Source organism: Simochromis diagramma, unplaced genomic scaffold (genome assembly GCF_900408965.1).
Source record: "Simochromis diagramma unplaced genomic scaffold, fSimDia1.1 OVJJ01000321.1, whole genome shotgun sequence".
NCBI lineage: Eukaryota > Metazoa > Chordata > Actinopteri > Cichliformes > Cichlidae > Simochromis > Simochromis diagramma.
Genome location: NW_024386772.1, coordinates 15,495,784 through 15,635,508, shown reverse-complemented (window position 1 = coordinate 15,635,508; position 139,725 = coordinate 15,495,784). Strand labels below are relative to the sequence as shown.

Below are 139,725 nucleotides of genomic sequence, written 5' to 3'. Positions count from 1 at the left end.
TACAGCCATTAGAAAGATTTGTTTGTTTGTTTTTTAAGCAAAAAAATGTTTTTAGCTCCTAAAAATTCTAATTTGCAAATATCATTTCCAAAAATCTATAACCTAGACACTTAAAACACATCTGTCCTACACCAGCTAGGATTACGCACTTAAATTCGGGAGGGGTGGGAAAACAGAACTCAGCTGGATCTACTGACCTCTAGTGGTGGGACTTTACACACTGTACCTTTAAATCTACTAGTTTAAATAAAGTAATGATCAAATGAAAAATGAATAAAATAATGTTTGTAAAAGTATGTTTGTTTAGAGGATGTCTAACAGTTGAAATTGTACCTAACAGTATGGATGAATACTATAGTAGCTAAATTGCTAAGTAAAATTATGAATAAAATAGTAAAAGTGTGGATAAATTAAAAAAAAAAAAACTGTTAGCTAACCATGAAGGGTACATAAGTTAAAGTGGTCACATTGACTTAGTGTTAAATGTTGTGGTTATTAAAAGTGGACAAATGGTTTAAATAGTAGTTATACACCATGAATTTTTAAGGTACTCCAGATGAAACTAGTTGAAAAAAGTCCGTCTGTGAGCATAATACCAAAAGTGCTTTAACTGTCAAAACGAGCATGACTTATGTCACATGTTAGCTAATCTTGTACTTCTTGTAACTGACTTGTTGGCTCAGCAGCTTCCACCTTTACCAAAACTGTCCTTTGATAATATTTTTGTTTTAAAAAAAGAAAAAAACAAGGTGTTTTTCAGAGCTTGTTTAAGAGCACCTTTGCTCACTGCGGAAACACGCCTTGCTGATGCTTTGCACTGTGCTGACGGTGACAAGTGGGTGAACGTGCAAGCTGTGTGACCCAGAAAAAAAATAAGACTGAACTAGATATATTATCCGTCACAAGAATAAGTGCTCTGAACAGATGGGGCCCTATCCTGCATTTTGAGTTTTACTGTAAATTATAGTGTGGTTACATGTTTTTAGCAACATATATTAGCACCTTTAATAACTACAACGTTAGAAATGAGGAACTAGAGTGGTGTTATCCTAAAATAACAATCTGCCAGTCACACTAGACCGAGTAAGGCCAAACCAGCAAAACACAGAAATAAATCTAATAAGTTAAACTGCTGTGTTTTTCACCGCTCACAACTATCTTTAAAATGTAGGTTTTCCAGAGAAGTGGCACAAACAAGTCAAATGAGTCATCTCTGAAACCAAATAAATGTATGGGTGATGCACACTCATGATCAAGTGTTTCTGTTTTTTTCTTCACTTCAAAAGGTTGATGCAGCTCTGTTATGTCAGGTCTCGGAGGCTTTCTTTTTTTCTTTTCTTTTTTTGTCGTCAGTATCTATGCAGATAATAACCTTGGAGAACCCTGAGCCTCAATCACCTGGGTTTAAGCTGCCACTGAAGGTTTGAATAAGAATAAATCTGCAATGTAGGAAAACATAACAGCTTACAGTAAATAAGAAGATAACCAGGTCAGTTTTTAAGTGCTTTAATTTAAAGCAGTTCACTCTGTGTGCGCTGATGTCTTGGCTCACATTAGGAGACATGACCCCTTTGTTTGCCTTCAGCGGCCACAAACCTCATCCGGACTTCCGCAGTTAAGGGATAATGTTCCATAAGTGCTCATTCGGAAGCTCTGTGTACCAGATGGAGCAAACTCGATGGGCCTTCAGGAAGAAAGTGAACTCCACTGTTCAGTGGGATCTTAGACTCCTGCTTTGGCCTTTAACTTTGCTTTTAGTGCAGGACGTTGTGCTCTTTGAGTCGTGAGACTGAACATATCAAACCATTGATTAAGCAGCTTCTAAGAATACAGTTTGTAGCTGACTAACCTGTGAAATATTAAACCGATCTGTTTGCCTCGATCTTCAATCCTTATGCAATATACACATGACATGGTGTGGTCACACACACACACACACACACACACACACACACACACACACACACACACACACACACACACACACACACACACACACACACACCAGTCTACAACACTATGCTTAGACCATTTTTTAGACCATTTTTTTTTTGTTTGTCTGTGATCTCAGCCTTGCTCTCTGCTTCTGTTTGCCCCACAGCAAGCTTCAGTTTCACCAATAAATCAGCTTAAAGCTGCTCCAGTCTACCTGCTTTGGCTGCTTTTGGCTGCTTCATCACTGCCAAGTTATCTCAGCAGCACAGCTAGGATGCAGTGTAAAACGTAAATAATAACCAAATGTAAGATGTTAATAAAATGACATGAAACTTTGACACAGACATTGTTTTTGAATTCTGGTGTGTTACATCATCTCTTCCTTTAACAACACCCTGTAAGCATTTCAGAGCTGAAGAGAACAAATGAGGTAGTTCTTTATAATGCAGTGTTTTCCGTGGCTGACAGGTCCGGATGATAACAACGCACGACTGCTGCTTTTATAACACTTGCAGAATGTGGTTTTGAAACCACAGCATCTTCTTCTTCCTCTTCTATATTTTTTGCTGTCTCCATCTTAAATCTTTTTTTTTCATTCAAAATTGAAATAAATGTATTACAAAATAATTAATAAACAGTTGTATCACATATGAATTCAATACAAATTTCAAATATTTTAAAAAAGCATTAAAAATGCATTGTGCTTTATTATTTTCCACCATAATAACCCAAAACGACTGGTAAACACTGATGTGTTACGGTTAAATCACATGCGTCACATTATATGGCAGCCACTGTGTGCTAATTACTAAGAAAACATCTCCACCACAGTATACACTGACACAAAGAAGAATCAAATGTCACGGTGACAAGCAAGTCGAGCATCTGCAGCAGACACTTTGCCCCAGCTTTCCTGGTTATACGATTGAACGCGCACATGCTGCATCAGCACAATCAGGATAGTGTAAAACCCACACTGCTGGATGTGTAGCTGCTTAATAATGAGTAAATTGTTTTTCTTATTCAGAATCAGAGGAAAACTAATAACAGTGAGTATAAAATTATGATTATACACATTGAATTTTTTTTTTTAAAAAGATCATATTTATGTTGACATTTGCAAAACTGGCTGGGCCTCCTCTGGTGTTAGGCCAAAGCCACATCCTGCTACTGAACTTGAGTTCCAGGTGAGTGTTATCGAGGCTGGATCTGTGGGTTCACAGCTGATGCACAAATGAGAGAGCGTTAACTTGAAAACATGGAAAACACCGATCAGAGTGCTATTTTCAGCCACACAGTGCAAATCCAAACCTTTCACCCTTCAACACCTGCCTACACATCTTAAAAAAAAACACCGAGTGAATGTCACCGGTTTCCACTATTACCCTAATTACAGAAAACAGCTTCTGACAAAATGCTGAAGGAAAAAACAAAAAGCACGAGAAGTGAGTAACGAGTTACGTGTCTACAGTTCTTTTATTCCTCAGCGTCTGATCAACAGCTCAGACTCTGAAACCTGAAAGGGAAGTGGGAAGGAGGTTATGTTAAAGCAGACTGTCTGCAGATGGAGCTTCAAGTCGCATCCGTTTTTGTTTTTTTGTAAACACCCACTGGCAGTGTAACACTGCAGCAGATTATTATCTGTTACTGATGTTTTCAGTATTTTAGGACTTCAGGTTTAGAACACATGCTATTTCCTGTTACAGGTTATGACAGGTACAAAAACCGCCGCAGTTGCTCAATAACAAATTTTTTGTACTTGTGCAAATCTGCCTGAATTCATCCACACTGGTGAACAAGACGGAAGATTGTATTTTTTATTTTTTTATTTTTTTTGTAAAGGCCATATGAAACTGTGGTGGAGGGTGCTCTCGGGTCCTTGGCTCTAACTTGTTTTTCTTCAAGCAGTCTCAGTTTCCGTCTCAGGCTCACCTCAAAAAGCATGTTTTCCACACCTCGCTGGACTTCTTGAAAGCGGTCTGCCTGTAAACACACACACGCACGCACACAACAGCTTCCACGAGCATACATTGACATTTAACCCACAATCACTTAAACCCAAATTCACACTTGCAGGCTTTGGTTGCCCTTTCGTGCTTCAGAGGCAGACTAGTTTTGTGACCACAGTCATGCTACACAACTACATCCAACTTATAGCGCTTGCACAATAGTGCCAGATGAGATGCTTTTTTTTTGTTTTTCTTAGGTTATTGTTGACTCATACGGCACATCTCATCCCTGTGCTTAAGTAAAACTTGTCTTGACTTATTTTGTTTAAAGTGCCACTTCAGTTACAGTGTTTGAAAATCCACCGCTTGCTTAAGAGAACACATGCACTGGCTTGACTCAATGCTGGCAATAAATTATCATGCTGAAGTTTACAAATGGCTGTTTTTTTCTTTATTTGGTTTGAGGTTAACTTTAATTTTCTAGGATTTAATACTCTGAATACTGATTTAACCTCGAATAATAAATGAATAGTGGGAGAGGCATTAAAATAAGAAAAAAGTTGGAAAAAAAACACGTTTGATTTGATTTGGGATGTCAGCGACTGAAGACGGGTTTAAATTCAAGCCATGGGACAGTTGTAAAATAGTTATGAAATTATTCAAACCTGTATGGCAAGTTGAATGCTGTGAAGGGAATTTTAGAGATTTTAAAGATTTACCTAAGGATGATGTAGTTAACGTCTAGTAATTTCTTCAGGTACCCACGTTATCCTGCATTCTTATACCACTTCATTGCACACTGCAAGTCTGAGCATAAACTGAGCTCCGTTTTGCATTAGACCGTGATGCCTGCAGTGGTGTGAAAAAGTGTTTGCCCACTTCCCGATTTTCTTTTTTTGTATGTTTATCACACTTAAATATTTCAGTTTGTTAACACAAGTAAACACAAAATGCACTTTCTAAAGGAAGGTGTTTATTAATAAGGGGGGGAAAAATCCAAACTTACATGGCTTGGAAAGATGAGTTTAATTTCTCTAGCCACACCCAGGCCTGACTACTGCCACACCTGTTCTCAATCAAGAAATCACTTAACTAGGACCTGCCTTACAAAGTAGAGAAGACCAAAAGATCCTCAAAATCCAGGCGTCATGCCGCGATCTAAGGAAATTCAGGAACAAATGAGAAACAAAGCAACTGAGATCTCTCAGTCTGGAATAGGTTAGGACTCCAGTGAACCACAGTGAGAGCCATTATCCACAACTGGCAAAAACATGGAACAGTGAAGAAGCTTCCCCGGCAGACCAAAATGACCCCAAGAGTGCAGCAACGACTCATCCAAGATATCTCAACAGATCCCAAACCAACATTCAAAGAACTGCAGGACTCACTTGTCTCAGTTAAGGTCAGTTTTCATGAATCCACGAAAAGAGAGACGCTGGGGAAAAAATGGCCTGCATGACAGATTTCCAAGACTAAACCACTGCTGAGCAAAAGGAACATAAAGGCTCATCTCAGTTTTGTCAGAAAACATTTTTATAATTTCCAGAACTTTTTTGGAAAAATACTCTGACGACACAAAAGTTTTTGGAAGGTGTGTTTCCCATTACATCTGGCGTAAAAGTAAAACAGCATTTTCAAAAAGGAACATCATACTGACGGTAAAATACGGTGGTGGTAGTGTGATGAGCTGGGGCTGTTTTTCTGCCTCAGGACCTGGAAAACCATGAATTCTGCCATCTACCAAAACATCCTGGAGGAGAATGTCCAGCATCTGTTGATGACCTCGAATTAAAGCGCACTTAGCTTCTGCAGCAGGACAATGATCCAAAACACACGAAAAAGTCCCTGGATGGCTTACAAAACTAAATGAAGACTTTGGAGTGGCTTAGTGAAAGTCCTGGCCTGAATCCGACTGAGATGCTGTGGCAACACCACAGCATCTCAAGTGGAAACCCTCCACTGTGGCTGAGTGGGGCAAAATTCCTCCACAGAGCTGTAAAAGGCTCATTGCCAGTTATCGCAAATGCTTGATTAAAGCTGTTGCTGTTCAGGCTGGAACAACCAGTTATTAGGTTAGGAGAGGGCAATGACTTATTCACACTGAGCCATGTAGGTTTGCCCCCCCCCCTTCATAATAAACACTTTCATTTAGAAACTGCGTTGTGTTTACTCGCATTATCTTTTTCTAATATGTAAATGTGTTTGATGATCTGAAAAGTATGACAAATACTTCCCCAAAAAAAGTAAATCAAGAAGGGGGCAAACACTTCTTCACACCACTGCACAGTAAGATACTGTAATATGTGTAAACGGTAAATTACTGTAAATGCCAAAGGAGTGTGGGAAAGTACCTGCTCACTACTGTGATTCCATTCACCGTGGTAACCTGGCTGAGGGAAAAATGGCCAATGAGAGAGAAGATTTCTTTTAAAATACTAAAAGGTTGGTATAAAGTATTATTGTTATTCATTTACATGTATCTGAGACATTTGTAAGTGCCCTGTCCTCTGACTTGTTTTGTTGCCCTCTGCCTTGCAGTCTGTGACTATAAAGTAAGCAGGGAGAAAAAAAGTTTTCATGTGGTATTTTGATTAGATTTTTTTCCTCTCAGGGTTGTGGTAGAGAGGGTTTCACAACATCTGATTTTTTTTTAAATTACTGTAAATGAAAAATACAGTATGTTACTGAAAATACTTTTTACAGTAAGTTACTGACATCCAGCTGCCTGTAAGTTAGGAAATTACTTTAACATTTATAGCAACCCTTGGTAATTTTTTAGTTATTTAATTTTTTAAATTTTTAAATTAACAACCATTTAGAAAAATGACGTTGGTTGTATTATAAATCTTTTACAGTGGAAATGAACGCAAGCTTTAAGAGCTAAAGTGTTACTTCTTTGGGATATGATGGAAACATTTTAAAATTATAACAGTTTTTATCGTCCTAGCATTGCATTAGTTTGACTAGTTTTTTGACTAGTCCTGTTGTTAAAATCACGCTAATGTATGAAGACATGTAGACATTGCACACCAACATATCTGGTGCTGTATTAACACGTGGTAACACTGTTGTATTATGCTGTGAGTTTGTACTGCTGTAGTAATCTCAGTGCCACGTCTTACTAAAAATAAATAAATAAAAACTAACTAGATTCATATGGATGGCAGATAGTTTATTAAGATGAAAATACACAGTATTTTACAAGACATTCGTGTCTTCATTTACACTAACTGTTTTCTGGCTTATTTCCCTCTTCAGATACTGGAAAAATCAACACATGTACACAAACACATATAAATTCAATTCATTCAGTCCACCCCACCCCAAGTGAATGTCCCACCCACCCTGCCTCACACTGCAGCGACTGTACACCCCAAAGACATCACATATTGCATTAAATTATATATTTTTTTAAAAAGTTTAGTAAAAAAAAGCAAAGTTTTTGAAAAACTGACAACAACGATTAACATATTTACAGTTACAAACAATAAAAAAAAAAACTCTCCGCCTCCGTCTGGGTACATCCCAAAATACCACTGACAAGCCTCAATGTTGACAATCCTCTTATAAAGATTACAAATAATCTACAGAGCAAGTGTTCTTGTGTTGCACCATTTTACCTCACTGTTGCTCTTTAACAGACACCCACACAGGGCATGAAGCGTGAGAACAGACCGAGCTTACACCACAGTGGTGCCGAGAGTTCACGGAGTTTGGCGTCGACTCTTCAGCGCCTGATTGTGCCGCGCATATCCTCGTAAACATCGTTGACCGGGACTTGTCTTTTTTTCACTGTGCTGCGCAAGGGCTTGGTCTGGGAGGAAAAAGACAATGCAGACTTTTATTTGCAGGTCACGTTAAGCGATTTGATTATTATTCGCTGAATTTTGTGAAGCTTGTTGTTGCTGAGATTTCAGTCTCTCTTCATCTTTGTAACAATACAATTTCTAAAGAGGAATTTTATGATTATACGACTAATGATGTTTTAACATTTACACACACACACAGATGCTGTCACATCAAAGCACATACCTTGATGATGATCCATATGAGGAAGACCGCGAGGACGAAAATGAGCACAGCAGCACAGATGACCACAGAGATCAGGACCAGGTCACTCTGGGACTGCCCAGTGCACACAGGCCGTGGACTTGGTGCTGGTCCGCTTTCTAGAAATTATATTCATATGTTATTAAATTGTTTTTAGTGTAAAGTTGTAAATATTTCTGTTTCATTAGGATTTTTCCCTCCATCTGTATTTTTTCATTCTGACATCACAAATTTAAAAAAAAAAAAAATTCAGAGAAATCAAATTTAGAGCCACACAAAAGCAGAAACGCTCCATTTCTGTAACACCAGTCTGTTTAGAAATGAAACACTTTCTGCCTCTAATATAAATAACAATAAATAGAAACAGTCTGATATTGATTGATCACATGAGTGATTAGTTCTACATCTTCCTCTACAATACTTTGGTGGATTTTGTTGTAAAGCACATGTTGAACTCTTACATGGTTTTTGTATAACATAAATGTCCAGTGGAAAACTTTCAGCTCTATATAAGTTTTGCAGAAGCTCTAAATAAACTGTTCAGACTCACCTGTCACCACCAGCAGCACAGACCCATTGCCTCTTGAGGTTTTGAGCTCATAGTTGCTGCTCATTTTGTACACGCACCAGTACGGTCCTGTATCATCCAGGGTCAAGTTTTTGAGGAGAATATGCACATTGGGGACTCGCCCATGAAACTGAAGTCTGTCAGTAAATTTTTGGTTAATAGTAGATTTTTTTGAATCTGTCAAATAAAAAATGTCCTCCTCCTCATTGAGGCCTCTCTTCAAATACAGCATCTCCTGATTGGAAGCACTTCTGCACTGGATGGTGACTTGCTTTCCAACTTTTATCCGTATCACCTCATAACCATCTGCATAAAAAAAGACAATACTTACAATCATATCTCACAATACAGTTTGATCAGCATGAGTGAACTCTTCCTCCTTACATCATTTACTGTAACACACCTGTCTCAGCCTTACCTGCAGCAGTCCTAGCTGTGCCATAGAGACAAAGGATGAGAATGAAGAGGCAGACAGCAGACATGCTGACAGTCAGTGTCACTCCAGGTTGAGTTGAAGTCTAACTATTCAACAGGAAATGTGTGCATGTTTTTACCACACCGCCTGACACACTTCTTGAAAGCAACACGTGACGTAGTGGTATCAGTGAGTGACAATGAAAATATAAGCACCGTGCATTCATTATCACTGGCAGAGCATTAAAGCCACCTTTAATCTGAGGTCAAACCAATTTAGCATTTTAAACTTCTCTGGTTTTCAGGCAGGGTATTGTCACTGCTTCATATGTTTTAGGAGCTTGCAGTTGCTCAAAGGGGGGAAAGATGCAACAGGACAAAGACACCTGACAAACAAATACATTAATATGCTTTTCTGCAAAAATAAAGAGCTTTTATTTAATGATAAAATTCCTCAGCTCCTCGGGTCACTATAAATGTGTGTGATCTGAATGAAAACGAGACTGTTCTACATCAAACATTTCTTAAGTATTGTCTCTGGGTGATATAGACTATGTACGTTTATGCAGTGTGCACAAATCGTGTCAAAGTAGGCCAGGAGATTGTCAACAGAGGCTGGAGGGCCATTTTTAGAACACTTACATCGCCCCCTAGCAGCAGAAAAACAGATATTTGGTGTTAACCACAGACTACTGCAGACTGATGTTTATCGTGCGAAGTTTTCACAGCCCTTTGAGTACTTAGCAGGAACTAAGCTCACTGCATAATTCAGCAGCTCATCAAGCCACCTTTTAAAACACTAACTTGAATTAATTGTTTCCTGTATGACTTTATCAGTATTGCACATTGTTGATGGAGGGATTTTGGCCCACTGTTTTTTGCAGTGTAGCTTCAGTTCACTGAGGTTTGTAGACATTTGTTTATGTACGGCAGTCTGAATTTCCCACTAAGCATTTTGATAAGCTTGAGGTCTGAACTCTTACTGACTCATTCCAGTAGCACTGTTTTCTTTTTAAGTCATTCTGTTATACATTCTTCCTACTGCATGATATCATTTCAGACGAGCTTTAACAGTCAGACACATGGCCTCACATTTGACTCTAGAATACTTTAGTATACAGAAGAGTTCATGGTTGACTCAGAACAACCAAACCCAAGTCATCACCCCTTCAACAACATGCTTTGTTAAAGATGCAACTTTGCAAACCTGAGCCATGCTGTCACGTTCATTTTACATAGAAGAGACCCTGGCAACCATTTAACACAGGTCATGCTACTGTTAGTGCTTGCTTTCTTTGCAGTTTCTCTGAGCATTGCACAGTCTGACCTTGAGGTGAATTCATTGGGAAATCCACTCCAGGAAAAACAATTAATGTGTGCTTCAGATTTCACTAGTGCTTGCCTGGTGGAAGCATCCTCTTTCATCAGTCTGTCATAAACTCCCTGCCTGCTTGCAATCAGCCTTTACTTTACTACCATCTTGTGGCTGCAGTTGCTATAGTCACAGGAAGCAGGCTTGTCTTTGACCCTACTGAGATCCACAGGGCGTCCCGTCAACAAAGGCTTAAGCTTTTCAAGCTGAGATGCAAGCAGGTTTTTTTCTGCTTGCTTTGCACGTGCACATTGTGGATCAACCTCTGGTCCTTGATGGGAGACAAGTAGCTGCTGGCTCTGACTTCACAGCCTAAAGGGGAGTGTCACAGTTAGTGCAAAAGACTCAAAAGCTCTACAAGACTTTAATTAAGACTTCTGTATTCATAACAAGTAAGAATTTATTGCTAATATTACATAATAATATTATCAAAATAATACCAAAGCTGCTGTCCAAACAGTGGTTTTCAAGTCTTTTTCTTTTTGTCAGTTTAAGGCCGATTACCACAGGGTGGTATGACAGGGTAAGATTGACTGTTCTCACGGGTTGCTGGCACATGTTCACTGAGGTTACTTTCATGGGTGTATTCCCAGATGTATTTACTGGGAATGCTTTTCTTCTGCTACTCAGGCTCCAGGTACAGACAAAGTCTCTCCAAATCCACATGTGATTATGTCTTTGTGAGTGCAAAAGCAAGAACAAGTGATTAAAACGAGTCTGAAAGCTGAACTTTTACGAGCCATGGAGACAACCCTGTTAAAACCTCTGCAAAAGCTTCCACCCAGATAGAAATCCACAAATGTTTCTTTTGTTTAATAAGCAGGGAGATTTAAGAACTGCACACATTCATATCCACGGATGAATTCATGGGTATCATAAAGAATGAGTTAATGGTAAAAACGCCACTGCAAATTTTTTTGTCCCTCAAGTCTGCTTTGGTCAGGTTTCCCCTGCGTCTTTGTTTGAATTCCTGATAAACGATTTTAAACAAAAATAACAAGAATTTCATGTTTTATTAGAAAAGCAAGCAACTTTAAAAGACAGGGTGCCTGACTCTAAAAGAAAAAAGAAATACATCTCAACAATGAAACAGATTCGTGAACAACACAGGGTCAGATACATAATTAAATCAAATGTCCATCTGAACAGGAACATCTTTGGCTGTTTTGTGTTTTTTAAAGTTACCTCTAAATCATAAAAACCAAGCTAAGTTTTTCTTTTCTTTTCTTTTCTTTTTTGAGCCACTACCCCAAAAGGCCCAATCTCGATCTGTCCTAAAATGAGTCCTTGTGTTTCCTTACTGAACTTATGCATAAACTTTATGTCTTCAGTATGTATCTACAATGTAGAAAGTAGTAAAATAAAGAAAATACATTGAATGAGAAAGTGTATCTAAAGTTGGTTTGGTTTCTGGATTATTTAAGATCTCAGACGTTTTCAGCGCATCATGACAGGAGTGGTGCACACGGGGACTGACACAACCAAGTGGTTTCTTGAGTAATGATTTCAACATGTGGCAAACCCCTGACTTTCTCTGTCTATGTGTGGTTTGGATCACATAATTATTATCACTGGTTTTCGTTTCTACTAGACATGGACCAGCGAACTTGGTTTGCAAGCTGGATCCTACCATAGATAACAACACCAACACTTTCTCTCCAGGCTGGACACTTCTGTTACAGTTTTTTTTTTTTGTTTTCAATCATAATGAGCCTTTATCTTAGTCTGTGCATGCGTCATATTTTCCTGTGCTAACTGACATGCAAAGTGGAGTCTCTCGCGAAGACTGCTAACCTAATCGAGAGGAAGTTAAGGAAAGTTATTCCTTGGTCAGAATTTTGGGAGCCCAAAGGTAGAAAACAACTTAATCAGGTCCTTTATAACAGTTTTGGCTTGTAGTGTACATAATGGGACAGCTTTTGGGAATCTTTTCACTGAGCACATAGCCATAAATGTTTCAGCAAAATCAACAACATCATCAAATTTACACGATCGCTCAAGAGTAACCACACAAATAGGGAACACACTTGACACAGGGAAAACTCTCCCACCAGCCGAGTCATTTCCCAGAATAAATGAGACTCCTTTAATCAGTAACTGGTAGGTCACGATGACCTTCACTCTATTGCTACGGGTGAATCTCATACCAATACGTCTGAGTTACAAGCAGTTTTATCCAACAATGGCAGGACAGTGTGCAACATAAATGACTGATGCACACCTGTCAGACCTGTTGAATAGACAAATCACCTAAACAAAAGCTGTCTGACAAAGTGAGATAGGCTCAAAGATTGAAAAAATCAACACATCATGCCACAATCTAAAGAAACAAATGAGACACAAAGAGACTGATGTCTATCAGCCTGGAACGGGTTCCAAAGCCATTTCTAAGGTTCTGGACTCAAGAGAACTACGGTGAGAGCCATTATGCACAAATGGGAAAGACCTGGAACAGCAGTGCATCGTCCCAGGAGTGGTCAACCTACTAAGATTATTCCTCACTGGGCTCAGTTAGGTCAGAGTTCACAATTCAACAATAAGAAAGAGACTGGGCAAAAAATGGCATCTATTGGAGGATTCCAAAGAGAGAACCACCGCTGAGCAAAAACATCAAAGGTTCGTCTCATATTTGCCAAAAAAACCCATCTTGTTGATCCCCAAGACTTTTGGATATTCTGTGGACTGACGCTATTTGAACGTTTTGCATCTTGTTACATCCGGTGTCAAATTAACAGCATTTCATCAAAGGAACATCTTCCCAACAGTCAAACATGGTGGTGGTAGTGTGATGGTCTGACGCTGCTTTGCTGCTTCAGGATCTCAGTAAGTTGCTGTAATTGATGAAACCATAAATTCTGCTCTCTGCCTGAAAAGATTATTTCTGGCTATCAGTTTTAAAAAGAACAAAACAAAAAGGTTTTGGAATGGCTTAATCAAAATCTGGACTTAAATTAGATTGAGATGTTTTGGCATGATCAGCCAGGACCTTCATAACCAAAAATCATTTCAACGTGGCTGAATTAAAACAATTCCTGCACAGTACGGTTACTGTCACATATTTCAGGTTGGTTTGGATGGATTTTTTCCTTTAATTAAATAGATCATCATTGAAAAACTGCATTAAGTGTTTGTCTTTGTCTATTACTAAAATTTATTTGAGGATCTTAAATAACATACGTGTGAGAAATATGCATAAACCTAAGAAACCAGGAAGTGGCAATACATTTTCACAGTATTGCAGACCACAAAAAACCAAAAAAAAATCAAACAAACCCAGAGGTGCTCATTCTTTTTAACGCTGGTCTGTTCAATGCTTGTAGACTTGCTGAAATGAAACTCATTAGATGAAACACAGTGACTTCCTCTACAATACTTATATTTTCTTGTAAGCCCCTGTGTTGAAATCCTACTTGGTTTTTGGACAAAGAAAATGTCTGGGGGAATATGTTCAGCTCAAAAGGTCTCTCTAGAAGAATAAATGAACGAATGAGGCTCCCCTGTCACCACGAGGAGCACAGACCCTGAGCTTCTTGTGGTTTTAACTGCATAGTTCCTGTCAGTTATTCTGTACACGCACCTTCACAGTCCTGTATCTTTTAGGGTCATCTTTTTTTTGATGGGGAATTTCCCATGAAGCTGAAGTCTTTCAGTAAATGTTTGGTTAATTGCAGATTTTTGTGTAAATCAGTGAAAAAATGTCCTCTTCCTCATTGAAGCCTCTCTGTGAAGGTCTGTGCTGGCAGACCTTCACAGAGAGGAGGAGGACCCAAATGCAGACACTTAGAACAAATTATAATTTAACAAGAGGCGAGCCCTTTATTTGTGGCTGGGGAAAAGGTACAAAACAAAAGGCAGATGGAAAAATGTGGATTCATTGTAACTTTCTGTCAAGTAGTCACACTGTTCGGATGGAAAAGGCAATAATGGAGGAGCTACTCATTACTGAGTTCAGATCTCAGATATGTAAAGTCCACAGAAAATCGAATTCCTCAAAGAAAAACCACTTTTGGTTTCACTGCTTTTTTCACAAAGCACATCACGTTGCAAAACCAGACACTGAACTTTTAGCTGTAGTCAAAATATACGCAAGTGACAATAAATATCTTTAACTCCGACTTCCAGGTCAGACACTTCAAATTACAAATGTATGTGATGCACATGGACACAGATTATGTCTCATTAAACCTCTAAAATATTATCATTGGGTTATTCGCACTATGTTTAGAAAGTCTACAAATCATGCTGGTAGGATGACAGTAGTTCAGTGTCTGAGTGTCCATTTGGGTCAGGTTTGATTTCTTGGTTTAAAAAAAAGCAACCAGATTACATTTTATTCAATTAAATATTTATTTTCCATAAACCACAATTATTCAACTTACATAGTTTCCCCTCATTGTTTCCCCCCACTCACAGTTGCTCTGAGCCCAACAGAGGGACCCAGGCCACAATCTGAAAACCGCTGATTTACAAAATTAATTATCCACAATCATTTATATGTAAAAAAAAACAAAAACCCATGAAATTCAAACCGTGAAAGTGACATGAATTTAAACATGTTCATGTCAGTTCAATAATTAAAAAAAGAAAACACAATATTTGAGCTTAACTGTGATGGAGTTATATATCATCTATTTTCATACAAAGCATTTCTAAATATTCTGCAGCGTCAGTGCCAGTGGTTCTTTTGTTGTACCTTTACGTTATAATTCACTGTTACCCATCTTTCTCTGAGACACATACAAGAACCGCGGAGTGAAAATAGACTGAGTTACCACGAAGCTTGATCTTCAGCACTCTGGTGCAGAGTTTAAATGGTCTCATCTCGTCTTCTTCTTGCTTTGTTGTGCAAGCGGTTGCTCTGGAAGAAAAACATATAGTGAATTGTGGGGCTGTTGTACATTATTATACTATGATTATTAATATAACCACAAATGGTCTGTGCAAGCTCTGTTTGCTGAGGTTCTATCTTTTCCTCTTTTTTGTCATTAGTCTATCTTCCTAAAAGATAATGTCTGGCCAGCAAATTTTTATACATTTGGTGGTCAGACATGTTGTAAAATTGGGCAATGCAAAAAAAGAAAAGAAAAGAAAGAAAAAAAAATCAGTTTTAATATGAAATTTGTTTCTGGCATGTTGCTGGTCCAGCTGTACAGTCATTTATTGTAATACGTTATTATTCTATTACAGTGATGTGTGGTTCTACTTCTGTGGTTTTAGACATGCTTATACCTTGATGATGATCCAGATGAGAGAGGCAATGAGGATGACAATCAGCACACCAGCACAGATCACCACATAGACCAGGACCGCGGGCGTGTCACCCTGTGATTGGTCACACTTAGGCACTGTAGGTGAAGGTCTGTTTTCTAGAAAATATATTTAGATATTACTTCAGTGTTTTTATTGTGAAGTTGCAATTAAGTCTGTCTGTAAAATATCTGTCCACTTCTATTTTTATGTTCCTACGAATACAGCAAATACATTTTGACAGCACTGCCGGCCACACAAAAGAAGAAGTGCTCAGTTTCTGTAAAACAATTTAAGAACCTGTGTGAACTTACTGACTCACTCACTTGGTGGATTGTTGCACATATTTTACTCCTGCACAGCTTTTGAATAAAACAAACAAACAAACAAACAAAAAACACTCAGACTCACCTGTCACCACCAGCAGCACAGACCCATTGCCTCTTGAGGTTTTGAGCTCATAGTTGCTGCTCATTTTGTACACGCACCAGTACGGTCCTGTATCATCCAGGGTCAAGTTTTTGAGGAGAATATCCACATTGGGGAATCGCCCATGAAACTGAAGTCTGTCAGTAAATTTTTGGTTAATAGTAGATTTTTTTGAATCTGTCAAATAAAAAATGTCCTCCTCCTCATTGAGGCCTCTCTTCAAATACAGCATCTCCTGATTGGAAGCACTTTTGCACTGGATGGTGACTTGCTGTCCAACTTTTATCCGTATCACCTCATAACCATCTGCATAAAAAAAGACAATACTTACAATCATATCTCACAACACAGTTTGATCAGCATGAGTGAACTCTTCCTCCTTACATCATTTACTGTAACACACCTGTCTCAGCCTCACCTGCAGCAGTCCTAGCTGTGCCATAGAGACAAAGGATGAGAATGAAGAGGCAGACAGCAGACATGCTGACAGTCAGTGTCACTGAAGGCTCAGTCAAAGTCTAACTATTCAACAGGAAATGTGTGCATGTATTTACCCACACCGCCTGACATCATTTCTAAAAATACTTTTCATACACAATAGTGTTTGCGGGTAGATTTGTTACATATTTTGTGAGTGGCAGGACATTAGAATAAGACTGAAGATCCGATCGGTTACACTAGAAGTGAAAGTGGATGTTAGGCTGTCTGTGCTTTTCTTTTCTGCTTTTTACTTGTTAATTTTTTAGAGATTTGGGACATTTTTTTGAGTTTGGAGTAAAGCAGAAGGCCAAAAAAGGAGAAACAGTGTCATGTAGTGATAGAAGCACAAAACAGGTTTAATGCCATTCTTTCAGTTTTCACACGAGGAAAGCAGTTCACTGGCTCAACACAGCTCTACCCAAAGAAAGGCATTAGGCAACTCTTGAGTAAAAGTCAGTCTTACCTGCTCTGCTTGGGGCTCCAAAAGAGACACAGAGGAGGGTTATCAGCTGTAACCAAACGGCAGACATGTTGACACTGATAGTTATGTTTCACACAAAATCTAATTCCTTAAAGAAAAACTGCTTTTGGTTTCACTGCACGTGACATTGTGAATCAGATATTAACTGGTTTCGCAAGTAAGCAAGAAAAAACAGACCAACTGATGGTTTTTTTCAATGTGTTAAATTGTGTTATACTGAATTTCTCATACCTCATATGTGACATACATGAACACAGACCATGTTTCATTAAAGCTCTGAAAAATATCATCATTGAGTTATTTATGGGGTTTTTATTTCTATAAATCATGCTGGAAGGAGTTTAGTGCCCACAGAGGAGCTTGTGCATCGCCCTCTAGTGGCACAAAAACGAACTTTGTTAACTTTGGCACAAGCAGTAATGCTGAATTAGAAGTCTTGCTTTCAAAATCTGAAAGTATTGTGCTAGCAAAGACCTGTTGATTCATCTGCTGTTCACTGAAATGGTCTCAGAGGATGGGTCGTTGTTAAGAAGTCATTTTTAAGAAAGTGAAACAGGGAGAAAAGGGTGACGTATGCCAAATTGCACAACAACTGGGCTGAAAATCTGCTTGAACAGGTCTTATGGATTAATGACTCCAAATTTGAGTGTACTGAGGTCAGGAGAGAAGTGCAACAGTGAGTGTTTTACAGTTATCTGTAAAACACCGTCGAGGTTCTGTCTGGGCTGCATTTCAGCCAATGATGTTAGGGATTGATTGATCCAATCATGAACACATGAGATTTGTTTCATCATGCAGTACCACCTGGAAAGCATCTGATTGGCCTTCATTTTTCAGTATTCAAACTTGTTAGAATTATACAGTCTTGCCTGTTTGGATTATTCATTCTATTTCAGTGTATGTTTGCACAGGTTTCAATGAATCACTGGACTGATTTCCCATTGTCCAAGCAAAATATAAAGAAATTAGCTTTTCTATTAGCATTTTAGGTGAAATGTTGATAAGATCCTTTATTCTGGATTTATACGCACCAAATGTATGTTTTACAAATCATTCATGTAAAGAAAAAACAGACAAACATTACTCAGTCATAATTTGAAGACATGCTTGTAGTAGGTTTAATATTTTTGAAGTTGGTTAAATGTTTATTGTCACACGCAACAACAAAAATGATTTAAAAAGAATGTTTTGAACATACTGACTGTCTTTGAAGTAACCGTGTCATGCTCACACTGTCAAACCTTTTTCAAAGGAACAGCAGATTATGTTCACTTTAATTCAGAAAATCGACAATGGCAAATTAATTATTTAAAAAGTGCTTTAAAGGCGACGTTTTTAACAAGCAACAAACAAGATCCTGCCGTTAAAATCCCCACAGGGGCCTCAGTGCAAACCACAACCACACTGGGGAAAAAAATGGTTGTGCATATGGGAGCTCGCCCATAGACCGTTAAATCACAGGGACCGGAGTATGAAGCAGCAAAAAGCGTTAAAAGAAAAAAATCTAACATAGATATTAAAACAGACATATCCAGCCACGTTTTTCAAGGACAGATGGAGAATCATCATCAAGTCCTGCTGCCAAGCCTGTCAGCCATCCCAGGGAGAGTGTAAGATATAAAAAGATGACCAAAGTAGGTTGAAGAAATGACCTCAAAAAGCACCGACCTGAGAGAACCGTAGGCTCAACCAGTCAATCAATAACTGCAGAAAACAGTCCCTCCCCTTTTTTGCTCTGTCTGTTTCTCCTCAGGGACGGGATTAAAAAAAAGGTCCCTGTCCACCCCATCACTCTTTTCTCCATCAGTTCCCTTCCTCCAGTCTCATCCAGTTAAGCAGGTTCAATCTGATTGGAAGCAGATGCTGCGAGCAGGGCTTTTATGTGGCCTTTGTGCCTGCGGAAACAGCCCTGCCCCATTTGCCTACCAGCGCTTCCTGTTTGTGCTCCTGGTGAGTGGGAGGTTTTTTGAATTTGCAAGATAATCAGGATGATTTATTTCTGTTCACAGCGACTGCACAAAGGCAGCTCAGCACCTTTAATCGGCTCTTCCATGTATAGTTTTGTGATAATCGCACAATCTTCCTTTAAGCAGCCTAGAAAGGTTGCTGAGTCAGGCCAGTATGACTGCACGGAGGTATTGATTGCCTGATTGTCACTCAGAGATGACTCAACTCATTTTCCCAATCTGCTTCCGTGCTCACGCAGCCTTTCGGATCCTCCCGAGACACAGGGAGGCCTCATCTGGACTGCACATGCTTTAATGGTCCTGTCAATACACTTAAGTTGCAAATGAGCAAGGATGCTGAAACATTCATCGCAGGCATCAGTTAAATAAGTTGGCATATGGCTGTGGGGGAGGAAAATGTAATCTCCCGTCTTTCTATAAAGATTAGTAGGATGATCGGGGGGGATAGAAAGGGGAGTCTGTTTCCAAAGCAGTTTTACTGATTAGCCGCTGACCAGGAGAAAAAAAGGGTGAACCACAACGCTGCAGTTTTTCTTTGCTATGACTCAAATAACGCAAACTCCAAATGAGTGTATTTCTAAAGGGTCTATGAAGTATGAGCACCTCTTGTTTGTAGAAGCAGGAATGTACAGGTAAGAAAATGCAGGAATCCTACATGAGAAAATCTGATAGAAGTATTAGTAAATATTATAATCTCAAAGCACCTGAAGAATTATTATTACGTGTTAGTTAGTATTTATGCACTAACACACTGCATTGTCACAATCTAACCCTCTGCAGCATGACTCAGTTTTATAAACTGTTAAACGTCACTGTCTATGCTTCAAAAGTCATTAGAAATATGTGGTGGAAGAAATATCTAAATGAGTGCACAGCACATTGAAAGACAGTGCTTGAATTGTGCCTTGTTACTTCCCACCGGTGGTCATATGTGCATCAGAAGTAAACTGTGGAAAACACCAAGGATCTGGGCTGATTCTGTGTGATAGGCTGTAATAAAAAGCACAGGCCTTTCCCTGTGGATGTAGCACTTAGAGAAAACAAGCCTTCATTGAGTGCACTCCGGCATCCTGGCATTTCTCCAGGGCAGGAAGTTCTTTTCCTGATCTTGAGTGACCCGTGCATGCCTTTCTTGGCAGATGAGGGCTGAAACATACCTCTGTGCCACAGAACTCTACGAACAGCTCACGGTTTGGCTCTGAAGGAGCCGGCGTTGTCAGAAATGCTCGAAATAATCTTGATAACTTGTATTCAGGTCGTAGACCTGCGTAGATACGAGCGATTCACTAAAATGTTGTAGTCTGGTTAATCAGGTGGGCCCAGCAAACACACTAGCCTCAAATACTCTGGTGTGGTCGCCATAAACTTTAAAATGACCCATTTTTGTTGTCTGTTATGGCTGAAGCGTGCTCTGAAAGCCAGAAACTTCAAGTCAGTGAGTAAAGATCAGATTAATCATGTCTGATCTGTACAGAAGGATCTGCCTTCCAGACCCCCACGGATTCATAGTAAGAGGCTTAGAAAGAGTCATCGAGTCCACAACAGACCACCATTCAATCAAGGTGGGCTGCTGTAATGTATCCTCTCGTATGTTTAGAAGGGATCATTACAGGTAGTGATGTTTCTAGCACCTCATGGCTCAGAATCATGGGTTCTATGTATGTGTGTTTATAAATTCCCCTCTTGCACCGAGTGCCCCGATTACCACTGGGATCACTGTTGCCTTCACCGTCCACATCTCCTTGAGCTCTTCTCTCAGCTCTTGGTTCTTTTCGAGTTTCTAATCGTCCTTTTTCTCTGATGTTGCTATCACTTGGTATCACCACATATACCACGACAGCTGTCTTCCTCGGCTTGTCTTCCACTTCTATGTCCAGGTGGTTAGCCATCACCACTTTGTCCATCTGGCTCTGTCATTCTTAACCACCCTAGGGCGCGTCTCCCATTTTGACCTCGGGACTTCCAGGCCATACGCAGTACAGATGTTTCTGTATACTATGCCGGCCTTTGCCTGCTAGCATCTTGCACCCTGCTGTTATGTGCTGAATTGTCTCAGGGGCATCTTTACACAGCCTGCACCTGGGGTCTTGCTTGGTGTGATAGACCCCAGCCTCTATGGATCTTGTGCTCAGAGCTTGTTTCTGTGCTGTCTTTCAGTCCAGCTTTGTCCAGCCATTGGAACGATTTCTGGATCTCAGTCACTGATGTATTTGACAGCACATACCGTGCATGGACGTGTCCTTACATGATGGTCCTTCTCCTTGCTCCACTTCGGTCTCAGGTTTCTGCTGCCTTATCTATTCACTGAAAAAGTGGTCATCTTCCTCATGCCCTCATGGATGTTCGTTGTCTCGTCCTGGATGGTAGTTCTGACACTCACCAGTCCTCTGCCTCCTTTCCGCTTATTGTACAGTCACGGGCTGCTAGACTTTCATTAGTAGGCTGTGGTGTCTACAGCAGCCTGAACCGTTGATCAAAGGCAGGATGTATCCATGCATTCAACCTCTTAATGCCGATTTCTGCCCCTACCATTCAAATGCAGCAGACTCATCAGACCAGGCAACATTTTTGTGATCTTGTCCAAATATTATTGATATCATGAGAATTGTATCCTCAGTGGCACATAGAGTGATCTTCTGCTGCTGTAACCTGCCTGCTTCAAGGTTGAGCTGTGTACTTTGGTCGTAATGAGTTGGGACCTTTTTGGAGTTATTTCTTCCTTCTGGTCATCCTGAAACAGTCTGACATCTGGTACAAACAGTATTTTCACCCAGTGAACGGCTTTTAGATATTTGCATTCAAGCGCAGCTAAACAGGTTTTCCTGTATTCCAGGAGAGGACTTCTAATCACTGAAAAAGCAACTGTACTTGCATAGTTGCTGTTAATAAACAATTTTAACCCAGTTCTATTACATTGCATGTATATTTTTACTGTATACCACAAACATCTTCTCAAATACAACAGAACTGTAAATTTCAAACCACTTAATGCGTAAAGCTACCTCTAATCGAGTTGAAGGCAACTTTATTTTCCAAAAAAAAAGCATTCCAGCGACTCTAAATCCCTGTGGGTGCAATTCACCAGAACACAATAGGCGAGGTATTTAATTCAGGAGTAAAAGAGCGGAGCTGATATTTTACAAGTCTGATGTGTTTAACAAAACCCCAAGCACCAAGTGCTTTTTAAGAGAATTACTTCTGTGCTTTGTGTATTATTAATGATGCTTAAGAAGTTAAAGTGCTCAGGTTAAGACCAAATAAAGCCATCTCTGAGCAGTGCTGGTAATGGCCGGGTTCTAAAAGTAACATTACGTCTTGTATGAATCACTTTTCACCTTTCGGGAAAAAAGACTTTTGCTTTAAAAAGTCGGAGTCAGAGCAAAAACACCTCTCCTAAATCAAGCACACTGTAACCACAGCCAAATATCCAGTGTATGATGTCATGAAGAGATAGTGCAGTTTCTCTTTTGACATAACTGGCAGCGGCCATAGTCATTTGTTTCCCTTTTTTCAGCTGGGCAGATTTCCAGACCCAGAGCCTTTCTTTGCTCTCTGTGGCTGCTGCCTTCAGGCTCCATTACAATGAGTATAAATAATACTCAGCGCCTTGCTTTCAGACATCTATGCACTGAAATGGAGACTTAGCAGATCCTTTCATGTCTACATTTTCTATATCTTATCCTAGACTACTATTACAAGATAACAATAAAGAAAAAACAAAACAAGCCACAGCAAATTAATATGAATCTTTATTGTATTTAGAAATCCACGCATCAAATCTTTTTTTTTTTAATCTTTTTTTTACCATTTACACCAGGGGAGAGAATGAGGGACAAGCTAAACGTCATGCCTTTCCCAGCAGGCGAAATGCGCTACAGGATGGGCTGAAATGGAAAGGGGAGGGGAGATACATAAAGTGCTTTTGTCAACAGTTTTCTTTTTTAATAGAAAAAAGGATCAAAACAAAAAGGTTTGCAGGTGGAGGGAGAGGACACGGGGGTCCATGGACGTGACGGCATGAGTGCATGTGAAGGAGGTGGAGAAGGTGGTGGTGTTGGAGGAGGGGGGGAGAAGCAGAGATGTTGATGAGGAGGAAGAGAATGGTGGTTGGGGGTATTTGTCTTCAAAAAAAAACAAACAAAAAAAAAAAAAACAAAGAAAAACAAACTGACTGGTCTCAACCCAGGATGAGGCTGGACTTGCCACCAGGGGGGTTTCTTCGGCCGCCTGAAGCAGCGCTGGCACCTCCCGACGGGTCGGAGGGCTGTGGCACCTCCTTCTGCTGCTGATCTTGCTCCTCTTGCTGATCTTGCACATCTTCAGGATACTCTACAGCAAAAAAAAGAGGGGGGATAATGTGTTATTGTGCAGACCACAACAATGGGTGATGTGGCTCTTATTTTGTTCTGCAGTTTTTCCAGATGTTGCAGTTTGGAGTGGACCTCAAGCTCACAGCGGCTCTCCAGAGCAAAATATGGACTACTGTCAGCAATCTTAGACAGACTATGGAGCAATAACTGGCTCAAGGTGACCCCACTTTTAATATACGAGTGAGGGGACTCTCCAGTAGTAAATGATTATTTTGGATGACTGAAAAACTAAAAAAAAAAAAAAAAAACAAAAAAAAAAAAAACAACAAAAACAAAACAAACAAACCCCATCCTTCTATCACTGGAAAAACTGGGCCCTATGACAGGAAATCGACATCTATCAAAATTTGACAAAGCAGGCAAAATGATAACAATAAAAATAATAAGGATAATAATGAATTCATACATCTGTGTTAAATCTACACTGCAGACATGAAATGTGCAAAGAAACATAACTACACGCTGGTGATGACACAGGCACAGGTATAACTGCTGCCAATGGCTTGAACTAGATTCACTGCAGAAACATAATTCTTCTGTCCTTTTACTTTTAATGTTGGCTAAGATTTCAAACTGTGTCGCTTCTTTTAAGTATTGCAGTTAAGCAATTATGCAAACACATAAATATGATCCTCCTGGTTGGAGCCAGAGCAAACTTATCAGCTAGCTGGATCTATCAGCACTGAACACTGCTGAGATGGAAAGGGTTAAAGCTGGTTTTATGCAAATTCTGGCTAAAAACAGTCTCCACACTTTAGCTCTGTGGGCTCAGCGGAGTAGTTGAGGGCAGCCCTCTTTAGATGAGTAAAATCACAGCATTAAAGCATCGCCGTCTTTTTATCCATTACCGCCTGAATTGGTGCAAAAACATTAGCACATTGCATGGAGACCTTTCATTTAAATCTTAGAAATGAGGGCAACATGTTCCTTTTTGGAACATTTTGAAATCTTTTTTTTTTTTTTTTTTTTTAAGAGGTATAATGCACACTCAACTGCTGAATGTGCTCTGTTTGAACCCTCAGAGTGTGGAGGGCCTGTAGCGTTAACTCGGGACAACATCAAAGACATTAGGTGTGCTGAATGTCGATCCAGAAGCTGATATATTTAATCTCTGTTCGCCCTTGTCTTATCAAAAGTGTGCACTACTGGCTCGTCTGCTGGGAGAAGAAACTAACTTAGAGGGCAGTAATGAACTGGCTTAAGTGCTTGAAAAGTTTTTGATGGCATGTAATTGCGAATATTTATACACAACACACTTCAAAGTGCGCACACACAAACACACATGCATTCCAGTCATTCAAAGGCCGTGCAGAAAGTGAGCTTTGATTTCATTTTCATTATGGTATGCGGTCGAACCTTCCCATTATCTGTGGAGCCAGGAATTCTGCTGCAAACATGCACCTGGAGGTTAATAGAAAGCTTTTCATACTCAGTGGAGCTTGCTATCAAACAACAGCTGCTTGACTACACACCGACATACCATCATGACAAGGAAAAACCACATCAAAGAGCCCACGTTGTGTTGACTCAGAAAGGGAGAACATGTGTACTCCATGCTTAAAAAAAAAAAAAAAAAAAAAAAAAAAAAAAAAGACTGTATGCCAGCAGCAGCATACCAGACCAGATCAGTCGCCATAATCTGATCTTTGCAGAGGGGAGAGTGAAATTAACCTGATCTGTTCTAGAGCTATACCGAGGAGCTTCTCACGACCAAGTCATGCAGTTCTGTTTAGACATAGTCAGACTGTGACAGAAACCTGAAAGCCTTTTTATAAAAACACCCAAGTGCTCAAGACACTTACCATCATTTCCTTGTTCTTGGCCGTTCTCAACCTGCAATGAAAACACAAGACAGGAATGTCACATCTCTCCCCGACCTGGCTCCTCTGCTAACGTTTCTTCGTTTGAGAAGAAGCGTTTTATATACAACCACAAACCCAAAAAAGAAAAGGAATGCTGCCAGGAAAATAATACTGAACATCCACAAGGCAGTTGCATATACAGGAACTTTTGTGCAAGCACTTGTAATTCCGAATGATTAATGACAGCACTGCTGTGATTTCTGACCCTAGTGATATGTTTCTAGGTTGGTAGGTGGAGTCGGCCGTTGTGTTTTCTCTGCCTGTCTTTATTTGGATTCTACCCATGTCGACAAAACGAGGGCCGCCTCATTCACACATTAAAAGGGATTACAAATGTCAGTGGAGGATATCTACCCAACAACATATCCTGGGTCTGTTTCAAACAGACGATAAACATCAGGGTTTCCACCAATGTATTAACAGCTCGGCAGCCCGCTGGGGACAAGCTGGCTCAATGCCAGGCCTAACCACTGGAAACTGGTTTTTTGGACCCAAGTTACACTGATCAAGTTAATGCAATCTTACCATTTCTGTTAATTACACATAAAAACAGCTTGAAAGAAATAAAGTTACAAAAATGAATAAAGAATGACAGCAGATCTTGTGACTTTTTAGATGAAGTGAAGCGAATGATTCGCGGCTCTCATCTCTCGCTCTCTGGGATGCCGTGCTTCGTTGTTCTCTGTCACAGACTTAACACTATCTTGGCAGCAGTTGTGAACTCATCTTTCCCCCCAATGACTTTTTCCACTGAACTGTTTAGAATTAAAGTTAATCTATGACAGTGTTTTTTTCAGCCTGGTACTTGGCTGCGGCTCTGTTTTGGAAACAAAGTCTTGAAAGGGTGAATGGCTGGTACCTCTCGTCTCTGATTCCAGACCAAGGCGGCCCCAGAGTTGTGGATGGTGGTCAGCTCCGGCTCAGGGTTCTTGGGGAAGAGGAGAGGCTGCTGTACTCGCCTCAGCGGGGCCGACGGCTCGCCGCACAGGGTTCCTGTAGGCGCCCCGCCTAGGCAGATAAGGGACAGACAAGAAAAATATGCTTTCAAACTATTTAGAAAATAAGCTAACACTCTAACACTCATTGCCCTTTAATTGTTTGGGTTTTTTTTTTTTTTTTTCCTCGCTCCTCTTTTTTGGTCAGAAGATTACACTGAAGCTTAACAGGAAACCCAAATGGCAAAACATGAGTAAGGCTCCAGAGCAGCACAGTCATACCATATGGACACTAATCCAATTAGTGACAAAGCCACCCCAGACCCAAATCTCTCTAGCCCCACCAATCTACCATGCTCATCACAATCATCACAATACTCATTTTCTCAGATTCACTGATAAAACATCAGCTTGATTAGAGGCTCAAATAACACAAGACAAGAAAAAAAAAAAAAATCATTGGGAACTAAACAGGAAACATCACTAAATCCGCTTGGGCGTCTGCAACAGACCCAGAAACGAAGTGGAAGGCTTCCAGGCAGACAACCTGAATGCCAAAACTCACAAAACCCTGCAGCGCCTGCACTCTCCTTTAGCAGAAAGAGCTTTAAAAATCCTGTGTTGGCCCACTGTGGGGAAGCAGGCTGTGCTAGCTCAAGCCACATAAGGTAACAGCTATAAACCCCGAGGGCCAGGGAGGGGACAGACCGTCTTTGTCATGAGGAGAACAACGGAAAGCAAAGAAGAAGAGGAGTGGCCATTGTTGTTAATAGAGTGAAGTGAATCAGCACTCAACAAGCGCGTCTTCATTACCGGCTCCACATTAAGGAGTCTGATAAATTCTCTGGACAGTCAAGAAATATGAAACGGAAGAGGATTTAAGTAGATTGATGGACCAGAGAGATGCATTATGTTGTCATTACTATAGGCTTCTACTTAACCTTATAGATCTCCTGGGTCTATGGCATAAATATATTATAACGCTGAGCCTACTGAGCTTTGAGACAGCAACAGCAATCATGCGGCTGATGGTAGTCTCGTTTTCCCCCTCTTATTTCATGTAAGCACTCATGTGGTCAGAAGCTGAGGTTACTTGCACATACCCACAGCTTTGGTATCTTTAAACCTTAAATTAAATTTTACTTGCCATACATTTTCTTATATTCTCACATAAACATGACCATAATGAGGTCAGTAGTTTTTTTTCTTCTCTTCAACTCTTAGCTCTTTATGACTTCAAAGAGAGCCAACATACCTAATATGGTCATCTCAGACACATGGCTCTGGCTGTGAGCCCAGAAGCCTCACCTGCCATTTGTAAGTTCCAACCAATCAGAACAAAGGCAGCTTAAAGGAAACGAGGAAGGAGCTAACAGAACTTTCAGACAGTGGATGACCCCAGAGGCTTCAACGAACCCCAATACAAGTTAAATAATGATCATTTCTCTTGTATAACCCCAATATTAATAAGAATTAGAATAATGAATATTGATGAAAGTTAGAAAAATAGGTCCCCTTTAAAATCCTAGGGAACATCCTGGCTGAACAACAACCTGCTTCTATGTCAGTAAAACAGAATACAAGACAAATCTTTAAAAGAAAACCATCAAAGTATAGTTAAAACAAAAATAAGTTACATTTTTTTAAAAAACAAGTTTCATTTTTTTTCCTTACATTTGCCACTTAGTAAAAAGACACACCATGAAAGTTAGGAATCAGATTCAGGCATTAAAGGACTACCTTGGGAAAACCCCCACCGCCCTCCCACCTTCTAGTTTTAGCCACGAGGACAGCGCTCCATTTATTTTGTTTTCTGACAACTGTGGCGCCACCATCTCTTGTTTAAAGTAACGCTTATAGCAGCTAATCCGTGCTTGTTTTCTGTGCTCTTATTTTGTCAAATGTTTCTAAGGTCGTTTGAGACTGTGCTATCATAGCTAAACTTATAAATTGCCCAAAGGCAAAAAATACTTTACAAAGTGGCTCTTGATGGTTGAGACATGAAAAGGTGTATTTGATCTTAACAAAACAAAACAAAAAATATGTACACAGGGCTGCACGCCAAAGGAAACAATGAAACCTGTTCATCTGCAGCATGGGTTCAAACACAGGCCACATAATAGATCGCACAATGCTTATAAGGCTTTATATTGTTATTAACCTTGGTCATTCAAGCAGAAATTTATATCCTCCTCATCCAGTTGCATCCGTTAAAGTGGGACAGCTGTGGTAGGCTCTCCTCAACTTGACCCAGAGTGAAACAATGCAAGCAGGAAAAGGCTTTGCTGTAAGCAGCTGCTGGCTGCAGAGGTCAGAGGCTGATGTAACGATTTTAGGCCAAATTCTTCATCGTCCACACTCACCCAGAAAATCTGATACGCCATGTAAACAGTTTTCCACAAAGTGCCCAGTGTGAAAACATGTGATCTCAGGCTTGTGAGGCCCTGAGCTAAAAAGCAAATCTGCAGAAATGCCACAGAGCTCGAATTTTTCCCCCTTTATGCAATGTATTAAATCACTGACTAACTGGACCATCTTTAATTACAATCAGTGAAGCCAATGCATAATAAAAGATCCAAACCTTGCCTGGCACTGTCAGGCCACATTAATATTTCACCTACTTCCTCTGGCTGTATGTTTGCGGTGACCTTGAAAACTCACAGTGCCACTCACAGGTCTCGTGGCCCCGGCTGCATTTTTCTGCGTCTTCTTGCACACTCAAAATAAGATGTCCTCTGTGGCTGCAGAAGGCCGCTAATTTCACCCACTGACACATTTTTAACTGACGCATTTCTTTCCATAGAGGACTGATCCTCAGCCCCATTTAACAAACCCTCACTTCGAATTACCCTTACGTAGTACTCTGGGGATTTTTCTCTTTTTCTGTGCTATTACTCTTGTGGGATGCCCTTTCTGACAACCCAAACGGAAAAATTTGGGATCTCTATCTGTTCCTAGCTCAAGTTAGAACAATTACTTCCATGGTGTGTTGGGGTTTTTTGCTTACTTAAGGCTTCTGGTTGATCTGTCTGCTTTTGCAAGATAGAACTTGCTCTTCGTGTGTGTTTATACAAGCTCCCTGATGTAAAACCACAGTTTCGTGTAAATCAAACCTGTAAACCTTGATTTCAGCTCTGATACAGTCACATGGAAATTCCATCAATCAAGAAATAAATGTTAGAGTGAATTACTAGGTGGATTGTTCCTCCGATGAGCGTGAGGGTCATCAGGTTCTGCAAAGATGCTGGAGGCCATCTTGTTCTTGCGTTGGGGCGTTGTGTTGTCATCTGTGCCAAAGGAGAAGCTGGAGTCCCCACCCGGCGGTCGTAGTACCCTTAGAAGCAACAAAATGACACAATTTTGACGTCAGCTGGAATGACACCCCGCCCACCATGCTCCTATCCCCCCCCCCCGGCTCCATAACCTCTCGCTTCAAACTGAAACACAAGGCCTTCACGTCACACACCACTGATCAGATGCACAGCGCAAAAATAGGAAAAGAAAAAAAAAAAAAAAAAAGATAAAATCAATAGTGAAATAAAACATGAGGTAGCCCCAAGCTACATGCAACCTTCTCTCTACTCCACCCTAAATCTTTTATAAACATACCACACAAGAAAGAAAGGGGAAAAAAAAAAAAAAACCATGAGAGATACCAGCAAGGTCCCCCCACTCTCTAAGCCCCGGCTGTCAGCCTGTCAGACAGACAGTCCCAATCTCTGCCCTGCAGCTGACTCCAGTCGCATATAATCACAGAGTTAGCTGGCTAGCTGCTGCCTCTCTTCAGCGCAGATTCCTTTGCAGTGACATATGAGGGCTTGTGTCTGCTTCTAGGGGGAATAATTACACAATTATCGCATTTATTCATCAAATCTGACGTTTATTTTGGTCACAATCGCACAATGGAAGTGAAAGGTCTGAGGTTTACGCTAAATATAGGTCACGTAATATTGGGACTGTTCTAGAACAGCACAGAAAGCCAGGATCCAGATACACAGATGACAAACAAAGCCTACTTTCCACAGACTTTCTTCCACCATGAACCGAACAAAAGGAATTCAACAGCGAGTAGGGAAACCCTTTTTCTCCTCGCTGTGCTCAAGGGCAGCTGGGGTGGACGACAGACACCGATGTGCTTGCAGAGCCACTGCTGGACCCCTCCCTCTTTTTTTTTTTCCCCCCCTTCTTTCCACCAGCAAACTCTCCTCTCCTGGAGCCCCCTAAAGTCACCAGCTGACACACCGAGCAGCTGTCCGAGGGCCAGGCAGGCAGATGGGAGTCAAAAAAACAACTCTGCTCTTGAATCACAGCTACAAAGAAAGCAACCAAGACGAGGGGGGGGGAAAAAAAACAACATATCTCACACAGCCCAATATGCAACAACGTGAATTTGCACATTTAATTCTTGGCTGTGACAACATATAATGCCTAAACCAGACTTCACCTCCCAGCCAGAGAGGATGAGCTCATGCTTTCCACATACACACACAGATTGCGACGGTGGGGGAAAAGCTTTGAGCTGGCTGGCAGCAGACCCCACCCTAGAACAAACCTGCAAATAACATGAGTGAAATGGCAGTCATGTTTGGAAGCCTTAGGCCACTTTAAGGCAGGTGAAGCTGGGTAGGATACTGCTAAGGTCCAGAGCCAAAGATGGCATGTCTGATAAGGCAGGATAGGAGGCCTTTGATTTTAGCCTAATTCAAGCTGCTGCTCTACTGATCTACTTGGTCGTCCAGAAGCAGAAATGACCAGCAGCTCGCTAAAGGGGGCTTTAAGGGGGGAAAGGCAGAAGAGCTAAGGAAAGATTTACAGGCTTAGCTAGCTCAGAGCCCCCACCCAAGCCCCCTGCATCATCCGAAAGCAGCATGCGGACTGACCGACATTTGACATGCTCACTCAGACTCAGCAAGGGCTAACAGTGGCAGTATAAAAATCTCTAGCACGCCCTGAAATCATGCCTCGTTATAAAGGCGGCCATAATTTTAAGGTTTGCACTCTTCCCTGTAAGAAAAAAGAGAAAAAGGAAAAAAGGGAGGAATGCACGAAGCCGACACGCATCATCACTTACAGGAAAAGACTCAGCGCATGCTTGGAGGATGACTCTTAAACTGAGTGTAAAACCGGGCATCAGGCTCGCGACCCCGCTTAATGAGTTTCCCTAAAACTTCCTTGAACCAAAATTCAAGAGATGATGACATAAGCAGACCGCGGTCTAGTCTGGGACCTTTCCTGTAATCAATCAAATGGACTCTATCGTTTCTTTTCTTTCTTGTTTTGTTAGATAAAATGCAACAAAAAAGAACAAGTTAACAAGACGTTAACAACTCCAAGAGCAGCACACTCACAGATATTTCCTTCCATAGAAGGAAGGAAAGAAAAAAAGTGGTGACTTGAACTATTAAAAAAAGTTATTTCGCAGTCGAGAGCAGCCAGCAGGGAGCTGACGTTAGGCTTAGGCAGCTTTGTCCACTTCTCCTTAAACAGAAATGTGGAAAAGATCCTGTCGAGCAGTTTGTTTCCGAAACCCAGGCATGCTAACCTCACTAACTTCGTGTAGCTAAAGGGTATGGTGCATCAGACACCCAATAAGATTATCTTAATTAGCTAGATTATGTGACAGTTTAGCTAAATCCAGAAAAATCCCTCGCCAACCACCACCGGGCTAACACAGCCTGTGATATTCTGTAGCAAGCTGTCTTTGAGCAAAAACGAATAAAAGAGGCGTTTGCTAGCTGAGAGGCTTTGCCCGCATCCTACTTCTTTTGTTCCTCCGTGAAAAGGCTTTCGGCTCCTTTTTACCTGGAACTACTTTTAGCACCAGGCTCCACTCCTTGAAAGGTGGTTGTCGTCGTCATCTTTTTTGGAGTATTTCGATGTCTGGCAGTAAGAAACAGTCAATTAAAAAAGTAATGGTGGGGGGGATAAATCCTCCTCCTTGCCCGCAGGGATGCGACGGGATGTAGACTCCACCCGACACTGAAAAACATAACGAAGAACAGATCCGCTGGTTCTGCGGTGCCAGCCCACCAGACCCAACCCACCAGTATTAGACACGTTGTGATTGGACAGAACGGTACAGAACTCGCCTCTCATTGGACAGAACTTTAGCAGTCGGATATCTTGTTGGTGGCAGGTCTCGGGTTCCTGTGAGGGATCGGACAGAAAAGACCACAACCCCGAGGGCTCTTCCCCCCCCCCGTTTTCATTTAATAGCGCTGATTGCGGCAATCTGCAAAATTATTTTAAAGAATAAAGTTAGAAAATTGGTATACTTTAAAACTTCTTTCTTAACTTCCAAGCCACAAAGGCTCCTCTCACATTTGCCAAAAACATCTCAAGATTTGAGAACATATCCTCTGGACTGATGGAGGTTTTTGAAGATAAAACTAACACGTTTTTGTTGGTTTTTTTAAATAACATCTACCAACAATGGTGGCTGCTTTGCTGCTTTAACCCTTTCACGCATAGTGGTCACCACAGTGAACAGGTATTCAAAGGCTGTTTTCTTGTATTTTTGTCAGTGTTGATGGTATGTTTGCACAAAAACCACCTCATTGGGCACTGATGTGTCACTCCATACCAAACTCATAAGTCAAAACCTGTTGTCCACCTAAGTGGACGTGTAACAAACTCTTTGAAAAGTACATGTTTAAAAAATGAAGTTCAAAAAACTTTTTTTTCATGCCTAAAGATGAATAAAAATCCTTACGAAAAAAAAAAATCTGCTCTACCAGAAAATCCTGCAAAACCATCAGTTTGTGCCATGAAACTCGTTTTGTTTTGGACAATGATATAAACGCACCAGCAAGTCCTCCTCTGAATAGCTTAAAAACACAAAATGAAGGTTTTGGTGTGGGCTAGTCAAAGTCGATCGCTACTTTATGCAAACATTTGATTGCAGTTCTTGTCGTCACTGGTGGCTCAACCGTTTATTAGGTGTAGGGGTCAATTACTTCTTCACACAGGGCAGTAAAGGTTTGGATAACTTTGTTCTCATAATGAAAGAAATAATTTTAAAAAATCTGAATGATCTGAAACATTTAAGTGCAACAAACATGCAGAACACACACACACACAATTATATTGTTAAATAATAGAAAAATATGATGAAAGTTTGGAAAAAGACAATAGCTTTATTTCAACAAGCATCTTAATAGACAATACAGATGTTTATTTTGCTGGAACATCTCTTAGGGCTTCCCAAAATTTGAAGTGGCCTAGCAAAAACGATTTCTCAGAACATTCCTCTACACATCCAGTACTATTTTTAAAAAATGTAAAAAATCAAATATGTTTTGTGAATATGACAGAACCCAAATGTCAGCATATCCCGTGATCCCCATACTTGGCATATGGTTCACTAAGTGACAGCCAGTCCCAAAAATTGTAGACTTTAAGAACAGATTTGCTGGCCACCGACCAAGATCAGCTGAGCAGATTTTGATCAATAAAGTCAGTTTTAGTTAATGCTCACTCTATCACCAGTCCTAACAGTCTGGAAGGGAAGTCCTTAACACTTATCACAATACAGCATGGAAAAACAAAATCTGAACTCAGGGTGACGTGGATGTGGCTTATGTACAAAGACAGAAAAGTAAAAGGGGCGCGAATGAAAATATACAGCAGTTATGTGTAGCAGAGAAACGGGAAACTTCTTCTGCGTGGAATTCTGTTGAGACGAGCTGCGAAGAAGCAGGCGCTGTGTGCCTCAGAGGCCAGGAAAGTTGGTGGTGTCCAGGAAGAAAGTGGTGATGCACGTGGCCGATTAAATCCGTCCGCCCGTCTGTTGTTGAAACACATCGATCGTATCTTCATCTTCCATTTCCAACTGTTAAGGAGGAAAAAAACAAAAAAAAACATATAAGCCCATGAATTTCATAACGTTTGAGTAATTTATGCAAAAAGTGATATGAGGGAAAATATCTGTACTGCAAAGAGGAAAAGGAGGATGCTAATTTGTTGACCTAGAGGGTGACAGTATGCCCTGTACAAATGAAAAACTTCCCATTTGCATACACAAAATAGCACCACTGTGACAATAAAATGACGCACTGTATTTGGCTTTGAAGGCTGCACTGTGGACAAGGTTGGATGGCACTGCAATAACATGCAAGTTGTGGTTACTCCGGCCACAAACTGCAGTGAATACAACTGGCATCTGCACAGCGACATATTCAAAAACAACTTAAAATTAGCTTGTTGTGACAACCCAAGGCTCCTCATGGCAGCACTGTGACTTTGAACGAACATCTTTCAGCCTGGAGAACCCCCTAATGCCCAGTTATTAAGAAATACTGTTATCACAAGCACTAATCATTCAAATTTCAAATTCAAATTTTTATTTGTCACGTACACAGTCATACACAGTACGATATGCAGTGAAATGCTTAGACAACTGCTCGTGACCTAAAGAAAAAAAAAAGGAAAGGGCTATGAATAAGATAGGAAATAAATATGAAAAATTAAAAAGTGTAAATTTAACTAGGAAGGAATAAAATATAAGAATATAAAATATATATATATATATATATACACACACACACACACACACATACACACACACACACACAATATCATCATGGGAAGTGCATGAAGTATGTTTAACTCATTGACACGGCCTCACCTGTGCTGGTGTGTCTGTCTCGTTTATTGGCTGCCCGTCAAATCTGAACCTGATTTGCCTCATTGACAGTCCCTGAAAAGAGAAACGTGTAAAATCTTGTTGTTAATCTCATGTGAAGCTCTGTATAGGCTAACGTGTACAAAATAAAAATGCAGACAATAATATGCTCATGCTGAAGATAAGGCAGCTGAGGTTTGAGAGACATAGAAAAAAAAACATGTCTTGCTGTGAAGCAGAAATGAAGAAATAATGATAACCATCTGGTTCTGGCTGTACTTTAAAAAAAAAAAAAAGAGCTGTATGACAAACATCTCTTTTACCCTGATGGGAGTCCAAGGAACAGATAACACTGTGATTGGGTTTCCATTCTTCCACAGAGTTGAACCCTTATTTGACTTTCAAATAAAAAGGATCTCAGACCTCGTGTTCTATTACATATTTCTTTTACTTTTGTGCACAGCTCTTTTAGAAAACCTTGGGAATTGCTTTTGTAGCAATGCAAACACAGCTGCAATTAATAGAGAACCAGAGTGATGCTCAGTGCGGTGCTAATTCATGCAAAAGTCAAAATTCCTGCATGCCATTACAGCAAGTAGCTTGGCAGAGAACAGCTTAAAATCTGAGCTAATCCATAACAGCAGGAGGAAAAGATTAGATGTCTTCTGCGATTACTGTGAAATCACAGATGACGATAAGGGAGGTTCATTTAAAGGATGCAAGAACCACGTAAAGCGTTAAAGCTATGCTATCAAGGTGGTATTTGCATTAAAGCTCTAGACCCTAACTGCATTTGAGGAGGAAGAGAAGAACTGCAACGGAAACTTTTTCAAGGAAAAGTGAAACAACAGCCGTGATGAGTTACTGTGTGATGGATGGATGGACGGATCGTTTAGCACGTGATGTGTCTGTTAAATGTGATTAAAGTATTTGAGACTCGAGGACAGCTAAGTATGTTCTCTGTCCAACACACATAACAGTAAATATCTACAAACAAGTGGAATATTCGATTTAACTAATAAGAACATCCCATGATTCAAGCTTGTAGAACCAACTGAATCATATTCTGTATAACTTTTATCAGTATTTACCAGGTGACTGAGGCTTTGCAAGCATTTATTTATCCTGCCACAGCATTTAAACCAGGCTGAGGTCTGGACTTTGAGTGGGTCATTGCAACACCTTGAGTCTTTTCTTTTTCAGTCATTCTGTTGTACAGTTGCTGACGTGCTTGGGATCACTGTCCTGTTGCGGGATTTAATTTTGGCCAAGCTTTAGCTGTCAGACAAACGGCCTGTGGCCCTGTGGCTTAAAAACAAACCCAAATCATGACCCCTCCACCTCCGTGCTTAATAGTTGGTATGAGGTGTTTGTACCGATATGCTGTGTTCGGTTCTCACCAAACGTCTCTGTTCATTACGGCCAAAAATCTCTTCTTTGCTCTCCTCTGTCCAAAGGACATTCTTCCACATGTCTTGTTGTTTGTGCAGAAGCAACTTTGCAAATTGAAGCTGTGCTGCGTTGTTCTTTTTAGAACCTGGTAACCCTTCCAAACAAGTCACACTTGTTCAGTCTTTTTCTAACATTTAACATCCTAACTGAGGCTCTTGGGTCATTTTGCTATTTCTCTCAGGACTGCAAGGTTTGACCTTGACCTGAACTTGCCTGTAGATCCACTTCTGGGATTGTGGCATTGTGTTACCACACATCTGAATACTCCAGATCTACAACCTACAAATTTCTGCTTGTATAGAGGTGCTCACACGCGCTGATAATCAGTTAATCAAGTACAAGTTGATTAGTAACACCTGGCTGCTACTTGTCCCCTTGATCCCTATTGAAGTAGTAAAGGTGTACTTAGTTTTCCAGAGGATCGCACAGAGTCCTATGAAAACCTTCTTTTTAAAATGCCTGCATATATTTTATGGTAAATGGGATTTTTAAGATGCCCTGGCATAACTGCTTGTTTTGGCATCTAGAATACAAACATATAATCTGCAGTCATTAAATGCATGTGTGAAAAGTGTCAAAGAATTGAAAGTAAATGGTTTAATTGTATCCTATTCGGTTGTAAAACACGATTAACTGTGTGCAAACTTCAAAGTCTGGCCTCTAAAACATTAAGTAACTCCAGTAATGATTTCCTTATGATGTTAAAACAGCATAACCTGTAAGCACTTGCAAGCCTTGCTCCACAGAGGGTAGGCAACTCTCCCAGTAGATGTAATTTTATACACCCGTGTCTTTTTGTAAATGGTGTGCAGCGATGCAGGGAAAAGGTCAATTAAAAGAAAGCAGGATTATTGTTAATAACATCTAAACATGTTATTTAGAATACAATCCAACAGCTAACTATCAATTACATCAAGTGTATATATGATTAGTAGCAGAGGTGTACAGAGGAACACTCGACAGATATTTCTGGGGAAATAATACTTCAAGTTGAGTTCCCCTCATGTGGTGAGAAAAGAAAATAACAAGAAGTCTATTTAACTGTAGCTACACTCTGCTTATAAAGATCTATGCCCACTCAGGAAATGATCAGTGTTAGTGTAATGCCTCGGGGCCATAATCACCTGTCTCTCGCAGTAGGCCTTCATGAGTTTGATGAGCGGTGTGTGTCTTTTGATCTTGAACTGCACTACAGATCCATCCTGACCGGCTACCTTCAGGTTTATGTGTTCATTGTTTTCTGTCTTCACTGATTCCTGAGGGATAGAAGCACAGATAGAAACACAGTGAAGGAACAAAAGAAATGACTTTGACTAACCAGAACAACACAGTAGTTACAGGTTTGTAGGGGGAAAGCGCTGCACGGTATTTTCTGTTATTATTACATGTGTAATTTCAGTCCCTTTAGTGCCTCCGGTGGCCTTTTAATTTTGCAGTAGCGTGATGATGAAATAATGAATTCAGACTTAAACAGCTCACCAGGTGGCTAGGGAAGGATATTGGCAAGAGCTTATTAATATCCATGACATTATCAATTGTGCTAATTCTTTATTGATTCTTGATCAATTTTCTTTGGGAGGAAAAAAGCAGGCAAATGTCAGTATCAACCCAGCCGTGTCATTATCGCCAAAACAGAGTAGGAAAAGACTGAGCAGCACAAAAGCAGCACTGCTATGAGTTTGACTTCACTTTCGCAATGTGTAACTGCCAGAAAGATATGTCAGCATCCATAAAAGGAAGGTTGATGAGCCCAAAGGTGTAAAATTCCCCCGGACTTTTGCGAATTTGCATATTTTGAAATTGTTTAGATATACAGTGCTGTGCAAAAGTGTTGAGCCACCACTCATTTCTTAGATTTTGTTAGGATAATGGCAAATAGTTGCAGCAATTTATTGAAACATGCAAACATACTTGAGAATACAGTATGAGCTTGAAAATTAATGTTTGATATGACCAGACTTTATTGTTCCAACACAGCCTGAACTCTCCAAGGAAAGCCTTCTTGTAATTTCTTTAAGTAGTCTAAGCAGTTCTCCAAGGTTCTTGAAGGACATTCAAAGCTCTTCTTTGGATGTTGACTGCTTTTTGGTCTTATCTCCTTCAACATGATGCAACACTATTTCAATAATGGTGAGGTCCAGGTTCTGGGGAGACCAATCCATCACTGACATTGTGTCCCACTGTTTTTTTTTTAAATTTTTTATCCAAGGTGTGCTTTTACTGCACTGGCAGTGTAGTAAAAGCACTTACTGTGCTCGAAAATGAGCCTTTTGCCAATCAGATGCTTGCCAGATGATATTACACGATGGATCAAAATCGGTACTTTTCTGTGTTTCCATCAGCTGTGACAAGATCCACAACACCACTGGCTGAAATGCAGACCGAAACCATGACAGAGCCTCCACTGTGTTTGACAGATGGATGTAGACACTCACTGCTGTATCTCTCTCTTGACTTCCTCTGTACATATAGATAATTTAAACCCAAAAAATTATAAATCTCAACTCATCACTCCAGTTCTTGTCTAATTTTGATACCTCAGCTTTTTCTCCTCATGTTCCTCTTCCTTGAAAATGGCTTCTTGACAGCCATTTCTGATGAGGCTTCAGAGGACAGTACATGGATCATCTGAAGGTCCAGGTGCATGCCTCAGGTCCTGTGTCAGGTCTTTGCCGAATTTTTCCCATTTCTTATGGGCATGAATTTCAGATGCTGATCATTTGTTCATCTTAAAGTCTATAACCTTTTTTGTCCTCCACTTGTCCAATTTCCTAAAATTTAAGGACACACTGCACACAGTCCTGAGATATGCTAGGTCTTTCCCCAAAACCTCTTTGGGAATCACTTTGTTGGTGCAAAAATACAATTTTAATCCTTTTGTGGCATAAAAAAGTCAGTTAAAGAAATGTGTTTTCTAAATAGGAAAAAACACGAAAGACCTGGAAAACTTGCTTATAACCACTGAGTAGGCAAAACAGAGAGTACTGAGGGATGGCTCAAGACTTTTGCACAATACTGTATACAAACTATTTCTCAGATTTAAACAAATTTTAAATCTTAAGTCCTCCCTTTTCGCTTCACCTGCAGACTCAGAGTGAGCCCGAGATCACCACAGTGATGATTCATAGAGTTTCAGTGGCACCAACAGATTTTCACCGGTACACTCTCCCACAGTGGCACAAGCCATTCACACACACACACACACACACACACACACACACACACACACACACACACACACACACACACACACACACACACACACTGGCGAAATGAGGCATGCAGTGGGGATGACACCAGCTGGTTGGCTGTGTGTTATCAAGCAGAAAGAGGTCCGCGCGCCATTGGATGCGCGTTCACAAACCTTCCGGTCTATCAAAGTAGGTACAGCTAGTAGTTGAATTTCAGCTTGTAACTTTGCAAAAAGGCACAGCGGAACATGCGGAAATGACCGTATTTTTACACACGCATGTGTCAAAAAAAATCAAGCGGAGTAAACTGGCATTTCAATCCACTGTGAAGACACTCACCTTTGGTTTTTCATCAGCCATGGTCACTCTTTTGGCGCTTCTCTACACTGCCACACAAAGAACACGAGTACGCGCACGTACGCGTGCCCGTTTAGCCTATTACAACCGAACGTGCGCGGCCACGCGCCCATGCGCGTCCACCTCAACGAGCGTTGAGTGGACAGCGAGTAGTCACGAGGTTGAAAGCGCAGTCTGGGCAAGGGCGGGAGAGTCACAATGCGCGTTAAAGAGGCAGGCAGATGCACGTGCACGCGCACAGCGATGTTTTCCCTTTTGTTTTCAGGTTTAGAAAAGCGGTTATCTCATTAAATGCTCCTTATCGCCCTGCTGACCTCGCATGGGTGCAGCATAGTTCAGTCAGCATCACCACACATGATCCTCACTGCATGGGGAGAGCCATATGTGCACTTTTCCATTTCCTTTTTCGTTTTAACCCTTTAAATACCAGTGGCCATCTTGTTTTTTTGTTTTGCCTGATGGTGATGTGTAGGTGTACTGAACCAATGGTGGCCTTTACGAACTCAAACTGTAAGAGTACAGGGCAAAGCTGCACTGATTCTTCACAGATTCAAGTGGAGACATTAGTGGGGGTAGCATGTTCGTGGATAGCAAAAGACAAACCCAGCTTCTTAATGCTGGTAATGACCTTTCGTAGGTGAGTCCGGGCAGGCAGTTATAAGGTTAGTGATAAGCTGTGTTATCTGCATTTGTCGCGATAAATCCAAAATCCCGAGTCAAGCTCAGCCGACGGAAAAACAGGCAGGTAGACGGGCACCCCCTTCGGTGACATCGTAACGCATGCGCAGCAGGTACTTTCGACTGAAAGAGCGAGGCGCGTAAGCAGTACCGGTCCACATTTGCAGTTCATGGCGTGTTTATAGCCAAAAAAGTTCCCATTGTTGTCTTTTCTGTGTCGATGATATTGTTCCCATATGGAGGAGGTAGACGTTGAGCCCACTATTACTGTAAGTAGCCATTGTAGCTTAGTGTTTTTAATTCCTTATTGCCACTAAATGGCTTTGCTAACAGGCTAACTTTCGCAAACACCTATTTCAACGACCCGTTTGAATATTTATATTGTACGTTGTCAAGAAATGTTAAGGGGCACACACTCAGCCATGTCACAAGTGTAAAAGTGGCAAGATTATAAGAAGATGAGTTAGAATTACTAGCAGCATTAATTACAGTTTGAGTTAGTAATATAGCTAGACCATGTCCCAGTCACCACTCAACCTTCTCACATAATATTATAATTAAATATGAAACGGAATCATTTAATTTTAACCCTCGACATGTTATTCACATTATTTTCAGTGTAGTAACAGTGTTTGTATTTTTTTTTTTTTAAATTGCAGAATATCCCTGCAATCAGTGATGGAAAGCACATGGGATTTGCATGGGGTCCTGGTGATATTCTTGTATATGAGACACGATACAAAGCATCAGGTATGCTTCAAAATTAGTACAAGGCACCATGTATACTTTCACAGTTTTCCTCTGTATCTTTTTTTCTTTTTAAGAGAATGAATGGTTTAGTGAATGCCTGTAAAATGTCTGCTACAATGCTGTCTTATTTTTTGTGTGTTTGTCACACTTTAATGTTTCATATTATCAAAAACATTTGGATTTTTGATGAACAAAGATGACCAGATTAAATATAAAAGGCAATTTTTAAATGACGGTTGCATTTATTAACAGAAAAAATGTATTCAGCGCTATCTGGCCCTGTGTTTTTGTTTGTTTGTTTTTTAAAAAAGGTAATTGCCCCCCAAACTTAATAACTGGCTGTGCCACCGTTGGCAGCAAGTAATGCAATCAAGCATTTGTGATAACTGGCAGCAAGTCTTTTACATCGCTGTGACCCACTCATCTTGGCAGAATTTATTTAATTCAGCCACATTGTAGGGTGTTCAAGTGTGAACGACTTGTTTAAGGTTTTTCTAATTCATCTCAATTGGATTTAAGTCAGAATTGCACTCCAAAACCTTACATTTGGGTTTTTGTGAGACATTCAGAGGTGGACCTCCTTGTGTGTTTCGAATCATCATAGAGTGATTAGAATTCATGGTTTCATCAAGCAGCTCCACACCATCACATTACCACCACCATGTATGACTGCTTATATGATGTTCTTTTATGAAATGCTATGTTAGATTTACACAAGAGGTAACGGGATAAAAACATGCTTAGCCCTGGGACAATTAGGTTTGGATAACCTTTTTTTTCCCCTCCTAATAAATGAAATCATTTAAAAACAGCATTGTCTTTGTCTAGTATTAAAATTTATCTATTTATCTGATCATGTAAGTGTGACATGATCAGATAAATAGACATAAATAAGCAATCAGGAAGGGGGGGGGGTTATTTTCTATAGCACTGTATGATGTGTTTTACTATATTTTTTATGGTTACTTTTAGAGATGTGCAAATATATGATTTCAGTAAACATATTTTGAGCCGTCTTTTTCAGACATTTAAATTTTGTTGCATATGTGCAATGACAATAACTATAATATTACTGTTGTTCTTTCACCTCCTGCCTTTGTTTCAGGTGCTTCAGGATCAGGTTGCTCGTTCATCCATGAGATCAGGAAAGATGAGGACATATATTCCCCCATTTTACGCAAGCTTTTTAACGAGTCTCACCACATCTTCGTTGGCCTGCAGACAATTAGAGAGGACCTCCCTAGCAAGAGTAAAAAACCCCAGTAAGGGCGCGTGATGCAATCCCACCTCTGTTTGTTCATATTGTTGGATTGCATATCAGTGGCATAACAATAGTTGCAAAAGTCACACAAAGCAGCACCCACATTGTATGTTTTACAATTTTACCTCTGCCTTACTCCCTAGATTTGTTAGTATCAGCAAAAATTATCGATCCGTGATCCGTGCTTGTATGGAGGAACTTCAGCAAGTTGCAGGTAATACTTTTGAAAATATGCTTCTTTTGGCAAAAATTTTGAGTTGATGTAACCATAAAAGTTTTGGCAGTTTTTTCAGATTTCTATTTTATAGTCTTGTTTATACAATAAAAACACAAGAAAGGTGTGTGATTACTCACACCTTTCTTTTTTTGCAGTTTCTACCAGAAATACAGAGTTGGCCACGCAGTGTGGAAATCAGGTAAGTACTAATGTTTGTGTGGCAATAACTTTCCCTGGACTAGTCCATATACAGAGCATGTATGATTTAATTGAGTAGCATGTCACAGCTCTGTGGGTTTTATGACCACAATCAAACGGCCTGTATTTAAAAGGGGACGTTAATGCTCAGTTAGTGAGGACGAATCCACATTCAGTTTTTTACTCAGATATACATTTCATTACATTGTTTAGTGGCACTATCCTGACCCTGATCTGCTTTTTGTTAAAGGTGTCCATTCTTTTGGCCATAGAACTGATCTGGAATCTGTGTGAAGTGCTGTTCATCGATGCTGCTCCAGGTTAGAATCCGCATCTTATGACTGGATTTTCGGGTTGGAGAAACACCCAAACAAATGTATGTGCAACATGGGTGTGTCTGTATTTTCAGCGGGCTCCCTGTTGCTCCACCTGCTGGACTGGGTAAGGTTACATAAGGCTGACGTGGACGAGAAGGCCAGGGAGGTGCTCCAAAGTGAGAGCCCTGCCGAGCACCGCGACTATTGGGACGTGGTAGGTGCAGCATGTGCGCACAGTTACATCTTTAAAGTGACATGTGCACTGTTGGTGTTCTGCATTTGTTTCTTCATCTGTGTTTTGTCTGATATGAATTCTCTGGAGAGATGGGAGTGATCACATGGTGTGTGTGTGTGTGTGTGTGTGTGTGTGCAGGTGGTGAGTTATGTGCTGCAGGGCAGGTTGGAAGAAGTCAGACAGATGCTGGTGAAACAGGCCAACCTACAGCCTGCTGCCAGGAGCATGTACAAGCAGATGGATACCTTGCTCAGCAAGATGCCCTTCTACAATGTAAGATAAAAATGCAGTGGTTTATTTCCTTTGAACGATAGCTGAAATTATTTTAATCATGCTTCTAAATGGGATTATTGTGAAAGTGTGCACTGTTAATTTTACAGTCAGAAATTAATCACACAGGTTCTTGATGTTTTCTTAATGGGCTGTGGATGTGACATTAGAGGAAATTATCTCTAGGCTGCAAATACACAGTATGATGATATAAAATAATAATAAATGGTCTCCTTTAAGTTAAAGTGTATCAAACATCAAATGTGCTGCTGTAGACTAAAATGAATTTAAGCCTCTTTATTTTGCTGGTGGTGAAATGAAAATCCACAAATCTGTTCAAAACTTCTTTGCTAAAGTTTCTGTTGCTTTCACATACATCATTCAGACAGTAAAGGGATTAAGTACAACATGTTTGTGTTCATTCAGTGCAGCGATTTCTCTAACGCAGCCTAAACACAAGATGAGCGCATGAGCCGACCCGTGCTGACTCACACCTATGAATTTTCTGTAATGTTCCCTCAGCCTGGTGGCACTCAGACGCTCACAGAGTTTGATGTAAAGTGGAGGCACTGGCACGAGGAGGTGGACCGCTGCCTGCAGGACAACTCGTTCGCTAGCAACCGACATCTGGAGTTCATCTGCAAGGTGAGTGAGGAAGTGCTGTGTAAGTTATTCATGGATAAGTTCATTATTGAAGGGTCAGTGCAAACATCCAGCAACAGTTAGGCTATTTTTTTTTTTAAATGTCCCCACCCCATTTCACCTTAGATCCTTCTGGGAGATGAAGACACTTTGCTGGATCACAAGGAGCTGCTGGGTACCTGGTATCACTTTCTGGTCACGAGACTTCTCTTCTGCCACCCCACAGTGAAACTCACAGAGTTGCATTATTATGCTCAGGTATACCATATTCTCACATCATTCAGCATTTTAGAATCACTGCTGGTTTAGTCTTAAAAAGTATTGCATTTTTTTAAAAACCTTGTCAGATATCCTGTAAATACTGTGGTAGAATAATTTTTTTTTTTTTTAAATATTTGCGTGTTACATCGTCTGTCGCAAATTTCAACCAGTTCATGTGGCTCTATGATTTACAGTTTGAAATTTGATTGTAAAAAATGTGCAGCAGCCCCTGATTTATTGCTTGTGTATCTTGTTTGTATGTGTGCGCACTGCAGTCGTGCATGACGATGTTTCTGGACTCGAGGAGCGTCCCAGAGCCCCTGGACAACATCTTACTTGCTGCCTTTGAGTTTGACATCCATCAAGTCATCAAGGAGTGCAGGTAAGACAACTTTTTTTTTTTTTTTTTTTTTTGCATCCTGCCATATGTGTGTGTGTGTGTGTGTGTGTGTTACATGCAGCATACAAATGTGGGGTGGTTCATAAACTACCTTAATTGTTTCCTTTTAGCATTGCTCTCAACAACTGGTGGTTCGTGGCCCATTTGACGGATTTGTTGGATCATTGCAAACTCCTGCAGTCTCATAATCTCCAGTAAGGATGCCGATTGTCTGTTTTTGAACTTGTTTACCTTTTAATTTGGTTGTACACTTCATTAGCCAATATTTACCACACCTTACGTGTGTGTGTGTGTGTGTGTGTGTGTGTGTGTGTGTGTGTGTGTGTGTGTGTGTTTAGCTTTGGCTCCAACTTGAGAGAGTTTCTCCTTCTAGAATATGCTTCTGGTCTCTTCACTCATCACAGGTACGCTCATCCCAAGGTTCAGTGTAATGATGTATAATATATTTGCTTTTGTTTAGATTTACACAGGGTGTGACTAACGTGGCTCCCAGAACAGTTATTTTTATCCTGTTAATCTAGTTAAACAATCATTTCCTCTAATTGACCTAGTACAGGGTAAGCTGAAGTGTAGGTTATCACTGTCATGATTGAGCATGTTTTTCTGTGTTTAGCCTTTGGCAGTTGGCTGTGGATTACTTTGATCACTGTCCAGAGTTTGGTCGTGTCTACCTGGAGCTTCAGATAGAGCGCGTCCCTTTAGAGACGGAGCGTAAAGCTCTCAAGGTGCTGAGGGTTTGTGAGCAGAGGCAAATGTCAGAACAAGGTAACATGTTGCTTCTTAACTCTTAGAAACAAAGATGGGGCTGTTTTTGTTTTTCCAGTGCAGGAGAGACCTAAAACATTTTTTTTGTGTGTTTATGCAGTACGGAGTATTTGTAAGATCATGGCTATGCGGGCTCTGAGGAACAATAGGCTGGGCTCTGCTCTCTCATGGAGTATAAGAGCCAAAGATGCTGCATTTGCCACCCTGATTTCAGAGAGGTTAGTTTCTTTCATTATAATTGTAAAGATCCCAGATACTGTTACTTCACCCCACCCCTCTCTCCCTATTGGCCTTAGCAGGAAGTGTGGTCTCTTCCTGTTTAGTACTGCTTCCACTGTGAACATGTTCCTATACCATCAAACAGCAACAAACCCTTCTGCCCTCTGAATGTTTGTGTTATGGGTTCTGTGGTATGTTTATGTGTATACTTGTGTTTTAGGTTCCTACAGGATTACTGTGCCAAAGGGACCTTCTCTGATCTGGACCTGATTGATAACTTGGGCCCGGCGATGCTCCTCAGCGACAGGCTGACTTTTCTCGGTATGCTCGGGGAACACACACTTACTGGAGGACTAGTAGCACCGCCCCACTTGTGACTCAGCCACTGCGTCATTCTCACAAGTTCAGTCGACACATGAAGTGACGGGACATTCAGTCAGACCAGCTTCAGTTCACATGAGTCTCGGACACATAAATGTGCACACAGATGTCTAAATAAAGCTGGCCTGTTGTTTAGTGCAACAGCATGCCATGGTGTGTTTTACTACTGAAAAATCAGTAAAAATATGAGATAAACACAGATAAAATACGTTCCTATAGATTATTGCTGTTTGTGAACTGAGGAGGAACATGCACAAAACCTCCTGGATAATTTGAGCACATCTGAGTGTGAAAACTCTGCTTTATGTTCTTTCTCAGGAAAGTACCGCGAGTTCCACAAGCTGTACGGAGAGAAGCGTTTCAGGGAGGCGGCAAAGCTGCTCCTCTCCCTGATGACTGCAAAGATTGCTCCACAAAGCTTCTGGATGACTCTGCTGACGGATGCTCTGCCACTGCTGGAGCAGAAAGAGGTTAGTCACCAGCAACAAGTCCAGTTTGGGACAAAATTAGTGTGATAATTACAAGAAATCTGATACTGAAATGTACGACCGAGATATTTTCTACTGTAGTCTGCATGATACCACCACAATAAACTACAGTGTCCCCCAAACTGGTGCGGATTTAAACTGAACAACATAAACTTTGATGTCCTAATTATGGTGTAACCAGAGTTGTACGTCTGAATCAGTTGTTGCTGCCCTACAACAACAGTGATTTCTTCTTCTCAGGTGATCTTCACAGCAGATCAAACCTATGAGCTGATGTTCTGTTTAGAGGAGCTCACCTCCTCCCTGAACATCACTGCATCCAGCACAGACAGGCCTATGCAGGTATGCATGTCCTCACATGGCCTTATTCCCTCCCACACAATCAGACTAAAAGCTCTCTAATAGCTGCTTCTAACCACATGTTTAATATTTGGTGCTGCTATCACCACTGTTTTAATTTTAAGATGACATGTAGGCAGAAGTCACTCTGGAAGTCTTACTAGATTGCTTCATCTTTTTGAGTGTTTTTGTCGTTGCAGGAGGAAGACGTAGAGGTGACCAAAGTGGAGCTCCTGAGACTCGCTCTGGCCAGGAATCTGGCTCAAGCGATAGTCAAAGAGGGAACGGTGGAAATATAAAAGTTTGACTTTGCATTTTTGTACTGTATATATTAAAGAATCATTAATCACAATGTGCTCTTTGATAATAAAACACTTCATGATACTCATTGAAATCTGACCTTTTTGGAGATGGTTTGTCAAGCAAAATGACTTCAGAACATCCATGAAGACTCTTTATTTTTTTCATGCAGCAAAGAAATGACACATCATACCTTTATATATACAGTCCTAACACTCTCCCCAAATCTACAAGTCACATTTTCACAGAAGTTGTCATACACCAAACAGCAGGTACATTACATTATTACATTAGATGCTATGTACAGTAAACACACTTCTGTACATCCAGTATGATGAATAGAGGACTATCAGAGATGGGGCGCAGTGAAGTCAAAGCGTTCAGACCCCTGAATGTTCTGAGTTCATTTTAAATGAATAAAATCATGAACTCAAGTATTCAGCGCCTTCAGTGTAGCGCTTTAAATTGTAGGTTGGTTGGTCCTTTTTATGTTGAGATGTGGGAATATGAATGGATCAAACATTGTCTAAACGTGTGTTTTAGAGGGTATGTAAGGTCCGGAAACTTACACTGCGTGCCAGAGGAAAAAAAAAAAGCTGAAGTCTTTGATAAAACATAATTCTTAGTCTGGGTATAAAAATATTTAAAGCTTTGAGATGTCCCTGGATAATACTGGCCCGGGTTACTGTAAAAAAAGAAAAACTGAAACAACCTGGATTCTGTTTTGAAATAGCTCCGCCCACATGACAATTTGGGAAGGAAGATGGCCGTGAACCCAAAGACCACTAACAGAACCTGGTAATACCTCAGACCAGATTAGTGAACCTGTCATATGGACGACCATCTATCAAACATGTTACAGCAGCAACATGAATGTCACTCTTCACTATCAACACTTGACAGACTGTTTGTAGTTGCCAAATTGCAGTTGCTATCACTCTATGCACAGGTTATAGTCCACAGAGCAAGATTATCTGCTCTACCCTGTGTGAAGCAGGCCTGAAAGAAAAGTGACTTCATCCAAATATTACGGAAGTTTGTTTAAATTTCAGCAGTTTGAGTTATTACGTTGAAATTTTGAGATAACTTAAAAAATGTAAACTTATCGATTGCAAAACAGGCTGAGGTGGCTGCAGGACCTTTTTTGTAGCAAAGTCCAAGTTTTAAAGCCGGCAGATCTGCCAAGAGGTCTGTAGATGACAGTTCACAGATTCTTCCTATTGAATCTGATGACGGCATAACGGGATCTCAGCGTGGATCACTAAACAAATATAAATTTATCCACATCTTCGGTGTGCAGAAAGTGAAAGGGGTCGGAGAGGACCGAGTACAGTTTCACTCCATCCCACTGCTGCATCCTGGATAATAATCTGCTTCGTTCTGGATTCAGATTCAGATTCAGGTTGGTTCAGTTCACATTTGTTGGGTTTAGCGATCCACTGTCGTACCAGGAACAGAAAATAACTACGACAGAAATACTCCCAATACTGAGCCTGGTAGGAGGAGCGTAAACATGTTTAATAATACAAAACTAAACTATGGACAACCACTAACTGAGAATCATTTATCTTAAAAATGAAAACATGAAATAAAACCAGTGTTGGACTCCTAACTGCATTTCTGCAATTACACATTACCATCTAAGTCCTGCTGCGCAACGTTTCCTTCATAACCTAGCACAGGGCTACATTAGCAACACAATTTACTCACACATATCCAAAATCCATCCATAGAATAATCCAAAACACACGCCCCTCTTCTCTTTCTGCAGCAATGATATCTGACTGAATCCTTCATGTCAGCCTAATCTTCAACTCTCAGGATATATTCAAGTATAAATGTTCAGCAACACGAATAAATAGAAGCACATCTGCAGCGCAGGCTCTGCTAACTTCAAGGTTATTTTCTTTTAAAATATTTTTGTGATCAACCCAACATTTTAAGTCTCTAATGCATTATTCATTGCAGTTTCAAACCATTTCCCCTTAGGGAAAATGCATTAAAATATCTGTCAATAGCCTATAAGCACCAAGGCCTTACATACCAGTGTCTATCTTTGCTATGTTAGCTATCTGCAAGCGCTGCATCAATCATCAATAAAACTTTTAGTGATTGCTGTTGTTATTGCTGAGATGGACGTTGTCATCTCAGCAATAACAACGTCCAAAACATGAACCATTGTAAGGAATGTAAAGCTGAAGTGAAGAATATAACAAATGTTCCCCCTCCGGTCTCTCTGGGATGGATGTGAACGCACACACATGCGCACACTCACACCCCTTCATGGAGTATGAACCAGCCTGTCCCTGCTGAGCAGCCGGTCTCCACCGCTGCTATAGATGACCCCACATCTCTGGAGGGGGAAACTGGTCAACCTCTCCGACCTCGTTGCATGGGCGGTCTCCGAGAGTAAAAGCCAGCTTGTAGCGCAGACGCACCTTATCCTGCGAGGACAAGCAAAGAACATGCAAATTATACACACTCCCGCAGAAGGATTTGCAGCTCTGAAAATGCACTATTTGGACAAAAGTGTTGGGCTACCTATACGTTAGAGGGACAGGAGCTTTTATGGCATCCCATTCCAAATCCATAGGCATAGATTTGCAGTTATAACAGCTTCCACTCTTAGGGGAAGACTTTGTACAGGATTTTGGAGTATCTGTGATGTGAGACAATGATGTTGTCTGGCAATCTTTGCTCTAGTTCATCCCAAAGGTGTTCAGGGGGCAGGATTCTCCGCTGGCCAATCACCAAACAGATCCTCTATGCACTTTGTTTTGTACACTGGGGCATAGTCATGCTGGAACAGAAACTGACTTGTTGCAGTGGTCACACCCATCACAGCACCACACTGAAATTTAGAATAACCAACTTGTAAAAAAAAACTGCTTAAAACACCTAAATTCAAAGATAAAACGGCGTAGTCCAACACTTTTGTCCACATAGTTTATGTATTGTTTGTATATTGTTGCCGCTGGAAGTGTTATTATGTAATCTACCTTTGCTGGATTGGCCAGCAGCATGATCTGAGTAATGGAGGCTGGAGGTAGAATGGGGTTAAAGGGTGCCAGTTCTGTTCCCGACGGGGGCTGCAGCTTCAGCTTCATCGACTGGTGGAAGACAAAAGGAAGAGTCAACGCTGTTCTTTTACGCCTTTATTAGAGGATTCACAGTTCTTCTTTTTGTTGCTGTAAGTGGCAAAGGGACATTTTACACTATGAAGACTGTTGAAGCCACATATCAGCTTTGCATGAACTTAGATAAAGAGGAATGGAACTGATTATCCATCGTGAAAGATGACTTAAGGAAAGAGACTGAGCAACAGATATCACAAGTGAAAGATGAACTTAAGACATTGTGGATTAGTGAACAATTAAAGTTTCTTTCAGTTAAAATAGTCCATCCATCCATCCATCCATCACTTTTGCAGGGAAGCAGCAGCCTAAGCAGTGCTCATCCAGCGGAACACCAAGGCATTCCCAGGACACCTGAGAGGTGTAATCTCTTCATCATGTGCATCAAGGTCTCCAGTGCTTCCCAGTCAGACATGCCCAGAACACCTCAGCCAGGAGGTGCCCAGGAGCATCCTCGTCAGATGCTCAAACCGCCTCAATTGTCTCCTTTTGAAGCAGAAGACTAGCAGCTCTACTTTCAGTCCCTTCAGAATCACTGTACTCCTCACTCTGTCTCCAAGGGAGAGGCCAGTCACCCTTCACCCAGTCACAGAAATGAGAGAAAGCTCATTTCTGCTGCTTGTATCTGCATAATTTATTCTTTCTGTCAACATCCAAAGCTTGTGACTACAGGTGAGGGTAGAGACTAATCTGTAAATCGGCTCAGTGTCCCCAAACAGTCTATCGATCGGTAATAATGCAATACTCTGCAGTGAAGCTTGAGAAACAGACCGAGAACGCCCCTCTATGGCAAAGACATTCCCTCCATCAGCGTTCCCCCCCAGCTGGACAATGCACCCTGACACAGTGCAAAAACTGCCACGAACAAAGAGCTAAAGGCACGGACCTGTTACTAGTTGAGGAACTGTCTATGCACCAGTGGGTCAGAGCTATTTTAACGGCAGAAGGAAGACATTCACAACATTAGGTAGTTAGTTTTAAGATTATTGGCTGACTGGGGTGTGTTCTTGGAAAGGTTTTAAAGCTGTGTTAAACATTTTTAGAAGGTGTTATTGGACAAGAAACATCCAATCATCCAATAACATTTCAGCATATGAAAAATGAAGTAATCTGATAGAGCTAAACTGTCACTTTGGATTTCAATCAAACCTCTACTCATCACAAATATCTTGAATAGTACAAAAATAATAGAAGGAATGAAAACATCCATAAAAAGTACTTTAAAGCCAAAATCAGCACTGACTTACGTATGAATCCTGTGGTTGGAGGATAAGACAAAACATTTCAAGAGATCTAAAGAGAGACTTTTCCAGTCATCGCTCAGGAAATGAGTAGGTGATAGGTCACAATGTAGGAGCCAAACAAAAGCAAACACTAGGTGATGCCCACAACGAAAGAACAGATGTGTTAATGTCTTTACCTTGGGCACAGCAGCTTGTAGGACCACATTGTGAACAGGCAGGGGTGCTGTATTAAGCATCGACACCACCATTACCAACACGTCAGGCTGCCCAGGGGGACAGTCAGAAGCAAAGTTGAGCAGCATGCGAACGCCATCCTTGTCATATGCAGTCACAGGTAAGACTTTACCTGAAGACACAGAGAATAGCCAGTCAAGCAGAGGCAGCCATTAACTACCCTCTCAGGTGCTGAGCCCTGTCTTTGTCTCTTACTCGGTCTGATGGCCTCCAGAGGGACGTGTACGTTGCTCAGGGAGATTTCATTGGCTCTAGCCGGGCTGCCCTGGAGTGGAGGGTGGCAAGGGGACAGAGAGCGGAACAGCGGACTTCCTGGGGCTGAGTCGAAGCTGTGAGCCTTCACATGGGACAAGGCTGGGGAGCCAGGCAAGGGTCCTTGGAGAAGAGCCGCTGAAGAGGGCGAGCCCTGCACAGGTACGAGGGGCGGTGCTGCTGCAGGCACTCCAAAGCTGGTTCCTCTGGCCGTCGTCTGGTTGGATAAACTGAAAATCCCATTTAATAAATGCCAATAAGACCTCACAGTGCTGTTCTTGGAAAGTATCGGATATTTATGCCAAAATATCCTCAGATTAGTGCTTTACGAGACAGAATTGCAGAAACCTTGCTACTTTGAGAATTTAAAATACAGGTTTCAAATAAACAGTGGACGGAAAAACATGAATAGATCACCTCTTGTGATCTGAAAAGCCCATCATGGCCAGGTCCTGCAGGTTCTGTAGACTGTGGGTGACAGCTGGCTCAGCTGGTGGCACCACTGGACCTGAACAAGCTATGCTGCCAAACATACCAACACTTGTTGCTGGGGCCTGTGGAGGACAGGAGGAGGAAAGATAATTTACACACTGTTACACACTGACTACATATCTGCAGTTAGATATCCTAGAGTACCTGCAAGGAACTCCACTGGTTGGAGATTTCATCCAGCTTTGGTTTTGATTGGCTGCTCTGAGAGGTAGGAGGGTCATTCAGTCCTGGGAGATGATGCAGGCATTTGTCATCATACAAGACTTTTTTTTCTTTATCTCTCATAAGATACAACAAAAACACGACTCGTTAGATGGTTTTCTCATTTAGCGCTTCACTAAAACACAATAAAAGCACATTTCCAAAACTGTCAAACTGCTCCTTTAATTCAATGAGACACGTTGGGGATGCTCTACCAAGAGACAGTAGCTCATCATCCAGGAGAGAGAGTGCAGTGGAGGCCTTGCTGGCAGGGGGATGACTCGGGCTGCTGCCCTGACTGCCAGCGAGGCGTTTGGGGGGAGGAGGCAGGACGGGGATGGGGATCACTGTGAGATCAGCAGCGACAGGATGTGAGGGCTGGGGTGGTGGAGCAGCAGGCTGTGGAGGGCTCGGAACATCAAGGCCGGCGAGGTCGATCAGTGTATCTGTGGTTTCTGCTGAGCGACACAGACATGAAAGGAGAATGCAGCAGATGTATTAGATACAAAAGGGCAATCAAGTTTTTAGCAAAAAAACAAAAAAAAAAACTCTGACCGCTCTCGCTGTGACCAGCTGTCGATAGAGGTTCTTCACTGTCGCCGTTGATTGGTTGCCCCTCAACAATCTTCTTATAGGCGTTGATGACTCTGGAGAGGTCATCGCTGGCCTGGAGGATGTCACCTGAGGAGTCGAAGGTCAGTGGTTATAGATTTTACGCACAAAAAGTGAAGACAGGGCTCGCTCAGTCAAACCGAGACCAATGTGACAAACCTAAACTGGTGTCATTGTCCTCCGTCTCAGTGGCCATTTTGAAAGCAGCTCGTCTCAGCTTGTCACAGCGCTCGTAGAGCTCCTGAGAGGTGACACAAAGGACGTGCTGTACGGTTAGCGTGCAGATGTGACACCAGCTGCTGTGTACTGCTGCTGTTAGAAACTTGACAGACATTAAAGAATTTGAAAATATCAAATGAAAACATCAGGTTCAAACTATATTTGTTAACTAAACGCTGTGCATTCAACCCACAATGAAATGATAAAACAAATTACTGGAGTGCAAAATATGAATTACTTTATCTGTGCCTTTAAATACTGAATTGAAAATATCTGTTCCAACTTTTTCCCTTTTCTGATTGTTGAGTAAAGAATAAAGAAGATGATCCTGTTGAATTGTATGTGTGCTTTTTTCCCCTGCAGAGACCAACCAGCAATTTCCACACAAAGTGCCAAAAACTGCAGTTCCTTAAATGGCCACTGGAGGCTGGTTCCAAATATGAGGTTAAAATTTCAAATTTTTCAGTAGAAAAAAAACGTGCATGTGTCCTGTATAGGTCATTTTCCCCCTTCACAACAACTTTAGACATTGTTGTTGTACATGTGCTGCTGTGCTTGGGGTCATTGTTCTACTGCATGACCCAATTTAAGCCAAGCTTCAGCTGTCAGACGGATGGCCTCCCAACTGTGTCCAGAATACTTTGGTAAACAGAAAGGTTCATGAGCAAAATGACTGCAAGGTGCCCTGTGGCTGCAAAACAAGCCCGAATCATCACCCATCCACCATCATTTGAATGACAGGTGGGTCATCAACACAGCAGGCTTTAGTTGTTAGCTCCTTGCTGAGCTAAATCACATGACTGAACTGGAAGTGTCTGCTGTGTTTATGGTGTTTGTGCGTTTTTGAGCATTTTAATTCAGTATAGCATTGCATAGCTATCCATTCGGTTAAATGTACTCATAGAGTCCAACAAGAATGTGCTTCCATTTTTTAAATGAAGATATTATTTCATTTGCAATAATTAGCACGTGACTGTGTCTGTGCGATTCATCATACAGTCTATTGATGTAATTTCCGAACAAACCTAGCTAGCTGATAACTCAAAGCTGCACCATCTTGTCCAGTTATGGCCACTTTTGGTGACTAAAATCAATCTCAAAAAGGCAGCTCACAAGCCAGTGGGTTACATCGCAGTGGTCACCTCCATCTGTTATATACAGTCTATGGCGTGGATGCACACCTTAATAATCTCCTTGTCTGAGTCAGTGGAACTGTCTTTATTGTAGTGGGACAGCATCTCGGTCAGTAGCTTGACGTTGATGTTCACCTCCTCCAGTGTGTGAATTCGCTTTGTAACCTTCTGCACCCGTGCCTCATCCTGGCAAAATATAAAACCCAATAAAGGGTTTTACATCAGAAAAATAGTGCAAAGTGCATTTGAAAAAGAACACAATGGCTGCGGTAAATAGTCTCATTCACAAGGGTCTGACATGTCTCACCTCTTTCACCATGTTTTTGATTAATCTGTTGGCTTCCTGAAGATCTTCTGGGTTTTTACTCCGGAGAAGCTCAGCAAGCAGCTACACAGACACGGACATCAGTTTGCTTGTTGTAATAATATAAGTATACGGAGTATATTTACACTAAAACAAATGATTTCAATAGGATGAGGCAATCTCTCACCTTGCCCATGTCCTCGTTGTCAAACACAGGATGTTTAGGTCGCGTTGGAGGAGAAGGAATCAGAGTCCTATCCAGCGGTAACTCTGGGTCATGTGCCACAAGGCCTGTCAAAGAGAGCAAGGACAGGACTGAGGAAGATGTGTCTTTATATCCTTTATGCTAATCTGACTGATCCACATCCACACATACCCTGTCTCTTCAGCGTCTGGTAGGCTTCACCGATCTTGGTTTCACTGGGAAAAGCGACGGTCCAGCTGTACAGCATTTCAACAATCTTCAATTTCACCTTCTCAGGTGCACTGTCGCCCATGTACTGGAAATACAAAGCAATGACTCATTAGCCACTCAGCACGTGTTTTATCAGCACGAAACCTACCTGAAGACGACCCACCTTTGGAGAAACAACTTTAATCAGCTCATTCAAAAATCTATATTTTCCGACTTCATTGTGAAACCGTCTGCCACAGTTCTTCATACACGCCTCCAGCACCTGCCCACACGACATTTATGTGAATGGTTGGTTTAGCAGTTCGTAAAAAATGTGCTTGCTGACGGTTCTGTGCAGCATTTCTTACTGTCAGAGCTTGAAGTGCTTCCCATTCTTGTGGAGAGTGGATTTTGTGTACGAGCAGCGTTACGGCTATCTGGGGACTGCAAAAAAAAAAAGAGAGACCGGAAAGAAAAAATAAATCCATAAATATATTCCTGTGCTACGGTAGTTGAAAAAAAATAAAAATGCATTAGACGTTACCCTTCCAGTTCCTTGTTGATCTGATCACAGAAGCCAATGATGTACTCCCAATCCTCTTGCCGGTTTGTTGGATGGGTGGCTTTATCTGTAAGAGAAAGATCATTGCACCAACTAAACATATGCCTTTAAGTAGCATCTTCTTCAGTGAATCTGATGGATTCCTTCCTGTGAAAAGGGAGTTTTTCCTTCCCACTGTCACCATATGCTTGCTCAAAGGGGATTGCCTGATTGTTGGAGTTTTCTTTGTATTATTGTACGCCTGGAGGCCACTGTAGTTATGATTTTGCGTTATATTAATAAAACAGAAATTGGATCAGAAAACTGCATATAACATAAAGCTTGACATTTACTCACTCCAAGTAAAAAAATCCTGCTTACAAAGTCAGAACAAGCAGGCTAAAAAGTAGTTCTGCATTAATTATCCTCTCTGACCAATATTTCTAAAGAATTTGATATTATTGGACTGTTGATAGTGGGCATCAGTGATGTATTATTATTAAGACTAATCAGCTGAATACTTTGTATACACAGAGTTTAGTCTGACCCATTGTGATGATGAGGGAAAAAAGAAAAGCTCTGAACCAAAAAAAACAAAACAAATAATAACATAAAACAAAAAAAATCAACATAAATATCAGGATTTGTTATAGGCCAAAATGTTCATTTAAACATCAGTATCAACACAGAATTCACAACCACTGCATCCCTAGTTTTATATTTGATGTATTTAATATTAATCTGTTTTTATTTGGTAATATGCGAGACACATAAACACAACACTTGAAGTCAACAGACTCACAGACATCCCACAAGCATCTACACCATCGCCTCCTTATTCTTTCTCTACAACCAAGTTTTTAAAGACTGAAACTAAAAACACAGACCTGTATATAAACAGCCCCAAACACTCCCCTCCTGGTCATGCGTCTATAAATAACTACTTGCGCCACACACCTGTTTGCCCTTGTTATCCTGCCCCACCCCACCCTTAACCAGTCTAAAGGTATCTGGCATCAATCCACAGTGAAAGCCTCCCCCAGTCCAAGCCTGAGGCCTTGCTCACTGCTTCACTATCAATAAATATTTATCATTGACATTTGGGGTTGGGGGTCCTTAAGTTTCTGTGGCTAATTACTAAGAGAAATCTGAAATGTGATAAGCTTTGAGGGCTCAAACCCCTTGCTTCCTTCTCTGCAATGTTTACTCTGCAGATTGTCAAAAGACGTGGCTGATCCTTTTAGTTTTTTAGTTTATTCAGTCCTTTATCCACCACCTCAGATTTCCAGTCATCCACATACAGCACACACTGACTCACCCCTGTCTTGGGTAAACAAACTTATTGAGTAACCTGGGTTACCTGGTTTAATCTTCACAATACATTCTATTTAAATGTTTGCAGAATCCAAATCTCAAAAGCCAAAAAAACAAAACAAAACAATATTTCTTACATATATATACACATGTACGTATATACATTAACTATATACACACATGTGAGTCCCGTGTGCTGACCCCGACAATGCAGTGACTGTTACAACTCCTCCCCTGTGTAATAACAGATGCATTGTCCACAGTTTCCAGTGTTGTGCATTCATCTCCCACACCCATCTGTTTCTGCCATGAAAGCTGCGCTCAAGCTGTACAGCGAGGGGTAACTATCCGCGGAGCTCCGCGCCTCTGCACAATCACTGCACGCACTGATCTGTCACTGGCAAAGACTTGTGTTTATTACAGCTCTCCACCCATTCAGCTAAACATGCAGATAGTGATTGGACTGGGCTGGCAGCCTGGATCTCTGCTCAAACTGCAGGAAAGACGCTTTCGGCGAGGCGCTGACAGCTTCTGCACACGCTGATTTTCTCCTCCATCACAGCGGAGCAACACGTCTAGCTAATCAGCCATGCTATTTAATTAATAAAAATGGGATTAATAACTCACTGAGCCAAGATTCAAGCGACTCCCCTTCCTGGTACGCCATAGCACTACAAACATCGCGTGATGTCACCGGCGTGTGCGCGAGAGTCCGAAGAAAAAAAATATTGTCGGAATTAATTTCACAAAAAGACAAAATCTAATTTTAAAATATATAGTTCTTCAATTTTGGCACTAAAAATGTAAAATGAGAATTTTCAGAAAGGAGCATTTTTTTTATTCCAAAGGCACCTGCGAGACTACTAACCCGGGGTCCTAACCGACGCTCACACTTTCAAGATGGCTGCTTCCATCTCAGGATTATTAAAACCTTGGACGCCGAGGTAAAAGAAAAACAACACTTTTACTAACACGCACACATTAGCAGGCGGTTTCGAGTTGTACGTTATTTATACATTAATATAATTTGAGTGACTACAAATTAAACGAACTAGCTGTGGTATTACATTTAAACCAGTCCCCCAAAGAGGTGAAGGGTGCAATGTTTAGCACATTTTACTTTTATTAAGACAGAATTGACAGTTTTCTTCTTTATCAACAGATTATCTTATCGTTTTGAAAATAATGATAAATGGATCCCACATGTAATTAATATCTGCATGTTTTCACTTATTATTTTATATTATTTATAAAACAAATCAGCAAATATACGTCGGCCGGTTGTTTTTAGGTACACCTGTTCAGCTGCTCGTTAACAAAATATCTATTCAGCCAATTACATGGCACCAACTGAGTTCATTTAGACATGGTCAAGACGACCGGCTCAAGTTCAAACTGACCATCAGAATGAGGAAGAGAGGTGAAGCAGATGAGCTCCAGCTGCAGAAGTCCACACCGGCTGCCATCTCTGTCAGCTAAGAACAGGAAAATTAGGCTACAATTTACAGACTCAACAAAATTCGATAAAAAGATTGGAAATACGTTACCTGGTGTAATGAGTCTTGATTTCTGCTGCGACGTTTGGATGGTGGGGTCAGCATTGGTGTAGTGGATATTTTTCCTTGAGCACCTTAGCACCAACTTTCATTTAAACACCACAGCCTACCTGAGTGTTTTTGCTGATCACGTCTCTTTATGACCAGAGTTAATCATCTTCGGTTTGCTGCTTCCTGAATGCTCCAAGTCACAAAGCTCACATGATCTCAAACTTGCCACAGTCACCAGATCTCATCTCCAATAAACCATCGTTAGTTTGTGATGGAACAAGAGATTCACATAATGGATGTGTGACAAATCTGCAGCAACTGTGTGTGCTGTCATGCCAATATGGACCCAAATCTCTGACGAATGTTTCCAGCACCTTTTTGACTTTATGCCAAAATAATTGAAAATTAATGCAAAAGGCAACCCAGTACTAGCAAGGTGTGTCAAATGAAGTGGGTGGTGACTGTGGACATCTTTTAGAGTATCTTGCTTTGTTTGACCAGCAGCCTGTAATCCAGATGTTTAGTTCACAGCTATATAATTCTGGGAAGAAGCTGAGAGCGCCTAAATTAAAAAAAAAAAAGAAAGAAAAGAAAGAAAGAGGAAGAAATACTAGAATATTTGGTGATTGACTGACAAATAATGAAGAAATTCCTGATTCACAGAGACATTTCTGATGTGTATTGACAGTCTGTTATTGGATTTATTTAGTGGTGCTGTTTACTGTGTACTTGGGTTTTAGCCTTGTGCTTTACAGTAGGGTTTTCAAGGATACGTGACCATAGCAAAGTGAAAAATATTTGAACAGTTTTAATGTGATAGATTACTTGTAAATGGTCCAATTGATTAACTCTGAGTTATAATTGGTGATGACCTCAATCATAACCATTTGCTTTAGCGAAACAAAAAAAGGTTTTATTTTTTTTGATAGATTAGGATTCGTTTTTTTTTTTCTTCAGCTGACAGTGAGACACTGTCTGCAGACACAAACTACCCAGTAACTTTGTGAAACTCAGTTCTGTCATTTGTTTGCAGAGTGTTCCTGGTGAGATGGAGCAGATACAACCCTTATTATCTGGAACCTGAAGTCAGCAAGGAGGCCTACAGCCGACCAGAGACGGAGCTGAGTGCAGAGGAGAAGGAACAGCGCGAGCTCAAGACCCTCAGGCCCATCAAGGCAGCCACCAGCGGAGTCTCAAGCTCTGTTTTTGATGACCCAGTCATCAGGTAGACTCACATCTCAGCTCACAACAACAGGAAAGATGTGTGCATAGGAATGTTCATGTCAGGTGATGATTTTTGTCTTTGTTTTTCAGTAAATTCATCAACATGATGATGGAACATGGAAACAAGGTTTTGGCTAGAGAGATAATGACACAGGTAAAAAAAAACATGTTAATAATAAATAGCAGAGGTGTCAACAGCAGTCTAAATAAACGGTAAATAGATAACTACTGCTTGTCTTGTGTTTAGACGCTGGAGAACATAAAGAAGAAGCAGGTGGAGAAGTATCACAAAGCTTCTGAGGGGGAGAGGGAAGCGATCGAGTGTAACCCCTACACCATCTTTCACCAGGCTCTGGAGAACTGCAAGCCTGTGGTTGGGCTAGCCAGCATACAGAAAGGTGGAAAATACTACCAGGTCAGTAATGAGACACACCACTGCCTGCACAGAAAACACAGAAAAATAAGATTCAATTCAGTTTTATTTATATAGAGCCAAGTCACAAGTTGCCTCAAGGCAACATAAAGACTCTACAATAATATAGAGAAAAGCCCAACAGTCACATGACTCTTCTGAGAAAGTATTTGGTGACAGTGGGAAGGGAAAACTCCCCTTTAACGGGAAGAAATCTCCAGCTGAATTGGCACCAGGGAGGGGCATCTATCTGCCATAACTGATGAGAGGGAGACAGGACAAATGATGCTTTTCGACAGCTTCCACACTTTAAAAATGGGACACACAGTTTGTCTTTGTGGTTTGGTTTTTAGACGCATCTGCTGATCTTATATCTGCAAAGCATAAAGGCAAGTAATTGCATTCCTCTTGGCCTCTGACCCCACCCAGGTGCCCATTCCACTCACGGACAACAGGCGGCGCTTCCTCGCCATGAAGTGGATGATCACAGAGTGCCGGGACAACAAACACCGACGCACGCACATGTATGAAAAACTCTCCCAGGAGCTGCTGGCGGCCTTTGGCAAAGAGGGCAACGTGATGAAGAAGAAGTACGAGCTGCACAAGATGGCTGAAGCCAACAGAGCCTATGCTCACTACCGCTGGTGGTAGAAAGCAGCGAAACGGCGTCGACTGAAATCTGATGACTAACAGACTGGACAGAAGTCAGGTCAGCCGCACAGAGCCGCAGCAGCTCAAAGTGCTGAGACATAAAAATCATTTGGACTGTAAAATGCTGTCAGAGGGATGAAGCGTGTATAAAGAAGAACTGAACATGGCTTATTGTCACTGTTGTATTAAGGAAGCTGTACTGTGTACAAGTGTGTTGTATTTGCAATAATAAACGCAAATAATACAAACTTACAAAGATTTATTAGAACAAACTTTCATTTAATGCACAACCCAATCATAAAAAAGAAAAAATGGAACGTGTAGTAAAAAATAGATTCATGTTACAGTCAGGTCTGTGGAGTCATTTAGGGATTTGGTTAAGTCCTTCTTTGACTCATTGCAGTTTAACACACAAATGTATTTTTTTTTCTTGGTTTTGTTCATTTGACCCAAGAATCTAGAAGAAAAAAAACCCGCAACGGCTGAAATTTCAATCTCCCTACACTAACAAAGAAAATGATTTCAGGAGACAAAATACTTCAGTGCATCTATGAGCGGCTTTTAAGTAACTTCTTTGTTTTTATCATTGTCAGAATGCCTTAAAGTCAAATTTCAACATACATTCTACAGATCGTGGTTACGAAAACAACCACATTTGAAAGATGTAATATTTTAACAGCACGGCACCTGTGCCTGAGCAAACTCCTGAAAGCCATGGTGGACTATCAAACGTAGTGTTGCTGGTGTAAAGAGAAGTTAAATCGTTTTGAAAAAACACTTTTTTATGAGCTTTGCAATCATAACTGACCTGCAAAAGGAGCTCCGATAAAGGAGAAGAAAACATCCCTCTGCCTCTTAAGGTAAAAATAAACATGTCAGTCTTTATGGAGTCGTTGGTACCATGTGATGGTATTCAAGTTACATTGGCACAGCTTGTTTAACAAATATTTTATATCAAGGAATCTGATGTTTCTGCAGAAAAGCGGTTTAACCAATCGCTCGGTCTGCTGTTAGAAACAAAAAAATAAAATAAATCCCTGAATTGAGACTCTGCCAAACTGATCGCTAACAGGAGTTTTACAGGACAAAGTAAGCAGAAACTCTTCCCATCGCAATTTAAAACCTTTTCAAAATTTTAAGTTTACACTAAAATATCAAAATAATTAAATCAGGTTTTATCTGACTGGAATGTTATTTGGATTTGGTAAACTAAGGTTGCCATATTCTCTCAAAACAGGAATGCTAGAATGATTAAAAATGTAAAAAACAAAACAAAAAAAAGTTGCCTCAGCTCCTCTGGCTGCATCAAACCTGAACACAAACGTCTTTGAAACAAAGTGAACCTGAATGTGGTCAAACCTCGTTAACTCAACTTCAGCTCCGCGTGACCTATTGCACATTCCACAGCACGCGTCAGGAACATTGTATTAGTCTTTTTAGAGAAATCACCATCTTCTCAAACTCCTCCTCAGATTGCTTGGAGGATATTGCTATCTATCCTCAAAAAGCTGGTTTTGTAATCAGTGGCGCTTGAGTAGTGTCCAAGGTGCTTGAAGGCTCTAGTGCTCAGCGCCCTGCTCCTTGAGTCCTAGTCAGCTATTTCACTGTAGTAGTACTTGTGAGCGGTGCTGCTGAGCATCCAACCTCCGGCCCTGAATTCCAGGATCTCCAGCAGCAGCAGGCGGGCCATGGATGAGAGGCCCTCCTGGAGCAGAAAGCCGTCCCGCAGCAGGAAGAACAGGTCATTCATCCGTTGGTTGTCCGCCTTCTCCAGCTGCTCTCCGATGCGATGCAGCTGCACCACCAGACAGTCCACCTGTGGAGAAAGGTGGAGACGCCTCAGTAAAAACGAACGTCACACTAAAAGGGAGATTATGGTTTCGCTGTGGTTAGGGTAAACTGTCGGCAGCCATGGACTGCCCAAATGTGGGCAGTATAAATGTTACGTGCTACAACACATCTGTGGACTACACTTACATGTGCTGTTATTGGTTCACCACCCAGCCACAGAGAAGAGTGAAGTTGAAGTAAAACTAAAAGAGGCCATGCTTCTCATACTGCATTTTTTTTTTAAAATCTTTGATGGGGTTTTTTGTGCTTCTCTGGCCAACTTTTCAACTAATCAACACAGTGTCATCCATGTCAAACAATGTGCAGTTAGGATGTTGGAGGATGGCCTGGGAGCACATTTGAAGTGGCTGAAAATTGTCTGTGTCGGCGCTTCATAGGCAAATACGCACACAAACATGCTAGCATAAATTAAGCACCAAAAAGTAAGCCTTTCTAAAACCGTATCTATATTATATAGAATTTAAAATTCAATTGAAATTAAGTTAAAAGTCATGAAATAATCTCTCTTCATATACACACATATTTGTAAACATTTGTACACAACAATGTGGAGCCAAAAACTGACTGAGGCCTTCCTCAAAATTACAACCCTTTGGCTACTTTATAGAAAAATGGCTATTAAAGTCTTTTTAACCTTTAAAATTATAGGTAACTGTTCCACTATGCAGAAAAAAGTGGAGGTTCATTGGCCAAAATGCAATTATGAAAGCTTCAGCAATCAATTTTTCAGTTTTTTATTAGCCTTTATAGATTTATATGCATTTGTAGTCAGACAAAAACCACCCAGTGGAACAGGAGGTATATCGACTGACTATACAAAACAACCCCACTCCCCCAGTCAGTCCTGAAAACCACTATAGGACTTTTACACTTATATGCAAATGACTGATAAACACTTTCTCCAGATATCTTCCTCACCTCATCCTCATTCATTAGAGCGTCTGGTTTGGCCAACCTCATCAGGCAATCATACACAGGATGAACCAGGGCCACCATCGGCATGTTGTTCACCTAAAAAACACAGTGTGGAGAGTCCTTACAGCAGCTCAGTATTATCAACATAAAACAAAAGGAAAATGTTAAGTCCTTGACTCTGATTTCTCTTACACAAAAGCCAGGATTGAGTAGTCTTACAATAAGGATCACTCTGTTTAAAATGCCAGTGGCTCCAAGCATGGATGAAACCTGAGTGTGTTAGCACCACACCTTTCAGGCTCATCTTTACACTGCCAATGAATAAACACCTTACTAATGAGACATGACCTAGATTTTAGAAGCAGCATAATTAGGATCTGTTCAAATTTTAGTGGTTGTTCCTGGACACTTAAATGTGCTGCAGTTAACATATTAGGACCCCCAAGATGCAGCTAGAGGAGGTGTTTGTCTGCAGTGTGGACATACAAGAAAAAAAAAGCAGCATGTCCTCTTAATAAGGACAATGAAAAGGTTCCATTTTTAATCAGAGTGATTTAACAAAGCTGCTTTGTGTTTCCCTTTCCTAAATTTTAATACTCAAAACTCTCTCTGCCTCTTACTTTGAGGTAGTCGAAGATGTTGCAGATGAACGTGACATAGCACACCCACTCCTGCAGAGAGCGTGCCCTCATCTCCTCGCGTTCTTTGAACTCCTGCTGGAGTCGGTTCAACAAGTGTCTCCTGAACACGTTTCCATTGCTCTGCTTGGCTTCAGCCTGCAGAAAGTGTCAAGCAAAGTGTCAGGCAGATAACAGTGGGAGGGTGGACAAAAAGTGGGAGCTTGAATGTAATATATAGGTGGGACTTACTGACCTGCACTATAGTGTAGCAAATACGCCCAGCCTCTTTGCTGAACACGTGGTCCTTCAAAGACTGATCCACAATGATGTTGGATACTTTCTCCAGGTTCACCAGAGATGGATCTGAAAAGAGAGAATATGTTTAAGTGCTTTTTTTTTTTTTTTTTTTTTTTTTTTTACAGCACCCAAAAGTGACACACATGAAGAAGTTAAGGGTTGACCTTTCAAGGCTGTTTTTAGTAACCTCTGCGTGTCCAGGTCAAATGACTGGATCCGGTAGTCTTCAGCAGAGTTTTCCATTACAGATGCAAGTAAACAAATTACACGGGAGGGCTGTCACCTGTGGGAATCAGACAGTTACTGCAAGCGTTTTCATGCAGAATAAAAGCTTTTCAGAGACAGATCAAAAGGCCACAGTCGGAGACATCCGGGCACTTTTGGTGACCACAATACATGCAAAATCCTGTACAGTCATCAAATTGGCTGGCCCCGGGCCGCGGCTCATTCACTGAGGGATGGAGGGGATTATACAACCCAGGTCAACTAAAAAGTTCACCGAACACCCAACCAAGCATGAGCCAAGTTATCTTCAACTTGTGATGTGACACACCAATGTTACTTCCATATTCCATATTCAACTAGGTAACGTTAGTTTAGTGTAAGAACACGCAAAACTTCGTCTAACGGTAGCTTTGTTTTCAACAACATTAACATCCATTACAGCTGTAGTGGAAACCAAACGTTAACGGCTAGCATTGACGCTAACGAATCAGAGTGGAGTTTAATACCCAACCTACACTTGCGTTATAACCGCCCGCTGAAAGATACAAACGGGTAAATATTTTCCCGAACTGAAAGAAAACGGTAGTTAAATAATTGACCAAAAAAAATGGAGGATAATTATGTGACAATTATACCTATTTAATGCCAATTTGTCACATCTACGCTCAGGTAGAGGTATGCTCTGGTAGGCAGCCTTTCCTCGACGCAACCCTAACCTTTCGAAGATGAAGTATCAACAGAAAGATGAGTCCCTCCTCTCTTTTCTTCGCCGCAGACCCTATGGCCTTCGCCTAACCCAAAGTTAACCCAAAGTTAACGTAAACGAAGGCCTTAGTCTTGTACTTTCGAGGCCTGTCTACGCCATAGATGTCCTAAATAAAAGAGGATGTGAGTTTTAAGTAGTTACTTGCTGAATTTGACACGGTGTAGTGAGGTAGGGACTTATCTTGACGTGATATTTCGTCTTGGAGAAACTCTTCCGACCCGGCAGTAATATAAGGAGCGTGCTAGCAAGAAGTAGAAATCTGTTCCTGTTCTACTAATTTTGAACTGTACCAGTTGAGGTTCACTGTTGGAGCTGATGCGGTATTTACGAAGGTACGGTGATATTTGTCTGCTTCTGTTACCATTATAGCCAAGTTAATGCCTGCTCTGTTCTTAGTTTAGCTAGTTCCAAGGTCTTATTATATGTCCTCCACATGTCTTGTTTTTTTCTTTTCTTTTTAATTTTTCTGGTCTTTATGGCATTTTGTGGTTGTGTTATAATTTTATAAATGGTGAACATGGAAGAAAACGAGCCATTAACAGACACCTAACAAAACACGAATGACATGGGTGAAGCTGTAAATGTAATGTCGTGGAAACAGCTGCTAGGAAAAAGTCTTGAGCCACCCGTCGTTTCGTTTTTTTTAATACTTTACTTCGGAGGAGCCAGACGTACTTGACATTTTTTCAGTGGTGTGAGCAATAGTTCCCCAGGATTATAAAATTTAGTTTTTTAGTTTGTTTGTTGAACCACTGAACACTGGCATATGAGTCATTCAGGCATAAAAGGGCACACTAATTAAGTTATCAACCACGGTTGTGTATCCTTAAAACATTTGAGGAAACTGGACTGGTGGGTGGCAAATGAAAGCCATGTCCTTAAGAAATAGTAAAGACCGACACAGGGCGCGAGAAATCCAACTGGCCCTGCAGGTGATCCATCAACTTTTCACTGAAGTCTCCTTGTAAATAGTCTCAGTGTAAGGGTGGATGTCAAGAAGTCATGCTTAAGGAAGGGAGACAAGGAGAAAAGCCATCTGTAAAACATGGTGGAGGCTTTCAGAATGACAGTGATCCCAAACATGCATGGGGAGCTTCTCCGGAAGACTACTTAAAGAAATTACAAGAAAGCTTTTCTAAGAGCTTTCTTGTAATTTCAATAAAGTAGACCACCTTTAAGGTGGTCATATCAAATATTGACTTTCAAGCTTGTTAGAACAGTACAAAAAATCTACAGAATATATACTGCATTCCCATGTATGTTAGCACATTTCAGTAAAACGAAACGTGCTAAATGGGAATCACCCATTTCTCATTTTCATGAAAAGTATATAGAAAAAAGGAGTTATATATTACTGTGTATTGTTCTAAAGTCCATCCCCCAAAACCAAACTGGAGGTTTTATAACATCTAGCATGTAACTGTTGTTATAAATATCAAAATACTCACTTTAATACAGTTTTGAAACACCTGTGCTTAAGATTATACATACAAAACAAGCTCATCTCATCAAACATGATGCAGTTAAGATTATCTTTATCTATTTAAACTTGAATTAAAGTTTGTTTTTAACTGTGTTAAACTGAACAAAGGGTTCGTCATTTGTCTCATTAGAGTTTCTAGAAACCTGAGGCTGTAGAGACATGGTGGGCTATGACCCTGGTGTCCAGGGTGCACCTCTGTCCCCAGAGGAGGCGGCCTTCGCTGGTTCAGCTGCTGGGATGGTCACCAGAGCCCTCATCAGTCCTTTTGATGTCATTAAAATCAGATTTCAGGTAAAGATGTGTACTTGTTTTGGGACATGTGAGACTTGCGTCCAAATGGTGAGAGAAGAGAGCCCAGAAGTGAGGATTTGTGCTCACTTTGAAGATTACAGTGAAGTAGCAGCTGTGACCTTCCAATTGGTGACTGTACTAAAAGCATGTGCAAACATTTGCATTCAGGTTAAAAAAAAAAAAAAAAAAAAAAAAAAAAAACCCAAAAAAACAACAACTTTAATCAAGAGATTTTTGAAGCCTGATAAATGCAGGTCATGTGTTGTGTTCTTATCTGTATTTTCCCCCCTGTAGCTGCAGATAGAGCGCGTGTCTTCAAAAACACCACAGGGGAAGTACTATGGGATATTTCAGGCAACACGCTGCATTCATTTAGAGGAGGGACTGTCTGCTTTCTGGAAGGGCCACATCCCAGCACAGCTCCTCTCTATCTGCTACGGAGCTGTCCAGGTACAACCTGCAAACTGTGAACTGCAGGCTAAGTGGAACAATTATATTACTCTAAACAATCTCAACAACACAGTTGCTTTTATTGTGTCCAATTTGCAGTTTGCGAGTTTTGAGTTTCTGACAGAGTTGGTCCATCAGAAAACGCTGTATGACAGCCAGACAGCAGGCATTCATTTCGTCTGTGGCGGCTTGGCAGCCTGCTCTGCCACAGTGGTTTGCCAGCCTCTGGACACACTGCGGACACGCTTTGCAGCTCAGGGAGAACCCAAGGTGGGACTAATCATTTCTTATCCTGATCGCTGTCAATGTTTGACAGAATTTCATACATCAGCTCGTTATACAGGTTTTTATTTTACAGTCCTACTTTCAAAAAACTTGGTGCATTGTGAAAAATGTAAATAACAACAGAATGCAATGACTTGCACATCTTATAAAGTCACATTGTTTCACTAAAGAGTACAGAAAATATAGTAAGTGTTTAAACTGAGAAATTTTTAAGAAAAATGTTAAATCATTTTAAATTTGATAACAGAAACGTATCTTATAACATATTGTTTACCACTTTGGAACAGGCTGTTCAGGCTGTAGTTGTCTGAGAACTGAAGAGACCAGCTGCTGGATTTTGTATGGATGGGAGCATATGTTGTCCCATATTTTATTTTATTTTATTTTATTTTATTTTTTTTTTTATTTTTTTTTTTGCCATCAGAATTATTGTCTAAAGGCGAAGAAAGATGCCCAACGGATTTATTTTACCAAATGGATCATCCCGGCCTTGCCGTATTGGTCTATTTGATTCAACTTTGTTTTTATTCTTTATTTTATTTTAACTTGCTACACACGGGACAGACATGACTGGGGGAAAGAAAGGGGAGAAAGAAAGAGAGGTAGGGAAAGGGAAAAACAGCGGGGAAGAGGAACGGTGATAAAGGGGAAAAAAACAAAAACCAACAAAACAAACAGGAAAAAAAAATACATATATCAATCTTCTGGATCACCTGTTGAGAAAGGGGGGGAAAAAAAGAGAGCAATATAATAAACAACATCATTGCAATGATCGATGTGAATATAACAGTAAATACTAAATATTGAATATTATTGTGCAGCACGTAGGATTGACAGCACACAGTGTGCTTTGGTCATGTGTAGGAGCCAAAAAGGGTGTAGTTTGTGTCTGTGAGCACCCGTGTGTACACCTGTGAGCATGAGTGCGCTTGTATTTAAAAGGTTCCTTCATGTAATGATCTGCTAGAGGGTGTGGGGGGGGCCATAGCCCCGTCCTCCAGGGCAAGAAGCGGGTATGGAGGAGATCCAGGCTCCAGACATCCAGAGGCCCTCAGAGCACAAGAGCACATGTTGTTCTAAAACCTTTACATGCAAATAGATGCAGTATTTAGTTTAGCATATGTCTTGCTGAAGTATGCAGGACCTTCTCTGAAAAAGACGTTGCCTAAGTGGAAATGCATATTGCTCTACAACCTGTGTATATTTTTTCAGCATCAGTGGTGTCAATTCCAGAGACATTAACACACCGTCATACCAGAGGTGCAGACTTGTGAACTGAGCTCTGATAACAATGCAGATGGTGCCTCTGCTCTTTAGTCTGCAGAATGCAGCATCAATATTTTCCAAAAGAAGTAAAAAGTTTTGATTAGTCTGTCTACAGAACAGGTTTTTCACTTTGCCAAAGTCCATTTTAATTGAGCTTTGGTTCAGAGAAGGTGAAGGTGGCATTTACATATGACTTTATCTTTGCACGATGGAGCTTTAACCTACATTTGTGGATCATGTAATGATTTCTGGAAGTGTTCCTGAGCCCATGCACTGATTTCCATGACAGAATCATGCCACCCGAGGACCCAAAATGATCACGGGCATCCAGTATTAATTTTTTCTCACTTGTCTGTTGAAGACAGAGATATGCAAATGTGTTTAATTAGGCGAATGTAGAAATATTTGAGGATTTGGAAACAAGTTTTTGTTTCCCACACTACCAACAGCATTGAAGACCATTTCAAGTCTTACAACGATGAAATATTCATAAAGCATGTTAAATATTCTCAAATTCCTGTCTTAGGCAGAATCACTCACTGCATACTGCTGAAACCCAGTTTTCTATTTCCAGGTGTACAGGAACCTGCGACATGCTGTGTCTACAATGTGGCGATCAGAAGGAACTCTAACATTTTACCGCGGCCTGTCACCAACACTCATGGCTGTGTTTCCTTACGCTGGCCTGCAGTTCTTCTTCTACAATATCTTTAAAAAGTTGTTGGCTCCACAACCCGAAGCTGGGAACTCGGGAGGTGAGTGGAAACTCTTAATTGTGCAATGTTTACACCTGCACAGGGTTCAGTTTAAAATCCTGTCACTTTTTATGTTCAAGGAAACTTAAAAAGCCTGGTCTGTGGGAGTGGAGCTGGAATGATCAGCAAAACAATCACGTACCCATTCGATCTGTTCAAGAAGAGACTGCAGGTGGGGGGCTTTGAAGCAGCCAGAGCTCACTTTGGACAGGTAAGCTCCTCAACAGCATGTTTCATCATATTTGATTAAGCGCTCTGGGTTTGATGGTGAAGCATTGTCTTCTGTCTGTTCTGTGCAGGTGCGGCGCTACAGAGGTCTGCTCGACTGCATGGTTCAAATAGCCAAAGAGGAGGGCTTCCGAGGATTCTTCAAAGGCCTGTCCCCCAGTCTCGTAAAAGCTGCGCTGTCAACAGGCTTCACCTTTTTTTGGTATGAATTTTTTGTCAACGCCATGCATAACTTCAAGGAGAAACGGGGAACAAATGTCATCACCAAAGACTTTAACAGAAGATGATGAAGGTGGAGGGGAGCAACACACACAATCACGCACATTGGAAACTAACTTATGCCTTGTTATTTTCTTGCACTGAAAAAAATGTGTCAACTGGGTCAATATCATCATTTGTTTCTGTTGTGTTTACATATCATGACAGAAAAATTACATTATGTTTGTTTTTGTGATGTCATTTGAGTGTGTGTCGCAAAAGAGCTGGATTTTTTTTTTTTTTTTTTTTTAAAAACATGAATTTAATGTGGGATTTCAAGGTTTGTGGATACTTGATTTAAAAGGATAAGTGTTAGCATTGAATATTCAAACTGAACTTTGCACACTTTGAGCATTTTGTGTCATTTTACACAAACTGTTTGACTTCATTAAGTTGCAAGAAAAGAATACAACAAAATTAAGCTTTTGTGTTGGTTTTGTGCACAGACAAAAAAAAGCACTTAATATTTATTGCATTATATACTATGGAGGACTGGGTATGTGAGGGACTGCTAACTGAGAGTTCAGTTAGTTTGTTGTGTTACATTACACTGTTAAAGCAGTTGTGTCGATGTGTCTGCTGAACACGATGACGTTATTATTTTTTTTCAATAAAGTTTGGATTAAGGAATTGTGTTTGCATGTGTGGTGTGTAGACCAGGATGAACATAGTGTTCACTAGAGGTGTGCATATGAATCGTATGCCTTTTGACACCTTTTTATTAAAAAAAGCAAAACAAAAAAACAGTTTACGTATTGACGTTTGGTACATGTGCATGGGTCATCACATGCCCCCTAAATGATGAAAAATGAATAAGTGAGGACAAAGAGCTCACAACAAGGTTTATATATTTAAAATAAATAAAATAACTGAATGTGAGCATGTTGGATGCATACTCTGTTTGCATAAATGCCCACATACTGCTTACTCTCTTACAATTCCTCCATCTAAAGCATAACTACACTGCACAGCAGTTGCATCTCCTTAATATCTGCAGGGAAAATACCAAAGAGTCCATTAGCTGTGACAACATCCTCATTTAGGTTTGACAGTGTTTCTTGCAGATATTGGCAGATGTCGTGGGAAAGGCCTCAGAGGCGATTGCCTGTACTAATGAGAAGTGTATGAATTGAAAAAGGTAGCAAAAGTTGAGCATGTAGACAGAACAGAAAGTGGCGTGTAGGGAGGTGTGGCCTTGCTCCTGAAATTCAGATAAATTATCTGCAGTATGATAAGAGGGGGAACTCAGTTTCAGCTTCATCTATATACAATTTCACGTAATATGTTGAGATATTTATATATTAGAGCTATTTTGCAATATATTGTCTTATTTAATACTGCTAATTTAACTTGTTAGTTACTGTTCTTACTGTCTTGGAGCATATCTGGCCACAAAATTTCCTCTGAGATCAATAAAGTATTCTGATTCTCATTCTAATTTATACAGCATGTGTTGTAACTTTATTGCAGTTTATTGTTTGATAACAGCATTTTGGTTATTTTGTAAGTGATTTAAGTGTTAGCCACATGTTTAGTGAGTGCTGTTAATTATAGATTTAATTTTCTGCTAAAAGGGAGCATTTAACAGGTATTTTCATTAGAAAACTGCGTTTCCCAGAATCCTTTGTGGTAGACGAAAGTTACTCTGGGTTTAGCTAGCAAAGAAAGTTTCGGGAAGCCATTATATGTTGCTCTGATGTCGAGCAGTTTATTTGTTGTACATCCCCTTTTGAAGCCCTATATAAAGACTATCGTTTCTGCAATTGATGTCTGATCCGTTTTTTTGGCTAAGTGGATTCTCCACTTAGCATGACTTGGTTTCCAAAGTTGCATTTGAATGAGCCACAAGCCTGTTTTTTCCATTCAGATAGATCACATTAACAAACTCTCCACACAGTAACGGATGCAGCAGTATTTACTTTCATTTACTGAATACAAAACCCATCAATAGTATGACAGTAAATGAACACAATAAAACCACAATGAAGTCAATACAGCAGCAAAACAACACCACATGACCAAGTCTGTAAAAACTCCTGTAAAACACGACATCACATATGAGGCTCAGATAAGGAAAACATTCAGTTCACAAATATTTAAGGGCAGCCTCGGTAGTCAAGAATCATGCTGTTTCATGAAGACATCATGGCTGCTGAGACACATTACAGAAATGTCAAAGCAGCTTCATCACTTGATATGATATTCTTTTTGAGTCACATTTATATTTTTCATACAGTATATACAAGAATACACAATCACCTTACATCAGACTGTGAAAACCATAATACTCGACTGTTACAGTGGCCAACAAGAGTCCCAACTACATAATTCAGTTACCAAATAAATGAACAAAGCCAGAGATGTTTAAAGATAAAGCAGAAAACAAATGTTAAGTTTATGTGCACTGAGTCTCTCGATATCTTTTCACCAACACACCCTGAGCTTGGATGAAAACAAGGTGACACTGTGGGATAAAACGATTTCAGGAATGTATGCTACACTCAGTCAGGCTAATTGGACTCCATACTGATTAATGAAAGGTGCAGACTGGCTGTTTTCTAAGGAGAAGTGAAGGATGAGGAGCCTGCAGGTGCTTTTGTTGGACTCTCACTGGGATTTACTACACCTTTACACTTGGCGGGCCTTGCTGTGGATGCCTAGCTGTACCTGTAAAGGCAGTCTGAGAGCTGTTGGCTTTGCTGGAACGCCGGCGAGTCGGCTGAGGGGCTGGGATCACCAGGACAGTCACTTCTTCTTCAGATGGCTGAGGGAACATTGCAGGATGTGCTGGGTAGGCATCCTCCACTAATACGCAGGTCAGGGGTGTTTAACAGCGGCTTAGCCCCGCTCTCATTCTGGTTGCGGACTGGAGTTCCAGGAGAAAAAGCTTGGAAGCTTGAAGAGTGAATCCCTGCGGCCTGGATCAGGTAGGGTCAAAGTCTCTGGAGCTGACTTCTTCCGGGGTCGCTCTTTGGGCACTGACAGGAAATCAGGGGCTTCGGTGGAGAGGGGAGTGGACGGGGCGCTGTTGGGTCCGCTGCGGGTGCTAGATGGCAGGGGGTTCTCTGAGATGGAAATGGTAGGGGGGAAAGTGCCAATCTTCAGGTTGGTGGCTTCCTGCGTGGCACGCTCGTACTCTCTTACTTCATCCATGGTCATGTCTGTTGGGTTGGAGCAGTGACATAATATTAATAATACCTACTGAGCTATCCATGTCCCCATATAAGAGAGACAAGGAATCTTTAGAATTGTTTTTATTAGATTTTAATGCAGTTTTTATGTGATATAAGCACAGAGATGTGCAATTCTAATAAACACATAATTTATTAACAATAAAACATAGAAAACACATCAAGTATTTAAACAGATGTGTTTCAGAACAGAGCTTAGTAGTAGTAGAAGTGGGGTGCTGAACTGGCCTGCCTGCGGTTCAGGCCTTTCACCTCTTAAAACCATTTGACCCATCATGAAATATGAAATGGAGCTATGAAGACCCAGGACTGTTAAAAAGCTACAAAATCAAGCAGCTCATATCCTTAAGTTCCCAGATGTTCATGGTTAAAAAAGAGAGGATGCTACACAGCAGTAAACAGGGCCGTGTCCCAACTGTTTTGAGACGTGTTGGTGCCATCAAATTCAAAATGAGCGAATGTTTTTCTTACTTTGGTACATTCGATATGGTTTCTGTGTTCTACAGTGAATAAAATATGAGTTTAAGATTTACAACTTCTTTGTATTTTCAATGTCCACAGCATCTCGAGCTTTTTGGAAATGGGACTTTGCAGATTTATTTAATGTGGTGAGGCTGCAAATGTGGAAATATTGCACACAGGTTTCTCAAGGTCTTACAACGAACTGCTTCAAGGGAAATACGTGTCAGGAGAAAACTGTACTCTCAGTTTCCCGTTCTTAGCTGACAGTAGTCACACCTGCGATCTTTTGCTGTTGTCCATCTGCTCTACAGTTTGACATGTTGCACAATCAGAGATGTTGTTCTTCATACCTTGATTATAATGAGAATTTGAGTTAATGTTCTCTTCCTATAAAAGCAGTCTGGGCATTCTCTTCTAACCTCTGACATCAACAAGATGAAAAATCAAAGTTTCTAAGACAGTTTCAAAAATACACAAACCAGCCACACTTCTGTAGGAGGAGGTAGGATGTGGCAAAACCAATTAGCAGAGATGACACTACAGCTAACTGGAGTCACCCATCTAGTGTGTGGAACATTTTATATGTTATCATTCGTGGTTAATTGTCCTAACAGGCCATTCAGGAAGTCTTTTCTCTGTTTTTGGTGGTGGAGGTTCTAGCATTTACCCTATTTAGAATTATTAACAGGTATCTGTTCCTGTGCATGGTACCCATACACTGCATGCATACACCCTGCTAAAATGAGCTTGCTAACATTTAGTTGATAACTTAGCACACTACGCTCATGTCCAAATATGACAAATATATCCAAATATTTCCAACTCCAAAAACACCAGATGGAGATGGTCACAAAGCTAAAAGTTGATGAAATTAATAAACAAATTGATAATGCCATGCTAGCTATGTCCATCCTTTGCATACAGTCTATGATCTCCATCTTAAAATGGAAAAATGTATGTGAAGTGGGTGCAATCGTGAGATGAGTCAATGCCTGCACATGAAACTAACCCAAGTTTTCTAAAGACTGTCATCTTCTGCGCACTTACCAATCCACTCATCCACCCAGGCAAAGGCCTGCCTGTGTCCTAAAAGCAGCACATCTCGGATCACCTGAGGAAGATTACAAAAAATAAAAAGAGAGAAAAGGGAAGCAAAGGAGGCAAGATCACAGGAAAATGAATTCAGGCAGGGACAGAGGCAGGGAGGAAGTTCAAGGAGAGAAACTGCAAATCAGACGGCATTCGCTCTAAAGGATACAGAGAGTTTCACTTCATTTCTCACTTCAAACATTTTCTGTTCACCCCTAGAGGATTATGATTTATGTGGGACACTCCTGGTGTTGGCCTGTGAGTAATGAACCTGCCTTCAATGTGTGTGTGTGTGTGTGTGTGTGTGTGTGTGTGTGTGTGTGGGTGTGGGTGCCTTGGGCAAGGATAGTGCAGGGACAGCTGACCCGAGGGACAGATGCTGTAGCAAAATGGATTTGGGAAATGAGAGATACAAAGTTTAAATTCTGCAGCCAAGAAAAAGGGAGGTGGTGCTGCAAGGCAAGCTGTGGGATGCGAACAGGGCAGATATTGTCGAAGGTGATAATGGAACTGCTGATCTAGCTCACGGCCGTGTATCACATGTTTTCAGAGCAAAAGATAGGACGCCTCTGGCTCAGACGATGATATAAGCAGGCTGAAACTCATCTACAACGTGTCTCTTGCCCCCAAAAATGGTTTGTCCTGACCTTGTGTACAAACTGCTCCACACGGGTTTGCAGGCCCCAGACTTCAAATTTGACAGTGACCAGTTTGTAGGAGCACATGATGGGGTCCTGGGTGTCGAGCCATCCTTCCTGCAGAAGCCCTCGGTTCGTCTTCTTTGACTTAAAATACCGAAGGTCCTGCAAGGCCACAAGACACCAGGTTCAGAAAAACAACTCATTTTTCCCCAGGAGTTAAATAAACACAAACAATCTTATGTCGATAATCCTCATAAAATTTACATAAGACCATAAGGAAAATTTGTTGAACTGTTTTCAAACCAATACTTCAAATTAAAACTATACTTCCTGCCATCTAATCTCTCTCACACACATCAATTTCCTCCTCTCTGCCCACAGGACAGGATCATCTGCTTTTATTTACGAGGCTAATGCAGGGTATAGCTAAGAAGCACAGTGGGAGTCTCAGAAACTTTACACGCATTAATCACTGCTCCCAGTGGACTAATTATGCTGTGATGCTCATTTGTCTTAGAGTCATGCATCTGAGTGTGACAGAGTGTCTCTATCCCTGCTGGGAAAGTACTTGTAGAGGAGGTGGAAGACGTCTGTTATATTCTTCTCCGTATAAAATGTTTCATCAAGTGTATTGAGAGACGGAAAGATGAGAAATGCTAATGACAGATTAATCGCTTTTAAGCACATTTTTTTTAATAAGCAAATATCTCTCCAAAAGATGTTTTACTTCACTTACTTTTCCTCCTGGTTTTGCTGAACAAGTTTCATTAACTGTAGATTGTATTTCAAGAAGGTCTAAAACGTGAAGCCAAAGTCAAAGTGCTTTAAATATGATTTCTTTCTGGTGACCAGCAGGGAGCAAATCCTCTGGCTGCAAGTAGTTTGGTTCTATATACTGCATCATATATGCTGCATCCAGTCAAATCACCAGCAAGTGTGAGGATCTCTATAAAAACAGAAGTTTTTGGTAGTTTGCAGGTCTGGAGCATTGCCACAGTCTTGCCAGGAGTGGATGATGCAGCAAACTCACCCACGGCCAGCCTGTGCCATGCTCATACAAACGGCAAAAAACTCAAAAGCATTTGTCACTTTATGGTCTCAAATGTTATTTTAATACCTTCTTTCATACATCATGAGGTTTATTTTGAAAATTATGTTCACATTTGGAGTAAAATAGATTATAACACAGACGTGACTAAGTTGTGACTGTGAACAGCATCTCCAGGCTTTAATAACAGCAGAACACAAACACAAAATAGGTGACATCCATCTTTTCTATACGAGCTATGGCTTGAACTAATATCAGTGGGGCAGAGAGGCTTTTTGTTGATTAAGATTACATCAAATTCCATTAAAATCAAGCATCTGACACTCATGCGTGTGTTGAGCAGTATTGAGCCAAACGTGGTTTTAAAGATCCTTCATTTTTTTTGTATTAATTGATTTCTCAGTGTGATGCATGCTGGTTTTATTTAGTTAAAATACGTTTAGACACTACAATAACGGCTTTTTATCTTCAGCACTGGAAATTCTTCCTTGTCTTGTGGACGCTGGTTGCATGTGTTTGCATCATGAGCACCTGCTGTCAGACCTTTGACTTTTTTCTCCTTTGTTTTTAACCCCCGACATTTGACACAGTTCATCTGTTTTTAAAATAATATTTACATTAGACATCTGACTTCTGTGTTTAGCTCTGGACAGCATGTCTGTGCTATTCTTAGCTCTCAGTGGTTAAAAGCAGAGGATGACAGAGATCGGTGGGAGGTGCGTGTGTGAAAGTGAGGGTGTCAATAACAAAACTGCAGCGCTGTCATGACCCCTCTTGGTTATTAATAGCTCAGCTTTTTATGACCATCACGTCCTGATAGATGAGCGAACGCACGCGCATACAAATGTCAAATCTCCACAGCTAATGCCCATCACCTCCCCCACACATAAACATGCGTTTCCCTTCCTTCCATCGCCCAGAGGAGGCAGATGGCCAGCTGGTGGTCAAACACGAACTGGTGCTGGTGGAGAAAAGATAACACCCTATTCTGTTCCCTTCTCCTCACATCTCAGTTGTTGACTTCTCTCCTCCTCCCTCCTATTCACCCTTCTTTCCACTTCCTTCCGCAGTATCTGTGCCGTGGCTGCAAGTATTCATTCACTCCTCATCCTGAGGTCAGTGACGTCGCTCTCCTCACCTCCGACTCCTTGTAGTGGCGCTCGGGGATCTCATCGTAAGCGATGTCCAACAAACACACATCCATCTCCTCTTCTCTGGGCTCACTGCCAAAGATCTGAGGAACAGGGAACAGTTCAGTATGTGAGGACAGCTCAATCAGTGGCGTTGACAAATGCTGTGGGATGAAGTGCCGTCACTTGGTGGATTTATAAAGGCAGCTTCACGCATCACGTAAATGCTGGGAGTCATTTTAGTCACACATCATATTGCTGTACAGGAAAGCAGTGGTTGAAAGGGTTTACGTTTGACAAAAAGATAATTTCCTGAGCACGTCCCGTCCTTCTAGCTTTACCGTCAAACAATAGGCCAAACAAACTGTGAGTAGGAATGTGAGTCACACCAAGTGGTCAATGATTTCCTCCTGTGTGACTCACGGGACGCAGCAAAGCAATGTTGACTAGTTATCCGCTCCTTTCAGAGCAGTGAAAGCGCTCTTGAGTCATGGACATTAATTAAACTTCCTGCATTCTTTGAATCTTTTTCATGGGTATAGGGCCAGGAGCAAAGGCAGGGAGTCAACTGCCAAGGTTATTACAAGAAATGAGGGAGGCTGGAATAAAGAGAGAATAGCGGTGACTGCACAAATGGTGGACCAGTGGGGTGTTAACATGAGAGCGGAAAGACCCTTCTATTGAGTTTGCCTGCACCCACATTTGTTACAATCAGTTTCAAATGTGAGATTTTGACCATCTGTGAAACCATCGTGATGTTCCTGCAACTCTCATAATCCACCACTAGGTGGGGCCGCAGCCTTTTCCTTCTACTACATTGTGTATTCGAGTAATATTGTGCAACAGTCAGACTTGCCTCCACTGGCAATACCAAGTGTTGCTCTGAAGGTGAGGTGGAGATCAATTGAAGTGCTTTTACCTGGTTTGAAATACTCAACACAACCTGCAGGACCTTGTCAGGTTGATTTAATAAAAGACAATTACAGTCAATCTATTTTATAGCTATAGTTCTGTGCAAAAGGTTTTAACCAGCTCTTATTTCTTTATATTTTACTTTAAAGGAGCCAGACTTTCTTGTAATTTTTAAAAGTGGTCTTAAACATTAGTTCTGCAGATTGTCTGAAGGTTTTTTAATGTTGGTCTTAAGACAACAGGCTGCTTTTTCACTTGCTTTCAGTCTAGTCCGTCTACGTGACCATTTTCAGTGGATCATTTGAACCATTGTTGTTTCTACACATAACAAACAACTTAGCAAAGAACCAATTTTAAATTTTGTCTTTAGGGACTTTCTTACTAGTCTGTCTTGAAAAACACATTTTTCTGTGAATTAATTGTATGAAAAATGCCAAAGAAACTGAGGTTTGACAGGCATAAAATTGTATGTTTGCACCAACAAAGTGATTCCCAAAGAGCTGTTAACCAAAAACTTTGCTCGTTATAGAGATTCAGACTGTCCACCTATTGTTCAGATGTGTCTGGCAAAGTATCTATGAGAAATTATCATAATGACAGATTGAAAAAGATTGTGATTGTCCAAGATACAAATGAACGAAGACAAAAACATTCATGTTAACAGTCGCAATCACTGCCTGAAGAAATCAGAACAGCAGAATGACTGATAATCCTCCTGATGTCCTTGGCACACAATGATGCAATAACCCTCTGACAAAGAGAATTCATTATTTTTGATTTTGGGGAAAAGACAAGAAGCAACAAGATGAGGCAACAAAGCAGACAGCAAAGAGCACAAAAGGGCAAAGGTACATGAAAAGAGAGAACCTAAATTCTATCCTCTTTCTTTCAGATGCAGCTTTGTTCCTACGATTCACTTCCAACGGCACGGCACTCAGAGCTTTACTCACATTATCATTGTTCCCTTTGTTATCCTCATATTTGGTCTCAATGTGGATGGAAAACTTGGGCAGGAAGGAGCACTGAAGGGAGGGAAAAGTGAGAAATAAACAACGTGTGAGTTTCTCTGTTAATAACTGCATTGCTTAATGTTGTTTGTTCCAGCCCCTTTTTCAGAGATTTTTAACATTTTAAGCTTCATCAGTCTGCTAAAGCGACAACATCCTGTTGTTTAGGTCAATATGTGTGCATGTAGTCTTACAGTAGCTTACTCTTTAGCTTCGCTGCATTTTAGCTGCTGTGCTGAAAGCACAAGAAGCCGACACGCTCAGATGCCAGATCAGATTAATGGAGAGGACTGTGTGTCTGACAGGGGCTTATATCTTGGGTTTTATTACACAAAACCAAAGCAGTAATGGTTATTCTCTCACTCCGGAGATTTAAAACCACATCACACTTTAGTGTTTTTGTCCATTTTTACTGTCTTTAACCAAATTAAAGCTCAACACAATCATTATACAGTGTAGAAGGATGAATACTGGATACATGAAATGCAAAAGCCAGTGTTTGTGTTTATGCATGCCATCAATAAGTGATGCTACACATGGTATATTCACAGTGATGTGGAACGAGAGGCCTTATTGTAATTACTCAGCACAATTCAGTGGCCTCGTGAGTCTTAAAGAGAAACAAGAAAACTGCGCGAGGTGTGTTTGTGTGAGCGTGTCTCTGTGTTTCTGATACTGATGATGGTGACAGAGGATAAATGTCTACACACGTAAAGCAGCTCTAACATGGATTAGTAGGTTAACAAGACTAATTTGAACCTACATCAGTAACAACTGACCTGCTGTTTCAAGTCAAACTGGTCAATATTAAAAAGGTGTTTGTCATTTACAGATGAACAATGAAGATATTTCTTTAAAACCTAATTTGGTGCCAGAAATAAATGTCCGAGACCATCACAGTGAGCAGTTTTTTGCTCCGTGCAGTCTGCCTTGTTGTTACAAGTGTGGTCCTGTAATAAGATGCCACCACTGCAACAAGTCAGCTGGTGAAATGTCTTCCATCTTAGATCACAATCAGCTGTAAGTGATACAAAAACCATGGCAACTCAGCCACGAATGACTGCAGAGCTCCAAACCTCCTGTCGCATTAACATCAGCACCAAAACTGTGCACTGCTGGCTTCGTGGTATGGGTTTCCACATGGGAGAGGAGCTCCTGTAGGAGTAATGTGTTGTACTCTGCAGTCAGAGTAAGAGGTAACGATGTGACATGCATCCAAAAATCACAGTAGCTGCTGCCACAACGCTCATATTCTTAAGCCTCTTAACTCAAGAAAAGTTTCACAGTTTCACATGAGCTGGCGTGACCTCCCTGAAACATCCAGATGCTGCAGAGACAGTTGCATAATCTCAGCGAGGCTAAAGAAACGGCCTGCTGCTGATTTTATATGTGGTTCACTGATGCATTCCTGCTGCTTCACACACACAGAGAGGCCGTGTGTGTGCGTGCATATATGCATGTGTGTGTCTGGGCGGGCATGTCTTAGGGCATGTCTTCTTAATGTCCCGGTGCAAATCATTAGTGCTTTTTGTTGGCAACAGTCAATTAAACATTCAAACAGCTGAGAGCTGTGGGGTTTCTGTTAATGTCTTTAATGAAAAGTTCCCCTGATTAGCTCATATTGACAAACAGGCTGGAGCAGCAGGGGTGTGGCTGTTGTTGAAGCAGGGATCTGGATGCGAATCTGAAGCTCTAACCAGTATGTTTGATACTCTCATGTGCTTGGAAGTATTGAATAAAACGAATCAATTCAGATATGCGTGTCTGGGCTCAATCTTAGGGACAGACTGAGGAGCTAATTTATCCAAAAGCAACTTGGATGATTTTTTTTTTCAGGATTTGTCCTGAGCTTCTCCCTGTGGAGATATTCCACATCTAGCTAACTGGAAGCTAACTTCAGAACAGATCTCTGCACGCTGGAGGGATTACACTCCTTCCACAGGGATGCCTCGACTTCTGTGTTACCCTTCACTGCTTTGTGCCATCAGCTGCCAGCAGCTAATGATGACTATTGCTGTCTCGCAGGTTCACTTTTAAAGCGACAGTTGAGACGATATTCATAATCTTAATTTCCATTTTTATCCCATTACTTGGGTGTAAATTAACCGTGATGTTTTTGTGTTATTCTCATTTTCCGAAATTATGCGCAGCAAAAAAATCCCCAACGTCAAAAAGAGAAAGAGAGGTGAAAAAAACAGATGGTAATAATAAAAGAGAATAAACTTTGTTTGGATTTAATCGAGGTATCAGATCACACTGGGGATCGGACGTGAAATTACATTTGTTTCAGATATGCATGGTGGTTTTGTTAAAGACTTCACTTGCTGTGAGCACAATCTGATGAAAAAAAGGACAGAATAATAAGATGGGCACATTTCCCTTTCTCTTTTATTCTTGCATATATTCTTATATTCGTATATACCTGCAATCACAACATGTTATTCATGGCAGTCATGATAACTAAAAACTAGATTTGTGTGACTGAAGAGGTTAAACTACTTAAACAAACATAATGCTTCAAATTGAACTGAGCTGTATGGTGTAGTGCCACTTGTTCTGGGTCCTGGGTCTTTAAATCTGAGGTTTTTTGGTTCTTAAGTTTAATGTTTGTTGTCATATTTGATTTTCATGTTCCTTTTTAGCTTCAGCTTTGGCTCTTTGTTCCTATTTTGATTTCATAGCAGACTTACTCTTCATGTTGAGTTTAAGTGCATTATGGTGTTGTTGTTGTGCAAAGTTAGTCACTACACGTTTTTATTTTGGTAATCTTTTCTCTTTCTGTCTTGTTTCTAATTTTACTTCCTCCTGTCTCATTATCCTTGATTCGTTTCACCTGTCTGTGCCCTATCCCCCTGATTAACATTAGTGTATAATCAACTTTTACAAATAATGCTGTCTCCCCCTCAGTCTGTGTCTCAGTGTCTGTCCTGTTCCAAGCTTAAGCTGGATTCATTTCACTTTGTTTTCTTCGTACGCTATAAAGTAGTCCAAAAGTATTTACTCACCCATCCAAATTATTAAATTCGATCCCTTTCATCAGCACAGCTGCATAAAATTAAACACCTAGGCATGCAGACTGCCTCTACAAACATTTGTGAAAGAATGGGTCGCTCTCTGTGAGTTCCAGCATGGTACAGTGATAGGATGCCACCTGTACAATAAGTCCGGTCATGAAATTTTCTCACTACTAAATATTCCACAGTCAACTGTTAGTGGTATTATAAGACAGTGAAAGTGATTAGGTAGCAACAGCAAATTAGCCTCGAAGTAGTAGCCCATGTGAAATCACAGAACAGGGTCAGCGGCTGCTGAGGCACGCAGTACACAGAGGTCGCCAACTTTCTGCAGAGTCAATCACGACAGACCTACAAGCTTAATGTAGCTTTTTGATTAGCTAAAGAACAGCGCACAGAGAGCTTTATGGAATGGGTTTCCATGGATGAGCAGCAGCATCCAAGCTTTACATCACCAAGTGCACTGCAAAGCGACGGATGCTGTGGCGTAAAGCCCATCGCCACTGGACTCTAGAGCAGTGGAGACGTGTTCTCTGTTTCTCTTGTTCCAGGAAGTAAAGCTGAGACAGGTCCAGCTCAGCACCCACATTTCTGATATTTTCTAATATTAAAGTGCATATTTGCGCCCATGTATTTTGAGAACTCACAGGCAGGACTTGGGTTAATATGGACATTGCTTCATGCTGTAAATGCCCTGATGATTGTTACAACCAGTAAATATCAAATATCACAATAAAGTAAAGTATTACAACTGTCTTCTAGCAGTACATGCTGCTCAGCATGCACTGATGTCCTTGATACTGATAGTGTTGGGTGTTGTCAGAGATGTGCTCAACAAACATAACCTGCTCCTCTTCTAACACTCACCCTTAAACTCTACAACACGAGATCTTCCAGGCAGCTGGTCGATCAAAGTGGTTTTGTGTGTGTATGAGTGTGTGTGTCTGCGTGCAGGTACACCAAAACTACTCACCGTGTACTCTGACCATATCATCAGCAGAGGCCATCAGTATAATGGATGGGAATGGGAGTTTGAGGGGGGTGGGGAGGGGGGACAAAGGCATGAAAGAGAATGAGAGCGATAAGACGAGAGGAGAGAAGAAAAAAATACTTCAGCTCACAATGAAAAAAAAGAACCATTAAGCCTCAGCTCAGTAGCACTTCATTTCCAGTAAAAGCACATGAGAGGAGCCCATTTCACTATGATATTGCCCCATTTTTAAAAATCTGTGTGACACTGATTGTTTTTGACATGCACGGTCCTGCTGAGCGCATATTTAGTCTGTCATATAAACACACTGTACATACAAAAATCCCAAATGCAATATGATGTTTACTGGTTGCCATCTATCGGTATTTTTGTGACATTTAGAGCTGTTCTAGCTCTGCTATAAGCTTTTTGAAAACCTTAATGCTATCGCTTTAATTTACACATTTGATAGAAAGCACATTGCAGCTAATATTTTTAAATAAATCAAAGAAAAACAATCTGACAGATAAATAGCGACACCTTGTTGGTGCCAAATTTATTGTAGAAATGTAAAAACGGAACGATGTTACGCTGTAGAAATTACCAGATGGTGAAAAACAACACTTGACAATGAAATAATTATTTTCCTAATGAAACAAACAGATTAACCCATCATTTCATTCTATATGTAGGTATTATATGTTTACATACTAAGAAACATGACAACCAAGTTTAAAATGAATCTTGTTTTGATGTGATCAAAGCGGTAAAGAAAAACGACACAGTTGTACACTCGTGTCTTTGACGCAGCTACGGCGACACAAGGCAGCAGGTTACAAAAATCAAGATGTACATGACCTGCAAAAATGGCAACTAGCCAATCTGTTGTCAACTTTCTCATTTGCAAAGCTCTGCATAGCAGGTGTAAAATGGCCCTGACACTTTACTCAGCTCAGCTGGACGTTGTGTTGGTGCCATTTCGAACAGGCCAACAGGAACGTTGCAGAGTGCCCTCTGGTGTGCAGACTATCTAATGTCATCACTCACAACATGGTTGAATGGTATTTCTCCCACGTCTTCTTTACTTTTCAATTTTTCATTTATCAGCCCTACAAATAACAATACTGATATTGGTTTTAGCAAATATCGGCCAACATATCAGCCTAGCTCTAATGTTGTGGTGGAATTAAAGTGTGATTTTTATCATCCACACAACAGTGATGCTAATTATTGAGAACAAAAACAGGCAGATTACCACCTTTACGGCAGTGTTCATTCTAAATCTATTTGCTCTGGACAGAGTTGTGATCCTATATCATTGCACCAATTCTTCTAAATTCTTTTAGAGCACACTAAGGCGTATAATTAAAGCATTACCTGTGATAGTGTATGGGTAATAGTTCCAAGCCTTCTCTGTGACATAGAAGATCTTGGGGACCACTGCTCTGGCCCAACTGGGGAGCTTGCTGTCAAAGATAGACGAGTGGATAGGTTAGTAAAGTGAAGAAGAAGAAGAAAGAGAACAGCTTAAATAAATAGTTTGTGTGCAGCATGGTAGTTTCCTCTTAAAGTTTCTCCACTCTTCTTCTTTAGGCTATTATCTGGAACAGGCAACAAGAAGCATCCAGCTGTGTGGAGTCATAATGGAGGCTATACAGGGCAGCCATGATAGTCCCTTGGGGAAGTTGATTACACCCTGTACCCTGCAGGGGAGTTTCACCAGCGTTCATTGTGATAGATATAGAAAAGGGCATGGAAGGCAAATAGAGGAAATACAGGGGGAGGGCTATTACTCAGCAAAAATGGATTCTAAATGCTGACAGCCAAGTAGTTGAGCACCTCATTGGATGTCTAATCAAAAAAAAAAAAGAAGAAGAAAAAAAAAGATTGCTGCGGAAAGGGAACATCAGGGCTTTGGTGAGCTGGAAGGAAATTGCCATGTCAGAAATCTGAGAAATACACAAATTTACCAGTGAATACCAGTGAATGGAGAAGATTGACTTTTGAGACTTTGACATTTGGAACAGTAAGTCCTGATTGCCAATAGACGCCGAGAGAAAAGAAGGGTTGCAGACAGTCATTACTGAGTGCCATCAGACAAAAATTCACTACAGCCCAAATCACATTTAGTCCAGATTTCTGCTCCCTGAAAAGCAGACAATCAAAGCGCAGCAAATAGCAGCATAATTGGACTCAAAGTCATCATTAAGTTGTACCTTTCAGAAAAATTCTCTCTTAACCACTGATTATTTAACTCTCACATCTCCAACTTCTTCTCTTTTTCTTTTTCTATGTCTGCTAGATGTAAGTGAATATGGAAATTGAGCCGGTTTGTCACTAAAGCCATTTTACACAAGAACTTTGGATAATTTCAGAAGAATAAGATCAGGATATTTTAAAAGTTGTCGTTTTTCACACTGGGCATGCAGCAGGAAACGCTCTGCTACTGGAGATACTCTGTTTTAGGAGAGGGAGCTGCCTAGATAGAGACAGCAGGAGGCAGGACACATGACGCCCACTCACCTGCAGGCAGGCAGAGCACTAAAATATTAGTGTTTGCAGAATGCAACATTATGCATACATTTTACAAAAGGTGCAGGCAGGTTAAAGCAACTGACTAATGTCCCATGTGACTGTGCTGGACATTTGAGTTCTCACGTGCACCTCTATTAGATAAGTCCAATCAATGCTCAGGGCTGCAGTGTGTATCTGCAAATGGCTTAAGACTCTGTATAAACTATGGGAACATGAGGCAGACAGTTTCCTTCAGTCCCCTTCTAATAACCTGTCAAACAGCCAAGGGAATGTCCAGACACAGCAGACTAGCCACATGTCCTCACACTGCCTTATTTGCAAGCCACACATACACACACACACACGCACAGAATGCAGCTATAACATACTAACAGGTGGTTTGTGGGTGGAGGGATGCAGGCTCCGCTCGGTGTCCGACAGCGACTGCTCAAATTATCCATCATTTACACTGACCTCATCTCTCTGTGCACACACACACACACACTCGGCTAAACGCACACCACACTCTGCCCTCCTCTTCACTGAGTTTGTCAGTGACACTTTATATTTCCCAAAGGCCCACTTACTTGTCACTTCAGAGCACAAAAACTTCCACCTCAGCCTTCTTTGGTATTCTTCGCATGGATCACTTTTTATCTCACAGTCTGACTTTTGGCAGTGAGCGGCTCAATCTTGTCTCACAGAATCTATCTTACCAGAATAAGACTATATGAAATAATAATAATAGAAAGTAACATTATTGCTTTACTTGCACAACAATTCAGTAAATTTTAATGGATTAATGGATAGACACATTTAGACATCGAGTTTATGTAATAGATTGTTCCAGTTTAATCTCTTCAAATACTGCATTGTTGGTGCCTTTTGGAGCTTTTTCATGATTATAATCAGGGCTTAAGCGGACCGGAAGGATCTGTAACAGTGAAAAACTGTTTCACAGAATCACATCCAGTCTTGTAGAAAAGTAAGTACAATTGCCCCAAGGTCACGTATTTTCCCTGGTCATACTATCCTCTATAGATTGTATTGTAGTGTGTTTATATTCTAGTTCATTGCTGTTTTTACTGCCTCTGTGTGTTTCCATGTGTAGTCTGTCTTATTGCTGTGTTTGTATTCCTTTCTGTCTCGCCAGTCATGCCCCTGTGTCTGTCTGGTTTCAGTATTCTGTTCTCTGGTTTGCTGGTTTGTCCTGTCAAGTTACCTACATGGCTTCTGTTTTATTTTGACAGTGTCTCTTCTTCTGTGCATGATGTTCGGTTTATCTTCCCCTGTCTTGTCAGCCAGATTACAATTACTGTTTTTGGTTTTTGTTTAATTTGCCTTTTTGTCAGCAATAAAATAAATCTGTGATTTTGAGTTATGTCAGTCTACTGAGTCCTGCATCTGGGTCCACGTTCTTTTTGTCACACACCTGTTCACATGACGCAGTCAGCTAAACCTGTCTTACAGCAGGAAAATATTCCCAAGCAAAGCAGAAAATCTACAACAGAATAGTTGAAAAAAGAAAAAGACCCAAGGTACTGCAATGGCCCAGTCACATTACAGCCACAAACATGAATCAATTTTATTGGAATTCCACGTGAAAGACCAACACAAAGTGGTGTACATGTGAGAAGTGGAGCGAAAATCATACATGATTCCAAACATTTTTTACAAATAAATAACTGAAAAGTGGGGTGTGCTTAATAATTCAGCCCCCTGAGTCAATACTTTGTCGAACCACCGTTTGCTGCAATTCCAGCTGCCAGTCTTTTAGGGTATGTCTCTACCAGCTTTGCACAGAGACTGAAATTCTTGCCCATTCTTCTTTGCAAAACAGCTCCAGCTCAGTCAGATTAGATGGACAGCGTCTGTGAACAGCAGTTTTCAGATCTTGCCACAGATTCTCGATTGGATTTAGATCTGGACTTTGACTGGGCCGTTCTAACACATGGATATGTTTTGTTTTAAACCATTCCACTGTTGCCCTGGCTTTACGTTTAGGGTCGTTGTCTTGCTGGAAGGTGAACCTCGGCCCCAGTCTCAAGTCTTTTGCAGACTCCAAGAGGTTTTCTTCCAAGAGTGCCCTGTATTTAGCTCCATCCATCTTCCCATCAACTCTGACCAGCTTCCCTGTCCCTGCTGAAGAGAAGCCCCCCCAGAGCATGATGCTGCCACCACCATGTTTGACAGTGGGGATGGTGTGTTCAGAGTGATGTGCAGTGTTAGTTTTCCACCACACATAGCGTTTTGCATTTTGGCCAAAAAGTTCCATTTTGGTCTCATCTGACCAGAGCACCTTCTTCCACATGTTTGCTGTGTCCCCCACATGGCTTGTGGCAAACTGCAAACGGGACTTTTTATGGTTTTCTGTTAACAATGGCTTTCTTCTTGCCACTCTTCCATAAAGGCCAACTCTGTGCAGTGCACGACTAATAGTTGTCCTATGGACCTGAGCTGTAGATCTCTGCAGCTTGTCCAGAGTCACCATGGGCCTCTTGGCTGCATGTCTGATCAGCGCTCTCCTTGTTCGGCCTGTGAGTTTAGGTGGACGGCCTTGTCTTGGTAGGTTTACAGTTGTGCCATACTCCTTCCATTTCTGAATGATTGCTTGAACAGTGCTCCGTGGGATGTTCAAGGCTTGGGAAATCTTTTTGTAGCCTAAGCCTGCTTTAAATTTCTCAATAACTTTATCCCTGACCTGTCTGCTGTGTTCTTTGGACTTCATGGTGTTGTTGCTCCCAGTATTCTCTTAGACAACCTCTGAGACCGTCACAGAGCAGCTGTATTTGTACTGACATTAGATTACACACAGGTGCACTCTATTTAGTCATTAGCACTCATCAGGCAATGTCTATGGGCAACTGACTGCACTCAGACCAAAGGGGGCTGAATAATTACACACACCCTACTTTGCAGTTATTTATTTGTAAAAAAATGTTTGGAATCATGTATGATTTTCGTTCCACTTCTCACGTGTACACCACTTTGTGTTGGTCTTTCACGTGGAATTCCAATAAAATTGATTCATGTTTGTGGCTGTAATGTGACAAAATGTGGAAAAGTTCAAGGGGGCCGAATACTTTTGCAAGTCACTGTAGCTGGCATTGCTTTTAGTTGAAAAAGCATTGAGAGGGCTTCTTTACAACCTCAACACACCCTTTGTCAGGCATTCATTTTAGATTTTAATTTCAGCAGAGCAGATCATTAGACAAGTCACCAGTGGCTAATCGTGTGTTAACGCGCTGAAAGAATGAGTTCAGTGACAGCTATGCAGAGGCACATAAGTGAGCTTGTCTTTAACTTGTCAAATCACGTAACAACTAAGCAGCAGGAGCTCAATACATGGAAACTGCTTCAATGCTGAGAATTATTATTGTCAGAGAAAGTGCTAGACAGTCAGAGTAGCCTTTTATTATCCAAGAATGGGTACACATACAAGGAACTGGGCTTTATCTTTTTCTTCGCTCTACGCATTAACAGAATAGACAACACGGACAATAGCAATATGACATAGACAATAACTACATATATAGTGTATTTATATTTATTTGTAAAATGATGCTGAGTGCAAAGCCTTTGGAAAAATCTATGGAATAAATACAGGATAGATCATTGGTTACTATATATACAGTATATAAGCTATATACTTTACATATATACATGGAATTTGACAGTATATATGTTAGTATATAGGTTTGTGCAAGTTAGAAGCCCTTATGAAAGTGATTTAGACGTTTTCTCAGTGGTTTATAGTCCAAATACTTTTTTATTTATTCGTTTTTTCAAGCCCACTGTAGGTGGGAAATTACACTCACTTGTTAAGGTAGATCCGTTTCTCTGTGAACTGGCCCGATCCGTGCTCTGGGTCCTCATAAGGCTCATTCTGCACCACCTCAACACCTTCTCCACGTTCACTCTGTTCATGACTGTGTTTGCTGATCATATACAGCTGGCCGATCCGGTACTGAAAAACAAAGGAGGACCAAAAAGAAAAAGGAGACTTTATCAAATATAGGGAGGGAATTAAAATTTTACACATCTGAATCAGCATGCTGCTGCGGCCGAAGTTAACGGAAACAAAATCTTCTTGGTGAAAGTCCAGGAACTGACCCAATCGTCTGATTTTATGGAAGCCATAAAAATAAATGCGGGAGAGAAAATACCAGGATTACAGCACCTGCACGCTCCTGACACCTGGGGGCAGTCACCATAGCAAAAGAAAGCTGCTGGATTAGGAGCCGTCTGCAGCACAGTGATAAAGGCCTCGTGTCAGGTCAGGACCAAGTGGCACAACAATAGTAACAGTGGCAACAGACAGTTACACGAACCCATCCCATGGTCCCTTGTGACACATCAGTCAACACGCACAATCCTTCACTCATCACTCACTGACCCACTTGGGCCTGTGACAGTGTCACTTTCGGCCACCTTGACAGACTGGGTGGGGGTGGGGGGTTGTCACACGGCAACTATTTTCCATACATTTCGAAAACGACGAGCACAGGAGCGAGAATTTCTAACTGCTCATGGGACTATTTACGCGCTGGGGAAACTGATACTGCCCTGATGGTGACTTGTGTCGCGCTGATGGAATGCCAAGGGCTCATGCAGGACTCTATACACACCCACACACACACACACACACACACACTGCTCCAACCAAGGATAGCTGTGTTAAGCTAATGGAAAATAGGATCGTCTGGGCTGTTGACTTGTGACTCTACATCCAGCCACATAAAGCAAGGAGTGGAGTGAAATGTGATAGTGTAGTGGAAAAAAAAACAGTGCTCATGTATATCAGTAAACTTCTTATATCACAATGCCAAATTTTTCCATCTGCTGACCATCAGAGGAGAGCAATGAGCTGTGACAGAGAATTCCCAGCTGAAATGTGGATGGCTGTGAGTTTCTGACAGCACAGCTGTTGGAGTCTGGCATAGTTTTTCCACTGCAATGACACAGTAACAGACCAGGCATAATAGATGGGGAACCTGTATTTAGTCGCACACAAACACGCGAGCCTGCCCACATTTTGAGCTCTTCTTGCAGCTGATATGGTAATCAGCACATCAAAAGAGGCAAAGAATGAGCTGGTTCCAGTTTAAGAGATGTGAATATTTGTTGCTTCTTTTCATCATACGTGCGAGCTTATACTGCGGGATTTTGAATTGTTGCTTAGAGAAAAAAACAGTTGAGCTACTTGGACTTTGGATTTCATCAGACATTTGAGTTTCGGTGTCGTGTTTTGCAGGACAAAGGGCATCAAGAGCAGGCAGAGTAACTGAAAATAAACCTTTTGCTCAAATGGATGTCAAAGTCCAAAAAACAGCCAAAAGTCCAGAGCACTAAACGGGGAGCGCACACAAGCGTGCTATTGTAGACAAGGAGTTGACAGGCGTATACAGTGAGATTTTACAGATATGTGAACGCTTACCATGTGACATTAACTTGACAGCCACTTTGTACGGGACAATCATGGTGACAATTTAAGATCAAGTGAAAAAGGTTCTGTTTACACAGGTTTAGACACAGATCCTTGACCATCTGGCAACCGCTGGTCGTAAGGGAAAAATAAAAGCTCACCAACATGTTGTAAGTGGTTGCTGGAGATGGATGAAGATTACCAGGAAAACTAATGCTAAAGCTCCAGTTACACAGGCCTAGAGACCAGTTAATGACCCCCATTTCCCCCTAGAAACCCACAGAGATAGATAGACTTTTATTATCATATAGTGGATATGCAAAAATTTCAAGGATAACCTGTCCCTAGTGAAAAACGTGTATTCCACATGAATTCCCATGCGTATTTCACTCGCAGATTGCTGCAGTTGCCTGTAGTTTTCATGGAAGCGCCAGGCTTGTCCACAGAAACTGTCCAGCTATGCTGTCCAAGCTGTAGTGAAACTGTGAAAAAGTGCAACACAAACCATTTTACCTCCACAATTAAAATTGTGCCTTTTAAAACATGGCTGCAGCGCTGAGGCACAACTTCTACTATGAATCCAAAGCTTCTCCTTTTCTGGAGAAATTTTTGTGTTGCATTTTTTTCCAGGAATTCAATATGCCCAGTTTCTCATAATGCTCTCATAATCCTTTGTTTCCTCATCTGTGTTTGTCAATGTGTAATTTCCGGGTCCTAGTTACGGTCTGTTTATCCTCTTGTCTTCACCCGCTGTGCACTTTTCCGCTGACATCAAACAACTGTTTTTGTAGATTTATTATCTTGACTCCTGCATCCTGTTTTGCGGTCCTCACGTTTAAGTAAGTCTGTCAAAATTTGCGCATAAAACAACAAGGAATAATGTGATTCATAAAAAAAGTGTCACTGGTTAAAGCTGGCTGCTTCGAGTAATGAACACACAGAGAGTTAAGTTCTTCATGGAGCTTTTCCTTGTCTATTATCTAATTGTTTCATCTGTACAGCCTGCTAGTGCTGAGCTCAGTGGAGCAGTCAGCAGCTGAAAGGACACATATTTTCCCCATGATTTAAAAAGAGACCAAACTCTTACATTTAGCAGTAATGTAACTGAATGTGTAAATAAGACATCATTAATGCAATATAACAGAATGCTGTGTTGTCTCTTTGTATTGTCTCAAATTCAGTTAATGCAAGTTTAAACAACTGGATCAACAGATATATACTTATGTATACTGCAGAAGTCTTTACTCACTCCTCACTTCTTTATATTTTGCTTCTAAGCAGTCAGACTTTCCTGTAATGTTTGATTAAGTGGTCCTGTACAGTAGTTTTCCAGGCTTTCTGAAAAGGTTTTTCTTTAGACACTGGCTGCTTTTGCACTCATTTTAATTTAAAAACATGCCATCATATGCCGAACATATTTCATGACCAAATCAACCCATGATAACCAGTTTACAAAAGTGTGTTATTCATTTAAAATACAAAGAAAACCTGAGAGATTATTTTGTCCAGTCTATGACATGAAATCCAGAATTCCGACACTGAGGCAGCTAAAGAAGGATAAAGGAGATTGTTGTACATATCAAAATATTCCTGTTGTAGCTGAAACATGAGAGATGGTTGAAGAGCTGACATAAATCTCCACGCTGGATGAAAAACATCAAGGCAGAGTGCCCACTCAAGAGGACCTCTGAACATCCCTCCCATCATACTGATGACTAGCAACAGTGTATTACCATTAAGCACCATGTTTTCTGTTTCCCTCTTTGACTAATTTGGGTTTGGACATGTTGTGTAAACAGCCCGGCCATTGTGCTCCCTGCCAGGCATTGTATCCGGCTCGCCGTCTGCTGGCTACCTGAAAGCTGCAGCTGATGAATGAGGGGCTGCTTTTCATTGTTGTCTTTGGAAATCTCGCTCTAATGACTAGAAGGGAGAAGTGGCCCTTGCCTTGGTTAGAGTGGCCATGAATAATTTCTTTTTATCTCTCCCTTTCTCCCTCTAGAGCCTCTGGGCAGGATCAAGGACAGCAAGGAAAAATATGAGCTCTCATCAGCCGAGGTATACTTTCTTTTCTCTCCTATTTACACCTCCTCCTGTCTCATTCCTCTTTACCTGGTCTCCACCTATACACTAAAATCCAACCTTTTACTTTCTGAACTCCTATTCTTGCTCACCTCCAAACTTTGCTCTTAGCTCATTACCTGGTAAAAGCCACGTAGAGTTCAGTCACCTTTGGCACTCAAGTAATGGAAACCTTGAAATTAAAGTAGTGGACCGTGATTGCTCATGGAGCTGCTCCTGGTGCTGGTGGCAAAATTTCTATTTTTTTGGCCAGCGTGACCCAAGAAAATGGAACAAAATTACAGTAAAAGTGCAGGATGAATCATGCCTTATTGTACATATCAAAAGAATAGAGTTGAGGAAGAAGAGGGCTGCAGTAGGCGGGAGAAATTAAAGAACTCTAAAGCAAAAATTTTTGAGCTTCTTTTTCCTTAAGCTTTAGAAATGCTGATAGGTGGATTTTGCTACCTTCGGACAGAGCGAGGCTAACTGTTTCATCTTGTTTCCAGTCTTTGGCTGGCTGTCTGTGGTCATGCATTTAAAAGACAGAGTATATTCATTTAAAGATGAAAGCATTAAGCCTTTTACTGTGATCACACTCTATGTGTGTCTCTCTCTGGTTTTTTGGCTCCCTGCTCTAACGCAACAGCAGGTGTTGGGGAACTGTGGCCATTGTGCTACAGTGTGCTACTGTAAGATAAGGACACACGCAGACACAATTACACTTACACACATGAGACAATACCGGGCACAGTGCTAAAATGTAATTAAAATTCAACCACTGACAGAGTAATTGCTGCTCACAGCGCTCAGTATTCTTGGATAACTGACTGCGCTCCTGTCGAGATAAATAGCTTTAATTTTTATGTCCGTTTCTGGGTGTGCATCTGTGCATCTGGACACATGCCAAAGAAGTGGATTTGCTTTTTGTAAACTCATCTAAGCTGATCAATAAAGCCAGATTTTATATATTTATAGAAAATTATCCTTTCATTTCTTACAGCAATGGTATGAAAAGCTTTAAACTCTTTACTTGTGAAATCCATCCATGTTGTTCTACCTCATCTGCACATATGGTGGATGAATTATTAGCATCAGAGGGCACAAGCAGATATAAACACCCTCTGTCAGCACACAAACACCGGCCAAGAAAAGCATTTTCAAATGTACATGGAGATGTATTTAATGATTCTGGCAAACGCTGCTGCTAATTTATCAAACCCCGCCTAACAAATATATTCAGGCTTGGACCACAAATGCTTTCAGCGCTATGAATAAATAACAAGGCATTTTTAAAAACAACAGCTCTTCCCTGAGGTCACATCCTCGCCTCTTAATGGTCAGAAATGGTCAGAAATCTGTGGCTGTCGGACGACTGCAGCACTTTTCGCTGTTAGTGACTCATTGCAACTGGTCACCCAGCGGCGGAGCGTGCAACAGCCTGCGTTCTCTGGAGCCATTTTTCATGGCAAAGTAACTGCACGGGCAATTGCCTTGCAGCCTGGCATGTTGCAGTCAGTCAGTCTACATTGTTGAGTAAAACTCGTCTGTGATGAGTATCTTTGCATTAGGAGAGTGACTCACTTGATGACCACCTGGTTGTATTCTGGTTACATAAAAGCAAAATTGCCATGTGCCTATGTCATTGTGCAGTTAAATTGCTTTTTGTCCTATTTGTGGGGGAATTTCTGTTTCAGATCTGGAGGTTCTGGCTGTGCTTGAAATCAGTAGTCATGTCTTTACCGTCATGGTACCTGGGTCTTGCATCCAGGGTTTTAAGTTTTGGGGAAGTATAAGGGTTTTTCTGGTTTTGTATCTTTGTTTTATGGTTATATTTATCTCTCTGTTATTTCTTCGTGTTTACGTGCCTTGTTTCTTATTTCTTTATGCCTGGTACAAGCTCCTTTAGTGTTCTGGTTTCATTCCTTTCGCTGTGTTTGTAAATCCTTAGGGTTAACATTCTGTTCCCTCAGTCTTGTCTCAGTATTTTGTCTGTCTCTCTGTCAAGCTCATGTGTCTTAGTCCTTGTCTCGCTGTTAGGTAGTTCCTGTTTTATTTTGATGACCTATTTTCTCTTGTGCTTTGGATATATACTGTACTTCTCCTGTCTCATAGTTTCAGCTGTTTTCCCACTTGTTATCCTGTACGTGTTGTTGCATTCTCCATCACGGTTGTGATGGTTTTTCTCCTGGAAGATCTGGTTTTCTTGTTTATTTGCAGTGAAGATGGCAGCTGACTGTAAGTGTTCGTTGACCATATCCTTATCATTAAAAGGCAACAAGTTCATTGCACACGGTTTCAATAATTTTGATCATGCTGCGGCCGCCAAACGCTGTTTTTCCGAGTCTGACTATCACGTGCAACACTAGTGCATTAATACATAAGCTACTGTACAAACTTGGAGAATTTATCTAAAACTATATGACAAAAGGACATTAGGTGACATTACATAATAATCGCATCATAGTCACATTTTTAAATTCAGCTGCAAAACACACTCTCAAACTCTTCCAGCAGAAGAGGCACAGAAACACATACTGCATCGTGCCTCCAGGCTACATGAGACAGCAGCTTCCATTTTCTTGCTCATCTCACAGAAACGAGCTAGCATCAGAGCAAATGCACAACTCCTAAATATCATACATCAGATCAGAGGGGGCCTGTGCTCATATTCTGTCATAAAGGACATTTGGCTCCAGTGCAGAGCTGTTTCAGAGGTGTGGGAGTTCCATATAAGACCTGTGCCCTAAAGAGTCATACAAACAGGATAAATGCATGGTGAATCTGCAGTAGATGTTACTAAGACGGTCTCGCTCACGTCCAATCAGTATAGGGATAGAAGCATGCTGAAAACAGAAGGAGAAAGAGCGCCACATGTGATGCTGCTGTAGACTTAAAAAGCAAACAAACAATCTTTCTGCTAGCATAGTTAGAAACAAAGCAGTGGAAAATATTTAAAATGGACAATTTCACAGCAATAAAACAAAATCACAAAAACTCTATTACTATTAAAGAGAATGACAGTTTACTAGCTTACATGTAATGCACAACTGATGAAAAGATGGCCTAAAAAATCCTGTTTAGAGCTTACAGAAAATATTCCTGACATCAGGTTTCTCCTCAATTTGAAATTAGGCGAGAGAGAAATAACGGAGGCAGGTTAGGGCATAAAACAGGTTCAGCTTCTTATTAAGCAGCAAATCCTACAAGTCTAAAAAAATTTAATTGCAGTTCCTCGAATGACCACTTGAGGCAGATCCCCAAAAAGAGAACCGATAGATGAAATGTGCAAAGGCAGTGGGAGGTTTCAACCCTACTCAGTTTTATCGACGCTGGGACCCAATATACATTTTGACTCAACCTGACACATTAGACTCAACTAAACTTCAACTAAACTAAACTAAATTAGAAAACTAATAACCCAAACCTGTCCTGAACTGGCTTTCAGTAATTGCTTTAACTTTAAATCAACTTATTCTGCCTTATTTAAATCACTGGGCAAATCATACCTGTGTTATAAAACACTAATCCTGTACATCTAAGATGAATACTTTCTAACAGCCTAAACAGCATCTCTCTACTCCAACATTTCCTCGGTTTGTAAAATTTCTTACAGCTCTAAAGCTGTAACTGCTGATGTACACACACACGCACAGACACTGGCACACATTCTGCCGTTTCAGCACAAACGTGGGCATGCTGTTGAGAGTAAGTGCATATGAGTGACTGTATTTTCTCCTCTGGTGCTGATTCAGCAAAATGTGAAGGTGAGCTCAAACTCCCTGCAAAGGTTTGATGAATTCACTCTCCACAGAGGTGACACAGGCAGTGTGGGAGGATGCAAAGGGTGGCAGCTGGCTCACTGAAGCAAACTGTTACAGTAGCTTAACACTAATGAATTCTGTGCCGCACACGGGGACAGCTGCCTTTCGCAGTGTGATAGCCTCACTCGAGCACTCGGGCAGTGCAGCCGCTGAGAGAAAAGTAGAGTGACAGAGGAAGAGAAGCTGGTGTTAGGGCCTTTTCTGCAGGGAATACAGGAGGTTTCATGCATGGGTTATTGTTTATGCCCTTTAAATGTATTAATAAATTAATGGAACTAAACATGGTATGTTACTATCATGGATCAGTTAATAAAAGGAAGGCTGAGAAAAGATGTCTAAGCACTTTAAAGACATTTTTCTCACTTTTGGCTGTGAATCAAACTGATTTCCCCCTCCCCTCCCCCCGCATATTATAGTATATTGTATAAGTATACTGTTAGTATGTATACTTCTTGCACTTTTCTACAAAATATACAGAGTGAGCAGAAGTTTGAAGTAATTAAGAAGCTCATACTAATCCCAATAAACACTCCAGGTGTGGTCCAGATGTGATTATCTGTCTAAAATACAGGCTCAGAATGGAAAATGGAAAATTACCACCACAAACTCTTTTCTTGACAAGTGCACCAGCAACTCCCCCCGAAGGCTAAGGGCTATTGTAAATCTATATTTGTTTTTATAACCTGCTGACATCAGCATCATTTTTGGAAATCCCCAATAACAACATCTGCATTGTTTTCATAGATAATTTGTGCTGTTGTCAGCATTTTTAATACTGCTAATCTAGTGTAGTATATTAAGCTTTTTGTGCCATTGCGAAGTCATAATGTTTCATTAAAAATGTTTTAAAGAGCTAACAAAAAAAGTGTTCACGTCTCCCCGTTGACTAATATATTGACTAATATAATCCAGTGGAAACTAAAGCATTTTCATGTAACCCTGACCGTTGGCCTTGAAGCATACGTACCAAAACGGTGTATTTTTTTTATTTATCTTAACCTGTATGATTGGAGAAGAATTGGCTGAAATCTTGGCTCCTATAAGCTGTAAAAATTTGAGATTTTAAGATATATTCATGCAGTGTGTGAGTATAAACATTTTGTGGCATCACTGTGAGGTTCTAGGGCATCATGTTGAAAAAATAAAAAGTGCATTGCACAGCTCTCTCCATTTCGTTTCATATGACAATTTACTCGATATGGTTTCTTGAAAATTTTTTCAAGGTCAACTTTGACCTCAGGCACTCACAATGAAGGTCAAAATCAAATGCTTAGCCAACCAGGGTCACATTCCCTGAGGCGTAGTATGCTGTAAGTTTGAAGATGATCCATAAAAGATTGGTCATTTTTACAGATTTTCACATTTGTGGCCTAAAGCTTGACCTTGACAAAATTAAATCAGCTCGGGCCGTTATTGGTTTCTGTCATCGCACAAAATTTGAAAACGACATCTTGAAAACTCTGGAGGCTAAATCGCTAACAAACAAACAAACCGACTACATACTCCCTCCCTTTGGGGGGGGGGAATAAACAAGCAATAATAGAAATTTTAAACAGAAAGCAATGTGAGCAGGTTTTATATAACCAGCTTTTATTTTTTCACAGTCTATAGATTTCAGCAGATTGCAGATATTTAATTTTTAATTTGTAGTTTATAAAACAAGCTCCACTGGGTTAATTTAGCCGTGGAAACAGCACACCTGAAAAACAAGCTTTCTTACAGCTCCTGCTGAGAACAAGAGTGTGTTGCATAAACTATGTGAAAGGTGTGTGGTGAGGTGAAATTTATTAATACTGATTGCTGCAGGTGGGAGAGAGCACTCTCCCGTCGTGCTTCCCCTCTATAACATCTTTCCCCCCCTCCTCTCTAACTCTTTAGCTTCTCCTCTTTCTCCAACTCTGCAGCGTCTGAGGTCAATGAACCAAAGATTACATAACATCAAGATCACTCACTATGGATCACTCCGCTATGCATCATCTTTAACCCCTGCCTGGCAGCACATTGAGTGGCTGATGAGAATAATGTGCTGATATCCAGGCATGAAACAGGAGAGAGGACTGTAAGAGTGTCCTTAAAAAGTAGAGATGATGATCAGGGATGGGAGATTTAAAAAAAAAGAAAAAGTAAGAGCCGCTGAAGAAAGATGTTTGGGAAGCTGACAGATTGTGAGACATTACATAACCGGCCTTGATTGAGTGCAGCTGTTTCTTGCCCTCCCTTTTACTCCTGTTCCTTTCTGCATTCATACCCTCCTCGATGCATATCAGTTTCTCCTTCAACTTTTCCTCTACTGACTCTCCTTTATGTTGCTTTGCCATTTCCATCCTCTGATGCTATTTTTCCTCCCCCTCTGTCTCACAGCATAAGCATGGTTGAACACAGCGCCTCACTTCAAACCCTGTAATAACACTTTTGATAATCTGAATCGGTAACACGTTTGACCTCAGCAGTACTGCAGTCACTGTGCTGGCAGAGGCAGCAGTGAAGTCGCAATGCTTTCAAAAGGATGACCAATACATGGATAAAACAGCAATGACAAATGGTTGATGTTTATGTGTAGCTTTCTAAGTGGTTTAAGTCATCTCCAGTAATATGCCTTCACCCCTATGTTAGTCCTTTAATGCATGTATGTGTGGGATATCATCTAACATACAACTGTGTTTGCAAGTGTTACTACAGTCCAGCGATTATTAAGGCTGTAAAAACACAATTGTGAAGTGATAGTGAATCACTTGGTGTCACAATTACAAATTTGGCTTTATAGTTTATGAATAACACAAAGACATCAATCACAGCAATACTTTTGGAGCAATTCAAATAAGCCAATCCTCCCATTTAGCCGGGAAATGCCATCACTGTTTGCTGTGCTGAGCACTTTATTTTAATTTCATATTGGAAATGCTGATTTGCTAATGTAACAGAGTGCTAATAATAGAGTCAGAGATTTCAGACAGCTCTGTAAAAGTTTTTACGTACGGTCTGACAGTGGATCTAATCTAATTGATTTCCATGTTTGATGAGGGGACTGGATTGTGTCAAACCATCCATGAAATATCAAGTATCCACCTGAAACAGTTAAAGTATATTTCTCTACTCCATAATCAGTAGCAATGCTTTGGCTGTGCCAAAAACAAGTGACGATTGGCCATTTAAATGATCCCTGCAGCAGCACATGTTTCACCAAGCTCATGCAGCTCTGTGACGTTCAAAGTCCAGATATGGGCCAACATTCAGTAGCTGTGGTGGAGAGATACTCAGATAGGGTAGCAATGCCATAATCTATACACTGTTAAAACTTTATTGCTGGTACTAGCATCAAAATGTATTTCATGAATACAAAATTAAAAGTAAAGAATGACAATTATTAAAGTTTAATATGAGCTGGTACTTATTTGGGAGATAAAGTGGTTTCCACGGGCATCACTAGAGGCATTACTGGCCCATTTAACCCAACATTCACACACTCACACGTTGATGGCTGCATCAGACGCCACTGAGTGCTCAGTATCTTGCTCAAGGATACTTCGACATGCAAGCTGGAGGAACAAGGGATCAAATCACCTTCCAATGAGTAGAAAAACTGCTCTCCTGAGCCACATTCGCCACATTATGATGTATGTTTTTGCATTATAACTGTTAATAACTGTTATATTTAATGTTACAGTTGATGTGGTTCATTTTTATTACTGTTTATTAGAGGTACATCTGTGAAGGATCTTATCTATATCAGTTATTATGATGTCATCATGCTGCTTAGGAGCTACCTACCAACAGGCAAAAATTATTCATTTGCAGCTTTTATGCACTTCTAACACTGCATTGTATCATTTTAATTTCACAACAATATCTAATTTATATCCACAAAACTTTTATTATGAATAATATATTATGATGCTGTCATGTTGCCTAGTAAATGCCTACCAACGGTCCAAATTTAACTGAATTACACAAACTTTATATGACACTAAACCGCTTGAAGAAATGCACCAGGAAACATACTGTTTTTGGGGGTTTTTTGTATAGAGGTCTACACATTTGCCTGCCTGATTCAATCCCAGGAGGACACAGAAATCCGTGCAGGGGAAGTCAGGAAGGGCATCTGTTGTATAAATCTGCCAAATCAAACATGTGGCACTACCTGCTGTGGTGACCTCTTGTGAATAAGGGCACAGCTGAAAGTAGCAAAGTTCCACAACCTTGGTTCACTGGCAAATGCTTCTACTGGATTAAATCTACAGGGTGGGCCATTTATATGGATACACCGTAATAAAATGGGAATGGTTGGTGATATTAAAGTCCTGTTTGTGGCACATTAGTATATGTGAGGGGGCAAACTCCTCAAGATGGGTGGTGACCATGGTGGCCATTTAGAAGTCGGCCATCTTGGATACAACTTTTGTTTTTTCAATAGGAAGAGGGCCATGTGACACATCAAACTTATTGGTAATGTCACAAGAAAAACAATGGTGTGGTTGGTTTCAACGCAGCTTTATTCTTTCATGAGTTATTTACAAGTTTCTCTTTGTTCACAGCCATTGACATGTCGAACAGGTTAACATGTGAGGAGCGGATTGAAATTGTGTTGATATCTGGTGAACGCAGTAACCGGGTCATTGCAGCAGATTTCAATGCAAGACACCCTACGAGACCACCCATCTCCCATGCTACAGTTAGCAAACTGCTTGCTAAGTTTCGTGAAACTGGTTCAGTGTTGGATTTGCCAAAATGTGGACGCAAGAAAACTGTCACTAATGAAGAAACATCAGTGGCTCTCCTAGCTTCATTCAGCGAGAGCTCACAGTGTAGCACTCGCCGCATGTCACTGGAGAGTGGCATTAGTCGAACATCCCTTTGGCGGATATTAGCTACTCACAAATGGCACCCTTACAAACTCCAGCTACTGCAGCATCTCAGCGAGGATGACCCAGATCGGCGCACAGAATTTGCAGAATGGGCAAAACAAAAATTGGAACAGGACCCTCAGTTCATGCAGAAGATTTTGTTCAGTGATGAGGCAAACTTTTATGTGAATGGTGAAGTTAAAACAAAACCACTGCTATTGGTCTGACACTAACCCACATTGGATGGATCCCTCCAAGACTGTTGGAACAACAAAAGTGATGGTTTGGTGTGGTATATGGGGTACAACGGTAGTGGGTCCATTCTTCAACAATGGAAACCTCAAAGCCACTGGATATTTGAAATTGCTACATGATGATGTGTTTCCCTCTTTGTGCACTGAAGCTGGCACGTTCCCTGAGTTTTTCCAGCAAGATTGCACCACCACATTATGGGTGCCAGGTCCGAGCATTCCTAGATGAACAGTTTCCTGGAAAGTGGATTGGTCATCGTGGGCCAGTTGAATGGCCCCCAAGGTCTCCCGATCTGACCCCCTTAGACTTTCATTGGGGTCATCTGAAGCATTGGCTGCTACACTGATTTTTGATTGATTTCATTTTGTTTTACAAAATGAAAGCAAGCAATAAAACAACATTCACAGTCAGTTTAAATCCATCACTCTGTTCACTTCCAACTAAGCTTTGAGGCAAGAACCAGGTGGTTTTCTTAGAGAAGTCATTTCTTGTTTTGGCAAGCACCTTATTGTTACATAAGCCTTTTGTCCCTTCTGTTCCAGTCTGGAGTGTTTTGGTACAACTTGAATTTCAGATTGTTTGGGGAAAACTCATCTCATTCATTATGCATGGAGAGAGCTCGGTAAACTCACAGCAGTGGTGAGGTAGAGAACAATTGGACACAAAAAAACAGCCTTTGCTAGCGTGTCATACTGGGAAAATCAGAAACTTTACTTGAATAACATTTGACTAATTGTTATAATTTTTAATTAGTCAAGGAGTTTCCTGTGCGACCACTACTGAATACAGTGAAGATTTACATGTCGTTTGAATAAATATTGTAGCAAAAACACATACACACAGTAACAGTAATAATGTAAAGGACTCTACAGTGAGCACTACAAAACCTGTGTCATGTTTCAATTACTAAAAACTCTAAAATGTCACGGGACAAAAATATTAACATGTCGAGAGCCAAGCTGCACTAACAAAACCCTAAATTTAAGTTTACTTATATTTTTGTTTGTTTTCTTTACCAGGAAAAGTACCGGGAACCTGTACTATGATGCATGTTCAGCATACCAAGGCAATTTTTTTGTTATTTGAGTTCACCTTCCCAATCTGTACCTAAAAAATGTTTCCTGTTCTTGGTACAAGCATAAAGGGAACAATGTTGGTTGCTTTAGGCAGAGGACGTTGTAAAGCCCCACCCGACACCCCAAACAGTAACCTAAAAGTGACCACACCAAAACTTGAGATACATTCATCACACTGGCAAATGTTTATCATTAATAAATACACTTGATAATACATTGAACTTCCTTTATAGCTGACACTATAGGGTGGCTGTAGCTCAGGTGGCAGAGCAGGTCAGCCACAAATCAGAAGGTCGGTGGTTTGATCCCAGGCTGCCTCCTGGCTGCATGCCAAATATCCTTGGGCAAGATACTAACCCCGTGTTTGCCTACTGGTGGTGGTCAGAGGGCCCGGTGGTGCCAGTGTCCGGCAGCTTCGCCTCTGTCAGTGCGCCCCAGGGCAGCTGTGGCTACAACGTAGCTTGCCATTGCCAGTGTATGAATGTGTGTGTGAATGGGTGAATGACTGAATGTAGTGTAAAGCGCTTTGGGGTCCTTAGGGACTGAGTAAAGCGCTATACAAATGCAGACCATTTATAGGGCTTTGGAGCATGATGTTACGGGAGGGGGTGTGACCGCCGAGGCGCCATTTTAGCAGGCCAAACAAAGGGCTAAAGGAGCGAAAGCAAACGGATAGCATCAGCAATGCTATCCGTTACTGTAACTATCCGTTACAACTATCTATCCATTACAACCGACAGCACTTGCTGTGCTGTCGGTTGTAATGTTAGATCGCACGATCGGGAAGGGAATAAGCTGGAAAATGGGCTCTCTTTTTATCGTTTCCCCACCTGGAAGCAACGTGAGGGAGCTTATGTATCAGATGTTACCAAAAGAAGGCGTCTAGCCTGGATAGCAGCTGTGAGACGAGCTGATATCCAGTTCTCTTCCATCCCCAGATATCTGTTGGTGTGCTCCAGACATTTTCATTCAGGTAAGATCAAAATAAGGTCACATTACTCTTTGTAGCCTATTAGTTTTATTTTCAATGCGCTCTGAGGTCATAGCAAACTAGAACAAACATCATAATGAGTGATTTTGTTGATATACATTCTATTTATAGAGTTGCTAGTTGTTTTTCATTATTGCAGGCAAACCAGCCTATGAAATGGATGAAACAAATCCTGACTGGGTTCCCTGCTTCAAACTACATGCTACATACCACCATGCCAATCAGATTACTTCATCCATGTGAGGGTGAAGAGGTGACCCTTCTAGATGAGATGGTGAAGGTTTGCTGCGTTTTGGTGAACATGTGCCCCAGTGAGGTAGTACAACCAGGGAAAAATGCTCTTGTTAAATACTCTTAAAAGTGTTGTGCTGTATATGCAGTGGTAAGATTTCAAAAGAGACAGTAAATAACAGAATGCTAGTAGTGGGTGATCTTATTTAAATGTTGTCAGGATTTTATGTGTTTGTTTCTTTATTCAACTTTTGAACAGTGGTACTTAGTAAGTACATATTCAGTAAATGCAAATTATTTACATGGCAATGCACTTCAGGCACAAATGTAGACCCCCTAAATACAACATTATGGGTTATTCAGAACAGAACTATGCTTGGAGAAATATTTTCCCATCAGTTGAGACAACTCCTCCACAGTAGCAGGTGGAACTTTTCTTTTCTGTGGACGGCTTCTTTTACCTGTCACTACGGATGGTCTGTTTATGTTTTATTGAGAGCCTTTTTTGGGGCAGCTGAAGAGGAGAAGTCTATCTTATGGCCAACCACTGACTGTATCTTGGTCATATTACCCAGCAAAACTCAGTATGCAGGTTCATCTGTAACAGTCCCTATGCCACAGAAGAGCAGCGACATGGCTGCAGGTATCTGCGACTCCGGCCATACATCTGGGCAGCTTCAACCTTCCATGTGATTCTCACAATGACCCAGTGCTGGTTCATTCAGAGTGCAGTACCTGAAACATACACAGACAAAGTTAAGTTAAAGACAAGAGCTTTAATGAGCCAAGGATGACACAAATGTGTTTATCTACTTTCAAATCCATTCATCACAAATGTATCAATGAACGTGTTTAGAAAGTACATACATGTATAATTAAGATGCAAGATGTGCAATTTCTTTAACCATAGAGAATAAGTAAATTCTTCAGGACAATGTTATCCCTCTAACAGCCTCCACATGTTCTCACTGTAATTTCCCCCTCATGAATGAATTTATGCTGCACTAATCTGAATGTTCAGAGGGAAATCAAACGCATTTTACTTGCAGTACTCAAGCTGACTTACCTTTGTTTGAATGACGGCGTACTCACAACGTGGAGGCTTAAAAATAGCCAAATCTTGTACTCAATCCTTGGTGAATTGGATGTGCGCCTCCAGAGATTTATAATTGCGAAATTGGTTCGCCGTGTATGCGCTGACTCCACATACAAGGTACAAAAATATATCATGCTAAGTCAATAGCGGTTGGTCTTCAGGGTTTCTATTCCACTGCCGTATTTCATAGAGGTCCACATTTCCAATGCACTCTATTTTTTGCAAGTACCGTCTCTTTGCATCCGGACGCAATCTGTCTTTATACCGTCCTTTTTCTTTTGAGCTGCTATTCTGTAATGGCCTTTCCGTTGTTTTTCTTGATCAAATGAAGTAAATTATGTGCAATACATACAGAAGAGTACATTTTTTGCTCCTTCCCTTTTTATATACAAATTACTGCAGTTTTTTCTCTTCTTATAAGACTAAAGGTAAAGCCCCTTTTTTTTTTTGCTACAATGTAAAGTTATCAGAGTAATTTGCAGGTGTTCTTCAGCTTGGTTATGCATGTTTTCCTTTGACAATAAAGAATATCCCTGTGACAACTCCAACAACCCACAAGTCGAGGCAAATCCAAAATAGATGGTTGAATCCATAGTGGGCTCCACTGTGTTTGCATCAACCTCTGTTGAAGAAAACAAACAACATGACAATATGAAACTTAAAAGCAGCCTCAGCAACAACTTTCAACACTCCTTTATATTCATCTGAAAACATCTTATCACATATTCTTCATTTTGAATAGCTCTCTGATCTCTTCAGTCTCACTTACTTGGATTTAGTAGGATTTATTATCGCTTTCATCATAAGATTTATACTGCACATGTTTCTACAGCATAGCAAATTCATTAGCACAAATTAACAGGTATCTTTGTCCAGCTCCATTTATGGATTTCGTTGCTAACGCTATCATTAACTGTTAAAAAAATAAAGTACGGTGAAAAAAAGTCTGTGTAGATATGTAATGGGATTCACCTGTTAAAAAGCGGATTGTAAAAATAAGCTTAAATTAGTTTTTCTAGCTATTTGTAGAAGTCTTTCTCCGTAGTTTATTATATAAATATAGCATCAGACAAGATAGTTACATTCCTTTGTGCACAAAGCACAGTTGTACTATTATTAACTTATTATCCCTGGCATGGAGATGGGATAGATTAGCAGTTAACAGCAAATTAATTCCCTAACTACATGTAGGACATGATCTCTGTAATTAAACAAAATAACGAACCTTTTTTCATGCTGGCTGATGGAAAGCGAATCTTTGTAGAACAATGCTGCAAGAGCTTTGTAGCTTAAACTCTAAATCAATCAATCAATCAATCAATCAAGGCTTTATTCGCCACGTGCAGGTTACCCTACAGTGAAATAGGACCCCCCTCCCCCCCGACCTTACACACACAACACAGACATCACATGGGGATACAGGTCGGAGATCGGTAGCGTTACAGAAAAAAAACACTGAAATATACACTACAATGGGAAAGTACAAGAGGAAAAGAAGAGACCTCTACTCATGCTGGGCTTCTGGGAGGACAGCATGAGAACAGGAAACAAAAAAACTCCTCTGCACAAAAAAGCACATAAATGTCCACAGCACAACAGTATGGAACACGTGACAAGCCACAGGGTCGGGTGGGGGGTGAGGAGTAATCCGAAGCAAACACAGCAGCCATCCTGCCCAGCGCTACCATTCCAGCGCGGGCTCAGACCCGCCGTGTTCCCAGGAGGGAACAAGCATCGAAGGCGTTTGGAAAGGGAGGGGGGATGAGTGTGTGCATGTCAGTGTATATGTATGTGTGTGTGTGTCCAGAGTTCAGCTGAGACAGTGTCCTTTGCCCTGCTAGGCTAAGTAAACAGTCTTCCAGCCAACCCAGGTGGCCTTGCATGGAATGGGAAGGAACAGACTAAACACAGTCGTTATCAGGGTGTTTTTGTTCGGCTCCAGCCTTGCGACCGCAGCTGGCGCCGAAAGGGTATCCGCATGAAGTGATGGTGCTTTTTACTTTAGTGCGAACAGCTCTAAATATTATGACTGTGTGTCACAAAGATATTGGCAACATTTACATCTATGTCTGATTGACAAACTGTCGTCACCTTAACAGACTAATGAATCTGAAAAGGGCTAATCTTAAAAAGTATTAATATAGAAATTAGTTTCACCCCAAAATCTGGTCAAGGGCTCCTCAAGGGCTTCATGTTCCACTGTGCAGCCATAAATGTCTCCCTTCTGTGGGATAAAGTTGAGAGTGGACAAAATGTGAAATGTCCCATCAGGATTAGATAAGCACTTCTTGAAATGAAGGGAGGGGCATCTTGGGTTCTTCGCACACCCCTGTTCTCTGCTGGCCATCGGGGCGGGGGGGCTGGGAGGAGGTGTTGGCCGTCCGAATTGGATCTGGGATGCGGGGCCTCCCTGCTGCTGTGGAGCCTGGGGCGGTCTGCTTGCCTCCACCCCGGGGGAAAGGGTAACATCTCCTGGGTCTAGGTGCCGTTTCCCCCTCCAGCGTCAAGGGTACCTGGACCTGGGGTATAGAGTTTGTTTGGGGAGTGTGATTGTGTGTACAGTGTCCATGTATGTCTATCCCTACATTGGGTGAGTGCTGAGTATTTGTATATGTGTGCATGAGGGTGGGATGCATGTTTGTGTCTGTGTGTGCCTGTTTGTCTGTGTCTATATGTCAGGTCGGGTCTTACACTCCACCTCTCTGGGAACTCTCAGGCCCTCCAAGGTCTATCTCCCCTCACCACACTCCCTGTCGGTAACTGATGCCCTCAGGGGTCGGTGCGTTGGTGGGTCTTGGTGTCTGGGGCTGGGTGCTCAGGTATGTACCAGCTCACTCCCAGTGACTACTTGGCGGGGCCTGGTGCCTGTTGCTCGGTCAGGCCTCTTCCGGGGCAAAGGGGGCCCTCGGGCCTCCGGCCTCTGACACAGCTGGCTGCCGGCAGAGCCGGCGGGCATGCCACTGCAGCCCCCTCTGGCTTCTGCTCCATGGCTACTGGGTGACCCCTCATCTGGGGCTCTCCTTAGCCCTTCCCAGGAGGGTGGCACGGATGCCCCTCTGGTGGTCCTCCTTGGGCTCTCGCCCTCTGGGGCCTCTGGATGTCTGGAGCCTGGATCTCCTCCATGCCTGCTTCATGCCCTGGGGGACAGGGCTATGGCTCTCTACATCCTCTAGCAGAACATTACATGGGGAAACCTTTTGAATACAAGCGCGCTGATCCACACAGGTGTGCACACGGGTGTTCACTGTTCATAGACATAAACTACACCTGCTATTTCCAAGCACATTGTGCGCTGTCGGTCCTGCTTGCTACACAACAACATTCAATATTTAGTATTTACTGCTGTTTACGCTAGATTAATGTGATAGTGTTGTGCTTAGTATGTTGCTCTGTTTTTTTGCTTGTTTTCTCTTCTTTTTCTCTCAACAGGTGATCCAGGAGATTTTTTTTTCTCTTCTTTCTCTTGTTAAGTGCCCTTTCTCACTGTCCCTCTACCCTTCTGTTTTTCTTTTCCTTCATCTTTCTTTCTCCCTTTCCTATCCCTCAGTCATGTCTGTCCCGTCTGTAACAACTGAAAATAAAATAAAATAAATAATAACAACAAAGGTCGATCAAATGGACCAATACGGCAAGGCCATGATGATCCATTTGGCAAAGTAAATCCATTGGGTATCCTTGTTGGTCTTCAGACAACAATTCTGACAACTAAAGAACCAAATGGGACAGGCAAAAAAAAAAATTAGTCGTCTGCGATTTTGATAGTCGACGTAATCGTGACTAGTCGACTAATCATGGCAGCCCTAAATCCAAGCCCAACACCCTCTCAAAACCCTTCAAAAAGTGCAAAGAATCAATACAACACAAGTGCACTTACTTTGTGCACAGGTACAAATTATCTCTGAGATAATGAGCATGATTTTACATGGTTCTGTTTGTTAGTAAATCTGTTTGTTAGTGTATCGTTCTAGGTCTCTTATGCTTTACTACCTTACTTTCCTACAAAGCAACACTTGTACAGAAATGTTGTACAGGAAAAAAAGACAAACATTAAAGACACACAACTAGGGCTGGGCTATATCATACCGTTCACGTTAATAAACCTTCCCAGAAGAGTGGGCTGACATCATATTATACCTATTATACATATTATACCTCATATTATATTATGGATAAAGAATTGGAGGTCACTCAAGTTCACAGACAGACAGACAGACAGATAGACAGATAGATAGATAGATAGATAGATATCGCATGGACACAAACAAACCTATACCAGGAATAACAAAGTCATGGCAGACAGGCATAAATACACACTGAGACCATCTGGTGTGTTGGATGAGGTTTCGCTGCCAGTGCTGAACTTTCCAGGTACACGGTCGCTGTCTCATTTGAAACAGCTGTTCACCAGATTTTCAAGTCTTTTAAAGAACCCCAATAAAATCATTAAATATTAAAATTAAAACACCTTTATGTGAAATAAGTATTATTGTTACTGTTAATGTTAATGCAGACTCCTGAGCAAGAACTTGTACTTCATGTATGCTGGTCAGTTGGACTCACATCTACACACACAAACACACATACAGACCTTGGCGTTTGTCTGCTCACAGAACGCAAACACAAAGCCACTTCATCATCAAAGAGATTTCTAATCAGTTGCGAGCTGCTGATGTTCCCATAGTAACCAGGGACACTTGTACCTGTTATTTCGGTATGCACATCATGTAGCTGTGCACACAACCACATATGGTAGATGACTTTAGATATACATTTGCATGTGTGTGCACGTGCATGTGTGTGTTATGGTGATTATATTAAACAACCTGTCTCTAGTCTTCAGGTTTCAGCTAAAGTAGCCCTTTGACATGCTGTGGTTCCGATACGGTATACACAGAGACCCTGTAGTGAAGGTTAATAGTATATGCAGCAAGAGCTGTGAATGAGACATTTTTAACAGTGTCGGGTGATGACCAGGTTAGGGGAGCTGATTGGATTTATGCGTGTGGGATCAAGTAATAATTATGCAGCTCATTGACTGAATCAGTCACATCTCTTGCGCTGACTTTCCAAGGAAAACATTTTTATTGGCACCGCACACATTGATACCCGAAAAGAATTAATTAGCATCGGCAAATTCAGTGGACAAGAGAGAGTAATGAGGTCTGCAGGTCTGAGAGTCCAAACTTAAATCTGAGACTTTTTATTGTGTTCACAAGCTCCAAAGCTGTAATTGTGCTCCTAAAAAAACGAGGGTTTGCATATATTTTGCATATTTCTACAGACACATAAACAATAATAGTTGACAGTAACAACTGAAATAAGTTTGGCTTTATCTACAGGAATGGACAGGATGATGAAAAACAACAGCCATAGTGTCAAGTAGCAATATGAGGAAAAGCGTGGATAAGTGGTGATTAAAAGTAATAAAATCTTCTGAAAAGGCTTCTGTATCAGTCATTTAACTGTGCTTTTCCGTGCTCTGCAACCTACATATACTGTGTAGTTCTGTTTCTAGTTTAAACTAGGGTCTGGATACAATTATTAGGGTGGAAAAGAAAATCTTCATATATACACAAACAGAACAGCCTAGCATGAAACAAAAATTAGTACTCTTTTTGCAAAGCAATGCTCTGCTGGAATATCTTGGATCTTGGGATTAATCTACATGCTGACAAAATACCCATTACTGTAGAAAGAGTAATCCTTCATCATCACTTCTTTCCCATCCCCAGCCGGACAACTTGCCAGCACCACATGGTCAAAAACTGTCGGAACAGCTTGAGGAACACGAGAGCCAAGGGCGTTCACCTACCTTCACGAACAACCACGGGAGAGGCAATCGTTATCCCGTGAGACACCACCCAGAAAATCACTACACCCATAGGACAAGCTAAAGCATTCCCATTTTGCAAAAACCAGAAGTCAAGCTAGTATCTTAGTGTATTTTTATTTTTATTTTCATCACTGTCCTTCCCAAACTAATATGACCTTCAGGGGAGCACATGGCTTTACTCTACAGCACTGCCTCAGCTGTGAAGTGAGCTCTGCTAAATGTGCTCTAGAAATTTCAAAAAACAAACAATTGAGGAGAAACTGTAGTGCTGGAAAAAAAACAACTATGTCGCGACTTGGATTGTTACAAAAATTGATTCTCATATACTAATCAATAGTAAAGCTATCAGATTAGATACTCCTTTTCAACAGTAATTACACCAATAGCACCATCTTTGCCTCCTCCAGTTGGCAAACAACTTCACACATCAGCTGCTGATGTGGTTGACACAGGTTAATGTTAGCTGCTTAATTATTAGTAATTGCCAGATAGCTACAAACCCAGCCACCGGGAGTCACACGTGGATCCTGAGCCTGGGAAATCGGGTGGGTTGTGTCACAATATCTAATTTGCAAAAAATCTTTGCAAAGTTATTATTAAATTAAGTTATCGTTAAGGCTGCAATTAGGGGCTATGACTAAAACATTTCATACAAGAACAAGGCAGCAAACATCATCTGTCCTGAAAATCTGTAAAGTTAAGAAAAACAGTGTTAATTTAACAGGATAAAAAAGTTATTTGTCTCTAAAAACGTTTGTTTCTCTCAAAGTCCCAGACTGAAATTGAGAAGTCAGAAACAGCGGCGGTCTACGTTAAAAACTGAAAATCTGTTGCCAAGTCACTGAAGCCCAGCACTGTCTCATACAATCTAAAATATTGTCGTCTCTCTTGTTTTTTGGAAAGACCTAAAAGAATATCACTGAGTGGTGGGTGGGCCTAAGGGGGCCACCCGCAACAACGGGCCCGCAACAACGGGCAGACCATTCTGACTGCTCACGAGAAGCAGATCTTAAGTATTTACATAAACAAAAGACTGAATGTGTTTTCCTTTAAAGAAAAATAAATAAATAAAAAATCTGGCAAATTCTGACCAATCACAACAGCCCATGAAGAAACCTTCCTTAATTTTTTTTTTTTTTTTTACACGCCTTTTCTTGAACTAATTACTCATAACTTGTATTTTTTATTTCTGTAATTTCAACTGCCTTTAGGTGTAATTTAATTTTGAAAACGCCAGTGACAGATCGCGTCACATTATCATATTTATCACATATAGAGCCTGATCACATGTACAATCTGTCCCATAATGGATTATGATAACATTATAGGACAGCAAGCCCAGCTGATCCCCTCTTTCACCACATCTCTTCTTACACCTGTCCCATAACTCTACTGACGCATTAACAATGTGCCAGTCTAGCTTCTATTCTCGGGAGTCATTGTTTGTTCTTGTTTAGATAGCATGTTGACGGTAAGTGAGGTTAAATGGGACAGGAAGAGCAGAAGTGGGCTGATGGCAGAAAATGGAGGGACAGGTGGTTAAGATTTTCCGGATCTGATAAGATGAATGTATTTTTTTATGCAAAGGTCTGAGATACTGTCAGCTGAATCCAGTACATTATAACAAATTAAAAAGGATAGAAACTATATCATCAATATAATGTGCAGGAATGTCACCATGTTCATGCAAAGTGAGCAGAGATAATCTAGTCAAACTGAGCTTTTGAGCTTTCTACATCATTAGTGTCATAATTTTTCCAACCAAAAAAAAAAACATATGAATATATATAAATAAATTGCACAATACGTTTTAAAGTAATAAATCCCCCAAAATGTCTGATGTAGCAAAATTAACCGTTTTTTTTGGGGACACATTTCCACAGTGTCTGTCAACAGTATGCATGGGCGTGCAGAGGTTCTACTTAAAAATGTCTCGCCACATTCTCTAACCTCACAGGACCTCTGTTTGAAGCTCGGTGTCGCCACGTGTGAGTTTCAAACGCATAGCCGGAGGCAGATGCAATAAGGCAGAACTGTTACAGATGTCAAGTCCCGGGCTGACAAAGGCCGTTGGCAGAGTTACTGGCGTCAAATAAATCAGCCACATATTCACTGATGCTGGATAAGAAAGTCTTCTTCTGGCTGCATCTCGGCAACCAAAGAAAACTGTTGTGCTTTTGATATTTTGCGCAGTTCTCGAAGGCGAAGTAAAAAGCATATTCCCTATATTTATGGTCACACTGCAGGTTGGTGTTTCCACCACCAATCACACAACAGTATTGTTTTCTTAACCTATTTTTCCTCCTTGCTAATTCCTCTGTCCCTTACATGCTTTAAATAAAACTTTTTTATTTATCAGGCCTACCTTTGTTGGTTTACTGACCCTTCATGTTGTCCTCTATTTTCACCTGTAAAGCATCAGCTCCAGGGTTGCTTAGTGATGCGGCTGAACACCAACTTAATTGATAGCTCACAAGGTGGAAATCGACAGTCTGCGTTATCGACCGTGCTTGTGGAAGTCAGTCTCTCAATATAGCATCATCATCAAGTCATCAGTTCCTTGTGAAAGGATAAGCAGGTTTGGAGGATAGGATGATAATAAGAAAAATGTGGGTATTAAAATAATTAGAAGCTAACATGACTTAGTAGAAACATTTTTCCTTTAGCTTATGATAAATTGTCAAATGTTCAAAGATCTTTAAAGTGTGTTTTTGCACAGTATACTCTCCTTATTGAGTCCTTTTATGACATGTTGCTCTCTGCACGTCACTGTGAGCTGCCTGCGTCTTTGTTTGTGTTTTCGTTTTCTCTTTGCCTGTGTCATATCATCTTATTAATCACTGTGTTCGTCTGTTATTCTTCCCGTCTCACCTCCATCTTTGCGTTGCCCTTTATCGACCATGTGCCTTTAAATGAATAAATATGCACTCAGTGGTCTGAGATTCAGTCAATATTAAAGGTTACTTCAGGCCTACACTAAATCACATGTCTAAATGCTTTCCTTGTGCCATCGCTGGCACAGGCAATGACTCTCTGTCCCCCCCTCAGGACTTATTTTATTTCTCACCTGTCCATTAGTCACCCAAGTTCCTACAACCTCTGGACTCCTGACTGAGAGTGTTACTGCTCTTAATTTAGTCCACTGCTCCAAACTATAAATAGAAAACCGTTGACCCTCCACGTTTAACAGATCATTAATGTTGCTATGTAGCTGCTGTGGTGGGGTCATTTTTTCCTGCCCGCCTTTTCCACTCAGTAACCTTCTCAGTATTTTGACCTGAAAGCGTGCCTGTGTTACATTCTTGTTAGTTCAACTTGCACCTCTATCCCTGGATATTTCAAAGACCTCGACTATATATTGTGTCTGGTTTATTTTGATAAGATTACCCGAAGAACTCATCTGCATGAAGGCTGTGATTAGAGTCTCAATGGCCAGGCAGGTGCAGGCAGCTGAAAACACCATTTATGTGTAATAAACATCTTATTATAATACACCAAATCTCTTTCTATCTGTCCACAATCAGGAGCTGAACAACCTAACTTGGCACACAGGTACATCTTAGGCCCCTGAAGGTTCCCATCCATGTCAGATATTCTGAAAACATCATGTTGCCCAGCAACCACCTACCAACAGGATAAAAGAACCAATTTTTAACATGTAGTCGCCTATAAGACCCTAAGAGAGCAGCATATCTTTTTCACCTCATGACAATGAAGTTTAATTTATATCCCAAAACATGAAAATGAAAATATTATGATATATATGATATGTTATGATGCTATCCCATCGCCTGGCAGGAGATTAACAGGAGATTAAAATGTATATATACTATAGCAGGAACTCTGCACCGAAGAGGACTCGCAAAAATTGTTTAATGTATTTAGAGATTATATGAGTAAATGTATAACTGTACCTTAGGGAAATCTATATTAAGCATTATTATAAACAAGCTCTAAGTCATCATTTATATAGCAATAATCCTCTTTAGTATGACATTTATAAATACAGATATATGATTATGACTTTGATTATGATCATTAACAGCAATGTTGTACTCGCAATGACAACTGTACATGGTGTAACAGGAACAGATGGACATACATATCAGTATTTATAAATTCTGATGCTTCATAGTGTGACATTATTATAAAGTGCTACTGAAAGTTATTAAATCTGATACAAATGGATTCATTGAGAAAATAATCAGGAGTTGAAACTCTAATGTTTGCTGCCTGCCATCTTTAGTCAATTTCTCCTTTACCTTCGAAAATGCATGACTCTCACAGAAGAGATTTTTCAGTGGAGTACGGAGTCCACCGTGCACCTGTTTATCTTATCAGACAGTTACATGGCAGTAGCTGAATACATTTAGTGATGACTGTACTCAAATGGTCAGCAGATGGTATGTGGTGGAAGAGGAGATTCTCATCATGGATGTGTGGTCAACAAATCTACACCAACTGTTGATATAGACCAAAAGCTCTGAGCAATGTTTCCATCTCCAAGCTGAATCGATGACACAAAGAATTAAGGCAGCTCTGAAGGTAAACGAGGGTCCAAACCAGCACTAGTGAGGTATACCTAATGAAGTGGCCAGTGAGCGCATAATCACAGCACTTTATACATCACTTCCAGCGCACACTCTGCTGTACACCATCTCTGCGGGGACTCGTCTTTGGTGCACTAATCAAGTGCATACAAATCTGAATCCTCCAAATACCCAGATCACAAAATACACAAACGCAGTGTAGCAACATTATTATTTAGCCAGAAGACATTTAGGGTATTTAGCCTTAATTTTTCTCCTCACCCAGAAGATTAGCCCTGGCAGCATGGGGGAATTAACTGAAATCCCTATAATGCTAATGTTGCAAGACCTCCAAATAATGCACTACGGAGCAACAAACAAGTAAACCAAAAAAAAAGCAGACTTTGGAAGAAATGCTTTAACGGAGTAGCAGCAATTTGAGCCAAAGTGAAAGAGCACAAATTCAAACATGCCACGAGGATTTTAATGAGACCCCCAGCGGGACCATTAGATGAAATGGTGTGCAGATAAATAAACGGCCATAAAGCAGGTAAAGAGCTGACTGATCACAGCAGCAATCAACTTACAAAGAATCGGCGGTTTTTGGAAGCAAACAACCATAAAAAAGTCAAACAAACTAGAAACTAGAAACAGAGTACATGAGACATTTTTTTCACTCATACAAAAAAAGCACTAGTGAGTTAAAAGATGGACTCGTTGACCAGATGGTGCATTAAAAGAATATCTGGAGATAAACATTTGAGTCAAACTGGTGACTTCACCAATTATCCTGCTTATTCAACCCTCTCACAGAGATGCGTCAGGACAAAAGAGAAAACTGACAAGCCACTTGAACTTTATCTGACTGAAAGCTGGGACGGTTATCTGACTGCACAAGACTGCTTGATAATCGGAGGGGATGTTCTGTGGAATTTTTAAAGCACGCGGTATTTGAATTGATATGTGCTGCATGTTGAAATTAGGCTGAAGCTTTCGGCCATACTGAGTGTAAAAATCTTCGAAGGTGAAGCAGCTGCACAGAAGAGCCTCCAAGACTGAAAGCCTGGAGGCATTTTGTTCTTTTCACTCTTGCAGTGGCTGATGTATGCGGTGCACACTGATTCAGTATTAAGCATGGGCCCCTTTATACAACACCAAAGGTGAGAAACTACATGTAGAAGTAAGCAAATATGGCTGCTGCTGTTGTTCTTGTATTGGTATCTTAAAATTGTTTATGCTGATTGCATTTGTCCTTTGTGTGATGGTGTAAAATGTGATTCAGAATGGAGCGTCAACCTTTGATTATCATTTTCCTCAAATCTGATGCTCTACACCACTAAAGCTGTTTAACCCGTTTGATCCACAGCAACAAAAACAAATAAAATAACAAACAAAGCACTTAGATAATACTTAGACGTACACTTAGATAATTACCAAAAGCAATCAATCTCCTTCTCAACACACACACACTCTCTCTTGGCAGACTGTCCGAGTGAACATGTTTCTCTCCATCTGGCGTTCGTGTACCAGGTCACTTTCTGGCTAAGCGGCGAGTCCCTCAGGGAACAAGGGGTGAAACGGGCGTCTCGTTTATCAGAACGCAGAGCTTCCACTCTGAGGACGTAAACAAGATCTTGGGTCTGGGCCTAGATGCGGCGTGGGGCAGCTCCGTATGAAGGTACACAAACAAACACACTTAAACTCCCACAGAGCCTGATCTTGCACTGACAGCTGCAAGACGATGGAGCGATGTTCGGTGTATGCACTCACAAAAGTTATTTATTTGGCTTAATAAACACGAAGCAATACTTTTCATGTAAAATGCAACTAAAATATGGAAAATCAAAAGTTTATTTATTCAAATAATTAATCATTAATACTTTATCACCCATATACATAAAGGCCATGTGGACCTTGAAATTTTGACTTGTCCCCAAAATGGTCGAAGAGTTGGGTTAATGTGAAGCACACATGGTAAAATCTAGGTGGAGCTGATTTTTCTGTCTGTGTTGAGACACCAGTACTTTGTGATTGCCTTGTGCACATACACCGAATATCCCCGTAAAGCTTGTCTTAAATATATAAATAAAAATTTAAAGTTAAAGGGAGAAACTTTAAACAGACAGTCTGTCGCCAGTCTGTCGCAGACAGACTGGCGACCTGTCCAGGGTGTACCCCGCCTTTCGCCCTATGACAGCTGGGATAGGCTCCATCGCCCCCCGCGACCCTGAAAAGGATAAGCAGAAGCGAATGGATGGATGGATGGGAGAAACACTCTTCAACCAAATCGTGAGGGCGTAAAATGTTAGCTTTTATGGCAGTGCTCAAACTTGGTGATGATGAATGGCTGCTATTTGTCCTCTTAATTTCTACCTTCCTTTTTTGACATGACTTCATATCCTGTAACTGAAGATTATACTCTCATAATATGACTGTATAAACATTATGTATAACTCTTACAATTGCAAGAGAAACCCAAAACACCATTTGAACTGAAACTCATCTAATCTGACTGTTGATAGCACATTTCAAAATAAGATTCCACAACAAGTGTAAGTGGGTTTTCTTCCTTTCAAGGTTTAAACACCCAAAGATCTGTGAAGAACCTTAAACAATGTATGTGGTGCCACAATTATGTTTTCACTGCAGTGGTTCAACTTCATTGCTATTTGGAGGTGAGACTCTCCAGAAGAAGCCTGTTGATGTCTGTTGGTGATAAAACATTCTTTAGCTCTTCAAGTCCTTGTCATATTCATCTGAAGAGAAACCTGTTGCCCTCACGCTGCAGTGCCATTTGAGAAGACTGTGAATCGTGAGTGAAGCGATGCCTCTTGTGAGAAATGCATTCAATATATCAGCACAGCACGGCCCTACATGAACCGTTCCTCATCACGAATCTATGAGAAAAAAAGGCAGTGTACTGACTCTGGGAGGTGAAGATGTGTTTTTATTATACATCCAGTTTTTACAGGAACAGCTAACAGTATGTTAGGCAGTTTGCACCACTCCGGGTGACTCCACTGAAAGACAATACTTCAAATTTGACTGCTGCTGCACTGAGTACTCGAAGAACAATAACCTTATTGCCTTTCATTTTATGTTTGCATTTAAAAAAAAACAACGACTGTGAAACAGAACTGATTTAAAATGATTGTCCGGGTTGTGTAGAGCTCATATAAAGAGTTGTGTGTGTGTGAAGATGAGTGCATGATCTATGTGTCTTAGGTGTTCAAAAGAATAGATTTCACGTGCTCATTTACCAAGTCACTCTCAGATCGATGGATTAGGCCGGGCCACGTTATTATCATTACAACAAAAGATGTGATAGCCTTTAGTCTGCCACTGAGGACAGCTGTGGCTCTTTTATCACCACTGGAGCGATGCAAAGCAGAAGAACCAATCAGCCTCAGGACACGATGTGATAAAGCAGCGCTTTGGCAAGAAACATAAATAGACCTCAGGAGGGGCTGTTAAAGCTGGCTTTCTGATTAAAGGCATGTACAGATGACTCCAATTTCATCCTCACTCAATCCGAGAGCACAACAATGGGCTTCGCTTGACTGCAGCGATGAATCAAGTCTTCACAAACAGCAAGGCTGACTAAACTACAATTTAATGTGGCCAACTCTGCATTGTGAACCTGTGTGGCAACCCAGGTATTTAGAACTACGCAACACCACATGATTAACTGCACACTGTCAAACTCAATAAAAGTCTTCAGGTGGAACATCTATTGTGCCGTTTCAGGTGTGTATGGATTGAATCATTTGAAGACAATCAGCCCAAACAGCAGGAAAGTAAGGGAACGAGGATTTCACAAAACCACTCTGCTGTGTGATCGATTATAAGCATGAAGACTGGGGGACCTGATTAGCAAAGGCATCTAACGTGATCACTGTGTGCAATACATCATTTCTGTTTGACCACACATGCAGCAGCTGCACAGGTGTGAACTTGCGCATTAGGGAGATTGCATGCAAACAAAGAAGAAAAAAAAGAAGAAGCACATTCTAGTTTCATTATAATATAATACAATCACCCTGCCCGGTGGCTCCAGGAGGAGAAGACGCAGAAAGCAATCTGTAGCTACACACTACTCACAGAGCACAAGCAAAACAAAGACATGATTCACTACCAAGATTAATCACACGACTCCCTCTGCTGCTGCTGGACGCAAACAAGCTGGGTGGAAGGAGAGACAAACAGCAGCTCCACCCCGCGGTGGCTGCCCGACTCCAGCTCTTGCTTGTATGAGGCTTTGGTGCAAAATATTGTGAACTTCCCTAAAATACTGCGGCGATCGCTTTTGCAATAGAACAAGTGCAGCAAAGCAAAGCAGGCAAAACTTGCTGATCTGCAAGTCTGCGGCTCGCAAAAATCAATAAAACTTCCCCTACCTCCTCCACTGTGAGAGGCATGCAGATGCGGTACTCCTTCATCAACATAGTCCAAGCACAGTGACGATGATGATGATCGAACTTTCCTCTGTGGGGTTCTCTCCCGATGAAAGTATTCTCTGACTGCAGCTGAGGTTCAGAAAAAACACTCAAATGCTTTTCTCACTTGTGCATCAAGAAGACCTCCTGGAACGCTCCGCTGTGCCTACGTGAGTCTCCACAGACACGAGGTGTACTAGAGGTCCTTCCAGTACACGAGACGATCCCACTGTGATCAGCAGCTGTCACTTTCCTAAACTACTCCGACGACATTAGTTTGTGCGACTGGGTAACAGTGTCAAAAGTCTGAAATTCAAAACAAACTTCAAAACAAGTCGCCCCTTTCAACCACAGCTTCAAGGGGGCTGTGTGTCCGCTCGAGTCCCGAAGAAGAACCGAGACTTTTTGGTCTCTTCACGTGTAAATAACGTCCACTGAGCCGCTCTCTACCAGTGTGTCTCCACGCCCTTTGAGTTTTCTCCTTACTGTTCCGTCCAGGGATGCGCGGCCGTGCACAGAAAAGCTGTGTCAAGCACTAGAGAGCCAGCCAACAGGAAATGCAACCGGACCTGACCTTCAGCGTAAAAGCATCGGGGCAAAACAACCGCACAGCGGCCGCTTCACTGCGCAATAATACACACCGCAGTGGAAATCTGTCATAGTTAGGAGCAGCTTGAACCACTTCTCGAGTCCGACTCAAACAATGATGGAGATTTGTTTATTATTTTTTCTAATGAGCGGAAGTTCTGCGTGATTTCTGTTTTATTTTTTTACACATTTGTACCCCGCAGAATCTGCGCGTGCTAAGCGCTCGATCTCAAAGATTTCCAATCACAGTAAATACAATGATAGCCTACACGGAAACAGAAAATCGAAGCGCATTAAAAACCATTCAAAAAGACACACACACAGTTCAGATAGGACGTTACAGAAAACCATGTTAACTGCATTGCATAACTACGTTTCATAATTGTGCAGATTACTGATTCTGACCCCCCTTTATTTTTTTATTTTTTCATTATCAGTAAAAATATATTTGGATCAAGTGGCACATGGGAGGTCATGCAAGCCCATATACAGCATCCAGGCCATTCCACCCTGTTCAGTTTCTCAGCCCGTTGTGGAGCTGACCTTGGTCTGAGTTGGAGCTGACCAAGGTTCTGAAATTTAGCCAGGTTACAAATCTTTATTTTTTCCCACAAAGTCATCAGACTTTGAAATTATGACTTTAAAAACAGATTTAAATTATTTCCACTGTCCTTAAGCGTCTCTCAGCAGGGCATTTTTGACTGAACGGTTTCAATATTTACTTTGTTGATGGTAATTAATCAATTACTATATTTTTTTATTAATTAGTTAGAGGTCATCAGTGACACACAACTTGCTACCAGATTGTGGAAACTTTTATATTCTTTCACAAGTCTTTCTCATAAGCCAAACAAGTCCAGGGGCTAACCTGAAACATATTTCCCTAAGACATTAAGAGTAAGACACTTCTCGCTTTCAAATATTGCCACAGCAGTAAGAACTTTAAATGTCAGTGAAGAATTCACATCTGCACTTCTGTACTTCCCCAAGCTGATTTAGATGAAGTCTGGTCTGTGTGATTTGCAAGTTCTTTCCAGGAGGTCAAAGGTCACATTCTTTATTGGAGAAAACTTTTATTTAATTGGTATCTGTCACTCTTATCCTCTACATCCTTGCATACTTAGAAATGTGTGACAAAGCACAAACCATATCAATTCCACCTACAGTAAATTTACCTGATGACATGTGAATCGCAGATCCATTAATCGTGGCTGTTTCATGCAGAGCACACCCACCGTGCTGAACAAACTCAGAGTTTCCTGTACTGTTTTCCGGCCAACGTGTCTGTGGTTTGAGGTCATCATGCTCACAACAGAGCACCTGCATATCCAAGTTACTCATTCTCTAATTTTTATTAACCAAAATAATTTATTTAAAGTTATATTTGACGTTTCAAAATGTAAAAAGAGAAGCAGAGGTCTACATGCAGTACCATTCTTTTCACGATAGATGTCAGTAGAGATCTTCATTTCAGTTGTGATACAATATTTAACTACTACAAATGATAAAACCTACCGGTAACATGTTATAATGTCATTAAAAAGAACTATTCCTGACTCTTGGAGTATTTTGTATATTAAACAGTACATAACAATTATGATTTGGTTGTGGACTTCGGGAGGTCCAGAGCAGGTCCACTGCCGGTTCAGATAGAGGGGGAGGAGGTGGAGGTGGTCAACAAGTACAAGTACCTCGGGCTGTGGGTGGACAACAAACTGGACTGGTCATGCAACACAGAGCACCTGTATAAAAAAACCCAAAGCCGACTGTACTTCCTCAGGAGGCTGAAGTCTTTTAACATCTGCAGGAAGCTCCTGAGGATGTTTTACCAGTCAGTGGTTGCTGGAGTACTTTTCCATGCTGTGGTGTGCTGGGGGAGCAGCACAGCAAAGGAGGACTCATCCAGGCTGGAAAAACTGATCAGGAAGGCTAGCTCTGTGGTCGGCATGAAGCCGGACACTCTGGTGACAGTGGCAGAGAAAAGGACACTAAAAAACCTGATGGACATTATGAACAATGCTGCTCATCCTCTGCACACGGCCACTAACAACCAGAAGAGTCTGTTCAGTGACAGGTTGCTTCTCCCAAAGACAAGAACTAACAGACTTAAAAACTCCTTTGTCCCACACGCCATCAGACTGTTTAACTCCTCTCTGGAGGGGAGAGGGAGGGGAAACAGGAGGACAAAGGAGGGAGGAACAAGCAAGCTGTAGTGCCTCTTCACTTCACTGTGCAATTACCTTTTGTGCAATACTTTTGTTAATAGTCAACGGTGCAATAGACTTCCATACTCAAAATGTGCAATTTCACTTGTATTTTTATTTTTTTATTTTTATTCCTATTTATTCTATTTATCCCCTTTGTATATTTTATTTATATATGTCTCTGTATTTATATATGTGTATATATATATAATATTCTGTAACTCTGTAACTTCTGTCGCTGCTGCGCTTTTTTGGAAACCGAATTTCCCAGAGGAACCCACCCGAGGGATTAATAAAGTTTTATCTTATCTTATCTTATCTTATCTTATCTTATCGGATTTTATTTTAAACTGTAGAACAGATCAGATACAGCATGCTGGAAAGAAGTATGCAGATCCTTTAAGTGAAAGTACCAGTGAAAATATTGATTAGTAAAATATTATTTAAGTAAAAGTACATAAGAAAAATCACTGAAACTTTAATTAAAGCATTAAAAGAAATTGTACCCAATGCAGGAGAATGTTCCTAGAGATATTTTCGCCTACTTACGTATTAATATGCATTATGTTTATATTTTCATCCAGATTTTGGATACATATTTTATAAGCTCCTTATATGCTTTGTGTGCAAACAGATTAATAGCAAACGTAATTAAACACATCAAATGAATCTGTTAAGTAAAACTTTCAGCTGATCCCTTTAGGGGTCGCCATAGTGACTCATCAGTATCTCTGAGTTCTTCCTTGTTTTCTCCTGCCTGCCAGCTCCTCACACAGCATCCCTTCACTCCACTGTCCCTCCTCTGCACATGTTCAAACCATCTCAGTCATGTCTTTCTCATTTTGTATCCAAACTGCTCAGCCTTACCTGCCCCTCAGATGTACTCGTATCCTGGTCATTCCCAACAAAAATCTTAACACCTTCAGCTCTGCTTCCTGTCTCTTTGTCAGAGTGGCTGTCTCCAACCATCACAGCAGATTTCCCTACAATCTCGTAAACCTTCCCTTTCACTCTTGCTGCTATCCTTCTGTCACAAATTACCCCTGACCCTCATCTCTACCCACTCCACCCTGCCAGCACTCTGTTCTTCACCTCTTGTGCACTGTCTGTTGCTTTGGATGGTTTGGACTTGTCCACCTTCACTAACTCTGCATCTTACAACTTTATGATTCCACTGGTCTCCCTCTCATTAATACATAGTGTATTCTACCTTGCTGCGGACTTTTATACCTCCACCTCTCTAGACTCTTTTTCACCCGCTCCGTACTCTCACTACAGATCAGAATGTCTGCAAACTTCCTCACACAGTGCCACAGTTCCTCTCTTGGCGCCCTATCACATGTTTTCTCTGGACTCACAAACAGACATTGCATCTATAGTTCTCTCTTTTGACATGAAGCCATATTGCTTTTTTGTCACCTCTCTTCCTGTCCTAACTTAGCTTTAGCAGCTCTTTCCCATACCTTCATGGTATGCCTCATCAAACGTATCCCTCTGTAGTTACTACAGCTCTCCACATTACACTTGTGCCTGAAAATTGGCACAAGTACACTTCTTCTCCAATCCTCAGGCGTCCTCTCACTCTGTAGGATTGTGTTAAACAATCTGGTCAAAAAAGCCCACTGCCCTCTCTCTAAGCACAGTACACATTCTCATTTACACTCCACCCCCGTTTGTTATACACACACAGGGAGAGCTCCGAAGTCTCCGTGCTTATTATGAATTTTTAATGCCTAAATGCTTCAAGATAGTCACTGTGGGTTACCTCTAAGAGAATATGAAAACCACCAAAGCTGGGGAATAAAAATGAACATATACTAACAGCTTTGTAAAATTAATTACTTTTGGTGATCTCTTTGAAATTTATTATCATTGTGCAATGGCATAAGTATGTTGTGGAATAGCTTAAATGATATCTGGTAGCTATACTCCCTTTTTGGTAGCGATTTGTGGGAAGAAGAAGACACACCCACAGAAAACGCCAGCAGCCACAGGGAGAACACAAACACTGAATGTACCCCAGCAGAACAAGAAGTTCAGAACTGGAGGATTACTCTACCTCCCTTTAGGACTCATATTAAATGATGAAATCAATAAACCTAATTATTAGCCTTTTCCCAAGACAGTAAACAAAAAATAATCAAACAGCCTAAATTAAGGATACTTGAAGGAAGCTACTTTAAGCCCAATAAAACAGATAGTGCTGAGGCAAACAGGAATCATTAAACACATTCTCTGTGTAGGTTGCAAAGAAGCAGAACTGAAGTTGTCATGCCTGAACACAAGAGGGTGCAACGCACTTGCACGTGCTCTTTCGCATGTTGGCGTCAATGAGTGCAAACGCATTGGTACACACTCAGACAGTACCAAAACATGCCAGCATACACAGTGCAGCTCTCACACCCCTCCTGAAAGCACATATAGAGAAAATGAAACCTCGCACATGTGCAACTGAGGCAACAATTGCTTGGTGAAAAGACAAAATGGTGAACTGAGCTCTTGTTGCCTTTCAGGAATCACCAACAAATGTCAACAAAGGTAAAAGTAGCTACAGAACAACTAAAATCACAATTTAACTGAATGAGATTGCAATATAACAAATTTGCATACATATTTGCAAAGTATTGGTTAGCTTGGTGATGATCGTTTACTTGTTACTTGTTACCACACTTCATGGCGTGGAATACAGTGGAATTTTACGAAGGTGCCTGTTTTCACTGGTGCTGGTGAATATGGTCAAAGTGCTTCTAGAAGCAAGTCTCACAACCCAGCCGACATGTTCAAATGTTTCTCGATAGTTTTTCACTGTTAATCTGCATGAAAATAAGTATGAAAACTCTTTTTTTCTTTTGATAGTTATACGCCTACAACCATGTAGGCTCTCTGGAGTAGTCTGCTAGATTTCAGTTCAGGAGTGTTCGATCGGTCTCTTACAATGTCTCTGACATGATTGTTGTTTTCCTGCATTGATTTAATTTGTAATTAAATAACCTTAATAAAAATATTAAAATTAACTACGGTGAGCCAAAACATCAGCCTTCATTCAATTCTTGTTTTCTGGTTTTGGATCTGTATGATGTCAGCAGGAGCAGACATCTCAAGGACACAGGTGTGACTGTTAGCACAGAGTCCCCACCCACCCGCTGTTACATCCTTGTGTTTGTGAGGGAAAGCCAATCAGAACCAAGTTAGTTTAATTCGACGGTTGTCTTAAAGGGAGGGAGGGTAAAACTGATTATTTTGATTGAACTAAGCTGCGACATAAGACCAGCACAGGCTAAGTAGTCTATGGATTATTTTGAACAGCGACTCAAACAAAGCTATTTTACTAGAGTGCTCAGAATGAACATAATACTTCTCATTTAACAGCTGGCTGACGATTCATACAGTATTAAAGTTGCAATGTGAAGTCTCTTTATGTTTTCTCCAGATTAATTCTTTATATACGCCCCCCACACACTTTTAAGAAAGTTAAAACACACACACACACAGAGCACATGATGTTTTGGGCTCTGCTGCCATAGGACAGCTACAAAACTATCTATCACCTCTAATTGGATTTTAAAGGAAAATAATATGACATTATGCTAAGCTGTTTGTAGTGTCAAACTGATGACACCTGCTACAATTAAGCAGACACACACACACACACACACACACACCAAACTGTTTATTCCCGACGATATCAGAGTGTCGGCAGAGAGGAGAAACAGTTGCTAAGAGACCTGGCTTCCTTGCCTCTTGCCGCTTAACATCATTATCTGGCCTTTACTGTCACTTTCCTATCCACTCAGCCCCGCCAGTCCGCTGTTACTGTGGAAAAAGGAGCTTGTTTCTCAGCTTGTTTGGTGGTGTAGGCTGTGCCGAAGCCAAAATTAATAAGGGGTTTATTGGAGCCATCCGTCTTGGAAGGAAAACACCGGTGCTAGATGGGCGAGCCAGGCAGCTTAATGACTGCATTACATCCAGGTGAAGACACAGGGGAGGGGTCAGGGAATGGAGGTGGGGTGGCGGTGGTGGGTGGTATCTATGGTTTCATTTGTCTTAATAGTGGGGTTTTTTTGTCTTTCTTGCAGGGCACTATTTAATCCGTGTGAAGTCCAAAACGGAGCTGCTTTTCAGAACAGTCAGCATGAACATGAAAGATTTTGGTTCAGCCTAAAACTGTGACATCTTTGATCCTCCTACTGCTCGGTGGGAAATTTCTCTGTGGGCTGTTCGGCTTTTCATCTTTTCTTCTCTTGCTGAGAACACATTACAGGTCATCAAAAATGAAAAGAGATGGTATCACACATTCAGAGGTCCTAAACCTTACATTTTGTCATGATTTGTCACCGTAAGTGAATAATAGTGCTGTCACACTTCCACACAGAAACAAAGACATTTACTAAGGTTGCAAGAGTTTGGCTAGTTTTACATGACGTGCTTCTGTATTTCTGATAGTCTCGGTGCTTTCTTTAGTTGGATGCAGTGTGCTTGGCTTAGTTTGGGCGAAAAATCAGTGTCACATAGACAAGTTTCAGCGTCTTCACAGAGGCAACCAGGAGGCAGAAAGCACCATTCTTCATGGCATAAAACAGAGCCAAGCTCCAAAGCAGAGATGACTCAGAGCTGTGCAGTTAACTGCTCAAAAAAGATGGATGGAAAATGTTCCATGTTCAGAGGTAAACACATGCTGCCTTTAGTTAACACAGAAGATTATGAATACACTATTAAAACTGCAGATTAAGGTCTCAGTAGTCCTGAAAGCAGTGAGATTCTGTGTAGCCCCCTAATCTGCAGGTCACCTGCTCTCAAAATGCAAAACTCAGATCTTTTAATTAGTGCACATGACCAAAAACACACACTTATAAGCGTCAAGAAATTTAAGGCTGAGTTCCCTGTAATCAATAATTTTAGGCTAAAATATTGGGATGCACTGTATAACTACTGGTTATGTGTCTGGCTTACAATAATGTAAAAATCAGGTAACTTTACACCATTACTGAGAAATATGTATTGATGTAGTTGGTGACAGATATTTCCGCGCTGCTTATATGTTTGTAGTATCTGTCAAATTTCTTTCAAGTACCATGAATCCGTTTTACCATAAACATTTTTACAGTAACACAGTCAGGGACACAAATGGTACTGCTGTGCTCCTGATACCTGAGAAAGAATACTCCATCCTGCTGTAGGTGAAGTGTTTTACCAGGAGGAAGCCCCAGGGATACCCAGGACAAGCTTCAGAGATTATATCTCCAAACTGGCATGGGAATACCTCGGTGTTCTACCTCGGAAGAGTTGGGAAAGGGAGGCCTGGACTTTTCTGCTTAGACTGCTGCTCCCAAGATGAATGGTTGGGTACTTTTATTAACAACACCTACTAATGGGCCACCTTAGTTCTTAGGACTCTAATTGCGCAATGCAGACATAGACAGCTTGATTTGTTTTAAATTAGTTTAAATTATGATTGTTTCTGAGTGGCAAGGCTGAGCGCCCTGAGACGAGAGATTGACTCAAATGGAGATTCAACCCGAGAGCCAAGAAAGTGATGAATAAAGAACTTTATTTAACAATGGAGTGATGCACAAGGTGAACAGAGCTAAGGTTATGAACTGAGCAAAAACTCTGAATGTTAACTGAGAGGCTCAGAGCTAAGGGGAGATTGCAAATAACATCAACTGTGAGGGGACACTATGATGGCTGGGTGCTGGAACATGACGGGGGATGCAGAGATGGCTCAAGGGCACTGTAATAGAAGGACAGGAGAGCCAGGTGGGTCCAGAAACACAGTGGACAGTTTGTCCAGTTAATTAGCTGTGATGCCTCAGGTTAAAGCCAATCTATAGAGAAATATTTCTGATACTATTTCAGGTATTATGGTACATGTTTGATTTCGTATACTATGTTGTTAGAGAATATATGCTGCGTGTTTAATTTGTGTCGAGTAAGAAAACATTACAGCGCATGGGTGGTAGCAGGTTAGAGGGAGCCAGCACGGCAATGGAAATGTGAGCTGTAGCAGCAAATGGGTTTTTTTGACCGTGACATCGTTTGTTTGTATGTACGAGTCAGAAATAAATCTGGACAGCTCACATTAAGAAGTGGAAGAATTATTTTTTCGAAGCTTGGGACAGAAATTCACCACTACACCTTACTTGTTCACAGAAGAAAATCAGGAGGGGAAAGTGAGCGACTGAGGTCTGGGTGAGTCCAGGATTCCAAGCTGTAGCGCGGGAGGCAGGTGATAGTGGCAGAAACTGAGAGGATTTTACTGGCAGCAGCAGTATGAAGAAGACCAGCATCCAGGTAAGCAAGGCTATAGGCGAGGTTTGAAAAATGGCTTCTGTGAAACGACTAGGAGACAGGAGAACAAGGTGAGTACCAACACTATGAATAGCAAGGCTGATGTAAGACCACACACTAACATGGGCTAGCTGATGTTCTGTCAAAAGGTGGTCGAGAGCGCCAGTCTTGAATACTGCTGCCTTGATTGCCATCAGGTGGGAGCCCCAGGAGGAGCCATGAGGGCTCCACCCAGAGGAGGAGGGCAGAGGCTGTGGAAATTTACTGTGACTCACCCAGACTGACACTGAGGGCTGATGGTCCAGCGAGGACTCAGTGAAGGGGCTTCTTCCAGGGAGTGAACACATTTGGGAATACTCAAAGAAAAACACAAGTAAGAAAGTATGAAGCAACTAGAAGATTGCAAAGGTAGAGACGTCTGGAGAGGAGAGTTGTGGCTGGAGCTGGTTCTTTTCTTAACTGCCAAGATGATGAGACTCACTGACCTCAACTTTAAGGTCAATGTCAGAGGTCAAGTTTTCTGAAAACCTTGTGAATGTGATAAGGAGTTACATAGGATTTTCAGATTTATACAATATGTGCATCTACCAGGAGGCTGAAGGGTGCCACTGACATCCAGCAGTATCTTTAAGAACTGCAGTTGTTCACTTCATTCAAAGAGCCTAATTTCTTTTCCCTCATGTACAGTCAGACAGCGAAACAATGTCTTTAGAGTTAGTATATAAAGCAGTTGCATGATTATCGTGCATGCTCACCTGTTCAGTGTTTACTGGTGAAAAGTGTTCAGAATCTTTAAAATTAACAAAAAGACAAACATGGTTATTTGTTTAAATGTAACAGCCTGCTGGGGTTTAATAATAGTCTCCTGAGAAGATTTATTAGGATGTTTATTAAAAGTGTGAACTTAGGTGCTGTAATACTACATTATCACAATCTCATTTTCCTATTAGGTGTAAACCTATAGGAAGTCAATCTGATTAGCTCAGTCTGAGGATGCTGACTGAACAACTCTGTGCTTTGTGTAAATCAGACATTAAACACAATGAATACCCAAACCGGTCATCTGCAGAGCACTGAAACCAGTTCATTAGTCCGAGGAGACTGATGATGAAGTAGCTGAAGGGTGCAAAGTAATTATGTCATAAATTTTGGAAATTGTGGAGAATCCTTGTGGTGCAGTTTGCTGCTCCATATGATATCCACATGTGTATGTAGCACACACATGTATGTATCCCATGCTGTATGCAGTCAGATACTCTCTTACACATACACATGCACACACATACACACTATAGCACACTTCAATACACCTTTTCAACATGGCCTCTCAAGGTTTGCTGTCAAGGTGGCAGTTGAGAGATGCCACTGCGGGTGACACTGACAGCAACTCAAGACAAAACACCTTTGAGGGGTTTTATGAGATGAGGTGACAAAGTTTGTCTGTAGATAAATTGCAGTCAGTCTTCACAGGAATGTCAGACTTCACCGCTTTCTGCAGCGGCATCTGTTCGTTACTGCATAAAGCCCAGTGTCACCTGATGCAGCTTTAGTCTTGAACGGTTTGTGTGAATAACACGCATGCCAGCTGTAGAGCGATATAAACTCTTTCATAACTCACTGTAGGCGTCTAAGTCCATGTCATTCATTTATAATCTTTGCATAAAGGAACATATAGAAGATGCAGTAGTTTGTGATACATGTGGGGATTTACTTAAAACGATCGATACACAAAAAAAGCCGAGAACACATTAAACAAAGATGTTAACAGATGTTACCAGTTGTTCCATCCAGATGGACACTTGAGCTTTGATTAGCACAATAAAGTAATAATGTGTCAAGTTACCACTGAATTAAGACTGAAGCTAATACAAAAATGTAGGATTAAATCAGTGTTAATTAATTCAGGGTAATTCATTCCAATTAAGATTATCTTCAGATCAGCGAAATTAACATGGGTGTAGCCACAGGCTGGCTTGTGACAGTCAGAAGTGCTGCTGTGTTGCAGGTGGGTAATGTGCAGTTATCTTGGGGACCTCAGGAGTCCTGGAGGCTTTTCAGCTGATTTGTCTGTCCTGCCACAGTGTATGAAGATGGTTCAGATGGGACACAATGTTAGACTGTAAGGCAAACAGAAGAAGTAGCCTGGAAAACAGGTGATGTTGGTCCTTGATTCTGTTGAACTGTTGCTTTCTTAACTTCACTGGGCTGGCTATTTGATTATTAATGTTTTAAAAAGTAATACAAATCATTACAATTTTAGGAAACTTAAATTTAACTTTAAAAACTTTGCAAAAGGTTATAGTAAATCTAATTAGACATTAGCAGTTCTGCTTGGATCCAATGATAAAAATGGAGACGAGAGAGATGTCACAGTGAGTGGGAAAGAGAGCAGGGCCTGATGTGGACAGTACTAGATGGTGTTGCTTGGATATCCTCTGAGGTGTTGTTGAAGTTATTTGCACCATTTTTAAATCCACTTCCAAACCCCGGATGAGTAAATCTTATCTGCATCCTGACATTTCAGGAAAATAACAAAACTTTTTTAAAACAACACTTTTTTTGTCTGATACCAATACTGATATTATAAATTTGGATATCTGTCAATACCAATACGAACCCAATATAGTGTATTTTATAATCAACAAAACTGTTTTTTTTTTAAATATCTTGCTGCATTTTGTAAAATTTCATACTCAAGTTTTAAAAAACAAAACACTAAAGCTATTCTGTTATACCTTTATGCTCAAAATACACAGCACACAAAATATTTCATAGTTCAGCAATACTGATTAATCTAATGAACTTAAACCTGCACCATCCTCCCTATTCTGGTATTTTAAAGAGTACTTAGCAGAAATATTAAACAATCTATCTATCTATCTATCTATCTATCTATCTATCTATCTATCTATCTATCTATCTATCTATCTATCTATCTAGATAGATAGATGTGTTTGTGTGTTAATTGTAACATATGCTAGAACAAAAGGATATGGTGGGGTGCCCATTGAACTGTTCTACCAAGGAAGTTAGGAGTGGCAGAGACGTTTGAGAGGGTGGTGCAGGACATGCATGATGACAGCGAGACAGTGGTAGGAGTGACAGATGGGTTCAAGGGAGAGTAGGGAACAACTGGAAGAGAGCCTGGATGTATGCTCTGGAGAGAAAAGGAATGAAATTAAGTTCAATAAGGAGAGATCATTGGAAAGAATAAACATCATTTATTGATGAACATAATACAGATAGGTGTTTGGCGGTTAGACTCCAATGGCCCGTCTTAGCAGACCGGAACCCCAGCTCTGAAAGGGATTAGAGTAGGACACCCCGGAGCTTAGAGGCTGATGGTGGAGATGATGACGGTGGCTTAAATGGAGCTTTAGTGATGAGAGCTGGAGATGGGGAGGAGGTGGGTTGCACAATGGCATCTGCAAAGGAGAATGACAGATGCACAGTGACATTTAAAGTACGCGGCATGCATGCTGATTGGCCTGTAAAAGGCTGGGAGAAGGTGATTGGACTAGACCAGTGATGACACAAACAGCTTGACAGCGTGGGAAAGTGGGAATGATAAAGCTTAGATTTAGTTGGCAGCACCTGGGAAGAGACAAATGTGAGGCCAAAGGTCTTCCTTATTGAACGTGCGCATAAGCTTCATTAGAAGCAAGACAGAATACATGTGTATGAATGAGAGGGAGGCATGTGTAGCAGTGAAGATGCAAGGAGCAGAGGCAGGAGCAGGCTGATGAGTTTAAATACTTGCAGTCAACCATCTAAAGCAATGGACAGTGTACAAGAGCAAAGTGCAAGCAGGGTGGAGTGGTTGGAGATGAGTATCGGGGTGATTTGTAACAGAAGAATTGCAGCGGGAGTAAGAGGGAAGGTTTACAAGAGGTTAGTGAGACCTGCTATGATGTTTGGTTTGGAGACAGTGGCACTGATGAAAAGACAGGAGGTTGAGCTGTTTGGATTTTCACCGGTCAGAATGAACAGCATTAGAAATGAGTTCATCAGAGGGAGAGCTCAGGCTGAGGTGGCCTGGAAACAAAGTTGGAGAGGCAAGGCTGAGATAGAGGTGGGACAGAGGATATGTTGGACAAAGGATGTTGAATATGGAGCTGCTAGGCAGGTGGAAAAGATGAAGACCACAAGTGAAGGTGACATGCAGTGGTGTGAGGAGGTAAGAGAGAAGAATGCTAGGCATATAGTGATATGGAGACAGATCGTTATAGACACCATCTCCGTCAATAAGGAAAGTGTAGTTTAGTTTTCTGGTATACTTACATACAGATTTCTGGTGAGAGTCAAGGTATCAGATGTGTTTTTGAGCATGTAAAAAAGAACTACAAATTCCATGAACCAAAACTAACAATAAGGAGAGAAACAGGAGTCCAAAGATGGTACAGAGTATAACAGGACCTCCTGGAATCTAGATGCTGGTGGTGGCAGTGGTGAAGCAGGTGGAGACTTGGATGACTATCACTGTCTGGCCAGGATAAAGTGGAAATGACAGAAGAGCAGTGAGATTTAAAGCACACAGAACAGAGGCTAATTTGCTCACAGAGGGCAGGCAGGAAAAAGACACCAGAGTGATGAGGACAGAATTAAGTTTGGCAGCATGGGGACGCAGAAGTGATGAGTGAATACAGATCTTCCTTATTGAACTTACACATTAGCTTCACTAAAGTGGCACTCATGTCCGTGAATTGCCTTTTCCTGCACACGATGATACCTCTGAAAGACGTTTTCTCATCTTTTTTTCAGGTCTCACTAGTGAAACACGCTTTTATTGTGCAATTTCCGCAGCTTTCTCACATTTTATTTCATTTTTGCCAGAATTCAAACTGGAGTTTAGATTATTTTTTTTAAGAAGGGGAAATATTCTTCTTATGATTGTGAAGGACTGCTAATGTTAATTCTTGCAATATATAGCTCTGTAAGACAAGAATGATTAATTAAAGTGCAGCAAGCATTTTTTTGGTGAATGCTGTGGCGCGATTGTTGTTTTTGTCCAACGATGCTGATGTTAAGAAAATCATCAGAAAATCAACATCGCTTGAGAAGCGGAAATGTCTTTTTTTTTTAGGGGTGGTTGTGTTGTGTTGCCATGAGTGCAAGATTACTGTGAGAAGAATCACCAGAGAACTTATCAGCAAACAGAACGAAGAAGCACGGACAGCAGAGAAATATCGGGGACTATGAGAATGCTGCTTCAAGTGGCATTACCTTTCATCACTTTCAAATGATAATTTGCAAATTGTAGAAGAATGCACTTCTGTCACCACATGTGCTCTCATCCTTATCAATCATGCAGATGCAACCTTTTAGAGCCGTGGTTGATGCTTCAATGTCAAGGCTGTTTCCATGGATACACTGAAATCCAATCTCAGCTTTTGCTATTGCTGGTCAGAAACCCAAACATGCAGGGCGTGGTGGTGATGATGGTGGTTGTGGGGCTTCAGGACCAGCATTACAAAGAAGAAAATGCCCCATCCTATCAAAGAGGCAGCCATAATGTGTCTTTTTATTCAGGCAATTTCAGACTTCCCATTTACCAATCTACTGGGTCAGGCAGCCATCGAGGTGTCATGCACATTTCATTTAGAGGAGAAGATTTTCTCTTGCATAATGTATAATGAAATCTGTACTTATTGCCAGCAGAGAGATATTGCTGTGAGAGATGTGGCATCTTTTTTTCATCTTGGGGCTCAGCTTGCGTTTCTCCTCCAAGATTAAACAGCAACTGCTCAATATCACAGCTATTAGTGTGTGATGTTCGACGGGGGGTTGCAGGCATCGTGGTGTGCACTTTTGTGCATATGTGTTTATTTCTTGTGCGGTTCCGTGTGTGCTCACACCACTGTGTGTGGTTGTGTGCCTGCTGTGTGTCAGACCTGCAGGTTTTTACAGACAAAATGGTTTTTCCCCCTACCCCCCCCACTTTTTGTTGTTGTTGTTGTCACAGTGGCCCCAGCATATTTTGGGCCTGCTGATCATCTCCTGCGCATAGCCAAACTGCTGCCTCCATGTCACTATGGAGACACTGGTTGCTATACATCAGCCAATCAGTGCGGAGTAGAGGATGTCAAAAAGTTGCCAGGTTTTTGTTTATCACTTGGAAAGTTAATCCCTGTTTTTGTGTTTCCTCGTTCATCTCTGTTGTTTGTGTTTCTTGTAATATTACAGTGGGCAAAAACAGAAAGCTGGAATGGAAAGACAAACCCCAACAAACTATTCTCAGTATTGTAAAAAACAAAACATGCCATATGCCACACACTAGCCCTACAGTATATGAGAAGAAAGTCCCATGAGTTTTCCCTAAAGATCAAAAACCATGGATGACTCCCTGGAAGACCACCTGCATGTCTGTAAAGAGTACTGGATCTCATGGTGGAAAAGCAGGTGTGTGGCCTGGAGGTTATTTGAGTCAGGGACACAAATTATTGGCGTGCAACCTGAAGAATGTTAAAAATGAAATAAAATAAAAGAAATAAAGACATTTGCTCCTAGCCAGCAAACCCTTTTAGCGAGGAATTGCTGTGGTGGTTTTTGAGTATCCAGAAAATGCAGCTCTCTGTGATGAGCTTCAACTTGATGTCAGTTTGGGTTGTAGAAGTCAATGTTTGATGAATCCACGGTGAAATCAGAGAGGCACAGTTCATCGTAAGAAGGTGACTTTGCAAAGTAGCACAAGGAGACGGCCTTGAAGGGGAGAGCAGTTAAAAATTTTTTTTATGGTTTTGATCCCACTTCAAGCAAATAAATAATGACTGACTTTCCACAGTTAGTTCTGTTAGAGGTCAAATTGAGCTGAAAGCTGTATGGAAACTTGAATTTCTGTTTTTAACTTTCTCAAGTCTTTTTCGTACTGTTTCTTTACTCGAGGAGATCAAACTACCTGAAAGACATCCTGGCATGAGATAAAAAGCTTATGGTACTCGAACAATTTCACACCTGTGTTGAATTTTTAATTACACTCCTGTGGATACATTTTTTTGCACGTCTGCATTAAATGCAACAAAGTGCTATGAAGTCAATTCTTCAAGGTATGTTCCTCATTTTTACTGCAGGTCTCCTTTGGACTTATTCTTTTTCACTGTCTTTAGTTTGTTCATGATATACCAGCCTGACTCTATGATGCTGACATTAGGGACCCGTGATATTGCAAGGCTCTGAATTTGTTGTGGGTGCTTTCATCTGGGTGAATGTTCGGGGTTATTGTCATGATTCTGTTCTCTGTTCGCCATGACTGATTGTCATCCGCTGTGTTTTTTTCTAACCAGGTGTGCTTTGAGTGCATTGACATTGTGTTTGGGATCATTATCATGCGGAAAGAAATCCAAAACACCACTGCCTGAAATGCAGCTCCAAACCAATGACTCAGCCTCCACTATGCTTTACAGATGCATGTAGACACTCACTGCTGGACCTCTGTGCTGACCTCCATAAAGCCTGGAGAACTATTGCTTGGGACCGATTACAATGAAGTCTTACAAATCCATACAAAAATATTCAGATGACAGAAAAAAAACTTACAAAGACTTTAATATGTGAGATCTTCAACAGGTAAATGGCCTGTATTTATATAGCGCTTTTACTAGTCCCTAAGGACCGCAAAGCGCTTTACATATCCAGTCATCCACCCATTCACACACTGGTGATGGCAAGCTACATTGTAGCCACAGCCACCCTGGGGCGCACTGACAGAGGCGAGGCTGCCGGACACTGGCGCCACCGGGCCCTCTGACCACCACCAGTAGGCAACGGGTGAAGTGTCTTGCCCAAGGACACAACAACCGAGACTGTCCAAGCCGGGGCTCGAACCGGCAACCTTCCGATTACAAGGCGAACTCCCAACTCTTGAGCCACGATCGCCCACGTATGAATAATACCAGATTTACATTTGTTTCTATTGCCCTGTATTTAACCATGATTTAACATTCTTACTATAATTCCTGACACAAGCATATGTTATTTCGGTCATATAGAAGATTTTGCCTTTGATAATACAGTTGAATTGTATTTTCTAATGGCTTAACCAACTTCCTTGTAGTACTGATTTCCACACTAGCTGTGCTGCACCAGATCTTGGCAGGTAACTCGGTAAATTGTTACCATAATGTTAGAAGCACAGCCAAATCACTAACAAGGCTTCTTTCTATAACCTGACCATTAAGAAGATTATGGTTGCTTTTAGAACAAGGCCAGCATTAGCAACAAGAACATCTGTAACAAGAACAGCATTAATGGCTGAAAGCAGAATGAAAGAATAGAAGAGGAAGGTGAGCGGGCAGAGTTCAGAGAGAATGAGAACGGTGAGTTAATGATCTTTCAGATGGAGGCTAATGAGTTCATTTGAGGAGCTCTAAGGTGGTGTCTAGACTGCGATGAAAGTTAAACACACACACACACACACACACACACACACACACACACACACACACACACACACACACACACACACACACACACACACACACACACAGCCTTCACCTCTCCTCTTTCTTCTCACCTGTATAGTGAGAACAAAGATTCACTATGAATTGATGAGTTTCTTCCCACAGTATTACGGATGTTAACAGCCTGCCTCTAGCTTTTCCTCTCAGGCACTAACGTCAGCTTCTCGTTAACAGAGTCCTGGTAAGCTTTAAAGTTTGAAACTAAAGCTAGGTGAAAAACTTTATTATCCTGCTTTTTTTCAATTCACTGATAGTGCCAATAAAAATAAATAAATAAATAAATAATAAGCAGTCTTATAATCTATTGCTTCCTGCTTTCATTTGCTCTTTGCATCTTTGCTCTGTGACTCACCTCAGATTGCTTTGCATTTTACCTGAATATTGGCTGCATTATCTTGGGTTAATTTTGACTCTGTAATCGCCGCGAGAATAATATATAATAAAAAACTGAGGAAATGTTACGACATGCACCACTAGTTTTTCCCCACATTGCTGTAGGGCTGGCCTCTGAAATTGCATTTTCATGTATGGAGGTATTGGTGGTGTGCACTGAATCCATCTCCTCATTGTAAACCCTCGTGGTCTTTGATAGCCGGGCTCACTCACCTGCATCAG

At 41.0% G+C, this 139,725-nt stretch overlaps 9 protein-coding genes across 16 annotated transcripts; 3 read left to right on the top strand and 6 right to left on the bottom strand.

Annotated features, from left to right (window-relative positions):
* Window positions 1-7,035: 7,035 nt before the first annotated feature.
* On the bottom strand, window positions 7,036-9,054 carry LOC120746585. Of its 2 annotated transcripts, none has more exons than XM_040052025.1 (4): window positions 8,921-9,054; window positions 8,485-8,808; window positions 7,917-8,053; window positions 7,036-7,698 (listed from the first exon to the last, which is right to left on the bottom strand). In XM_040052025.1, exons 1-4 carry the CDS (start codon window positions 8,982-8,984, stop codon window positions 7,612-7,614), a joined length of 612 nt encoding a protein of 203 aa, XP_039907959.1. In that variant the 5' UTR covers window positions 8,985-9,054; the 3' UTR covers window positions 7,036-7,611. The 2 variants fall into 2 exon arrangements, with proteins under 2 accessions (XP_039907959.1, XP_039907956.1); XM_040052022.1 differs by having other exon boundaries at window positions 8,906-9,038.
* Window positions 9,055-22,623: 13,569 nt separating this feature from the next.
* Window positions 22,624-32,058, bottom strand: LOC120746611 (jupiter microtubule associated homolog 1-like). The gene is made up of 5 exons (XM_040052034.1): window positions 31,862-32,058; window positions 29,251-29,393; window positions 25,984-26,132; window positions 25,065-25,095; window positions 22,624-23,221 (listed from the first exon to the last, which is right to left on the bottom strand). The coding sequence occupies exons 1-5, from the start codon at window positions 31,915-31,917 to the stop codon at window positions 23,070-23,072; spliced, it is 531 nt and encodes a 176-aa protein (XP_039907968.1). The 5' UTR covers window positions 31,918-32,058; the 3' UTR covers window positions 22,624-23,069.
* Window positions 32,059-33,169: 1,111 nt separating this feature from the next.
* Window positions 33,170-39,828, bottom strand: sumo2b (small ubiquitin like modifier 2b). 2 transcript variants are annotated; one of them, XM_040052046.1, is made up of 5 exons: window positions 39,665-39,828; window positions 37,259-37,390; window positions 34,686-34,757; window positions 34,115-34,220; window positions 33,170-33,890 (listed from the first exon to the last, which is right to left on the bottom strand). In XM_040052046.1, exons 1-5 carry the CDS (start codon window positions 39,683-39,685, stop codon window positions 33,874-33,876), a joined length of 348 nt encoding a protein of 115 aa, XP_039907980.1. In that variant the 5' UTR covers window positions 39,686-39,828; the 3' UTR covers window positions 33,170-33,873. The 2 variants fall into 2 exon arrangements, with proteins under 2 accessions (XP_039907980.1, XP_039907987.1); XM_040052053.1 differs by lacking the exon at window positions 34,115-34,220 and having other exon boundaries at window positions 33,172-33,890; window positions 39,665-39,797.
* A 625-nt stretch (window positions 39,829-40,453) lies between these two features.
* On the top strand, window positions 40,454-47,502 carry nup85 (nucleoporin 85). The gene is made up of 19 exons (XM_040051887.1): window positions 40,454-40,629; window positions 41,020-41,110; window positions 42,216-42,372; window positions 42,515-42,585; window positions 42,744-42,787; window positions 43,037-43,106; window positions 43,196-43,317; window positions 43,477-43,611; window positions 44,131-44,253; window positions 44,377-44,508; window positions 44,787-44,893; window positions 45,022-45,105; window positions 45,250-45,315; window positions 45,525-45,676; window positions 45,777-45,894; window positions 46,116-46,216; window positions 46,595-46,746; window positions 47,005-47,106; window positions 47,304-47,502. The coding sequence occupies exons 1-19, from the start codon at window positions 40,597-40,599 to the stop codon at window positions 47,400-47,402; spliced, it is 1,959 nt and encodes a 652-aa protein (XP_039907821.1). The 5' UTR covers window positions 40,454-40,596; the 3' UTR covers window positions 47,403-47,502.
* Window positions 47,503-47,543: 41 nt separating this feature from the next.
* On the bottom strand, window positions 47,544-59,588 carry gga3b (golgi associated, gamma adaptin ear containing, ARF binding protein 3b). Of its 5 annotated transcripts, none has more exons than XR_005698860.1 (18): window positions 59,025-59,588; window positions 56,167-56,251; window positions 55,991-56,066; window positions 55,807-55,905; window positions 55,605-55,728; window positions 55,416-55,519; window positions 55,232-55,312; window positions 54,973-55,110; window positions 53,732-53,813; window positions 53,516-53,641; window positions 53,176-53,418; window positions 52,904-52,986; window positions 52,685-52,821; window positions 52,211-52,497; window positions 51,958-52,127; window positions 50,403-50,513; window positions 49,945-50,254; window positions 49,735-49,847 (listed from the first exon to the last, which is right to left on the bottom strand). XR_005698860.1 is itself a non-coding variant. In XM_040051871.1 (17 exons), exons 1-17 carry the CDS (start codon window positions 58,142-58,144, stop codon window positions 49,737-49,739), a joined length of 2,097 nt encoding a protein of 698 aa, XP_039907805.1. In that variant the 5' UTR covers window positions 58,145-58,212; the 3' UTR covers window positions 47,544-49,736. The 5 variants fall into 5 exon arrangements, 1 of the variants encoding a protein (XP_039907805.1); XR_005698861.1 differs by lacking the exon at window positions 59,025-59,588 and adding an exon at window positions 58,878-58,922; XR_005698854.1 differs by lacking the exon at window positions 59,025-59,588 and adding an exon at window positions 58,105-58,213.
* mrps7 (mitochondrial ribosomal protein S7) lies at window positions 58,326-61,562 on the top strand. Its single transcript, XM_040051996.1, has 5 exons — window positions 58,326-58,421; window positions 60,058-60,249; window positions 60,339-60,402; window positions 60,496-60,663; window positions 61,090-61,562. Exons 1-5 carry the CDS (start codon window positions 58,378-58,380, stop codon window positions 61,309-61,311), a joined length of 690 nt encoding a protein of 229 aa, XP_039907930.1. The 5' UTR covers window positions 58,326-58,377; the 3' UTR covers window positions 61,312-61,562.
* Window positions 61,563-61,569: 7 nt separating this feature from the next.
* On the bottom strand, window positions 61,570-65,981 carry mif4gdb (MIF4G domain containing b). Of its 2 annotated transcripts, none has more exons than XM_040052004.1 (6): window positions 65,855-65,981; window positions 65,159-65,277; window positions 64,951-65,060; window positions 64,698-64,853; window positions 64,081-64,173; window positions 61,570-63,127 (listed from the first exon to the last, which is right to left on the bottom strand). In XM_040052004.1, exons 2-6 carry the CDS (start codon window positions 65,235-65,237, stop codon window positions 62,900-62,902), a joined length of 666 nt encoding a protein of 221 aa, XP_039907938.1. In that variant the 5' UTR covers window positions 65,238-65,277; window positions 65,855-65,981; the 3' UTR covers window positions 61,570-62,899. The 2 variants fall into 2 exon arrangements, with proteins under 2 accessions (XP_039907938.1, XP_039907942.1); XM_040052008.1 differs by lacking the exon at window positions 65,855-65,981 and adding an exon at window positions 65,735-65,818.
* Window positions 65,982-66,192: 211 nt separating this feature from the next.
* slc25a19 (solute carrier family 25 member 19) lies at window positions 66,193-71,244 on the top strand. Its single transcript, XM_040051974.1, has 7 exons — window positions 66,193-66,317; window positions 67,599-67,759; window positions 68,054-68,209; window positions 68,309-68,479; window positions 70,335-70,515; window positions 70,596-70,726; window positions 70,815-71,244. Exons 2-7 carry the CDS (start codon window positions 67,628-67,630, stop codon window positions 71,028-71,030), a joined length of 987 nt encoding a protein of 328 aa, XP_039907908.1. The 5' UTR covers window positions 66,193-66,317; window positions 67,599-67,627; the 3' UTR covers window positions 71,031-71,244.
* Window positions 71,245-72,651: 1,407 nt separating this feature from the next.
* pitpnc1a (phosphatidylinositol transfer protein cytoplasmic 1a) lies at window positions 72,652-122,140 on the bottom strand. The gene is made up of 9 exons (XM_040051968.1): window positions 121,536-122,140; window positions 90,798-90,946; window positions 85,843-85,931; window positions 84,469-84,476; window positions 80,425-80,496; window positions 78,571-78,666; window positions 76,391-76,546; window positions 75,702-75,765; window positions 72,652-74,162 (listed from the first exon to the last, which is right to left on the bottom strand). The coding sequence occupies exons 1-9, from the start codon at window positions 121,581-121,583 to the stop codon at window positions 73,852-73,854; spliced, it is 993 nt and encodes a 330-aa protein (XP_039907902.1). The 5' UTR covers window positions 121,584-122,140; the 3' UTR covers window positions 72,652-73,851.
* Between the last annotated feature and the right edge of the window lie 17,585 nt (window positions 122,141-139,725).

Coding starts and splice junctions, on each gene's coding strand:
- slc25a19 (XM_040051974.1), top strand. CDS start 67,628: ATGGTGGGCTATGACCCTGGTGTCCAGGGTGCACCTCTGTCCCCAGAG. Junction 67,760..68,053: donor TCATTAAAATCAGATTTCAG/GTAAAGATGTGT, acceptor TCCCCCCTGTAG/CTGCAGATAGAGCGCGTGTC. Junction 68,210..68,308: donor TCTGCTACGGAGCTGTCCAG/GTACAACCTGCA, acceptor TCCAATTTGCAG/TTTGCGAGTTTTGAGTTTCT.
- mrps7 (XM_040051996.1), top strand. CDS start 58,378: ATGGCTGCTTCCATCTCAGGATTATTAAAACCTTGGACGCCGAG. Junction 58,422..60,057: donor TTAAAACCTTGGACGCCGAG/GTAAAAGAAAAA, acceptor ATTTGTTTGCAG/AGTGTTCCTGGTGAGATGGA. Junction 60,250..60,338: donor TTTGATGACCCAGTCATCAG/GTAGACTCACAT, acceptor TTTGTTTTTCAG/TAAATTCATCAACATGATGA.
- mif4gdb (XM_040052004.1), bottom strand. CDS start 65,237: ATGGAAAACTCTGCTGAAGACTACCGGATCCAGTCATTTGACCTGGAC. Junction 64,854..64,950: donor TTTGCTACACTATAGTGCAG/GTCAGTAAGTCC, acceptor CACTTTCTGCAG/GCTGAAGCCAAGCAGAGCAA. Junction 64,174..64,697: donor ACATCTTCGACTACCTCAAA/GTAAGAGGCAGA, acceptor TGTGTTTTTTAG/GTGAACAACATGCCGATGGT.
- sumo2b (XM_040052046.1), bottom strand. CDS start 39,685: ATGGCTGATGAAAAACCAAAG. Junction 34,758..37,258: donor AGGCCTACTGCGAGAGACAG/GTGATTATGGCC, acceptor TTCTCTTTTCAG/GGACTGTCAATGAGGCAAAT. Junction 34,221..34,685: donor AGACAGACACACCAGCACAG/GTGAGGCCGTGT, acceptor GTCGCTGTGCAG/ATGCCAGTTGTATTCACTGC.
- gga3b (XM_040051871.1), bottom strand. CDS start 58,144: ATGGCGTACCAGGAAGGGGAGTCGCTTGAATCTTGGCTCA. Junction 56,067..56,166: donor ATCAACAAGGAACTGGAAGG/GTAACGTCTAAT, acceptor TTTTTTTTGCAG/TCCCCAGATAGCCGTAACGC. Junction 52,987..53,175: donor TGATGAGCTACTGTCTCTTG/GTAGAGCATCCC, acceptor ATCATCTCCCAG/GACTGAATGACCCTCCTACC.
- pitpnc1a (XM_040051968.1), bottom strand. CDS start 121,583: ATGTTGATGAAGGAGTACCGCATCTGCATGCCTCTCACAGTGGAGGAG. Junction 76,547..78,570: donor GCCACTACAAGGAGTCGGAG/GTGAGGAGAGCG, acceptor GTGGCCTTGCAG/GACCTTCGGTATTTTAAGTC. Junction 74,163..75,701: donor CTGGGTGGATGAGTGGATTG/GTAAGTGCGCAG, acceptor CCAACCCAACAG/ACATGACCATGGATGAAGTA.
- LOC120746611 (XM_040052034.1), bottom strand. CDS start 31,917: ATGACGACGACAACCACCTTTCAAGGAGTGGAGCCTGGTGCTAAAAGT. Junction 26,133..29,250: donor TCGGAGGAACAATCCACCTA/GTAATTCACTCT, acceptor TTATCTGCCTAG/GCGGGGCGCCTACAGGAACC. Junction 25,096..25,983: donor TCTGGAATCAGAGACGAGAG/GTACCAGCCATT, acceptor TTTTCATTGCAG/GTTGAGAACGGCCAAGAACA.
- nup85 (XM_040051887.1), top strand. CDS start 40,597: ATGGAGGAGGTAGACGTTGAGCCCACTATTACT. Junction 40,630..41,019: donor ACGTTGAGCCCACTATTACT/GTAAGTAGCCAT, acceptor TTTAAATTGCAG/AATATCCCTGCAATCAGTGA. Junction 41,111..42,215: donor GACACGATACAAAGCATCAG/GTATGCTTCAAA, acceptor CCTTTGTTTCAG/GTGCTTCAGGATCAGGTTGC.
- LOC120746585 (XM_040052022.1), bottom strand. CDS start 8,984: ATGTCTGCTGTCTGCCTCTTCATTCTCATCCTTTGTCTCTATGGCACA. Junction 8,054..8,484: donor TGTGCTGCTGGTGGTGACAG/GTGAGTCTGAAC, acceptor TATAATTTCTAG/AAAGCGGACCAGCACCAAGT. Junction 7,699..7,916: donor TCATATGGATCATCATCAAG/GTATGTGCTTTG, acceptor TTTTCCTCCCAG/ACCAAGCCCTTGCGCAGCAC.